This window comes from Vicugna pacos, chromosome 16 (genome assembly GCF_048564905.1).
Source record: "Vicugna pacos chromosome 16, VicPac4, whole genome shotgun sequence".
Classification (NCBI taxonomy): domain Eukaryota; kingdom Metazoa; phylum Chordata; class Mammalia; order Artiodactyla; family Camelidae; genus Vicugna; species Vicugna pacos.
In genome coordinates this window covers 27393631-27537809 of record NC_133002.1, presented here as the reverse complement: position 1 = coordinate 27537809, position 144179 = coordinate 27393631, and the positions used below count along the sequence as shown (strand labels likewise).

The 144179-nt window shown below is 44.7% G+C and overlaps 1 protein-coding gene and 5 long non-coding RNA genes across 8 annotated transcripts; all 6 read right to left on the bottom strand.

The window, feature by feature from the left end:
- Nucleotides 1–23278: 23278 nt before the first annotated feature.
- LOC140686249 (trafficking protein particle complex subunit 9-like) lies at nucleotides 23279–84413 on the bottom strand. Its single transcript, XM_072939963.1, has 9 exons — nucleotides 83878–84413; nucleotides 65361–65513; nucleotides 64701–64824; nucleotides 54202–54311; nucleotides 52736–52859; nucleotides 28375–28548; nucleotides 27782–27921; nucleotides 27472–27619; nucleotides 23279–23343 (listed from the first exon to the last, which is right to left on the bottom strand). The coding sequence occupies exons 1-7, from the start codon at nucleotides 84138–84140 to the stop codon at nucleotides 27868–27870; spliced, it is 1002 nt and encodes a 333-aa protein (XP_072796064.1). The 5' UTR covers nucleotides 84141–84413; the 3' UTR covers nucleotides 23279–23343; nucleotides 27472–27619; nucleotides 27782–27867.
- On the bottom strand, nucleotides 29750–31314 carry LOC140686262 (uncharacterized). The gene is made up of 2 exons (XR_012059967.1): nucleotides 31143–31314; nucleotides 29750–29848 (listed from the first exon to the last, which is right to left on the bottom strand). It is a non-coding gene; the product is annotated as an uncharacterized lncRNA (long non-coding RNA).
- On the bottom strand, nucleotides 59413–62033 carry LOC140686256 (uncharacterized). Of its 3 annotated transcripts, XR_012059961.1 has the most exons (5): nucleotides 61828–62033; nucleotides 61564–61693; nucleotides 60067–60126; nucleotides 59811–59908; nucleotides 59413–59532 (listed from the first exon to the last, which is right to left on the bottom strand). It is a non-coding gene; the product is annotated as an uncharacterized lncRNA (long non-coding RNA). The 3 variants fall into 3 exon arrangements; XR_012059960.1 differs by lacking the exon at nucleotides 61564–61693 and having other exon boundaries at nucleotides 61821–62016; XR_012059959.1 differs by lacking the exons at nucleotides 61564–61693; nucleotides 61828–62033 and adding an exon at nucleotides 61049–61260.
- A 100-nt stretch (nucleotides 84414–84513) lies between the features above and the next one.
- LOC140686259 (uncharacterized) lies at nucleotides 84514–89331 on the bottom strand. The gene is made up of 3 exons (XR_012059964.1): nucleotides 89141–89331; nucleotides 88536–88675; nucleotides 84514–84646 (listed from the first exon to the last, which is right to left on the bottom strand). It is a non-coding gene; the product is annotated as an uncharacterized lncRNA (long non-coding RNA).
- A 10855-nt stretch (nucleotides 89332–100186) lies between these two features.
- LOC140686255 (uncharacterized) lies at nucleotides 100187–112055 on the bottom strand. The gene is made up of 11 exons (XR_012059958.1): nucleotides 111964–112055; nucleotides 108653–108739; nucleotides 108159–108318; nucleotides 107194–107278; nucleotides 106977–107064; nucleotides 105118–105246; nucleotides 104642–104774; nucleotides 104201–104254; nucleotides 103730–103924; nucleotides 101852–101961; nucleotides 100187–100456 (listed from the first exon to the last, which is right to left on the bottom strand). It is a non-coding gene; the product is annotated as an uncharacterized lncRNA (long non-coding RNA).
- Nucleotides 112056–112145: 90 nt separating this feature from the next.
- On the bottom strand, nucleotides 112146–117146 carry LOC140686258 (uncharacterized). Its single transcript, XR_012059963.1, has 5 exons — nucleotides 117019–117146; nucleotides 114940–115060; nucleotides 114476–114674; nucleotides 112767–112883; nucleotides 112146–112348 (listed from the first exon to the last, which is right to left on the bottom strand). It is a non-coding gene; the product is annotated as an uncharacterized lncRNA (long non-coding RNA).
- Nucleotides 117147–144179: the final 27033 nt, after the last annotated feature.

Genomic DNA, 144179 nt, shown 5'->3' with positions numbered 1-144179 from the left:
TTGGGTATTTACAGAAGTGAGAATCCCATCTCCAACCTGCAAGGCATCCCTTTGGAGCACTGAGAGTCTACACGGTGCGGTCATAAAGCCATCACCGCAAAAGCGATGCTATCCTGCACTTACGAGGAAAGAGCAGCTGTGCTCGGTCTGCCTACACGTGTCTTTTACACCCCTCAGCACCTCTACGGGGGAGGGACGCCTAGCGAGCCCCATCTCTGCAGGACAGAAAACAAGTCCAAGAGAGGCTAAGCCGACCTATCAATTCTCCATCTCACAGGACTTGTCACTCCAGACCAGGACTCGAACTCGGACCCACGTTTGTAACCACAGTACTACCGTATTTTATGTGCTTTTTGTGTGTATAATACATTTGTTTCTGGCATGAAAGGGTATTTAATAAATGATCGGTTGTCTTGTCTATCTCATTAGCTCACAATCTTTATATTTTTGAATTGTACTCTTCCCATGGAGAAAGGAACGGAAAGAGCGGGGATCAGAATGAGGTGGGGCTCCATTCTTTATCTGTTGCCTCATCTCATCGAAGTCCCCAAACAAGGAGATAGAGCAAATGTTCTCGTCATCATTTAAAGAGAGGGCTCCAGTGATGGTGACTTACTCAACTCCAAAACCAAGTCTGGGGGAAGGGCACATGCAGCAACGAGAGCAGTATCACCTGTAGGAAGGCAAAAAGAGCTCAGGGGATGGCTCAATGGGTCAGCCTGATTTCATTTCAATCGATAATACAATAACACACTCTAAAAAATCTAGCATGCAATGGATTTGCTCTTTCTTGACATCTAGCAAGTTTCCACATCTCACATGTAACATTATCACGAACTAGTGAAAGGAAGAGTCCACAGACAAGGAAAATCAATGCCACAGGCAGGCTGAAACACAGGCTGGAGGAAAGGAAGGGAAAGGGCATAGTTAAGAAGAGGCGAAATTCTGGGAAAAAGACATCATCACAAGGAATCTCAAGCATCATCCAGCAATCATATAATCATTCTTTCAAGGGAGAGTTACTTAGGTCCTATTTTGTGCAACATTGTACAGTGGGCGAAGCAAGAGCACAGCGTCCATGGTGGCAGCAAGTTGCGGAGCTCCAATACACTTCTGATCCCGGTACCTTGCACACTTGTCCTCAGAATAAAGGCAAAATATATAGTAAAATAATCCAATGTAAACTCTATGCAATGCTGAAAAAAATTAAAGAATACCTAAATACCTGGACAGACACACCACGCACATTCCTGAATCAAATGACAGCATTCTTGGGATGGCAGTGCTCCCCAGAGCGATCCATATATTCAACGTGGACTCGATCACAATCCCAGTGGGTTCCTCTGCAGAAACTGACTATCTGCTGCTACAATTCATATGAGAATTCGAGGATCTCAGTAACCAAACCGTACTTGAAATAGAAGAAGAGTTTGAGAGGACTTGTAATTCTCAATTTCAAACCTTACAACTGTATCTCCAGGTGAGATTAGAGGCCATTTTTAAGTTATAATTGTGTTTATCCTTATTTTCTAAATTCTGTACAACGAATATACCTGTTAGAATAAGAAATTTAAAAAGTAAAGTATCTTTTAAAACATGCAAACTGATTCATTCATTGGGAAGAAAATATTTTGACTATAAAGAAGTAAACAAATATCTAGTGAAAAAGGACTATTTAAAAACAGGAGTGAATTTACATTTTTTGTAAATTGGAAACTGAAAAGCACAAACACATCAAGTTTCTAGGGAGAGTGTTGCAACATATTAATTGTTATTTCCAAAATTCTAATTGAACAATGAAAACTCAAGAAAGAAAATCTTGATTGACAGCCAACTGCAAACACATGGAGAGCAAAGGCCTAGAAATCACAGTTCCTTTAACTCTGCTACTAACTCAATAGGAGAGGAAATTCCTCACAGAGGGGACAGTGGAATCCCATGCATAAGACAGGATACACAGTACAAACTGCACTAGAATTGGGGGTGATTTCCATAGAAGAATTCTAAAGTTACAACATTGCTGAAAAACTATAAAAACACTGACAGACAGATTAAAACACACAGTCATATATATTATATAGAAACATATGAAGTCTGCTCCCATGTTGCATAGAAATACAAACATATTTGTTCATTTATGGGCACTGATTACTTTATCCCAGGTAGAATATTTCAACTAAAATAGATAATCAATAATACACTCCTCTTGTCAAAACTAGTTGATAAGTTACTCTGCTATGTATGCATAATGTGTCTAAGATAGATTTAAAATTAGTGAAAAAGATTTTTGTATGGTTTCTTGAACCCTTCTCAAAACACCAAGCTTAATTTTAAAATAAATCTGAGCAGTATTTCTATATGACCTTTTCCCTTGTGAAATGAACAACACAGTCTGTTGTCAAGTTTCTTTCCTTACAATGATTCACGAGCACCGTATACTCACAAATCTGCTGGACAGCAAGGCACTATCCAGACACTGTGACAAATCAAATGAAACACAAGGAAGACAGTGACCCTATTCTGCAGGGCTTATAATCTGTTCCAACACCGGGTTTTTATTTGATTTGTTTGATTGGTTAGAAAAATAAAATCACTCAAGTACATTCTTCTTTGAGCATTATGTAAATCATGACTCTCTTTTTAGTGTCATGAGCAGGAAAGACTTGAGTATGAATTGATTAGATCAACTAGGCACAATCATCACTGGAGCCTGTGTAATAAATAAGTACATGAGATCTAAAATAAACCTACACAGATCTCTGCAAGGAAAATGAAGAGGTGAGTTCCCCAATGAGAAAACAAACAATCAAGAAATCAAAAAAGGAAAACTTTTTCATTAATGATTCCAGGCAGTAGTGGAGCATGGTGGTGAAGATCACAAATGCTGGGGACAAACATGAGGGTCTGAAATCCCACAGCACTGGGTAGCTGTGACACTGATATTTCAGTGAAATTTTCTGCACCTCAGTCTCCTATCCATAGACTGGGGACAACCACAGCACCCATCTCCTAGAACGGTCTTAAGAATTAAGTTATTTTTTATATAAAAGTTTAAATAAAATACCTCAGATTTTAAATATTACCCCAAAAGCTCAAGGAACAAAGAAAACAGTGATAAATTGGAGTTCATCAAATGTTAAAAATTTGCTTCAAAGGACACCATCCAGAAGGTGAAAAAACAACAGAGAGGAGAAAATTTTTTCAAATTATTTATCTGATTAAGTATTTGTATCTTCAAATAAAAGAAAAAACTCCTACAACTCAACAAGAAAAAGAGAACTCAATTAAAATGTGTATAAAGTATCTGAAAATGTATTTTTCAAAGAAAATATACAAATGGCCAATAAGCACAATCAAACGATGTTCAATATCATTAGCTGTAAAAGAAATCAAGTCAAAACCACTAGGAGAAACCGCTTCACACTTACTACAATAGGTTATAATAAAAAAAAGGTGTAACAAGCACTAATGAAGACACAGAGGAAGCGGAGCGCGCAGCCCTTGCTGGTGAGGATGTAACACAGCGTGGCCACTTTAGAAAACAGCCTGGCAGGTCCTCAGAGAGTTGAACATTTGGTTTATGAATGACCCAGCATTTCTGCTCTCTGGTCACACAAGTAAGAGAACTGAAAACAAATGTCCACATAAAAATTCCTACAGGAGTATTCACGGCGCCATTACTCTTCACAAACAAAAAGCAGAAACAACACAAACGACTATCACCTGATGAATGGGTAAACAGTAGGGCCCAGATATACAGTAGAATATAATTCAGCAATAGCAAAGCATAGAGTACTGACCCAGGCCACAACCTGGAAAAACATTGAAAAAGTTACTCAGTGTGAAAGAAGTCAGTCACAATAGACAGTTCCATTTACATGAAATAACTTGTTTTACATGAAATGTCCAGCACAGGCAAATCCATAGAGAGAGAACAGTGGCTGCCTGGGGCTGGGGGAGGATGAGGAAGATGGGAATGACTGCTTGTGCATACAGGGCTTCCTGTTGGGGGATGAAAATATTCTAAGATTGACTGCGATGCACAATTCTGGGCTTTGAGTAAAAACCGCTGCACATTTTAATGGGTGAATTGTATTAAAACTGTTAAGGACAAAAGCACCTAGGGCCAGAACCTTCAAATAGTAAATGCAAATTGCTAACTTTTATTACAGGAAGAAGAAACTGCCCTCAGCATGAAAGCAGGAGATCGGCAAATATGGGTTAACAGAATTGGACAAGAGCATTTCACTTGAAAGAGTTGCTGAGTGTACACGAAATATTCAGAAATAGGAAAATCAGCTTGACATCACGAAGAAGCATTCTGCTTCAAATGCAGATCAAGGATTCGGCAAGCCCAGCTGCTAGAAATAACCAGAGAAGAAACCTGGTTCTTACAACAAGCACCAGAGCCAACAAGGAAATGGTGGTGAGGAAAGCAGGCAGCCAAAAATCTGGAACAGTTTGCTACAAATAATTTCTCCACTGAAAATTCAAAAATAAAATGAAAGTGATGCAATGCTGAGCTGGCCTCACGTTAAAGGGCTTCCTCTGCTGCTCGACAGTTCTGTAACCCCGAATGAGAGACTCAGGAGAATCAGCATGGCTCCTGGCAGTCCCCAAGTGACTGCCCACCAGCACGTTTACCACCATCACATCTGCCAGGGTTGTATTGCAGAGAAGAGACCAACTTCTAAAAGGCACAGGAAATGTTTACCAGGGAAGAAAAGGCTGCTGTCAGTCCTGGGACAGAGGCAGTGTGAGCAGAGGCCAGAAGGCTGCAGGTGAACTGGAGCAGACCTGGGGCAGGAAGGGACCACGGAAGAGCAGATCTCAATTTTCTACTCTCTCTCCCTCGGGTAGGAGAGATAAAGCCTGCATCCTTCTCACCTGGAACTGTGGGTTCTGGCTGGCAGAAGTCTTACGTACAGGGAATGAATACTCAAGACTCTGTGGAAAAAGTCACGAAAGAGAGAGGGCGTAGGGACCCAACTCCACGAGCCTCTCAAATGATCCCATATTTATTGTGTATAATCAAAGGAAAACGTCATTAACAGTTGTGTGATAGTAAGCAGGAACTTGGGGAAAGAAGGATGAGACAGAGATTGTAGAATCCACCATGAGTACAAAGGCTTAGTGTATCTTTAGGTAAGTCATGGGGTGAGGGGAATAAGATACATTCTTTAGACATGTGAATTACAAAGCAGACCACCAGACCAGCTAGGTCCTTGCTTGGGGGATAATAGAGTATCTAACTGCACACAAGCCCAGCCTTTATAGCTGTGGGCCTGGGTCATTGCTTTGCGATGAGCAGAGTGCTATCTCATACATCATCTACGCAAGCAAAGCATTATCTCTGCTTTTTAAGGCAAGGAGACAGGAGTGAGGATGCACAGGCACTTGCTTGCAAAGCAGTTACTAAGCATACGTTTTCTTCTTAAATTTGACAGGTGGCTGGGGTCTGTTACAATTTGTTAACCCAATCATGGGCTCCCACATGGAACCATTATGGAGGACACCCTAAGGTGACAAATCCTGGCTCCAGGTCTTTTCCTGCCAGCTTCAGCCACTCTAGCAGAGTCTAGGCACATTCCTGAATAATGATCATACAGAACCACCCACACTGTTAACTCCTGGTGCTTGAAACTTAATTTTAGCTCTACACAACTTAACGTAGAAAAGTTTCAGAAATAAAAGATATTATATTTACTTTATATCTCATCATAGGACTGATTTTTCTGATTGCTCTAAGCTGCTTCTTCTTGGTAAAGCACCTAATTCTGCAGGTGAATTCAGTACTTTCTTTGGGCATAACTAGCCAGTTTGGGCTCGCTAACTTCTATTGGTCAAATACCGATACACTTAATTGATTTTATTTTTCATCAATTTCAGCTGGGAGCAGAGGGAGTGTCACTCTGTTCCTCAGCCCAACCTCAACTCTTTATCATAAGCAACTCAGGACTCCGGAAACCAAAAAAAGCTTTTGTTTCCCTTCTACAGTTTCAACAAACCCAACAGGATACATAAGCCTGGAGAAAGAATTCAACACAAATGTTAAAACAAAAATCAATAAACCTGAAGCAACTCCATCTCCGAATCATGATACACAATGACATGAGATTAAGTGTGTCAGGCCCAAAGCATGGGTGAGCCTGACCACCTGATTTCTATTCTTCAAAGGAAGGAAAGTTTTCCTATTTTTTATTATCACTCTGTCATTGTTTCTGATTAAGCCAAAAACTAGTGTATGAAATAATTAAGCATTGAAATAACAGATTTTTGTTGTATCAATTACAGATGGCATTCAGAGGTGTTAGGAAAAACCACCTCTGTAAAAAATGCAAAATTTCTTCCACTGTGAAGAACACGTATACAAAATGCAACAGAGAATTCAAGCTCTTGTGGAGAGGAGCAAAAGCCACAGAATCAAAGCAAAGTCATTACTATGAGTCAACTCAAAATTCACTGGACAATCATGTTCAATGCATTCAATGAAATTTAAAGGCATACTGCAAACCATACACTTAATGATCTGCAGGCTAGAGGAAGAATTTCTCTCTTTAACAGACAAGAGTAATCAATAGGGTGCCCCACCAAACAAGGACCAAAGAACAATCAGGTTTTTAACAGTTATGATAAATCAGCATTTTCTAAAGATCAAAATCCAGAAATTTTAAACATTCATTCACAACACAATGAAACAAGCACTTAAAAAAAAAAAGAAAATAAGCACATAGAACATGTACATAGATCAATGAGAATTTCTTGAGACGCTGGAAGAAACAGGCTATAGTCTTTTACTTGAGAAATAAAACTACTTTTAAAGATAAATGCTAAAACACATTTCATCATTCATGTTGCCTTGAAAAATCTGAGGCACTTGTATCTGATTAGAAAAGCAATTCTGAGTAATAGTGTGTTACAATTCAGAGCCAGTTTGCTTTAGAAGAAAAGAGAAAAGAAAAGCTACTGTTTCTCATATACTGCACAAAGTGTGAAGTGTCTCCCTGCCTCTTTCTCCTCCCGTTTTCTAAGCTCATGCTTCCCAACCCTTCTGAAACAAGTATGAGAACCTCTTATTCCCGCCAATATGCCAAATGACAAAAGAAAATCAATTTATTTGTGTAAGTATATGCTTAAACCTTGAACTGGAAGAGAAAGATATCAGAAGTCTATATGGAACTTATTTCTACATTCCTGAAATCACACACACAAACGTTCACACAGACACAGACACAGACACATACCCCCTGGATTACTGGGAAATTCACAAACTTAGGATTTCCATCTTCTAGAAGATAACTTTGTAGTTAGTTTAAAATACAAAACTGTCAGCTTTGGAAAGCCTTGATCACCTGCTAAACCATCCAAATATCAAAGAGACCCAATTAGCCTTCTCGGTAGAATGTAATTTCCCATGATGGCAAAACATACCCTAAAAAGTCCTGGATCTAAGTCTCGTGTTTATCACTAGCTATGATCGTTTTTAAGCACATTAACAGATTCAGAAACGTATGTCTCAACAGCATTTATTCTTATTGAAATAGTATACGTGTTCATTTGCCTATACAGAGACCAGGTCCCATGATGGAGTTTAAGAGCTATTTTGTGTATTGCAATATTTATTTTTAAGTGCAGAAAAGGAGGGTGGGTATTACTCAGTTGTAGAGCACCTGCATAGCATGCACAATGTCCTGGCTTCAGTCCCCAGTACCTCAAAAAAAAAATAAATAAAATAAGGGCATATTTAAAAATGAGTAAAGTTATTAAAAAAATGCAGACTAAAAACCACTGCAATCTAGAAGACACAATTACAATAAAAAAAAACAAGAGTTTCTGTCAATTATTGGCTATTTGCCAATCGCAGAGACAACCAGAAGTCACACCTGATAACCATCACGTGTGATTCTCAGCAACCCTACTAAGTAGACACGGATGAGAAACCAGGCTCTGCAGATGAGGAGACGGAGCTCAGAGGAGCCGGGGATGCTGACCGTCCTGCTTCCCGTGACACCACATCAGCCCAGGGCAAGCGCTGACGGAGCTGCAATGAGGGGACACCCAGCTGCATGGAACCTTGGGGCACTGGGGAGTCCCAGAAAACACTAAAAACTGTTCAGTGAAAAACCAGCTCAAATATAATACACTGTGCCACATTCTTTAAACAGGGAACATGAGTGAGACCTTTTTGATGCCTCCGTGTCCTTTCTGCCATCGTCAGTTACTTGCCCTCACAGCGTGACCAGTGATGAACTGGACCCCATATGAAGCGCACTCAGATGGCAGAGCATTTGAAGCTGGTTTATGAAGTTTGTAAGACTCTGTCTGTGCCTCACACAGGCGGTCATCCATCACTTCTCACCGGTGTGGACGTACCACCTGAAATCACTCCTTTCTGCTTTTTAAAATCCCTTCATCTACTCCAGACTTTTCAACAGCAAAGAAGCAGCTAAACCACAGACAGTGGACAGCTTTTCACCAAATTTCTTGAACAGCCCATCGGACTACCTGGAAGCCCTTTACTTTTATTAAACCCACTTCCAGGTACTTCATCATTTTCGGATTGGTGGACTTGGCCTCTGACTGAGCTACTCAGAGAGCTCCCAGCCTCACATCCGTGAGAGGACCCTGCTGTTGGGAGAAATCAGTGAGAAAGGCGTACATCCCCCAGTCATGTCTGCATGGCTAGAAGTGCCACAACGTGCTAAAAATTTATACCATCATAACCCCTGGGCTCCCATGGACTGGTTTCACATTAACCAAACTCATGAGACACTGATGCAAGAAAACCAGAAATTTAACTTATTAATGTAACAGAAGATGTGAAACTATGAACCAGACTGCAATATCAGAGTTCAACCATGAGTATATGTTCTCCTCCACGGCCCAAACACGGGAAGGCAGTCACATGGCAAGTGTGGACAGAAGCAGAGCAGGAAGGATTTCTAGATGAATTCAATGGACTAAATTTCTGTTATACCAACAGATCTGCTGCCTGGAAAACAATTAATTCTAATCACAGTGCACTCTTCGTGGACAGTTGCCGAGACACGACTGTGAGCACCTGTGTAACTCTCCTTTCCCTGTCCTTTCTGGGCTAATTGATGCACAGACGTACAGAAATCGAGGGATGCAGATACATCTAAACACCCAAAGCCCATTCTGGGAGCCACAATACCATACAGCCATGGTTAAAATACTTGCTCTGCCACTTACTAGTTCTGTGACCTTGGTCAACTTACCCTCTGTGTGCCTCAATTTCCACACTGTAAAACTGGGATAACAATCAAACCTTCCTTACTCGCTTGTTGAGAAGATTGAAGGATTCATTTCTGTAAAACGCTCAGAAAAGAATGTAGCGCATTTTGGGTGCTCAACAAATGTCAAATTAATATTACAGTGGTTTACAAGTCTCCTTCCTAATCATCTTCTGTGTTTCCTGGCTAGACTAATACCCAAAGGATATTCTTATTTCTCCTTTTATAAACTCATGGGATGCACCCTTCTGTTCCATCCCACCACCTGTTTAAACTGATGGAAGGGATACCTCCTCCCCACTCCTCTGGGCCATGCAGAGTGCTACTCCCTTCACAGCCCTGACGCCTGGCCCACAGCTAGCCCTCCTCACATTAACAGATTGAGTTGTGATTCCGGGGAGACAAGCAGGGCATGTGAAACCCTTCCTTTCCCTCCAGTGTTGACTACCCTAGGGAAGCACCCTGGATGCTCAGCTGCATTGCAGAACAGCCCTGTGCATGATGGGGCACATTCTCTCAAGGGAAGGCTTGCTGTGGCCCAGAGATACCTGGGACAGGGTGAGTCTCTACTTCTGGGACACAGTATCATGACACTCATTTATCCACAGCCCTGAAGTTCATGGAGAACGTGGCTTCATCAGTAACAAAGAAGACATTTATCACCTGCCTACTCTTGTGTCATCTCTCAGTTGGCTGCTGGAGACAACATGTGTATAAGTATTGGTTCCCCTTAGGCCCCAACATATATGAAGTAACAAAAATTTCTGTGGCTTAACGTTGGTCCAGGGCGACTGTGTAACAATTCTGACTCTGCTGATGCTAAATTATGGGTGTAGGAATTATGGAACCTCCTCAAATATCTTTCATCATAAAATCAGCTTTTCTTATTTTCTTGTTTCTTTGTAATTACCAAAGACTATAAAATGATGGCTGCACACAAAACAGCAGCTAAAGTTTATGAGCTCTCTTGACATACCCACTGTGGTAAACATGTTACATAATTACTAATTCTCACAATTCTACAAAGCAGATATGAGTGTCCCCTTCTCACAGACGAGGGGAAAACTCAGAACGAGCTGACTCAGGATCACGTGGTTCAGTGTCAGCACGTGCAGGCAAACCCAAGTCAAGAAACTACACCCCATCATATATGTACCAAATCAACTCCCACCAATTAACACACAGCGGCGGGGTCAATACTCAGGGAACTCAACACACTTTTCAGCTTTATGGTGCTCCAGAGGCAGCTTCTAGCTGTTTTAAAATATCCCGGCTCACTGGTTTCTAACACTAGAAGAAAAGCCCGATTTTGCCATTGTTTGCACAGCAAGTCTGAAATGTTCACAGCGAGATAAAAGAATAAAACTATGATATAAGCAGAAAAAATTTTCCAGGTAGAAAGACATAATGGACGTTGTGCTATTCTGAAGCATTAAGCAAAGGAATCAAAATAAAATCACATTGTTTAAGCCTTATTTTACAAACAGAAAAATTAAGACTGTAAAAAGTTGCAACAGCGCCACCTATGGCTTAAAAGACCTTCCAGGTTGCCGGGAAACATGCAACACAAAAATTGACTGTAAGATGAGAAACGAGAATCAGATAACTAGAAGCTTATGTAGCATATACTGCACTTTGCTTCGGGGGGATGGAGGGGTATTCAGTATTTAATCTGATATTGCTAATACTCCTAAATATAAACAAAAGACATAGGCTCATGGAAGCTCATCTTAGAAGAGGAAAGAATCCAGTCCAGCCACTTCATTTTACACCAGGGGAGACTGAGACATGGAATGTGTCCTCCTGGCAATCAGCAGCAAAGCTCTCCTAGGTCTCATGTCTTGCACTGTAGTAAAAACCAACAGAACTGTACTACGCCTATATTCATAAAAGTCACGTCTGTATTTTTCCAACAGTAGGTAATCTAAGTATCTTGCAAAATACTTCTCAAAGAGCCAGGAAATCATAGAAGGGTATTGAAATACAAAAACATTTATTTACATATTAAAACAGCATGAGCTTTATTCTATTAAAAAAGTGACATGTCAAATGAAAATTTTGAAATTTTAAAACCTGAAAAGAGTGCAGAAAAAAATCAAAATTTTCTTTAGTCACAAAAGAGAGGAGCTTATTCCCTGATAATAATCAATGTGGATTTTTCTAAACTTAATGGTTCTGGTCAGAATCCCGAGAAATTAAATGTCTGATGGATGGTTACACGGCAACATGAATTCTGAGCTGTAACAATACACATTCTGTGTAAATAATCTTCAAGGTCGTCTGCTTAAGGCAATTTAAGTAGTCCCTGTCTCACTAGAATGACACAGATTTCACTAAAGCTTCATACTGCACTTAAAAAAAAAACAATCCTAGTTACTTTAAGCCATATTAATGTATATCATATATATACATATTGAATATGCATCAGAAATAAGCTACCCTTTTTAGTATTCAGAGTTGATACTTCTAAACTATCAGTCACTGTGACAGCACATTTTTATTAAGCACCTCTACGGTGCTTTGTATACAAGGCGTCCAGCTCTCACAGTCAGACAAGGTAAACCATATTACTCAAATTTCACAAATGACGAAATATACTTAAGCCATGTAAACAACTAAGATATTCATCATCAGGAAAGAAAAGAGTAAGGATTTTACTTACAATACTCACTGACAAAGTTTTCTTTCATACTAAGACTACATAAAACAAATTCAGTGTTTGGAAATTTTTCAGTAAATAAGCACCACTAGAAAAAACAAGTAACATCATTAGCAACAGTTGGACTTTCAAAGACCACTTCTCTCTTGCACAATAATTATTTTAAATGTTTTGTTTTTAGTTCTCACAAAGCACTAAATTAAAAAAATATTACCTTTAAAGTCATTACCTGAGAATAAAACATTTGTGAAAATGTACAATTTTAATTTATGCCACTCTGCCTCTCATTCTCACTGGTGTCTCTCCTTTAAAGACCTCATCAGGCTGAGATAGCTAAAATCGGTCATTTATGGGCTCACAGGAGTTCGGGAAAACACTCAATGGGAAGCTGATTAGAGGAGCAATTGAGAATTCATCCTGTGCAGCCTGGATTCCAGCATCGAGCTAGCCACCGCCAGCTGCGTGTGATTTGGGGCAAGCTGACCCATCTCTCAATCCCTCAGCTACAAAAAAGGAGACACTGATACCTACAATCAAACACTTGCTATGAAGTAAAACATGAGCAAAGCATTTTAGCCTCAGTTAGGCGTCCACTCACAGCGAGTTTGGTCATTATGATGATGAGGATGGCTGTTAACAAATTAAGCTCGACCAAACAGGAGAAATCACCTTAAAGTAGAAACATTCTAAGTCCATGAGCATTTCCTTTTGGATGGACTGCAGAATATTCTATAGATTTTTTTTAATAAACCAAATTTTGTCCATTAATTGTAGATATACAGGTTCATGGACAAGTCTCCAGAAAAATAATTAGAGGCCTCTAACCTCTGAAAATTAAGATGTAAATTTTAAAAAAAATCAGGGAAGAGATTATACCTCATTTGGGAGAGTATGTACTTAGCATGCATGAGGCCCTCAGTTCAGTCCCCAGTAACTCCATCTAAAAACTTTGTTTTTTAAGAAATAGAGAATTAAAGCAAAAGGATGGAGGAATACGGAAATTTTTAGAGACTCATCTCAGATTTAAGATGGGGAAGAAACCATCCATTTCTCAGAAGAAATCTTGAGGACTATGTAAACTGGATCTGAGATGTCTAGTCTTTTAACATTATTCATGAAATCATATTACCAAGTCTTAAAACTACCTGATAACCCACAGTGGTGATACTGATCATAACAGCTACCATCACGTATCGAGCTCCAGCTAGGACTGCTCTGTTCTGACATCTCTGCCCCTAAGGCCTCACCAGGCGGAGAGCACTAAATTCGGTCATTTATGAGCATCTCGTGTAAGTCCTCCATTTGTGCTTCTGACTCTCCCCTCACCAGCTCCTCTGAGGGAAGCACTGTTATCATCTTCCCCACCCGCAGATAAGGCCACTGAGGCACAGACACTAAACCCGTTTCAGGCCACATTGGAATTAAAGGACGTCTGTATTTCTGCTGTTTTGCTTTTGACAAAGGAATCTGAGATATCAATTCAAAGCAGACTGTTAAATAATCAAGTCTGTCAGGTCTTCACCTCAAAGAGCAGATACTATAAATTCCTGTTGTAGGATGAGGCTGCCGCCACAAACTGACTCAGCTTGAAATTAATATCCAAGATGAAGCAGCGGATACACGTAAATATTCACGATTGTCAAGTCTGCCCACGGGTCTGGGCCCTTCACTGCCTGAAAGGGGGTGAAATCCCCACCCGTGTCTGGGAGGGAAGCGCGGCTCTTCCCGGGCTCACCCAGGCTTCATAGGCTATTTACCCCCACAGACTAGCCTCAAAGGTTAAAAGCTCTCAAGATTTTTACACCAGGCAAAACTGAAAGACATTTCTGCAGATGGAGCAATTTCTCAGGCTTAAATTTTTTTGCCTACACTCAGCCAGAGGGAGAAAAGAAACAGGACTCTACAAAGTCTCTGACCCTCACCACTCACAGGAGTAGAATGACCACAGCAGAAGATGGCCCTTCACATTGCAGGATGTGAACAAAATAAAGATGCCCCAACAACAGGCACTCCCAGACACAGCGCTCAGCAGTCTTCTGCACAATCACGGTTGTGCAGCCCTCAACACCTTCTATTTCCAGAACACTTCATCAGCCCAAAAGAATCCCCCTATCACTAGCATTCACCCCGTAATCCCCCTCCACCCAGCCCCTTCCAACCATCACCTGCTCTCTGCCTCTGCATGTGCCTTTTCTGGGCTTTTCAGATCACTGAAATCAACAATATGTGGCCGTTTGTGTCTGCTTCCTTTCAATTAACATGCTGTTAGCAAGGCTTGTATATTTTGAAGTGGCATCAGCATCTCTTTATTTATTTATTTTTTTTGAAAACGTTAAAGATTATTAGAAGGTGGTAAGTACTATCAAAAAGAGTAGAGTGGAGCATAAGTGATTGGGTTTCAAAGGGAAAAGTGTGGGTTGAACAGTCAGGGTGGACTTCCCAAAACAGGTGGCATTTTTCATTTTCCTCTTTTTTTTTCTTTTTTATTCACTCTTACGTGTGAATAATGTTCCACTACATGGAGATACTACATTCTGTTCATCCATTCAGCAGCTATGTATGGACGAGGTCCAGAAGAATGAGTGTAAGGGATGACTAGCATGGATGGCATTTAAGCAAAGGGCAAAATGTGCTTTCAAAAAAAAGCCAACAAACAGAGGCACAAGGAAATTCAGTGCGTTTCTGAGCAAAGTGCTTGCTTGCTTCGGCAGGACTACCGTGCAGGGCTGGGGCGGATATTGGCAGGAATCACGGTGAGGGAGTCACCTGAGAAGACACCCCACTGCAAGCAGCTCAGCCAATCCTCCTCCCTCATCCTGTATTGTTAGAGCAATGTTTCTAGGTTACTCTTATTTCAATTAATAGCATTTAACTGCACGTCTGATCATCACCATCAGACCACATTACCTCCAAGTCACAGAAAATCATTCACTGACCGGAGCAGCACCAGGACATAATGGTGATGGATTAGGGAGTCCTGCAGCATTCCAGCCTGCAGGCACAAACCCCACATGTGCCCTGGTGATGTCCAGAAAATAAAATGCATGGAAATATCTCACTGCTGGAACACGACATCTGCCCTCAAATTGCCCGAAAATCATCCTGGCAAAGCACTACTCAACCTTCTCAGTACAAAAAAAAAAAAACTAAGAAGGCAAATTTAGGCTCTTCCATTGAAAACCAGCAACCATCACTGCCAGTATCTGAGCTGGAATGCTCCTGACTTTGAAAACCACTGCGCAGTTACTTTTCAAACGTGAAACTTATATATATATACCACGTAGATGATATTGCAGTAGGATTTTTCTTTTCAAAATTTCCAGTTGCAACATTAGCACAAGAAAGTTTATGTTTAGGCTTTAAAAAAAATCAATTATCCTCCATTTTCTTAATTTTGAACTTATTATTATTTTATAAATGGAGCTATGGTGTGTATTTAAAACCTTTTGATTTCTGAAAACAAGACCTTTATGACCTCACTATTTCAGAGCAAACTTTAACGATTCTTTGAGAGGTGGGGCCTGGGGTGCTCACTAACAGCTCTTTAAATACTGACAAGGATGTGCTATTAAGTAATGCAAAGGCTCTAACTCCACATTAGCTCAGAAAGCAAAGAAACTACACCAAAGACTTCCTTAAATATTTTATATATTCCTATTCTTTTGAATATTAAAGCTCTTAAAACATATGATTTTTTTTGAAAAAGACAACAGCTGTAATAATTTTCCTCTCACCAAGAAAGCAATCTTTATCAGGAATAAAAACCCCTATGGAAATCGAAATGACAGGACGTTTCTAACTAAGTGAACATCCAGATCTGAACACAAACCTAAATCCTATCAGATCTCACTCGAAGGAGCTCTACAAAGGCCTGGGCAACCCTGGAGATTAGCTCTTTTGTTCCAAATGTTGGCTGAGCTAAGATCATCACACTAGGCAGGGAAGGAGAGAAGAGGAATGTCCACCTGGCAGCCTCCATCAGTTTTCTTCCAGCAACAAGGTGCCTCTAGGGCAGCCCCGCTAACAAGTCCCCCATAAGGAAAGCCGGCATCCACACTGCCCCTGCCGTCCCCAAGTAGCCCCGATGCCCATATCCCAGCCTGTGAATGGTCTTCAAATGATCCCCCAGTTGGTGGCACCCTCCACCTCTTTCCCGCTACACACACACACAAAGCCACGACAGTCTTCCCAAAGCACAAATTTGATTACATCAACCCCACTTCAAACAGTTCAGAGGCTCCCTGGTAGAGTTCTAGCCCCACCCCAGACCCTGCTCGCCCAGCCTCATCTCAGTACATAGGTCCCCAGTGACCTCAGGAGCCCCCTGACCTGCTCCTACTTCCCACTTGCCTCCAGGTTCATTTTGACTGTTTCCCAAGGAAGCCTTCCCTCCCTCCAACCTCCACAATTTGTTCCTCTCTTCCTAGAACATTCTAGGCTAAGTCAACTTCTGACAATGCTAAGCTCTCAAGAAGCAAATACATTTTGCTTATTTATGTGGCTACACTCTCTCTCCCCTAGACTCACTGAAGTGCATGTGTTATGAATAAATGAATGACGGGTTGGATCTCAAAGGGACAGACATACCTGCTCTCGCCCGTCCCGACCCTTTTGTCTGTAGGATATCAGAAGCAAAACCAGAAGTACCTTTCCTGAGGGTCACTTCTGTTGACACCCTTCACTGCCTACTGTGTCAGTTCTAGTAAAACTCAACTTCTTCCAAAGCCCTACATCCCAGACTCTCTCCAGTGTCCTCCCCAGCAGGGGCTCCCTCCACCCTGGACCGCACAGGGCACTCTCCACGGGTGCCCACGCCAAAAGCCTCCAGGCCTCTGCCCGGGCTGCACCTGCGACCTGAGCCACATTCTTGACTCCTTCTCTTGGCTGACTCTTACTCTGTCCTCACAACTGAATGTACAGCCCATTTCTTCCAGGAAGTCCTCTCTGATAATGTCCTTTAGGTCTTGACTGGGCTCTATCTATAGCAGCAGTACATGGTGACCAACTGGGTGTTTGCCCGCTCCTTTGAGACCACCAACACTTGGGAACCACGTGGGAAGGAGTGAGAGATTACAAGACAGGTGGGGGAAGCAAAAAGCAGAAATCACAGCCCAAGTCCCAAATTCAAGGATACTTTCTCAGAAAAAAGTATAAACTATTTCACACGTGTGCAATTTGGCTACTATTTTTGTGGCTTGTGGACAGCAAGAACTTGGTGTTCTAGCCCAAAACCCAGGTTACATGCAAAGAAATGTATATATTCTTATCCAAAGGAAACCAGAGCTGCTCAACAACAGTTTTCAGTTAGAACTGAAAGGAAATTTGATAAAGGCAATCTCTCTCTCTCTCTTCTTTCTTTTCTGGAATCATATAATTTTAGAAGTATTTGCGTGACTAACAGACGTCTACAGCCCGTGATTCTGCACTGAAGTGTTTGGGGCTGAGGAAGCCCAGATTACATTCACTCTGTAAATGCAATCACACCAACACACTGTTAGGTGCCGAGAGTGGTGGAGCTGATGTTCCAAAGCAGGCAACATTATTCTGTAAGAGAACTCTAAATAGAAAGTAAGAAATGCAATGTCCTGTACTCAATTTCATTTGCTATATGGGCCATTAACTGATAGTATATTTTGACTAATGAAACCCAAAAATAAATTGTCAACGTCGATTTTCTTCATCTGACCGTTTTATGCTAACATCGGATATTAAACTCTCACTCCATATGGAAAGCTCAGGCCTATGCTGCAGCACAGTTACATCCCGAGGAAGAAAGCTGACCAAGGGAGAACTGGAGAGTTTCCCTTCAGAAGCTGCAAAGTCTGGTTTTGCACCTGTACACCATTTGCAACCACGTCATCATCAAAGGAGTTAGACGTTACATCTCTGGGGCGAAAATCACTGCGTGCTTCAGAACCATCAAAGAATGCTGAGCTTTGTGAAACAGTCCAGAGGCGCTTAAATCATACTTTTTCTGAAAGGCTCCAAAACTGACCCACTTCACCATTCCAGGTATAACAGGGAAGTACTGGAAACAGTAGAGAGAACATGCCCTTGAATTCTGACAAGGCCCTGCTTGAATCCTGCTACAGCATTTACTAGTCGCTAAATGAACCCAATTCTTTAACCCCTCTGAGAAGGCTTCCCAATCCCCAAAAGGGGGCTGTCAGCGCCCACCTGGGAGGCATGGATGTGAATGCAACACGCAAGTAGGGCGGCCGACTGGTACCTGACACGGGGCCTGGCTAGTTTCCCTCCGCTGCCCTTTTCCCCCTTTAAACTTGCACTGTTCCCCCGGTAACGATCAAGACCCCGGAACAGACTGCCCGTATCTTCTGTGTATCCCTGGATACATGCCTTACCCTTAGGAGGCCAGAAAAACAACTGCCTCCTCCCAAGTCACTAACAATGTTCTTAAGAGTCTGGGTATTTTTAACTCTATTTTTCAGGGAGACTATTCCAGAATTTTGCAAGCACCATTCTCCAGGTTGGCTCCCCTCCCAGTGCCCATCCCTTCTCACCTCAGATCCTCTGTCTGACTGCCTTCTGTTCATGGGAAAGCGAGTCCGGTAAGGTGGGGCTCCCTAGACCTCCCTCCCTCCCTCACAGGTGATTGTGACTAACTTCTCCCCATTCCTCACTGCAACTCTAGCATCTGAGGAGTCTACCCTCCCGTACCCTGCAGACTCTGCACCTTCCCAAGACGCACACGTGGCCACGACCCTCCCTTCAGATTTCTTCCTGGCTGGCCCTGCCCAGCCCCTGGCCCCTTAAGGATAACTGGCATTGCTTTGAAAATGGCAAACGCCACTGACTGACACACCAAAGCTGTATGGTCTGGGCTTTCCTCCAACCAAGACACAGCCCTGCCCCCCCTCAGCCTCAGTCTGCAGCTCTTGAGATGATCTAATTCACATGCAAGTCTGTGAACACCAGCTAAGAATAAAGACTCCCAACGTGTATCTCTAGTCCGGCTCCTTCACCTGAGCCCCAGGCTCATCGACGCGAGTGCCTCTTTGAAGTCCTAATTTGGATGACAAATGGCATCTTAAAAATGCCTCATGTCCACCATTTACTCTGGAATTCCATTCCTGGCAGGTATCTCCCAGACTCCCCATTTTAGTAACAGCCCCAGCACCCACCGAGGTGTCTGAGGTCACATTCAATTTCCACTGTTCCCTCCCCCAGGCCCTGCCCTGGAATCAGTCCTGTTATTTCCATCAATAAGCCCATCTCAACTGTAGTTCTGTAGGGACCATGGCCGGAAACACACAAGCTCACAGCATGGTGCAGTAACAGTCCTCCGTAGGGTGCTCCCTGGAGGGGGAGGCATCTCCTGCCGCTGTTCACCTCAGAAGGCAGTGGATTCTCACACAAGATGTCCAGGAGAAGGGACTCAAGGTTCTCCCATGGTCTGAGCTTTGAAGGGCCCGAGGTCTGGGGGAGCTCCTAATTAGCAGACACACTTGCCAGTGAGCAGATGAGGATGGGGGAACCCACGCAAGGCTGTTATCACTTCAACTCATGGGCTCTCAGGAGCCATGGGAAAGGCCTGTGTCCAGTGTACAGCCCAGCCATCACAGATCCCAGCCTGCATTTGCCAACCCGGACAGCCTAGACTCCATCTACTTGCGACACTTACTTCTGTTCTGTTCCCCACCCAGAATGTGACGGACTCATTCAGATATTCTGGCCTGTCTCAAGCGAGACAAATTCAGTGAAAAATGAAGTGTCCACATTTGGACCAGAGCATGAAAGGAGAAACAAGGCCTCATGGTCAGCATGATGGTGGTGGCCAAACCCTTCCACCGGGTGAGATGAACCATGGTGAGGGTGAGAATCCAGGGTCCTAGGTCGGCCAAATCATCTTCCTTCACGGTTGTCTGGGGTGTTGGAGACTGACTACCACAAACTAACGACACGGCTGTCAGTGGTGGATGTCAGCTGCAACAGAAACGGATTCAACTCTTTACTGCCAACATGGGATAAAAGTAAAGGCCGGGGCAGGGAGGTCTGCACGGCTGCTGAGGCAAACCACAGACCCAGCTCTGAATGCCCACTGGCTGGAGCAGAGAGGAAGCTACGGCCCTTTTAGCTGTCCCTGTGTCCAACAGATCCAGGTGAGCCAGCTACTTAGGAGAAGGTCATGTTGTCCTGATACCCAGAAAAACCAGCCTCGTAAAGGGAACAAATAGTGTCATGGATTTTAGACCCAATTCTACCCCTTTATGAAGGCAAAGTAAAGTAAATGGCACGGGGAAGTTGAATGCAAAAAAAAAAATTAAAGAACCAAACGGTGACCGCTTCCTCCAACAGCGTCCCCTGCAGCTGTCACCTCCGTGGCGGCCACTTCCTCACCAGTGACCGCCGGCCATGAAGCGCCGTCACGCACGTCACACAGCGACAGCCAGGAACCGCGTGCCGAGCACGTTTGTGTAAAAGCAGGAATCGAGCAAAATGCTGCAGAGTTTGACCTTACAAGTTTAAATACTCCATGAAAAGAATCCCTGAGCAGCCGACAAAATCAATTCGCATCTTACTTCTTCAAAACAATCAAACAAATTTAATAAGGGCGCATTTGTCACCAAATAAAAGGAGGACCAAACATGTTCCTCAAAAGCAAGGATTTCAATAGGTATCAAACACCAGTGGGTGATGAGCTAACAAAGCAAATATTCCAAAAAATTAGAAAATAAAAAATGACTAAGATAATAGATGGATCAAAACAGCTGTTATGTTGTTGCTTTTTAAAGTGATGGAGACTGTACGGAGGGCAATCTGGCTATTTCCAATGCAGGGTGTGCACAACCCACATTTTCAGAAGCAACAACATGCTCACTGGGCAGTACAAGTGAAAAAGGAGTAAAGAAAAAGGAAAAGAGGAACAAGAGAAAATTAGAATCACACAAGAACAAAAATGATTTTGACTGCATGTACAAGAATTTATGTGAGTGTGTGAGGCCAGGGACACGGGGATGGTGAGGCCCAACCTCACCTCCTGCTCAAGGGAAAGCAGGGGCCTGAGGGGAGCGGCGCTGCCGGGGGACCACAACGTGTTCAGCTCCCCTAACCAAAATTCGATCTACAAGCGTCTAGGCAGATTTTGAGCTACAAATTGTTGTCGCATTTCAGTCTGGACCGTTTTACTCACTTCCACCAAGAGTAGCAGGAGAGAATGAGGCTCTGCTCCTGCACCAAAGCATTGTTTAAAAAATTAATGACTGTGGAATAGTAAAAGAAACAATGGAGTAAAAGTGACTGGAGGAGAATGTGCTTGACCCTAGCTCACTGGCCGCGTTATCTCAATGACGTTCAGATGCTGGCTGAGCCCTTATGATACCACAATAGACAGACCCACAAGGAGGCAGGTTTAATGCGCTGAACCACTGTGGGCTAAGTACACATCCGGCTACTCCGCCAAGTCCCAAGGGCAGACTTCAAAGGCAAAAACAAGCTGGCATTCTCTGGTGGGTCTGCAGACTCAGAGACAAGCATTTGTTGAGCAAAAATGTCACCAGTGCCTCCTATGACAAAAGAAGTGGCACTGGCGTGGGGGCTGGGGCAGGGCTCCAGGCTTCCACTGCTCACTCACCACTCTGTCCAGGGGGAGAAGGTGGTCCCTGCTTAGGTTTCGCTGATGCACCTACCTTGACTAATGTCTGGGGCCTCAGCAGGAGTTGACAGGTGAGGTGAACAGAGCCAGACTCTGTGTAGCACGGTGCTGGGAGCTATGCCCTCAGCAGTGCCCAGGCTCCTAAACATGTCAACTCATCTCCAAGAAGCAGATGGGGAGTGCGGGCATGTAGATCACAGGGCCCTGTGAGGACAAGTACAGATCATGGCCACGACATGCCTCTCCTCTTCCTTAAGCCATAGAGGTATTTCCAGGGAGGAACAGAAAATTCATCCAGAGCCTGCTAGGTGGGCTCTCGCAGGTGGGACTCGGGTCCACTTCTCTTCTCAGTCACAGGGCTGGTCTAGATATTCTTTTTATCAATTCTCTAGCATCTTCTCCTCCAACTTGCCAACAACCAGAAAGTAGGATCTGATCTTAGGTAAGTTCAAGTATCACAGAGCACCACCTCCAAAGCGGGCCCGGTAGCACATGCCAGGTCTTCTGACCGCCACCTGTGGGACCACCATGAGCCCTCTCCAGACTCAAGGACCGAGGCCGTAGGCCAGGGGGACACAGCTTCCCTCACTCACCCCAGCAAAGGGGGACCACGTCTCGGCAAAGGCATCTCACCCTCTTCAGCCCGAGGGACAACACGATAGATATATGGGGAAACAGAGCAGAAGGTGGGGGGTAGGCAGCCCAGAAGAGCTCATCTGTACTTCCGAGGCAAAGTGGGGCCATTGACTTAATCACAGGGACAAAGTGGGAATGAACATTTCCCTGCTCTGTCCCATACACCGTGATACGCCTTTCCCTGCATAAGGAGTTCATTAGGAAGTCCCTGGCGGTGTTTCTGATGTCCTAACTTGGCATGGTGGCTGTCGGGCAGGAAGAGACGGCCTGAGCTGAAAAGGTGCTGGGCCTGGGAGGCAGGTGACAGCGGCTCCAGCCGCAGCTCAACCAGCGCCTCGTTCTGCCTCTCGGGGCTCAGCATCTCATCTATAAGCAAAGGGATGAGCATGTACCAGGACAGGCTGCCCAACAGAAATGAAATGAGAGCCATGTAAAGAAAGTTTCCCAGTTGCCACGTTTAAAATTTGAAACAAAGAAACAAACCAACAAACAAAAAACAAATACTAGAATGTGATTTTAAGAACAGATCTTACTTAATCTACTGTATGTAAAATACTATTATTTTGACATGTAATCAATATAGGAAGTAAAGAGATAGTTTATGTACTTTTACTAGACAAGCCTCAGCATCTGATGTGCATTTGACCTACAGCACATCTCAGCAGAGTCCAGCCTCCTCCCCAGTGCTCCTAGCATCAGTGGCTTTGGCTACTTTATTGGACAGCAACTCCAGGGGTCCCACCATGTTCCTGGCTGTAAAGCGGGAGTAAGTGTCCACACTAACCCTAAAAGGATCTCTCTGAAATAAAGGCGGATTCACTTTGAAATGTCTGGAAACCGGCGGGCTGCACCTCCCTCCCCCCTTGGCTACAAGATTGACTTCTTCCTTGCTGATCCCTTTCTGGATGTAGGGAAGCAATCCAGCACACAGCCAAGGTGGACTGGCTTCCAGGTAAACTTATCTGCTGTCTGTGTCCAGTCCCATGAAGTCCTCCTTCTCAAACGGGATGTAGGGGAGGGGGATCTTGTCCCCAGAATTCTTGGGGCCACCATCCAGCCACTTGGACTTCAGCAAGATGAAGAGTGACTCAGTGAAGTCCTCGATCCTCTTCTCCACCACCCTGCAGTACTCTTAGATTGAAGGCAACGTCGGTGCGCGTCTGCTCGGCTACCTCCCCATGCTGCACAAAGACAAAAAGCTGAGAGTCATTAAGCGATGTGCCATACAGCTCCTCTGCATGTGGAGCTTCTCGAAGGCCTTGGCAGAGAGACATTCGGTAATGGTGACAAGGCCCACGACCTTGGGGTGTTTCTGGAAGACGCTCCACCGATTCTCGGGCACATAGCGGTGCCTGTAGTGGATACAGAGTGTCCACTGGGAGCCACAAGGGCTGATATGGCTAACCGAGGTGAGTAGCTGATAGATGCAAAAGAAATTCTCCTCTGAGATGATCTCTATGGATTGGACCACAACGGGACGAGTCTGGTGGTCCTCAGCACACTGCACGTAGTCAGGGATGCTCATGTTGCAGGCCCTGCCGAGAGGGGAGAGGAGATCGAGGTACATTCTCTGCTGTGTGCTACGGGCCCATCTGGGTTGCGGTGACCTGGTGTGTACCAGCCAGAAGACAAGGGAAGCCAAAGCAAATCCAAGGGTAGAGTTTGTCCTCAGAGTCTGCATATGGCTACTGTAGCTCGATCACATTACCCAGCTTTTGGTCTAGGCTTCCTGCCTCTGCAGAGAAAGGTCATTTCTTATTTTCTATTTCCAAGCACCTAGCAAGGCCCTGATGCAAAGTCACTGCTCAAAAATGCTGAATAAAGAAATGAAAAAAGGAAATGCTTCCCCAACCCCCTTCAGCAGAATATAAAGAAAAGGACCACAGTAGGATCAAAAGATCTGGATTCCTATTCAATTTATTTGAACTCCTAAGCTTCATAATAATGGATAAGAAAACTTGCCTTGGGGTAGAGGGTACTGTTCATTGGTAGAGCATATGCTTAGCATGTACGAGGTCCTGGGTTCCAACCCCAGTACCTCATTTTAAAAATGAAACAAGTAAATACACCTAATTACCCAGCTGAAAAAGTATTTTTTAATTCAAAAGTCAAAAAACACCTTGCAATTGACACAACATTGTAAACTTGACTATACTTCAATTAAAAAAAAAAGCCTTGCCTTACAAGAATATATCTGGATTACGGATGTTTGCAAATGTAAAATGCATAGGGTACCACCTGCATAAAAGGAGGTGACTGTACACATGTTCTATCCCTCCTTTATGAGTTATACTTCCTTGGGGGGGGTTATAACCTCTCAGAGCTAATTTTCTCAGATTAAAAAATATAAACATTACCTGATTCTCAGTACTGCTGAAGAATCAGATAACTCTATGAAAGCATCTGACCCACAGAGTTTACTCAATAAATGTTTGTTGAATGAATGAATAAACAAGCAAAGTGAATGCTGCTCCCTGCCACAAACCATCATAATGGTACTGCCTGGAAATCCCAAGCCCACGTTCACCCAACTCTGCATTAACAATGTGGGTGACCTGGACAGGCCTGTGTGCTTCACGAAGCCCTAGTTTAATCGTGAATAGAAATAAGGGCAATAACACAAACCTCAAATTGTTAGTGAGTCAGTAATGAATTGTACCCCAACACTGCAAGATGGAACCATTAAGAAAACTGGGCAAAGGGTCCATAGGCCTTCTCCATATAATCTCTTACTACCACATGGGAATCTACATTACATCTCAAAATTAAAAGTCTAATATTTTAAAGAGGTTATCGAGGTTAGGTGAGCTCACTGTCTCAAATAAGGAACACACAGTACAAATAGGACAATGCCCAGCCCATGAGATACACTCAGTTAACATTCCCACTGAGCCCACTAGTCCCTCCAACTTCAGAGCAAGAGGATGGGTCCTTGTGGCAACAGGCCACAGCACCTGAAGCTAACAAAGCTAATGGTGTCCACTTAAAAGAGCCCCTGTCACCACCCTTGTTCTAATTTTCTATTTGTAATTTTTTTCTTTTCATTAAATTGGAACTCCAAATTGCATAGAATTCTTACCAGATATCATGATGGCAGCCCTTCAAAACCTGACCACAGAGATCATGATGGCAGCCCTTCTTGGTGAAACAATAAAATGAAAAGCCATTTCCACAAGACCTCTGTGTAAATCTACTACGGAACTTCATCCTGGACTGAGGAAGAGGACTGGGGAGTAGGGGGTAAACTGGGACACGGAGAAATATGGGCCACCTGTCCCACAATGGACTTTAGACTCACCCTCACCCTCAAGGAACGTCTAAATACACACAGACAGAGTGCTATGGACAAGAATTTTTTTTTAAACAAATCCCTGAATCCCTAGCAGATCTTGTTTCTACCGAGACACAAATGTCTTATTTGTATAATGTTTCACAGAAGCCTTAAAATATTATCACCCCAACTTGACACATCAAGAAACTGAGGTAGAGAAGTTTATCACATTCTACAAGATTAGAGAGAGGCCACGTCAGACACCGTATTTAAATCCAAGTCCCTTCTCCGTTGCTCACACTAGAAAGTGTCACATACTGCCTCTTTCCTGCCCTCTCCCTGCAATAAATCTCTGAAGAGTCTTTTCTGTGTCACCTGCAATCAAAATCACATCAATTTTTCACAAAGAGTTATGTCACTCCTTGGAGGACATACCAAAATCTAAAGGGTTGTGTTGAGAGGAGAGATTTGCATTTTCTGTTTCTCAAAGGAAACATGGCTTTAAAAGAAACTGAAAAGTATTTATCTAGTCTAAGCGCTCATTGTGCACAGAAAGAAACGGAGGCTCAGAGTAGAAGAGGAAAGGGCGTTATTAACAAATATTGCCTCAGTGCAGCACCAAGCCAGCCCTGGGCACTTCTGGGGGAGGATCTGGAAGGCCCAGGAGAATGAGTGTTAGAAAATAGAAAGAGAAGAAGAATATAAGGCCCCGTCTCTACACCACCATACCATGAATTTCCACCAAATTACCCAGTATGGGTGCAGCCAATATTAAGGTTGTCTAAACAGGTTATTGAAACCTGGAATTCTCAACCATAGTGGAAATTCCAACATTTACTGTGCTTTTTTCCCAGTTCAATCATCAATTCAGTGGGCATTCTGTACCAGGGACTACACGAGACCTGGAGTTCTCCCAAATAAAGGTCTCTATTACCACGTGTGCAAACCACATAAAGGCCACCAGAAGAAAAGCGCCCACAGATAAGATGGAATTACTGAAACTGAAAGCAGCCAAAGAGCATATATTACTAGGAAAAATGGTGCTCCTATAAATGGACTCATGGACATAGAAAGCAAACTGTATTTAGCAGGCAGGAAAGGAGGGATTAACAGATACAAATTAGTAAATATAAAATAAATGACAAGGACCTGCTATATAACACAGGGAACTATATTCAATTTCTTGTAATGAGTTATACTAAAAACAATCTAAAACATATGTATATACATATGCATATGTTTATAACTGAATCTCTGCTGTACACCTGAAACTAACATTGTAAATTGACTACACTTAAATAAAAAATAATTTAAAAAATAAGTAAAAATAAAAGCAACGCCATTAAGAAAAAATAAAAGAACACTCTAATCCCCTTAGTTGTAGGTGGTGGAGAATTCTGGTTGCAAACACCAAGTCCACTGGATCACTCCAGCAATGGCTGTCACTCTTTCTGACCACCAGAGAGTCACTTGTTTCACTGAGGTTTCTTTTCTCTTCTGTGAAAGGCTACAGCTGCAACTAACGATGTATAGAATCTCATCATTCACAAGCCCAACAAGTAGTGAGGACTTCCCATGGGCCAGGCTCTGGACAGAGGAAAATATAGGGTCCGAAATATATTCATGGGTAGAAGAAGTTTGTGCCATAAAGACGTTAATTCTTCCTGTTTTGATAGACAGATTCATTGCAATTCTGATTAGAATTCCTACCAGATTTTTCTTGGAATGTAACAAGTGAATTTATGGTCAAGATTAGCCAAGAAATTTCTTTAGAACCACCACTGGGGAGGGGTGGATAGGTCATTAATTTCCACTGCTCTTTCTGAAGTGATAAAAACGTTCTGGAATAATAATGGTTGCACAACTGTGAATATGCTAAAAGCTGCTGAATTTTACCATTTAAATGGATGGAATTCATGGTGTGTGAACTATATCACAATAACGCTGTTATATGAAAAAATATTTCTTGACAAATATTTTTCTTTTTATACCACTAGTCTGTCCCACATTTTAAGAAAAACAAAAAACCAATACAAACCAAACTGTGCCAGGAGTTCTTTAGGACTGCAATATCCCTGGGTCTCCAAGGCCTCTGGTGATGCTGTTCCTGTTAACACACACTAGCTGGGCTGGGCTAGTTAGGGACTGTAACTGTCTTTTTAAAATCGACGGTCACACGTTTCACCCTTGGAGAGGGAAGGAAGGAGGATATCACAGCTTCATGCCTTCAGCTCATTTTTAACAGAACCAAGCCCTGCTTTCACCACTGTTAATCCCTCTCACTATAAAAACACGTGACATCAACAAGCACCGCCATCATAACACCTGAAAGTGTTCAAGGTACTTACCTGCGGCAGAAACACTGAGGGAGGAGACAGAAGCTTGCTCAGCACTGATGCTCCCTTTTCCCGACTCCACCAGGTGAAGCTGGGCGCTACAGCCAGAGGCTCTCAGCCCGGGGAGCAGCACACACGCCACTGAGCTGGTCCTGAGGGAGTGTGAAAGGGAAAGGAGGGCAGCCCTAGGGGGGAGGGAAAGGGGGGGTGCGGGCTGCAGCCCCGCTCGGAGGCCAGCCCCAGCACCAGCATAAGCCGCCCGCTCCCGTCCAGGTCCGCAGACCACGCCCGCCCGGGAAACAGCCCGCCCATTGGTGGGGACGGGCAGGCGGCCGAGGAGAGGAAGCCCGGGAGGAGAGGACTCGCGGGCGGGAGAGGGGAAGGGGACGCCAGCCGTGGACTGAGGGGATCCCGGCTGCGTGAGAGGTGGCAGGCGCACACCTGGACCTGGACAGCTGTGGCCGGGGCGCCGGGGCAGGTGGTGCTGTCAGAAGGGTCTGGCCAGAGAAATTCAGCTGAACACGGGCTGACTGGCGCCCTTGGGGGTTGTGAAAGGCGGATCACCCTCCCGAAGCCGCCTGAACCCTTTCCCGGGAGCCCCCCACCTTGCACTTCCACAGCCAGAAGCCCCGGCCCCAGGCAGGAACCAAAGGCCTAACGGGCGACAGAGTTGAGAAGCATTTGGGGCCAATCCCCGGCTCGGACATGGAGCTTCTAACCAGCGGACCACCAGGCACCGACAGCGCATGCGCAGGAGGGACATGGATCCTCTCTGGATTCTGCGAGAGAAGGTGGGACAGCGAGGGAGGGAGAAGATGGGAGCGGGTGGAGAAGAGGGGAAAAGTGGAGGGATACAGATGGACAGGAAGAGCAGAGAAGGGATGGGTCTGGGTAGGGGAGTGTCGTAGCGGAGTTGGAGAGATAAAGCTTTACCTCTAGGGCACCCTGAGATGGCAGACCTACCTCTGTACCCTTCTGTAACCGTTTAATTCCCGCAGCTCATGTTTTACCTCCCTGATCCAGCCCTCCATCAGATGCTTCTGCAGAAACACTACGGGGATCACACCCGTTGCCCCCATGCGGAGCTGGGTTTTCTGTTGCTCTGAGAACCAAGCACCCGCATGTTTTGTCGCTCAGAACTTCCTTGGGAAGAGCACATATTCCCATTTTACACGCTGGGAAACAGGCAGGAAGGATCACTGCCTTAGCTCCACTGTCCCAGGTGTTGGGCTGGGGGGAGTGGTGTGGTACAAGATCAGAGCCCCAGACAGAGCAGACTGCCTGAGTGTTGGTGCATAGTCCCCATCCCTCCTGGGTAAACCATACCCACCCTAGTGGAAACATCAAGGGCTCACAGTGGTTTCCTGGGGGTGGGAGAGCTGTCCTCATGTGAAGGAAAAGTCCAGCTGGGCTAACAAGCTAAGTCACAAATCTAAGTGTGATAAGTGTCGGTTTACTGATCTAAGTTCTGCTGGGCTACCTCGTAAATCTGAAGTTTAGTGTCAGTTTATTGGCCTAACAACCTAACTCGTAATTCCAAGCTCAACAAGTGTCAGTAACGTGATCTATTACAAATTGATAAGCTCCAGTGTACTGATTCCTTGCTTTTTGTTCTTTAAGTCTTATTGGCTAATATCCCCTTACTTGTATTGAAGTATTTAAAACCTCATGTGCACGTCTTGGAGGTGCTCAGAACTTCGGAGCAGAAGCCCCTCTGAGCCCGCCGGCATAATAATTCTGAGTACTCCAGCACTCCGATTGGTGCTTGTTTCTTGGCTGGCCTGTTTCCATAACACTCAGCTCCAGTGCCCAGCTTTCTAGGTAGATAGGAGTCTTACCAAGTCCAAATTCATTCTCCTCAGTGCAGGACAGGCCAATAAGTTTGGAAACCAGATGTTGGGGCTTGGAATAGCAAGTTTCTGTAGACCTAGTTGGCAAACTAATGTTCTGGAAAACCATCTCCCCAAGTCACAATTCAGGCTCCTTTCCTACGCGCTTGGTTGTTGCAAACTTCTTAGTGTAGGAATTCCTTCTTGTTAGAATCCTTTGTTCTTACAGCTATCTGCGTGGGTCAGATCCCTGTAAATCTCCAACAAAACAAACGTTATTTTCTATTCTGCAATTTGCTATCTTTTAATGAATGAAAAAGTGTTAAATATCCTTAAAGGTCAGAGCCTTCAGAATAGGGTCTCCTGTTTATTTCAGGCTCTAGGCAACAATTTTTTACAAGCAAGATGAAGCCTAGGAGACAGAGCATAGGGTTAAATTCAAAGGAACAGATCTAATATGGAGTCAGATTTGTTCTGTTCTATTACCCGGGCAGAAGCCACTTCAGGATTTAAATCTCTTTAAGTTAAAAATAACTAAAATTTGAAAGGAATTTACATACGTAGGTGGGAATGTGCAAAGCATATCTGGAAAAGCACCCAAAAGATAGTAAACAGTGGCATCTCCAGACAGGGCTGAAAGAACAGAGGATGAGGGAAAACTTCTTTCACTTGTGTATTTTTGTGCTCTGTTTGAGTTTTTTTTTTAACCATTTGCTTGCATTTCTTTTTCAGTTAAAATAATGTGTAATGGAGCAAAGGAGTAACTAGCTTAGCAAATACAGCAGCCATGGAATCACTAAGTCATCACTTTTGATTTAAGCCAGAAAGCATTTATTGGCTCTCTCCAATGTGCTCAGTCCTGTTTTAAGACTTCTTTTATTATGATAATAATAATAATAATAATAATAATTATTATTATTATACTATTATTATTTCTAGTACTATTACTATTACTATTATTACTATTATTTTATGATATAATAACACGGTTTACCTCACCCCTGCCCATGGCTGGTGGAAAACCAACTGAGTTTTTCTTGAGTTGTTTTCCAAGGAGTAGAGATGAGTTTATAAACAGAACACATCTTCAGGGCAAAACAGGCAGTGTGCATTACCAGCAGGCCAGACAGCAATGAAGGGTTTTCAATAGAGGCACCCAGAAGCTGAGAGAGAAAGCCTCCAGGACACTACAAAAAGCTGCCCAAACTGCCATCTCCATGGTACTACTGAAATAGGAAAGAACAAATCTGACTCCATATTTGATCTGTTTCTTTGACTTTAACAAAGCCAAGTTAATATGCTCCGGTCTTTTCATGGGTTATGATGTCACAGAGGAAACGGACAGGTCAACAAGGAACCACTCTGCCGTGATCACGGAGCCGGGGAAAGGGATGGGCTGCAAGATGTATGAAGCAGCCACAACTGTGCCCGTGCTTCTAGGCAGGTATCCAAAATCGCCTCGACAAGGTGTCAAACATTTGTGTCCATGTCCTCATCAACAGACATGTATTAAAGACAAATGGAAACATATAAAAGGCCAATACCCTTGCTGGGTACACCGTCCAAAGAACAAAGTCTCAGTTTGACAACTGGCCATCTCGGTTCCATGGGATTCATTCTTGGAGAACCTTAAAAACCACTCTTCTGTCCTCAAGAATTGCTGCATATTTGTCCTATCTTTGGCTCAGGGATGCAGCACGTTCAAGTGAACTTTAATGTCTGCACAGATTTGACTGTCTTTCTCCAGGTTCATTTGTCCATTCCAATGAGGCCTGAGCTAAGTCCATCCTCCGTAAGATCTATTCCCTCCAGTGACAGCTCATTGAGCCTGCAATTAAAAGCCAAGTGAACAAGACTGTCCTCAGCTAAAAATTTCACCCACCCTTCACTGTTTTCTTAATCTCCTCTCCTGGCTAATTGCAACAGACTAACACCTCCCTCCACCAAGATTACCAACTATGTCATTTTGTCTCCCCAAAGAGAATGTAAGGTCCATAATAGAGGAGACAACTACATAGTCACCTCTGAATTCGTAGCATATAGAAATGTTAATAAATAGAACTATGATCATGGCTTCTTTCCTTTAAAACCTTTCTGGTTATTTGAATGAGACCTTGGAAGGGAGGTGTTTGCTGTCCAGTATCTTGATCCACAAGACTCTGGAGGCCTTTTTCAGAATGGCTGTTCACTGATTCATTCAAAACACAACTTATCAATCAAGGAGTAGCTGTGCTTTTCTGCCAGGTGTTTGTGGTCACTCTAATGCCAGAACAACTTTAAACTATATCCTTACTTTGGATTTGTTATTTTTCCCCTCTTCCAACAAAATTGACTTTCCTTATTTTCTTGCCTTGAGGAATTTTTTTTTGCCTATTTCACCCTTTAGTAAAGCAAGATCCTCAGGATGGGCTTGGCCCATAATATGATCCCCCATCCAACTCCTAGTGTCAGAGGCCTGGGGCTCACATCCTGCCCTCCTGTCAAGGCAACTGAAAATCAGTTCAGGATCGAACCAGCACCCCAGGGATTCTAAGGCTCGCATATCTCCCAGAAACCCTGCTTTCTCATTTGTCTTGGCTTCTGAGAATTTCCCCTCACTTTCTTGACAATTAGTTGTGCAGCTTGAAAGATGAGGAAGGAAGGTTTTATTTCTTAATCAGCATTTTAAGGAACTTGTGTAATGAAAGTTTTCACGAGTTTCTAGAACCCTCCATTGCCGAGATAGAGAACACACTAGACATTTTCTAAATTTAGCTCCCATGTGCATTTTTTCTTTGTTTTTTTTTCTTAACTGTTAACAGACATTTTTTAATTAAAAAAAAATAAGGCCCCAAAAAGGATAGAACACTGAAGGGGCAAACAAAATTAAAGGGCAAAGACAGAAAAATGATAACTACTCTACAAAGTTAATATAATACATACACTATGTATCAGATCAGCAATTCTCAGTAACAGCTAATTGAAACATGACCATGAGGTAAAATTTCTCTCCTGTCAGGACATGGCCAACAGAAAATACAATTAAACCAACAAACTAATATCCTAAGTCTGGCGAGGTACAGAAGGCTACAAGCTAAATGTGTCTTCTTCTGGAAAAGAGGAAGACACACCAGCTCTTTTCTGTGGAGCCTGAGCCCACGGGAGGACGGTGAAGTGATCTCTGTAAGTACCCAATTAGCAAACTGAGTGATGAATAAATAGACGTGAGCTTTGATGACAGAGGTGATACTACTATTCATTTGTCCTGTAAAGTATGACTTCCGTTCAGTGATCAATACTTCGGTGTCCTCAAGAGTTGACATTATTCGAAAATGCACAGCCTGGGCCCAGACCTCCTCTTTCAGCTCGTGACACTGCACTTAGATGTCACAAGGGCACCTCCAACTCCACCTGCAAAGAGCTGACTTCACGGTGCTCCTCCAATAGCCGTCCTGCCCAGGGCCTCTGGTCCGGGGCTAAGTTCTCCGTGCCTCTCCCAACTCAGACCCATCACTCACAGATGTGAATGGACCCCTCCTTCAGGGCCCAGATATCCTCAGACATCGAGTCCCACCACCCACACCTGACCTACCAGATACTCACTGTCACTCACTCAGCACTGACTCTGTGCTGGGACCATGCTGCACACTGCAAACGTTATCTCACTGGATCTCCACAACAGTCCTGGGAATTGGGTACATCACTGCTTCAATTGATTAGATAAATTGTTTCACTTCCTTGAGTGCGTCATTGAAACTGACACGGCTACTGAGCCACAAGCCTGGGCCTGAAAACAACTTGAAAATTGAATACTGCTACACCTCGCAGCCACCCTACTCTGACTCATCACATCACCTCCTGCCAAGCCTTCTAAATGTTTCCAAGCATTCTACAAGACAAAAGTGAACTACGAGAGCACCCCATTCTCCAACATAAAATCTGTCAATGATGGTCCACTGCCCTTAGGAGAAAGCCCCACCGGGCCTGAGCACAGCCCAACGGCCCAGCATCCGCGTTCCCTGCGCGGCCGCGCCGCCTCACCCAGTACGCAGCTCTACACGTGCCTTCTCTAGGACAGGGATGCTGACTCCGCACAACCCAGGGCTTGTCTCACTTGAACAATGATCACCTTCTTCAGTGTTCATCTTCTTCTTTGCTGACCCTCAGAAAAATGTTTTCTCATGATGAATCAATATCTTTTTCCTTATAACTTCCCATCATTGATAATGAGCTCCCCCAAAAGAGAGAAGACCTAATTGTCTGTCTCCTTATCTGTAAAGTGAGATTAACAAGGAAATATGTGAGGTTTTATGAGAAATAATATTCATGTGAGGCTGAGGGACAATTCCATCATACAATAAGCACTCAATATGTGCTTAATTAATATTAATAAGATTATATTGCATTCCAGCAACCTTCAATCAATTTTTAATGACTTTGTCCAACAGACTACTGACAAACTGTTGGACGAAACACTTTGAGCAGATCAGCACAAGCGTACTGGGATTGGTAAGCGCTGACTCCAGTAGCAGCTGCAGCCACCCAGCACTATGGGGTAGGGGCAGTTTGCTCAAGCTCTTACATGTTGCTTGAGCATTTAGTTGTCGTTATTGATTAAAGACAGGTGTTCTTTAGTCAAAGCCCCTGAAACATAAATCTTCAAAGATTGATGCAAATTAGGTTTCAAGAACAACACTCTCACTAGAAATTATTTGAAAATCATAGTCTTAGCTACTCCGCACATCAAAAGGGCATGTTCTTAATGTATCTGACTAAATACACCGAAAGGGCTGTTTAAAAGAAATTACGATGAAGCCATCCTGAATAAGCTCCAGTATCATCTGCACAAAGCCCCACCCAAGCGTCTCATTTCACATTTCCACATAGGTGTTCAGGTAGCTTAACTTGGGTCTTGGTTTCTTATAACACGGGGTGGGGAATAGTTGTGGATAGATTTAAGTAGCAAATATATAACTAGGGTAATAGCTGTTAAGGAATTCTAGAAATAAGAAGATTGATATATAGTCCCACCCATAAGAAACTCAGCATTTCCAATTACAGCAGCATTAAAAATAAAATGAGAGATACATTTAACAAAAATTTACAAGATTTGTACATTGAACTTTTTGAAGTATCACCAAAATAAATTTTAAAAGATCTACATATATGGAAGACATTCCATTTCCATGGAATGATAGACAGTATTATTAAAAATATTAAGACTCCTCAAAATGATCTACATATACAGTGGAATCCCTATCAAAATTCCAGCTGACTTCTTTGCAAAAATTGAAAAACTGATCCCAAAATTAATATGGACGTGCAAGGGGCCCAGGATAGCCAAAACAACCTTGCAAAAGAAGAGTAAATTTGGAGGACTCACTTTAAAAGGTACTAAAATGCTATAGTAATAAGTCAGTATGTTGCTGGCATAAGTTTGGATAAATAAATCTATGAGACACAATAAAAACCCACGGGGAAAAACTTACATTTACAGACAGTTTTCCACTAGGCGGCCAAAAACACCCCATTGAAAGAATAGTCTATTCAACAAATTGTGCAGGGACAGCTGGGTGTCTGCAGGCAAAAGAATCAATCTGGAATCTGAACACCCATATTTTATATAACAAATAAAAATTAAAACAAAGTAGATCACAGACAGAAATGTAAAAATTAAACCTATAAACTTTCTAAAAGAAGACACAGTATAAATCTTTGTGGTCCTAGGATAGGCTTTGGTTTCCTGGATACAATACCAAGAGCACAAGTGATAGAAGAAAAAAGCAGATAAACTGGACTTCATCAAAATTAAAACCCTTTTCTTACAAAGGACATCATCAAGAAAGTGAAATGACAGGGGAAATGGGTATCTCAAGTCAGAGAGTGCTTGCTTAGCAAGAAAAATAAAATAAATCATTACATCTAACTACCTCCCCTGTAAAGAAATTGTTTTAATGTTTAAAAAAATATAGTGAAAGACAATGTGCAGAATAGAAGAACAATTTTGCAAAACATGTATCTAATAAGAGAGTAGCATCCAGGATATATAACGAATTCTTACAACTGAACAATACAATAAAACAGACCCAATTTTTAAATTTACCACGAATTTAGATACATATACAAATGGCCAATAAGCATATGAAAAGATGCTCAACATCACTAGACAAATCAAAATCAAAATGAAATCTCATTTTACACCCACTAGGATGGTTATTACCAAATCACGGACAATAACAAATGTCGTTCAGGAGGCAGAGAAACCTCATATGCGGCCAGGGGAAAGGGACAATTATGCAACTTCTTTGGAGAAGCCTGGTATTTCCTCAAAAGCTTAGAGTTATATGGCTCAGCAATTCCACTCCTATATGTAGAGTCATCCCTCAATACCCTTGGGGGGTTGGTTTCAGGAACCTCACACCCTGGATACCATAATCCAAGGATGTTCGAGTCCCTTTACAATCAGCCATCTGGATCCATGTAGTGGAAACTACAGATATGGAGGGCCAACTGTACAGCCAACAGAATGAAAACATATTCTCATAAAAATTTCACATCAATATTCATAGCAGTATCATTCAGAGTAGCCAAAAGTTACTAACAATATCCATCCATCAATGAACGGATAAACACATTTACCAAGAATAGGCCCACAAACTTTTGGTCATTGATACTTTGACAAAGGAGGTGAGAACATACAATGGAGTAAAGACAGCCTCTTCAGCAAATGGTGCAGGGAAAACTGCACAGCTGCATGTAAATCAATGAAGTTAGACTACTCCCTCACAGCATACACAAAAATGAATTCAAAATGTGTTAAAGAATTAAACATATAGACAAGACACTATAAACCTCTTAGAAGCAACCATAGGCAAAACATGTGACATACATCTCAGCAATGTTTTCCTAGAGCAGTCTACTCAAGCAATAGAAAAACAACCAAAAATATACAAGAGGGATCTAATTAAACTTACAAACTTTTGCACAGCTAAGGAAACAGTAAGCAAAACAAAAAGACAACCAACCTATGGAATGGGAGAAAATATTTGCAATAAATGAAACTGCTAGGGGCTTAATTCCCAGAATATGTAAACAGCTTTTACACTTAATAAGAAAGAAAAACAAACAATTCAATTCAAAAAATGGCAGAAGTCCTAAAGAAACATTTCTCCAATGAAGACGCACAAATGGCCAGTAGGCACATGATATAATGTTCAATATCATTATCAGAGAAATGCAAATCAAAACTGCAATCAAATATCACCTCTCACCAGTCAGAATAGCCATCATTGAGAAGTTCACAGACAATAAATACTGGAGAGGCTGCGGAGAATTGGGAACCCTCCTACATTGTGGTGGGAATGCAGTTTGGTGGAGCCATTGTGGAAAAATGTATAGAGGTTCATCAAAAGACAAAACCTTGACATCCCAGATGACCCAGCAATCCCACTCCTGGGCATATATCCAGAAGGAACCCTAATTTAAAAAGACACCTACACCCCAATGTTCACAGCAGCACTATTTACAATAGCAAGACATGGAAACAACCGAAATGTCCACTGACAGATGGCTGGATAAAGAGGTTGTAGCATATTTGTCCAATAGACTACTATTCAGCCATAAAATAATAATAAAATAATGCCATTTGCAGCAACATCAATGGACATGGAGAATGTCATTCTAAGTGAAGTAAGCCAGAAAGAGAAAGGAAAATACCATATGAGATTGCTGACATGTGGAATCTAAAAAAAAAAAAAGAAAGAAACAAAAAAATAAACTTATCTGCAGAACAGAAACAGACACAGAGTCACAGAAAACAAACTGTGGTTACCAGAGAGGGGAGGGTGTGGGAAGGAATAAATTGGGAGTTCAAGATTTGCAGTTACTGAGTATGTAAAGAATAAACAGCAAGTTTATACTGTATAGCACAGGAGAATATATTTAATATCTTATAGTAACTTATGTTTAAAAACAGTATGAAAATGAATGCAGGTATGTTCCTTTTTAACTGAAGTCTTGTGCTGTAGACAAGAAACTGACACAACATTATAAACTGACTAGACTTCAATGAAAATATTTTTAAATAGACTAAAACCAAAAAAAATGGAAAAGGATATTATCAAACAAAAAGAATAAAGTACTGATTCAGGCTACAATATGGATGAACCTTGAAATTTTATGCTAAAATAAGCCAGACACAGAAAGCCAAATAGTGCCCTATAAGGTGAACTGTATCTAAGCGTTTATTGTACTACTGTAAATTTTCCAGAGGTTTGAAATCTATCAATATCAAAATAAAATGTATTATGCATTAAAAACGCTTCCTCACAGGAGGGCTTTAATTATTAAATGCAGAAACGCATATAAAGCTCTTGGAAAAACAATTTGCACGTCCACACACAGTCACTGCTGTCACTGCCACTCAGAGGGTGGTGACAGCGCTGATGAGAGCTGCCTCCACTCGCTCCCCTGCAGAAAGGAGTGAAGGCCTGAGCTCTGACAGGCAGGGTGAGCGTGAACCTGAGTCATACACAGCCACGTTCCAGACTCTGCGTTACCCAACTTTCTTATACAAACTGCAACATGTAATGTAAACACGCTAGAGGGATGTATCTTACAACACAGGGAATACAGACAATGTTTTACAGTAACTATAAATGGAGCATCTATTGTACACCTGAAACTAATATCATATTTTAAATCAGCTATATTTTTATGAAAAATTAAAAAATATTTTTAAAATGCTATCACTTTAATATTCAATTCGGTATTTAAGTTACTACTAAACAGCTCAGAATGTATAAAAGCATTTAATTGTGCTGTTTGCTTACATATTTATTTACATTCAGCCTCTTGCTAAAAGAGAAGTTAAACAATTCTGTTAAACACAGCTTAACAACCATAACAACAAAAATGCAAAACGGAGAGTGAAGAGAAAATGGAGATTCAATACTTAAATGAAACCAGGGGAAGATAAACTCATAAAAATGGATTCCATGATGTCAGGGCAAGTGTTAAAGGCCGACTACAAATTCAGCTGTAAGATTCTTGGCAGCTAAAGCAAAAAGAAAATGATGAAGGGGCGGGTGGTAGAGCATGTGCTTAGCGTGCACGGGGTCCTGGGTTCAAGCCCCAGGGCCTCCACTAACAGATAAATACATCTAATTACCTCCCCCCCAAAAGAACCCCAAAGAAAAGATAAAGAGAAATTTCTTTCCCAAAAAACCCTGATATTAAATTTGGGTTAAATACTTAAAAAAAGATAAAAAGAAAAATAAAAAATATAAGTGACACTGTGAAGGAAAACCCCAGCTGGGCTAACAAGGTAAGTCACAAATCTAAGTGTGATAAGTGTCGGTTTACTGATCTAAGTTTTGCTGAGCTACCTGGTAAACCTGAAGTTTAGTGTCAGTTTAATGGGCTAATAAGATAACACGTAAATCCAAGGACAACAATTGTCAGTAACGGGATCTGTTCCAAATTGATAAGCTTCAGTGTACTGATTCCTTGCTTTTTGTTGTTTGAGCCTTATTGGCTAATAGCCCCATACTTGTAATTAACCCTATAAAACCTCATGTGCACGTCTTGGAGGTGCTCAGAGCTTTGGAAATGAAGCCCCTCTGAGCGTGACAGCGAAATAAATCTCAGTACTACAACCTTGTGAGTTATACTTGTTTCTTGGCTTGCCTGTTGTTTCTATAACAACACAAGCGATAATGCCCGTGAGATAAATCTGCGGAGGTTGCTGTCAGGTCCCCATGTCTCACGTAGGAAAATCTGAAACATTTTTCTTACCATTCAGGGTCATCATAAGCCCACCTTTAAATGCAGGAGCACAGGTAGGGCCCGACCTTTGCTGTCTCTGTGTCATCACAGTGAGACAGGATGGAAGGGGGAAGAGCACAGCCATTCAAGGAAGGCCACAGCAATTAACATCAAAATGTTAAAGGATTCAAACCCCAATAGGCCTTGAGGCTCAGGATGAAGAGATTTAACTTCTAGCAGATCTTGAGCTTCAGTAAACATCCATTGTAATAGTAACTTGGTGAATAACATGCCCCAGGCAACATGGCAGTCCCAATGCTAGCCACAAAAGGTCAAAGGGTGGGAAATGGCCAACTCCCTGGGAATCCTAGCCCCTTGCCCTAAGGCTGGTCCTTCTACTTATTAGCATATGAAACCACCAAGCCCAAGAAAACAAGCAACACAGCGCCACCTCGCGGTCACCACTCTCTCTCCCTCTTTGGGGAAGGCCCACAATGTGTGGAGTGTGTACCTACTTCTAATATGAGCATCAAACCCCCACACTTCGTGAAGTTTCTCTTGCCTATCAATGTATCTCTCTGAATAAATCTACCTTTACTCAACACTGGCTTGCACTTGAATTCTTTACTGCATGAGGTTAAGGAACAAAATCTGGTGGGGCACATCCCAGGGGCTCAATGAAAGCCTGGGACACAGCCCTTCTCATGCCCAACGTTTTTTATTCTTGTATCAACAGGACTGGGCTGTGAAGGGAGGTCTGAGGCCACAGCTAAGGGACAGAAGCAGCCTCCAGGCCTCCAGTTGGTGGGCAGTCTCTCCCCCAGCATGGGTCTTGGGGTCTGCCCGGTTCTCTGTGTTTCTCTGTTGTGCTGACTCCCCAGACATACAGCGTACTCCTAGGCTTGTCCCCACAAAACCCTTCTCTCCAAAATACAAGCACATCATGTCACAATCCTCTTGTTCAACAAGGAAATGTTCAGCCCACTTTTTTTCCTCCCCAATAAAGTACCCAACTGTCCTCGCTCCCATCACACCACTATTTTCTTTGTGAGAACTCTGCACTCGCCACACCCCATCCTGAACACAGGTGCCTTACTGGCTGTGATTGAGATGTTTCTTTCTCACACAGTAAGCGTCCTTTCACTTTCCCCTTGTTACCTTAAAAAAGCATTTCCTGAGTCACTCACCCCTCTGATTCTGAACTAACAAAGTGCTGAGTTTGCAGTCACTATATGCATACATCCCAGTTTTGGCTAGGTTTCCATCACAAGATCTTCATTAAGGAGCTGCATCAAGAAGTTTAAAGAGGCTATTCTTACATCTGAGTGGAGGAGCCTGCAAAAAAGTTGAATGGCTTTGAAGAGAGAGTTAACCAGGGACAAAGAAGTTGCAGGTCCTAGTCAAAAGTGTCATGAGGCAAAATGTTCTCCCAAGACTCAGTGTGGCTTATGAACACGGAGTCGGCGGGGAGGAGGTGACAGGCAGTGAGTAGGGTAAGTGATACAGGTTACGCTCCCCCAGCTGGGGAAGAAAAGGTTTTTTCCAGTTTTCCAAACAGTTTCTTACTACCTTTTTCTATTATTTTCACATACTATTTCCAACGAATTAAGCATATCAATGTCAGCCATTTGGGCCACTTGGGAGAAGCTACACGATGCCATTCACAGGGCTGGGACATGACAGCCACACCAGTCTAGATTGAAAGAACAGTCGGGGTATTTGCAAGGTAATCACGGGCATGCAGCAAACTCCCCAGCTTCAATGACCTCATCTCAATGCTGGGGCCAATAAAACTACCAAGCAAAGTGCGTGATGATTATGGCCAACATCTGTTTATTAGTTAAGTGCCCGAGACAACTGTCGCTTAATGGGGAATGAGTAAGATCAACGAGGCCCTGTCTACCTGGCCACACGCGCCTTGCCTTCCTGCCTTGGTGCAGCAGCAGAACTTGTTTAGCTGAGATGAACACCCCCAGAGCAGCCCAGACGGGAAAGCTCCCAGTTCTGCACGGCGAGACATGTTCCTTTCCTTCTCAGAGCTGATCACAATTTGCTGTCGTCTGTTTTTATGTTTATCCCTTTTGTAACTGTCTCTCCTTCGGAGTTTTTGCTCAAGCAGCACAGGGCCAGATGTGTCTTGCGGCCTGCCGGATATTCTGGGCAGGGAAACAGCCGACTCCATATCTGGCTCTGGTGCTGAACAGAGAGGGCAGAAGGCCCAGGCGCCCATGCTGAACCGAGGCCTCTGCACCCAAAATTATGGTCTGATTTTGGGCAAATTATACAGTCTTTTTACCATGAGATTCCTCATCTGTCCATGAAAATAACTGTCCATGGCACATAGAATTACAAGGATTATAGGAAATCACCAAATTCATAACCTAGCCAAGGGGCTGCAAGTGCATCCTCAACAGACAAATGCTGCCTTTACGGCTCTGACACATGCTAAGCGGGGCGGCCCCACACAGTGAACACTGCTAAGTGCCAGTGGGTTAAGTGCTTCATGTGTGCTATAATACTCTTTAGATCTTACAACAATCCCAGGGTGAAACGAATATTATGCCCATTTCACAGATTCACCAACTGGTTAAGAGATTTTGAATTCTATTCCAAGGCCCTATGGTGAAGAAATGGCAATTTAAACCGGAATCTGGGCCCAGGCCTTGGCTCCATCTCTCTCCAATCCACCTGACCACTTGCCTTTGAATTCCACCTCTCCAATACACAAGTTTCAGCTGGCCAGCTCTTAAATGCAATTTGTGCAGTTTGTCAATGTTGGTTAATTACCATAAACTGTTCTCAGAAACCACTACAGTAAAGAAAGGTGGACTTAAGGAATTCTGCATTGCGTTCTCCTGCAATGTGCAGGATCCCTTTCCTACACCTCCAAATCCAAGTGTATGCTTCCTCCATGTTTATGTTTGCACACGGCTTATTAAAGCAGAAGGTACCTGCAGTAATTCCATCTCGGTTGCTTTCCAAGGTTGCAGATTATCCATAATCAGTCTGTGAACGAAAATACTACAATGTGAATGAGAATACTGCAACCATGACAGTAAACAAAGAATACTGAAACCAAGTCATTAAAGGCTGCCGCCACTCCCCAGCTAGGACAGGCCTGCAGCCCAGCTGCTACAGCAACTCACAATGGTGTCATCTGAGCAGACTCAGAATAAGAAAGGACAGGCTACTGGCCCGAGATAGCTAGGTGCTTGTCTAAAAAATGAATTCAGTGAGTCCAAATATTTGCTTCCTCTCACACATTCAAAAGTACTAAATTCTTGAACGTGAGATACCTGGCTTTCTTTAGATAACAAGCAATCTTTTATTGTTCCAACAACCTGGTCTTTGTTGTAAAGCTCCTATATATCCTAGCTCTGCCTCAACCTCTTGGGAGCAGTCCCTCAGAGAGTTCTGACAGGCTGTCATCCCGGCTCGAGTCCTCCCGCCAAATGAAACATAACTCTTAACTTTTAGGCTGCACATGTATTTCAGTCAACAGTTTTGGACACCATGAAGCACCACAGCAGATTTCTCTCCACCTGAACTCTCCAAGTAACCGGAGCCTTGGTACCAGCATTGGCCCTTTGTGCCCATCCACCTCCTCGGGGAGTCCAGATGAATTTGGGTGGGTCTCTCTTGGTTCTCGGATCTCACATATTGGTTGATGATCCTAAGTTTTATCTGGTGGTGTATCCAGGTACGTGGCCCTCCAGTTGAAAGAAACTGAGGTGAATTACCCACCCAGTGGAGACATATTGGGTGGGGCCTGGTTGAAAGATAACAGGAAATATCCACCTTGAGTATATGTCCAAAGTGGGGCTGGTGGAAACATATGAGGGAAATACTCACCCAGTGGAGACATCCTGAGTGAGTCCAAGTTGAAAGACACTGGGTTCAGGACTGAGTGGTTAGGTAAGAGTCTGGTCTAATATTTTCCTCAATTTGGTTACCTCCATTGAATTTTTCAGGATAAAAGTAAAACTTTTATGAGGAAACTTTCAACTCCAAAATTCGGACCATCCTCCTGGCTGGTAACAGCTTTCTCGGGTGACAGAGAATCTTCCAGGAGTGGTAGACACAAAGACTTCATGACACAGAGTTGTCCCTGTGGGAAATCTTACTAGCAAATTTATTCTGAGATCCCGACCTTACAATGGGGAATAGAACTTTCAAAAAAAAATAAAGAACAGAAAAGAAAAGAAAAAGAAATGACAGATTGCCAGTCTCCAACTATTACCCCAGCCAGGTTTATGTACATACAAAATTTACAACATTAATTGGGAATAAGAAAAAAAAAACTCACTCTGAAAATAAATAACCAGGCCTGATAAAAACATTTTTTGGAATTCTGAACTTATAAAAACAAAATCCCCTTTAGGGGTAACTTGGATTTCTCTTCCTGTGTCCTTGAAATGTAAATGTTTTATCTTTCTCTGGGTGTTTTAAGTGTGTGTATGTATGTATATGTATGTTTAGTTTATTTTTTAAAGGAAACCTTGGACTCCACCATACAAAAGTTTCAAGTATTGTGTACATATGGTGGCCACGCAAATAAATTGGGATTCTAAGCAATTCTTTGATTGTACCAATTTTCAGATATTTTGCCATCTTAAACTTTGCTGCATCAGCCTGGACCACAAAGGCTTTTAGCTTTTGGAGAGTAAACCTTTGAATTTTATTTAGGCAACACCCCAACTCTCATGTGGAAGGGCCTCTTCATCTTATTGGTTTAAAATCACTATATATATATTATATTTGTATATAAATTGACGGCCATATGATGGATTTTTTAATTTGGAAAAACTTTTTAATTGGTGAAAGTTTAAAGAGATCTCATTATAAACAGTTGTTTTATGGTTTCTATTAAAATCAAGTTTAAATGTAGAAAAATATATCTAATGGTTAACCTAAGAACTTAGTTAAAAAAATAAAACTGGTTTGAAAAGCTACGTTTATGTTTTTCCTTTCTGATAAATGTTTCTAGATATGCTAATAAAAACTTAGAATAATTAATGTTAATTAGGTTGAATAACTGGAAAAATGATTGTAAAAATGTCGAAAAAAAAATAAGTGGCTTATCCCAAAAGGATAAATATTTTTATATGGTTATTTTGAATCAAATAAATAAAATGGACATTTTTGGATTTACATACATGGTTTTGATACTACACAATGTAAAGTTAAAAGAAAAAGGGCCAAAGAGTTCACCTACTCCCCCCCAAGATTAAAGTTCAAACAAGCCCATTTTACTTACCACAGTTTGAAATATATGTATATATAGACTGAAATACTTGATTAATAATTGGGATAACAGACCAATTAATGAAATTAAAAACTGAGAAGTGCCTAAGCTCTTTGGCTGAAACTTGGGCATCCTAGAGACTTCTATAAAATTATATACAATGCACACACACACAAAAAAAGGTTTCTGGCACTCCTTCTAGAAATAAGAATTATTGATTAAACTTAATAAATATAAAAATTAAAGGTATAAGATTTAATAAAATTGAGATAAAAGTTTGTGAAATTGGTATATTTAAATGGTCTTTATACAAAACTTTTGCTTATGTTGTGGGATACATATGTTTAAGAGGAAAAACACTTCCCCTTCTTGGTATTATAAGGCTAGGCACATATCTGTCCCTCTGAAAATATTAATTGAACAAATTAAAATAAACCAATATAGTTACATAAGCCGTCCAATATAATGTAAAACTAAAAACTAATTTGAGTGGCTAATAGAAAAATACAGGTTTACCCTGGGTTTAATTTATAACACAAGGAAAAGAGATCTTACTAAATGCCTTATGCAAGTTTTGGAAGACATATTTAAATAAGCCTTAAAGTTTTAAAACATGGAATTCTTTGTTTACAGCTCTTCTCACTGATACAAAAATGCCATTTGAGGAGATAAAATACGGCCTGGGTGAGAGAGCAGTTCTCTGGGGACCTGGAAGACAGTGTCTTTGTCTTGCACATCAGAAATATAAATACAACAAACAGTGACCTAGGACTGAGTCTAATTAGCTCAACGAAATAAACCTTAAGGCCAAGAAATTTTTGGCATATTAGAACTCAGAACTCTGAAGGGTCCTTCAGACATTGTGAAGAAATTTTAACTGTCTGTTTCATAAATAGTAAGCCTTAGTGATTTGAGCAAGCAAATTCAGCTTACTCCAACTATTATTATACCTATCTTATAAGTAAGTTTTAAAGTGAAGCTATGAGATCTCTAGCTTTTTTCTGATTATAAGCCTGTGTACACATTATAGAAGTGAGATATTTCTACTGCTAAAGAAAAAAAATTCAAAGTCATAGAGCTCTGCTTAATTGACGTAAAAATATAAGAGCTTAAACATTAAGTATTTTTAAAATAACAACTGAACAAATTGACTTTCAGCGTCATGTGAAATGGAAAATATTCAATATTAAGATAATATTTGATATTGTTTAGTTTAAGTATGTTCTAATTAATATAGACATCTTTAAAGTCATCAATATTATGTATAATACCTTTACTGAACCTAGGTTTAATGAAAGTCAAATAAGATCCTGTTATATCTGTTGCAGATTTGTCAAAAAAAAAATAAAAGTAATGTGCTGTGGTAAAATTTTAAGTAAATTAAATGCAAATGAGATGAGAGCTTTGGGTAAATATTTAAAATATATTTTTAAAATGTATGTTTAAGATAATCTCTAAGTGTTTGGTATCTTTAAATTCTAGTGTTGTGCTAAATTAAGTTAAATGACAAGATTTTATTAAATAGCTATGCCATTTTCAGATAAAATAACATTGAAATACGAATTACTTAACATTTAACTTCCTCTTACAGTGAAACTAAAGGTATATAGAAATATTAATAAATGGTTGGTGCCACACTGAAATAGTCTCTATTAGTAAGGGAATGATCTCAGTATCCTAGGAAAGTAATATAAATGCGTAAAGGAAGATATAAGAATGGAATTATATTTTGTTAATGAAAATTAGTGACTTTCTCCTGAACCTGGTTACTTCTGAATAGAAGAAAAATAAGGGACACACTAATATAAGTATAGAAAGCTGTGGAAGGCTTGTGGAAAAGGAACCCTGAGGGAAGAGTTTTGTACTTGGTCAGAATTGGCTAAGTTTAGAAACAAATTGGGCAACGTAAATGAATCTTAGAAGTAAGCTGGTACAAGATTAGAATTGTTTTTCTCTCTGTTAAGAGGAAAAAATTTTCTTAAAATGTTAATCCTCCTTCAGTAACAGATTGTAAAACTTCTTATACCACTTAGCTGATCTGTTCTGCCTTTACCTTTGACGTATTTTCTTGTTAATGAATTAGTACTACTTTACAGTGATCTATATGTTTATCTGATCAAGTGTTCTGAAATCTTTCCAAAAGCTCCCCAAATATAAAATTCTAATTAATTAAATAAAAATTAATTTAATTAATTAAAATTCTTTTAATCTCCAGTTAAGTTTGGGATGCTACAGAAGGCCCCTGAAACATCCCAAAGAGAGATTTTTAACTATAAAGTTTCATTTGGCATTTTAAATAACATGGAATTGTCAAATGAATCATAAAACTTCTAAGGTTATATTGAATGAGACAATATTATTAATATAGGTATTGTAGAAATTATATGGACTCCCTAAAATTCTGGTATATCTGAAATGTTACCAGTGATAATTATGGGTATAGTGAACAGATTTCTTTATTGATTATAGTGTAACGGTGTTTAACCATGCTTTTAAATCTTTTGTCATTTATAGACAGTTAATTGTTTTCTTCTGATGGTTTTGCAAAATGCTTTCTCTTCAAGGAGATTTACTGATTCCTAATAAATTTCACACTATAGCACTGAACTAAACTGGGTAAGACATTTTAAAGTTCTAATGAAAACTCTTATTAAAAGAATTAGTTACATGGGACTGATTAACCTGCTGAATATGGTTATAATTTTTGATATTGTTTGAAATACTACTGGCTTTTAACCTGTTTCCCAGACGTAAAGAATCTCTTCTCCTTAAGCTACTTATGGTTCACAGCAATTTGATAAATTATACCTATGTAATCACACTTGGAACACTTATCTTTTCTCTCTATCTGATCCCTCAAGAGACTAAAAACACTTAGGTCCCCAGTGGCTCTATCAAACAAATTAGGGAGATCATCTCCTAACAGATATAGGAGTATAAAGATATTTTAAGGATTTTAAAGAGAAAAGAATTTACCTAAATCTGTAAGGCAGAAACCCATGAAAAGCCTTAACGTGGCTTTCTTGGCCTTAGCAAACCTTAACATTCTACCCTGAGACTCCGTATTAAAACTTCCAACACAGCCAATTTAAAAAAGCCTATATGATCAAATAATCAGACTTAACTTGTAAAAAATTAATCTTGATTTGGCTATATTTGAGAAAACTGAGGGTAACTTAAGAGAGAAAATAAATTATATTTTAGTGGATATTAAATTCTAGTTTTGTTAATTGAGGTCCATATTTACTAAGACACTTCCCAGATCATTCCTTGCTGTTATGTCACACTGCTGTACGGTTTAATTGAATTATGAAAAGGATACTCTAGGTTTGTTTCTGAAGCTCAGAAATCTATCCTTGGGTAAAGTTCCAATGCCCCATGACCTGCAGCCAGGGGATTATACATACTGCAACAGGCATGACTTAAAGAACTGTCTCCAACCTGAATGGAAGGACCCTTTTTCAGGTACTCTTTACCAGACCATACACACCAAAGCTGAAGGAAACGGAGTCTCGGATTCATTTCCTATCTGAAACATCCCCTGCAGTGCACTGGCCTATCGAGTGCTGCTCACCTTAAAACAATGCCCAAATGGAGAAAAAGCTACCAGACCAGGATGAGAAGAAGACGACATCTGAGCTAGACAGCTGACCCAAGACACCGGACCAGGACTGTATACCAATTACTTTGATAATTTCTCCAACCTTTGATTATGAACTACTCCACTTGTTAAGTTTATGATAAATTACCTATGTCTAGTACTTCTGTGTTACCTTGGTGGGTTTCCCTACTCCAAGGCTCTAACTAGGTAGCCCTCAGAAACGTTATTCTAAAAAGAAATTATAGTTCTGTTTAGGCCACTGTTGATCTTACAAGGTGGGAGATTTCAACTGGCCAATTAATACCTGCTCTGACCCTGACCATAAATATGAACTTTCTCATAGGATCAAACTCAGAAACACAAGCAAAATTTTAACCCAAAAATACAACTTCTCGACTATTAAATTCTTACTCGTGACTTTATTAACGTTACTAGCTGTATTACTTATATCCTGTCTATTTTATAAAATTGTTGTCTGTTACATTTCCCAATGTGTAACTAGGCCCACAAGATTGATGATGGCTAAACATCTTGAAGAAACAGATAAAATTTATAACCCTGAATAAAATAAATATAATAGTGTGATTCTAGGTATGGGAATGAGCAAAGATGGGTAAACACTTTCTGTATCATAATAGACAAGTAAGACAGGTGATCCAGAGAACTTTTAGTATCAACAGGGCCTGACAAAAAAAACTTACACCTTGAATGGCAACTTAGAAGATTCTTCACCTGAACTAGGAATGAGCCATCCTAGCACCGTGGGACAAAATTGGTCATGAAATTTCTCTCAAAATATTGGTCGAATTTAGGACCAAGTGGGAGCACTGTGAATGAAAATACTACAATGTGCATGAAAATTCTGCAACCATGACAGTAAACAAAGAATGCTGAATCCGAGTCATCAGCGGCTGCTGCCAACCCCCAGCGAGTACATGCCTACAGCCCGGCCTCTCAGCCACTCACAGTGGTGCCCTCTGAGCAGACTCAGAGTAAGAAAGGACAGGATACTGGCCCTAGATAGCCAGGGGCTTGCCAAAGGAATGAATTCAATGACCCAAATGTTTGCTTCTCACCATACATAGAAAAGCAGCAAATACTTGAACTTGAGATATCTGGTTTTCTTTAGATAACAAGCAATATTTTATTGTTCCAATTACCTGGTCTTTGTTGTAAGCTTCTATATATCCTAGCTCCTCCCCTACCTCTTGGGAGCAGTCCCTCAGAGTGATCTGAGAGGCTGTCATCCCGCCTCGAGTCCTCCAGCCAAATAAAACAAAGCCCTTAACATATAGGCTGAACGTTTATTTCAATGACGTTCCAGAATAGACACAACTCATCAATTCTGTAATGGAACACACTGAATCAGGAACCAAAGCGTGTTTTAGTCCGGAAAATCTCCGGGTTCCTATTTCTTCCTGTCATTATACAATCCCTCTAGAACTCATTAATTTGCTGTCTGCTCCTCTGGCAACAAAACTCGTAGAAGACTCAACTCAGCAGAGCGCCCTGCTGGGGAGAACACCCCGCAGAAGCACTGCAGGCTGCCTGCCCTCCTGCACGCTCTGCTGACCCTTGGTGTCCTCCGTGGAGACCAGGCCAACAGAGTTGTTCCTAACAGCTACAAATTCGCACACGTTAAATAAATCATTTTATTTTATATGATATTTTACGTATATACACATCTCTGAAAACAGCTTTGCAGAAGCTCAAATCTTCAACATCAATCCCCAAAGGCAAATCCGGTCCCCAAGGGGAAACAAGACTTAAGACGACGCTAAGGCCTCCAAAGTCCTCTCAAGGACCGTCAACCAAACTGCCTGCAGGTCTGCAGCTGCAGGCTGTTACATGTCTGCTTTTAAAGCAACCCCTTCCTGCCCTCGGGTATTACAGTGTCCCTCTACGCCCTCCCGTCTCAGGGTAAAAGCAGCCGTTGCAGAACCTTGCAGGGAAGCACTGACAGGAGTCGACAAAGAGGATCAGAGCTAAGCTAATACTTCTGATGACACGACCTTGTCACTGTGTCACTTTACAGATGAAGATATATATAGAGAGATGTGGGGTGATATTGCTCAAAGTCACACAGCTAATAAGTGGCAAAGTCTATAACTCTGCTCTTCCCTTCGGCGTGACGCCCCAGCTGGGACGCCCACAGGGTTGTCCCATGCCTGCCTGAACAATCCTCTCCTGTCACTCATAACCCACCACAGGGTCTGACCCTAGCCTGCCTTTTCAGCATCTATTCCCTCCAGTCTCTCAGGAACAAGGCCGTTTGGGCCACTGTATGACTTCCGGCTCCCGGAAACATCAGTGCTCATGCTGGTCTTGCCTGTGCATCCGGCCGGCTGCTCAGAGGCTCTTCCTCCCCTGCAGGAGGACGTTTCCACTCTCCGCAGGGACACCTCCTCAGGGGAGCCCTCTTCTCGCTCTCAGCACGGCAGGGCCACATCCCGAGCTGCCCCATTAGGACAGTGTGCGCCCAGGTCTGTTAATCAGACCAGCAGCATCAGAGCTAGGGATTATGCCCGGGCTACCCTGCAAAACTACTGCCCGCCACACAGCCCCCAGCCAGCAGGTCACCTGGAAGTCACAGCAAGCGCCCCACCCAATCCAGAAGCCTCTTCATTTGCCAGCATCGCTGATGACTGGTTTCCAAACTTTGGTCAGTTTCGCACAAAACAGCACCTTCAACTGTGAAGCAGAGGCTTCGCTTCTGCTCCCCATCCTTACTGGTAATGTCAAGGAAAACAAAGAGGCCTTTTCTCAACACTTTTATAATGACACCCTCCCACCCACAATACTCATATGCTCAAGAGATTTGGATCCACGTGATTTTCTTTCCCTTATGATAAGCGGCTCAAAACACTGTGGGATTCCTTCTATTTAGAGGGTATTTATACTCAGTTTATCGGCTTTAATCTGTTTTTGTCTCTCTTCAATATCCCTAGCAGTTGCCACCTCTTACTCCCTTCAGCAGCCTCCCTCCCAACATCTACTCTAGGAAATCAGCTGTGATGAGGGGCCCTGGGGCAGTCACAGACGATGCAACTAAGGCAAAGAGAGGGTCCATAATTTGCCTGAGAAGATCAGCTTCAACCCCCAACAATGTGTGTCACGTCCCTGTGTTTAACGCTTATGCTAAGCAAGATAACTTTTTGTAGATTATGGTTATAAACAGATGAGGTATAAAAATACATACAAGGACACACATCTACTCTAAGATGCTCACTAACTCCACTATTTTGTTTCTACTTATTTCTATTAAAAAATATTAAGAACCTCTGCAGTCAGTATAGCAAAATGTTACTGGGCTTTAAATCCAGAATATAGAGGTGTTAAATGTGTCATTACTCATACTTATTTGTATGTTCACAATACAAAATTATTTGAAAGTCCCTCTCACCTCCCCCTACTCACTACTGGCTCTCACCTGAGCTCCCAGACCACACATCTAACAACCTTTCACTTTACCCACAGCTGAACTCATCAGTTTTCCGCAGAACTCCCTCTGCAGCTTTCCCTCCTCAGAGCACAGAAGGACCATCATTTAACTCATTAATCCACCCAGAAAGCTGGGCCTTACTCCATCCTGCATTCACAGCCAGCCTTCATCCTTTCCTTTTTACCATCTAAACATGCCTTCAATATGTTCGCTTTTAAACACTGACCGTCCCACCGCTCAAGTGGAAGCCACCAACACTGCCCACCTGGACTCACGAGTCTCCCAAGTGGCCCCACAGCCGCTCTCCCCTACTTGAGACAAATGGGACTGTGCCACTCCCGCGCTTTTTGGACTCTTTTAAGACCCACTCTTCTTAGAAGAAACTCCAAGTTCTTCACCAGGTGAAAGTCTTTGCCATGAAATTGTCTCCTCAGGGAGGGCAGGACCCGCCCTCTCCCCTCGGCCCCGCCCTCTGGCAGAGCATCAGCTTGGGAGGACCTGCTGAGCTACACCAGCCTGTATTCTAAACCTGGTCTGAGTTCTTAGCAAACTGCTTCACTTATCCATACAATTCCAAGGTAAATTAGAAAGATTTTAGATGTTGAGCTAGACTATTGATTTTGGGATTTTGCACTAGCAACCTGCAAGGACATGTTCTAAAGATTCTGTCTTCTTAAAACCACACCCAGGTTAAAGGAGTATTTGTGGAATGTCTTCGGAGGAAAAGGGACTGTACTTTTACAGGCTTTATGTTTTATAACATGAACAACCCGGACAGGGTCACAAATGGAACCGCCTCACAAGTGACAGAAGACAGGCGAGAGGCACAAAGCAACAGGTTGCAAAGATGGTAAGAGTAAACATGATTCTCAAACCCCCCCAAAAAATTTTTGAAACAACAAAAAATTCTGAATTTTAAAAGTAAAAGAGTATCATATAGAGAAATGAAATAAATAATGCTCTTCATCAGGGTTTCAAGATCTCACTCCAGAGTTTTTAGCAGGCCATACTGAATCCTAGCACAGAAAAATCAAATGGACTTGTAGTGAGAAAGTTCCAGGAAAACTGCAGTAATTCCTCCACTTGTGTAAGGACATACACTCACCTGCTGAAGGTGAATGTAAACCGCATTCTGGATAAATTCGAAAGCTTCCAGGCTCCGCTTCTGGATGCCAAGGACATGGACAGCTTGGAAGCATGCTTCTAACTCAGTCACCGGCATTTTTACACTGCAGGGGAAACGGAGGCACCCAGTCAAGAGCAGAGATGTTCCTGTCGTGTCTCACAGGCCGTGCCTCGGGGATTCAGTGCCCTGCAGCAGCCCGGCCCCAGGCAAGGACCAGCAGCGTTTTCCACCCAAGCAGGAGGGGCACTGTGCTTGAGAAAGCCCATCTCCGATGGGGGCAAGTGGGGCTGGTGGGGTTCAGTGAACCTATAAATGCCCACAGAAATATGCCTGCATTCATTCAAGTGATGCAAACAACTGTAGCAGGCTATTTAACAAAATTTCAATTGTCAGTGGAAATTTTGCCATTCCTTTCCGCTTGTCCCCTGCACTCTGAGACAGGCTTAGGCTCTCTTACACCTGCAGCTCTGTGCAATAGTTGTGAAGTCATTTTACTTTACAGATACCACGGTTCTGCCCAGGGTGATATCCAGCCCAGAGAGGTGGCCCAGGCCAATTTAAAGCTATGTGGCTTGCGTGCAGGGACAATTACAGGAGCTGGTTCCGGAGCCAGGCCCCTCCCCACCTCTGCTCCCCTCTCTCCCGAGGCCCCGCTGCCAAGCACTCAGGCTCCGTGATCTTAAGTCCTACTCTTCTACTCTACTCCAAACCCTTTTCCTTTTCTTTTTTTTCCCTAATTATTCCCAGCTGGAGTGATTTTTCAATCTCAATATCTGAAAAAAATTCCTGCAGCCGAAAAAGAGGTCTCCAGAGGTCAATGCCCATATGCTGGTTCCTGAAGAGAGCCCCTGGCTACGGGGACCCTCACCAACACTCACGGGGCATCAGAGATGTTGCAGGGTCGGCCACCCCCTACAAGAGTTTGCTGTCACCCCAATGCCTGCACAGCATCCCTGCTCACAAAATATAGTTGGTACACTTATCGGTTATTAAGAAGCAAAAATACAAAATTGCTCATATTTCTTACTAATATTATCTATGAAGCTGGAAACGGAATTGTAATAAAATGTAACAGTTTTTACCCTATGTTAAATCTGTTCCTTTGAGTTTAAACCTGTGCCCTGTTTCCTAGGCTCAGACTTGGTAGCTCTGCACCATTTGAAAAAGAAAGTTGCCTTTAGCCTGAAATCTGCAGGAAAGCCTATTCTCCTGGCCCTGATCTTTAAAAATGTTAGCTCATCTGCACTTCTGTAGAGATGGCAAGTTGCATAATAGAGAATAGCCTTTGTTTTTTGGAGGTTTTACAGGGGTACCATGATTTGATCCACATGGACAGCTGCAAGAACAGCGGATTCAAAGGACAAACAATTCATAAAGCAAGAAGTATGCAACAACCAACCACAACCCCCCCCCCTTTTTAGTATAAAAGGAGACTGAATTCTTACTTGGGGAAGATAGTTCTCCAGGACATCAGTCTGCCGTCTTCTGGGTCTGCCAGCATTGCAAGTGAAGTCACTATTCCTTGCTCCAACACCTCATCTCCCGGTTTATTGGCCTGTCATGCGGCGAGCAGAACGAGTTTGGACTCGGTAACAAAATGACTGCATTGGAGGTAGTATGTCTCCAATGATTCCTCGTTTCCAATATGTAACATGCACATCATTTATGATCTAGTGCAAATAATTCATCAAAGACAACCACAAAAAGAAACTATACTCACCTAGCTATCAACACTGAAGTCACAACCTGTCAATTTTATATGATGTTGAACAACACAATGGAAAAACCTAACATAGGGAGTTGATTCCACGGAAATAAAATTATTTCTACTCCTTCAATACTTTTTCTTTTCTTTTCTATTTTATTTTGTTTTGCTTATTGAAAGGAAAATAAAAGTCAAGTCATTTTATTTCACGTATTTTTGTTATAGCTACATTCTTTAAATACTACAAAGAGATTTAAACTGCAAAAAAAATTGTTCATATATTAGTATAAAGATATATACACAATCAATGGGGATTAGGAAAGGAATGGACATTTACTAAAAATCCACTGCAATCTTGTCTTTTACAAGCATATCCTGGAATATAAGCTGTATGATCCAGGGGGCCCCATCCCCATTCTCACTGTTGAGTCCCTTAGCAATCAACTACTAAGGCACCAGCATAGAACCATGTGATCAGTATTTGAGGAATAAATTAGGGAATTAGCACATTCAATTCTAAAACAAAAACCCTAAAATAAATACTGAACTTATTTACAGATAAAGAAAATTGGAACCAAAAAAGTAGTTATTTCCCCAAGGTCACAAAGCTAATAACTGGTAAAGACAAGATTTGAACTCATCTGCCTGATTCTAAAAACTAAGGTGGAAATCCCATTCGACTGGGGAGGGTCCAGCAGCAGAGCCTATCACCCTATCTTTGTTCAGATCTAGCCTTAGACAGCCTGAGACAGCACCCCATTCCTATGGAACTCGAGGGCAAATGATAACAATAAGGATTTTATATCCAGTAGTTTGTTAGGTCTCATTTATATAAAGTGTCAGCAGGTCAGCAGAAAAACTCTGGAAAATATGAGTGGGTCCAGAGCTTTCTGCTGATTAGTAACTCAGTCTCTCAGGACATAGTGACCTTCCCATGAGAGGCCTCATGGACATAAACTAAAGGCAGCTGAGCAATGAAAACTAACAAGAACCTGGAACTCAAGCAAGAAGGTTCCCTGCCATCCCCCACCCAGTTGCCTCTTCACCCGCATGGACACGATGGCAGGAGACCCAGATTCTTGTCCAAGTTACATCATCATGGATTCTCATCCATAATAATGTATGACTCTATGCCGCCTTATGTCCATTAAAACTCAAATATGATAACACCAATATCTCAGCAGAATATCTATGTCTCCACTTCCTGTCTTCTAATAGGAGAATATTTTTATGGACAAAAAGCAGAAATCCAATTTAAAAAACCATGCACGAAGCCAGGTGAAATTCTGCTTAAGAGACTGCTCTCACGCTGAGTAAATGAAAACTCAGAAAAAGTGGCCCTTCTCCCTCAGCAAATGGGAGGTAGCCTGATGTGTGTGTGTGTGTGTGTGTGCACGTGTGTGTGTGTGTGTAAATCAAATACAATGAATTCTGGGATGTGTACAGTTTTTTTAAGTCACTGTCATTTCATGGGAATGAGCCAACATTTAAATAATTTGAATCTAGTGTTCTGAGAGAGTCTCGGGCTCTTGGTGGAGGAGGTGAAAGGGGAGAGTGAAGGAGGAAAGAGGTACATGAAACAAAGAAGTAAGAATACTGCCAGGGAAAGGCAAGACGTTAGTTTTGTTCTTCCTTGCACCACATACAAATTAGGGACTCGCTTTCTGCTGATGACTTATCGAGCACTGAGTTGCAGGAGAAGAGGGGACAGCTCATTGCTCACTGAGCTTGTGACTGTACGTGGCATCTTATAGACACAAATCATTTACCCTGATCAAACACTCTAGCAGCAGGCTGTAATTCTTCTGTTTTGAGAGACAACAAAGCAGGAGTTCAAACAGGATGCATAACTTGACAAAAGTCAGAGGTCCAGTAAACTAAAGAGGATTAATTCAAACTCAGATCTGAATGCAGAGTCTGATCTTCCCACTCCCAGGACTGGAAAATCCTTAACACAGGCTCCCCAGCTCCCCTGCATTGTTCCTGGCACCAAGCATTTGCCATGGCAATGGTCACCATTTCTCACAGACACAGCGCTCTGTGCAGCAAATGACCTTGATCAGACCTTGATCATCTACCTGCCACGCCCACCAGGCTTCACCATACAGGCAGGAAAGCTGGCTTTCAAGTGCATACAAAGCCATTCCTTGTCTAACCTGGGCTCTTCTGTGGTTTCTCCAGCCTAAAGGCAGACATGAAACTGCTCACAGTTTGTACATGAGCCACACTACCTCTCTCCATCTGTCTCCCCACCTATACTACTTAGCTATGAACATTTTGAGAATCTTCGACACAAATTTTTAAAAACAAAAAAGAAAGGATTCTGGAACAACTACTTAATACTTACAATTTTAAATGACAAATTACAAAGTGAGTATTTACAAACCGAATCTTCCTTTCTAAATTTCAGTTTTAAGCGTTTAAAAATATAATAGCAAAAAATTTTCACTTACAAAATTGACAAAAACATAAACAATAATCTGGAATTAGTTAAAAAATAATGCCCATGTTCTAAATGGAGAAACTTCAGGGCTGTACTGAGGGGTAAAGTAAGAGGTGAGAATGTAGAGACATCAACAAATTGCATGGAGTAAAGCAGTTTTGTAAAGATGTAAGTTCTCATCAGAATAATTCAAAACTTACTGAAAACTCCCATGACAACTCCAATCTGATTTTTTTTAACTTGAACAAAATATTTTGGAATTCTTCAGGAATAAAATCATAATACTAGACAAGAAAATTTGGGATGGAAGAAAAGAATGAAAAAAAATTCAGACTGCCAATTATTAAATAAATTTTTACAATATGTAAGTTATGGTGCTGGAGTAAGAAAGGCAGATTGACAGAAGGGAACCATGAGCTCAAAAAGAGACTCTAGTGTACATAAGTATTTTGTAAAGGTGGGATTTCAAATCAAAGAGAAAAGTATGACTTCAGTAATTGTCCTGAGACAATCAGACAATCACCTAGAAAGAATAAATACTATTCCTCTCATAAGGACCACAAGATAATTTACAGACAGTGATGTAAATATAAAAAAGTACTAATAACAGCAAATACAACACTTTGCTCTTATTAACTCAACTTACCCTTACATTAACAAGTACTATTATCATCTCCATCTTAGAGATTAAAAAAAACCTACAGAGGAGATTTATTCCAGTATAAGAAATTATTTTTAAGAATAATTTCAAAGATAAAACACATAAGGAATACATTTATTATCATAAGAATATTTTGAGACACTACCAAAATTAAAATCCTCCTAAACAAAATGAAAGGCAAGAAATGACAAGAAAAAGCTCTGTGATACATGTTGTTGAAGACAAGAAGTTAATGTTCATAACATACAAAGAGCTGTCACAAAGCAACAAGAAGCTCCCCCACTTAAATGTGTGCAAAGGATAAAAGGAATCATTCATTTTAAAAAAGTCAAATGGCTAATGAGTGAAAAATGCTCAATACCTCACTGGTCATCAAATGCAAACTAAAACAATGAAAAAGCACTTTTGCTCATCATATTGGCAAATATTTTTAAAAGATATTCTATCTAGTGTCCATCTGTGGGAGAAGAAACCATGAGCGACATTTTCAGAGGACGACATGTCAATGGATATGTAAACTCTGAAAAACGTACGTACACACTGACTCAACACCACTTCTAGGAATCGTTTCCTTTAGGAAAAAACAAATTTAGTCCAAAAAGATGTACCCATCAGGGCATTTACACAGCACTGTTTACAATGGTGGGAAGAAAAACTGAAGTGAAATCATATCCAGCAATAGAGAATTGGTTACATAAGTAATTGTGCATCTTTTCATTCCCCTATGGAAGGAATTTCTAGAGTTACTTGAATGGAGTCTGTGATGAATGTAAATGTCACATCCAGGGACTAAATTTCCAGAAGCCTTAACTAAAGGAATACTCATAAAAGATCACAGGAATGTCTGTACAAGAAGGATGCCAGTCAAATATCCTTTCTGACAGTGGAAAATGGAGAAAACTTAACTATCCACCATCAAGACAATGATGCGGTAAATCACGACGAGCTGCGAGCAATGAGGGAGCCGGCGTTTCGCCGTGGTCCAGGGCCTTGTCCACAGCATTCTCTCACCAAAGGTGTGCGTGGGAAAGAGACCACACCCGCAAATCAGGAGACCCCTCCACTCTATCTGAAAGGACCGTGTGAGTCTGGAGTGGGAGGACGTCTATGATATACACCTGAGTGATTAAAGCTAGCTGCAGAAAAACATATAGTATGGTCTCATTTTTAAATAAAGCATATATACACACACGTATACATGGAATTCTCATATGTGTGTATATATGTATGTCATAGGCATAAAGGTCATGAAACATATATATCAAATTTTCAACAGTTTTTACTCTTCGGAAATAAGGGGAAGGGAGGTAGGGCCTTCCTCTACCACCACAGTTCTCTTTTCAGTATTTCAGTTAAGTATACTTGGAATTTAAAAGTTTATTTAAGTCCGAAGTAAAATGGACAATGCCTCCACAAGACAGAATGCTATACTGGTCATCAAAAATCATGCCAGAGGAGATAGAATATTGTAGAAAAACATATAAAAAGCCGAATGGAAAATGGAGGTGTCCACACAGTAAACAGTCACAGAGTGCTCTCTGGTTTTTTATGACAGAGGTGATCCACACTGATGAAAATATATGTTAACGTGTTAATTATTATCTTTGAATAGCGGGACAAGGATAGCCTCTTTTGCCCCCTTTTTCAGAGTTATTATTTTAAATGCACATTCCTTTTCATCTGAAAAAAGCATTTTTAGGTGTGTAGTACTATGCATTGGAGAATAATACAAGAATACTTAGAGAAACAAGTAACTAGGAGACAAAGCAGCAGCATCACACAATGTAGGACGGGCGATCCTGATTAACACCACGCAGTTACATAAGGACCCACAAAGTGAGAGCACCTGCTGTAACAGGGCGTGGCCCCCTTCTATTTGTCAGCAGTGTCTTCAGGGCTGAGGCAGTTCTGAGCACGGCCAGTGTCAGTGCTGGTGTCTTGATTGATGCTACTGGGGGTGAGGGCACCTGCAAGCCGAGAGGAAGAACAGAAATCATCCTCTGCCTTTTCTGTCTTGTTTCTTTGTTACTTTAAAAGAGAGCCATATATAAGATAAACCGTGTATCTCCCCAAATGAAATTTCAGTAATGAAACCGTTTTTAAAGACTTCACAGCTTATATTCTGCCTATAACTGTCTTTTCAACAAAGATCATATTTATTAAATGTTAATTAACTCAGTTAATTAACTCCCTGTTGAAACATTCTAGTAAAGAACATGAAATGAAGTATGTAAAAGAACCACACCTGCAGTGACTAGCTCAGCTGTCTTGACGGCAGTGCAGTCAGCCCCCACCATCCCGTGGCCCTGAGCTCCTGATGCTGGTAAGAGAGCACGCTGCCGCCTCAGATGGAGAGAAACGGTGAAAGCATTTCTTGAACCCTACAGCACTGACAAAACATAACTGACAAATCCCAGGCCCCTTTGAGGCTCTCATTTTCTGTTTCTGGCCAACCCCCATCAATGAGCAGAACCACCCAATTCCCAAGCCATGGGACTCACGTGGGAAGCAGTTTTGGAGAAATTTCCAGGTATAGAATGTAACCAACTATACATAGAACTCTGAAAAAAGAAAAGATGCCATACTCTGATTTCGGAAGACACTCAAAATATTCTCCTAAGCCTTAGTAGCTGGAAAGGCTGGGCTTCTCCTAAGTCACTTATTTATTTCACAGCCAGTAAGCATCTCCCTCAAATCCTGCTTCCCTGTGTCTGCTGGGAGCTTGAAGCACACTGCTGCTGTCGATCTTATAAGTCACATGGCAGAGGCGTGTGTCTCACGCCTGCAACCCTCACACAGGCTCGCCTCCTAGCCTCACTGTCTGAACTGGGCCCCATTTTCTCACCTGTTTATTTGGTATCTGTTCTTCTGTAAGCTACCTGAAATGCGTTTTGGAACATGTCAGAAGAAGCAGTGGGTTGAGAAATGGACAGATTGAGAGGTGAGAGATGGGCAGACAGAGAGAGAGACTCCAAGAAAGGGGGAACAAATAAAATTTCCTATGCAAAACCCTCTTCTAATCAGGGAAGGAAACCACCACGGAAAAGTGTGAAGAGGCAGGTAGCTTAGGACTGTTTCCTGGATTCCATGAAAAGTAACACCAAGAGATGAGAGGGTAGAACTTTAAATAGTAAAAGAAAAAAAGCACGCATGCTTGAAAAATATATCTACAATATGTACTTTCTAAAGAATAGACTGAAATCAGCAGGACCCAATAACACTATACTTGGGTATTTACAGAAGTGAGAATCCCATCTCCAAACCACAAGGCATCCCTTCAGAGCACTGACAGTCTACATGGGGCGGTCATAAAGCCATCACCGCAAAAGCTATGCTACCCTGCACTTACGAGGAATGAGCAGCTGTGCTCAGGCTGCCCACTTGCGTCATTTACACCCCACAGCACCTCTACGGGGGGGACGCCTAGCGAGCCCCGTCTCTGCAGGACAGAAAACCAGTTCTGGAGAGGCTAAGCCGACTTACCAGTTCTCCATCTCACAGGACTGGTCTCTCCAGAGCAGGACACGAACTCGGACCCACGATTGTAACCATGGTACTACAGTGCTTTGTGTGCTGTTTGTGTGTATAATATATTTGTTTCTATCATGAAAGGTTATTTAATAAATGATCGGTTGTCTTGTCTATCTCATTAGCTCACAATCAATCTTTATACTGTTGAATTGTACTCTTTTCCCCTAAAGAAAGGAATGGAAACAGCGGGGGTCAGAAAGAGGTGGGGCTCCATTCTTTATCTGGGATCTCATCTCATCGAAGTCCCCAAACAGGGAAAAGGAGCAAATGATCTCTTTATCTTTTAAAGAGAGGGCTCCAGTGATGGTGACTTTTTCAATTACAAAATCAAGGCTGGGGAAAGGGCACATGCAGCAACTAGAGCAGTATCAGCTGTAGGAAGGTCAAAAGTGCTCACGAGAGGTCTCAGGGGGCAGCCTCATTTAATTTCAATCAGTAAAACAATAACAAACTCTAAAAATACTGGCCTACAATGGATTAGCTCTTTCTTGACATCTAGCAAGTTTCCACAGCCCACATGTAACATTATCGGGAACCAGTGAAAGGAAGAGTCCACAGACAAGGAAAATCAATGCCACAGGCAGGCTGAAACCCAGGCTGGAGTTTAGGAAGAGAAAGGGCATAGTTAAGAACTGGGGAAAGGCTGGGGAAAAAAATCATCACAAGGACCCTCAAGCATCATCCAACAATCATATAATCATTCATTCAAGAGAGAGTTACTGACGTCGTACTCTGTGCAAGATTGTACAGCGGGTGAAGCAAGAGCGCAGCGTCCATGGTGGCAGCAAGTTGCGGGGCTCAAATACACTTCTGATCCCGGTACCTTGCACACTTGTCCTCAATATAAAGGCAAAGATAATTAAAGTAAAATAATACTCTGTAAACTCAAAGCATTGTTGAAAAAAAAAGTTAAAGAAGACCTAAATACCAGGACAGACACTCCACACACATTCCCCTATCAAAAGAAAGTGCTCTTGGAATGGCAGTGCTCCCCAGAGCGATCCGTATATTCAACGTGGTCTCGATCACAATCCCAGCGGGCTCCTCTGCAGAAACTGACTATCTGCTGCTACAATTCATATGGGAATTCGAGGATCTCAGTAACCAAACCGTACTTGAAAAAGAAAAATTTGAGAGGACTTATAATTCTCAATTTCAAACCTTACAACTGTATCTCCAGGTGAGATTAGAGGCCATTGTGAAGTTATTACTGTGTTAATCCTTATTTACTAAATTCTCTACAATGAATATTACTGTTACAATAAGAAAAATAAAAAGTAAGTTATCCTTTAAAACATGCACACTGATTCATTCATTGGGAAAAAATTATTCTATCAATTAAGAGATAAATATCTATTGAAAAAGGACAACTTAAAAACAAGAGTGCATTTGCATTTTTCATAAATTGAAAACTGAAAAGCACAAAGACGTCAAGTTTCTAGGGAGACCAATGCAACATATTAATAGTTATTTTCAGAAATTCTAATTTAACAATGAAAACTCTGGAAAGGGAAAATCGTGACTGAGAGCCAACTGCAAACACATGGAGAGCAAAGGCCTAGAAATCACAGTTCCTTTAACTCTGCTCCTAACACAATAGGAGAGGAAATTCCTCACTGAGGGGACAGTGGAATCCCATGCATAAGACAGGATACACAGTACAAACTGCACTAGAATTGGGGGTGATTTTTTTAGAAGAATTCTAAAGTTACAAAATTGCTGAAAAACTATTAAAACACTGACAGAAAGATTAAAACACACAGTCATATATATTATATAGAAACATATGTAGTCTGCTCCCATGTTGCATTTAAATACAAATATATTTGTTCATTTATGGGCACTTATGACTTTATCCCTGGTAGAATATTTCAACTAAAACAAATAATCAATATAACACTCCTTTTGTCAAATCTACTTGATAAGTTACTCTGCTATGTAAACATAATGTGTCTAAGATAGATCTAAAATTAGTGAAAAAGAGCTTTGTATGGCTTCTTGAACTATTCTCAAAATTCAAAGCTTAATTTTAAAACAGATCTGAACAGTAATTCTATATTACCTTTTCCGTCGTGAAATGAACAACACAGTCTGTTGTCAAAATTCTGTCCTTACAGTGATTCACGAGCACCGTATCCTCACAAAACTGCTGGACAGCAAGGCACTATCCAGACACTGTGACCCAACAAATGAAACACAATGAAGACAGTGACCCTATTTTGGAGGGCTTATAGTCTGTGTCAACACCAGGGTTTTATTTGATTGGTTTCATTGGTTGGCAAAATAAAATCAATCAAGTACTTTCTTCTTTGAGCATTCTATAAGTCATGACTCTGCTGTTAGTGTCATGAGCAGGAAAGACTTAAGCATGACTTGATTAGATCAACTAGCAACAATCATCACTGGAGAGTGAGTAATAAAGAAGTTAACTGATAGCAATGCTTCTCCCTACATGAGACCTAAAATAAATCGACACTGATATCCGAAAAGAAAATGAGAATTTGAGGTCCCCAATAAGAAAAAAATCTAACAAGAAATCAAAAAAGTAAAGATTTTTTCATTAACGTTTCCTGGAAAGATTGGAGCATGGTGGTGTTGAGCTCAGATGCTAGGGAAAAACATGAGGGTCTGAATTCCCACAGCACTGGGTAGCTTTGACACTAATATGTCAGTCAAATTCTCTGCATCTCAGTCTCCGATGCATAGACTGGGGACAACAACCGCACCCATCTCCTAGAACGGTCCTAAGAATTAAGTTATTTTATATATACAAGTTTTAATAAAATACATCAGATATTAAATATTACCCCAAAAGCACAAGGAAAAATGAAAACAGAGATAAATTGGAGTTCATTAAACTTTAAAACTTTGCTTCAAAAGACACCATCCAGAAAGTGAAAAAACAACACTCAGGAGAAAATTTTTTCAAATCATTTATCTGATAAGGAATTTGTGTATCAAAAAAAAAAATTCCACAGCTCAACAATAAAAAGGCAACTCAATTAAAAAATGAAAAAAGAATCTGAAAAGATATTTTTCAAGGAAAATATACAAATGGCCAATAAGCACAATGAAACGGTGTTCAATAACATTAGCCCTAAAGGAAATCAAGTCAAAACAACTAGGAGAAACCGCTTCACATTCACTACAATAGGTTAAAAATCAAAAAAAGATTAACAAGCACTAATGAGGACACAGAGGAAGCGGAGCCCGCAGCCATTGCTGGTGAGGATGTAACACAGCGTGACCACTTTGGAAAACATCCTGGCACGTCCTCAGAGAGTTGAACATTTGGCTTCTGAATGATCCAGCAATTCTGCTTCCTGGGCACACAAGTAAGAGAACTGAAAACAAATGTTAACATAAAAACTCCTACAGGAATATTCACCATTACTTTTCGCCATTAATTTTCAGAGCCAAAAAACAGAAACAACCCAAATGTCTATCACGTGATGAATGGGTAAACAAAGGGGCCCAGCCATACAGTGAAATATTATTCAGCAATAGCAAAGCATAGAGTACTGACCCAGGCCACAACGTGGACAAACATTGAAAACGTTACTCAGTGTGAAAGAAGTCAGTCAAAATAGACGGTTCCACTTACATGAAGTGACTCGATTTGCATGAAATGTTCAGCACAGGCAAATCCACAGAGACAGAAGAGTGGCTCCCTGGGGCTTGGGGAGGATGGGGAAGTTGATAATGTCTGCTTATGCGTACTGGGTTTCCTGTTGGGGGGAAGAAAATATTCTAAGATTGACTGGGATGCACATTTCTGGGTGTAGAGTAAAATCCGCTGTACATTTTAATGGGTGATTTGTATTAAAACTGTTAAGAACAAAAGCACCTCGGATTAGTACCTTCCATAGTAAATGCAAATTGCTAACATTTATTACAGGAAGAAGAAACTGCCCTCAGCATGAAAGCAGGAGATCAGCAAATATTAGTTAACCGAAATTGGACAAGAGCATTTCACTTGAAACTGTTGCTGAGTGTACAAGAAATATTCAGACATGACAAGGAAAATCAGTTTGACATCACGAAGAAGCATTCTGCTTCAAATGCAAATCAAGGATTCAGCAAGCCCAGCTGCTACAAATGACCAGAGAAGAAACCTGGTTCTTAAAACAAGCACCAGAGCCAACAAGGAAATGGTGGTGAGGAAAGCAGGCGGCCTAAAATCTGGAACAGTGTGCTACAAATAATTTCTCCACTGAAAATTCAAAAATAAAATGAAAGTGATGTAATGCTGTGTTGAACTCACGTGAATGGGCTTCCTGCAGTGCTTGACAGTTCTGTAACCCCGAATGACTCAGGAGAATCAGCATGGCTCCTGGGAGTCCCCAAGTAACTGCCCATCAGCACGCTGACCACCATCACATCTGCCAGGGTTGAATTGCAGAGAAGAGAGCAACCTCTGAAAGGCACAGGGAATGTTGACAAGGGAATAAAAGGCTGCGGTCAATCCTGGGACAGAGGCCCTGTGAGCAGAGGCCAGAAGGCTGCAGGTGAACTGGAGTGGCCCTGGGGCAGGAAGGGACCACAGGGGAGCATATCTCAATTATCTCCTCTCTCTCCCTCGGGTAGGAGGGATAAAGCCTGCATCCTTCTCACCTGGAACTGTGGGTTCTGGCTGGCGGAAGTCTTACCGACACGGAATGAATTTCTCAAGACTGCGGAAAAAGGAAAGAAAGCGAGAGGGATTAGGGAGCCAAATCCACGAGTCTCTCAAATGCTCCCATATTTATTGTGTATAATCAAAGTAAAAAGTCAATAACAGTTGTGAGATAGTAGGCAGGAACTTGGGGAAAGAAGGGATGAGACAGAGATTGTAGACTCCACCATGAGTACTAAGACTTAGTTTACCTTTAGGGAAGTCATGGGCTGAGGGGAACAAGATACATTTTTTAGACATGTTCATTACAAAGCAGACCACCAGACCAGCCTGGTCCCTGTTTTGGGGATAATAGACTATCTAACACCACGCAGGCCCGGCGTTTATAGCTGAGGGCCTGGGTCATTGCTGTGCAATAAGCAGTGTGCTATCTATAACCTCAAATATGCAAGCAAGGCATTGTCTCTGCTTTTTATGGCAAGGAGACAGGAGTGAGGATGCACAGGTGTTTGCTTTAAAGCAGTTAATAAGCACATTTTTTCTTCTTAAAGTTGACAGGCGGCTGGGATGTGTTACAACTTGTTAACTCAATCATGGGCTCCCACATGGAACCTTTATGGAGGACATCCTAGGATGAAAAATCCTGGCTCTGGATCTTTTCCTGCCAGCTTCGGCCACTCCAGCAGGGTCTAGACACATCCCTGAATAACGATCCCACAGAACCACCTAAACTCTTAACTCCTAGTGCTTGAAACTTAATTTTAGCTCTACACAACTTAATGTAGAAAAGTTTCAGAAATAAAAGATATTATATTCTTTTTATATCTCATCATAAGACTGATTTTTCTGATTGCTCTAAGCTGCTTCTACATGGTAAAGCACCTAATTCTGCAGGTGAATTCAGTACTTTCCTTTGGGCATAACTAGACAGTCTGGGCTGTCTGACTTCTATTAGTCAAATACCAATACACTTAATTGATTTCTTTGTTCATCAATTTCAGCCTGGAGGTGAGGGTCTGTCACTATTTTCCTCAGCCCACCCTCTACTCTTTTCTCATCAGCATCTCAGGCCTCCTGAAAACAAAACAAAGCATTTGTTTCCCTTCATCTACACTTTCCACAAAGGCAACAGGAATCATCATGCCTAGAGAATGAATTCAACACAAATGTTAAAACAAAAATCTATAAACCTGAAGCAACACCATCTCCGACTCATGATACACAATGACATGAGAGTAAGTGTGTCAGGTACAAAGCATGCGTGAGCCTGACCACCTCATTTCTATTCTTCAAAGGAAGGAAGGTTTTCGTATTTTTTATTATCATTCTTTGTCATTGTTTCTGATTAAGCCAAAAAATTTTTTATGAAATAATTAAGCACTGCAATAACAGATTTTCGCTGTATCAATTACAGAAGGAATTCAGAGGGGATAGGAAAACCCACCTCTGTAAAAAATGCAAAATTCCTTCCCCTGTTAAGAACACGAATACAAAATGCAACAGAGAATTCAAATTCTTGTGGAGAGGACAAAAGCCACAGAATCAAAGCAAAGTCATTATTATGACTCAATCCAAAATTCACTGGACAAACATGCTCAATGCATTCAAATAATTTTTAAGGCACACTGCAAACCATTCACTTAATTATCTACAGGCTAGAGGAAGAATTTCCCTCTATAACAGACAACATAAATCAATAGGTTGCCCCACCAAACAAGGAACAAACATCAGGTTTTTTGCAGTTCTGATAAATCAGCAAGTTTTAAAGATCAAAATCCAGAAATTTTAAACATTCATTCACACCAGAATGAATCAAGCACTTAAAAAAATAAATAACCCAAAGAAACTAAACACATTGATCACGTACCTGGATCAATGAGAAATTCTTGTACAGCTGGAAAAAAAGAACAGTCTATAGACTTATACTTGAAAAATAAAACTACTTTTAAAGATAACTGCTAAAACACATTTCATCATTCATGTTGCCTTGAAAAATCTGAGGCACTTGTCTCTGATCAGAAAAGCAATTCTGAGTATTAGTATGTTACAATTCAGTGCCAGTTTGCTTTAGAAGAAAAAAGAAAAGCTACTGTTTCTCATCTTGCACAAAGTTTAAAGAACCTCCCTGCCTCTATCTCCTCCCATTTTCTAAGCTCATGCTCCCCAACCCTTCTGAAACAATTATGAGAACCTCTTATTCCCACCAATATGCCAAATCACAAAAGAGTATCAATTTATTTGTGTAAATATATACCTACACCTTGAACTGGAGGAGAAAGATTTCAGAAGGCTATATGGAACTTATTGCTACATTCCTGAAATCACACACATACACGTTCACAGAGACACAGACATATACAAACTGAATTACTGGGCACTTCACAAGCTAAGGACTTACAACTTCTAGAAGATAACTTAGTAGTTAGTTTAAAATACAAAACGGTCAGCTTTTGAAAGCCTTGAACATTGCAAAATCATCCAAATATCAATGAGATCCAATTAGCCTTCTCTGTAGAATGTAATTCCCCATGATGGCAAAGCAGACCCTAAGAAGTAGTGGATCCAAGACTCGTGTTTTTCACTAGCTATGATCGTTTTAAAACACGGAAACAGATTTAGAAAGGTATGTCCCTATGACATTTATTCTTATTGAGATGGCATATGTATTCAATTGTCTATGCAGAAAATAGGACCCATGATGGTGTTTAAGAAATATTTTGTGTATTGAAATATTTATTTTTAAGTGCAGACAAGGAGGGTGGGTATTACTCCATTGTAGAGCACCTGTTGTGCACGCACATGTTCCTGGCTTCAATCCCCAGTACCTTCATGAAAATAAATAAATACAAGTGCTTACTTAAAAATAAGAATAAATTTATATAAAAAAATAAATGCAGACTAAAAACCACTGCAATCTAGGAGCCACAATTATAATAAAAAACAAGTGTTTCTATTAAATATTGACTATACGCCAATCACAGAGACAACCACAAATCACACCTGACAACCATCACGTGTGATTCTCAGCAATCCTACTATGTAGACACGGATGAGAAACCCGGCTCTGCGGATGAGGAGACGGAGCTCGGAGGAGCCGGGGACACTGACCGTCCTGCTCCCCGTGACACCGCGTCAGCCCAGGGCAAGCGCTGACAGAGCTGCACTGAGGGGACACCCAGCTGCATGGAACCATGGGGGATTGGGGAGTCCTAGAAAATACTCAAAAGTGTTCAATGAAAAACCAGCTCAAATATATTACTCTGTGCCCCATCCTCTAAACACAGAACATGTCTGGGACCTTTATGATGCCTCCATGTCCTTTCTGCCATCATCAGTTACGTGCCCTCTCAGTGCGACCAGTCATGAACTGGACCCCATACGAAGTGCACTCAGATGGAAGAGCTTTAAAAGCTGTTTTATGAAGTTTGTAAGACTGTCTATTCCTCACACAGGCGGTCATCCAGCACTACTCACCGGTGCGGATGTACCACCTGAAATCACACCTTTCTGCTTTTTAAAATCCCTTCATGTAATACAGACTTTTAAACAGCAAAGTAGCAGCTCAACCACAGACAGTGGACATCTTTTCACCAAACGGACTCAAACAGCCCATCGGACTACCTGGAAGCCCTTTTCTTCTATTAAACCCACTTCCAGGTACTTCATCTGATTGGTGGACTCGGCCTCTGAATGGCCTACTCAGAGAGATCCCATCCTCACATCCGGGGGTGGGAGAGGACCCTGCTGCTGGGAGAAATCAGTGAGGAAGGTGGACATCCTCCAGCCATTTCTGCACGGGTAGAAATGCCACATGCTCAGAAATTATACCCTCAGCACCCCTGGGCTCCCATGGACTGGTTTCACATTAAGCAAACTTATGACACACTGATGCAAGAAAACCAGAAATTTAATTTATTAATGTAACAGGAGATGTGAAACTACAAACCAGATTGAAATATCAGAGTTCAACCATGAGTACAGATTCTCCTCCACGGCCCAATCTCGGGCAGGCAGTCACATGGCAAGCGTGGACAGAAGCAGAGCAGGAAGGGTTTCTAGATTAACTCAATGGACTAAATTTCTGTTATAAGAACAGATCTACTGCCTGGAAAACAATTAATGCCAATCACGGGGCACACTCCATGGACAGTGGCTGAGACACGACTGTGAGCACCTGTATAACTCCACTTTCCCTGTCCTTTCTGGTCTAACTGATGCAGAGGTACAGAGATCCAGGGATGCAGATACCTGTAAACACCCAAAGCCCATCCCTGGGAGCCTGGAAACCAGATAGCCAGGATTTAAATCCCAGCTCTGCCACTTACTAGCTCTGTTACCTTGGCCAAATTACTTACCCTCTGTGTGCCTCAATTTCCACACTGTAAACCTGGGATAACAATCAAATCTTTCTTACTCACTTGTTGTGAAAATTGGAGGATTCATTTCTGTAAAACTCTCAGAAAAGAATGTAGCACATTTTTGGTGCCCAACAAATTTCAATTTAATAAGAAAGTGATTTACAAGTCTCCCATCTAATCATCTTCTGTGTTTCATGACTATTCTGAGTTCCAAAGGAAATCCTTATTTCCCCTCTTATAAACTCTTGAGGAGCACCCTTCTGTTTCAAGCCACCACCTGTTTAAACTGAGGGGGGATTCCCTCCTCCCCACTCCTCTGGTCCATGGGAGACTGCTTCTCCCTTCACACCCCTGACCACTGGCCCACGGCTAGCCCTCCTCACACTAACAGATTGAGGTGTGAGTCCGGGGAGACAAGCAGGGCATATGAAAGCTTTCCTTCCCCTCCAGTGTTGGCCACCCTTAGGAAGCAGCCGGGATGCTCAGTTCCATGGCAAGACAGTCCTGTGCATTATGGGTCAGAATCTCTCAAGGGAATGCTCGCTGTGGACCAGAGTTACCTGGGACTGCGTAAGTCTCTAATTCTGGGATATAGTGTCATGACACTCACTCTCCCACAGCCCTGAATTTCATGGAGAACGTGGCTTCATCAGTAATAAAGGAGACATTTATCGCCTGCCTGTTCTTCTTTGTCATCTCTCAGTTGGCTGCTGGACACAACATGTGTATAAGTATTGGGTCCCCTTAAGCCCCAACATATATGAAGTAACAAAAATTCTGTGGCTTAACATTGGTTCAGGGCGACTGTGTAACTGTCCTGACTCTGCTGATGCTAAATTATGTGTATAGGAACTATGGAACCTCCTCAAATATCTTTCATCATAAAACCAGCTTTTCTTATTTTCCTGTTTCTCAGTAATTGCCAAAGACTATCAAATGATGGCTTCACACCAAACAGCAGTTAAGATTATGAGCCCTCTTGTCATACACACTGTGCTAAACACTTTACATAATTTCTAATTCTCACAATTCTACAAAGCAGAAATGAGTGTCCCCATCTCACAGACGAGGGAAAAACTCAGAAAGAACTGACTCAGGATCACGTAGCTCAGTGGCAGCGCGTGCACGCAAACCCAAGTCAAAACACCACACCCCTTTGTATATGTACCAAATCTCCTACCACCCATTGACACACAGCGGTGGGGATAATACTTAGGGAACTCAGTACACTTTTCAGCTTTAAGGTGCTCCAGAGGCCGCTTCTAGCTCTTTTATAAAATCCCGGCTCACTGGTTTCTAACACTGCAAGAAAAGTCCGATGTTGCAACTGTTTGCACAGGAAGTCTGAAATGTTCACAGCGAGATGATAGAATAAAACTAAGACATAAGCAGAATAATATTTCCAGGTAGTCAGACATAATGGACATTGTGCTACCCTGAAGCACTAAGCAAAGGAATCAAAAAAAAAAAAAAAAACGTTGTTTAAGACTTCCTTTACAAACAGGAAAGTTAAGACTGTAAGAAGGTGTAACAGCGCCACCTATGGCTTAAAAGGCCTTCCTGGTTGCCTGGAAAGGTGCAACACAAAAATTGCCTGTGGATCAGAAACAAGAATCAGATAACTAAAAGCTTATGTAGCACATACTGCTCTCCTAGTCCTCATGTCTTGCACTGTAGCAAAAACCAACAGACCTGTACTAGGCCTATATTCATAAAAGTCATGTCTGTATTTTTCCAACAGGAGGTAATCTAAGTATCTTGCAAAATACTTCTCAAAGAGCCAGGAAATCATAGAAGTGTATTGAAATACAAAAACATTTATTTACATATTAAAACAGCATGAGCTTTTTTCTATTAAAAAAGCTGACATGTCAAATCAATGTTTTGATATTTTAAAACCTATTAAGAGTGCAGAAAAATAAATCAAAATTTTCTTTAATCACAAAAGAGAGAAGCTTATTCCCTGAAAATGATCAATGTGGATTTTTCTAAACTTAATGCTTCTGGTCAGAGTCCTACGAATTTAAATGTCTGAGTGTATAGTTACACGGCAGCATGAACACTGAGTTGTAACAATACACATTCTGTGTAAATAATCTTCAAGGTCGTCTGCTTAAGTCAATTTAACTAGTCCCTGTCTCAATAGAATGATACAGATTTCATTAAAACTTCATACTGCACGCACACACACACACAAAACCCTGAATCCTTGTTACTTTAAGCCATATTCATATATATCCATATTGAATATGCATCAGAAACAAGCCACCCTCTTTAGTATTCACAGTTGATCCTTCTAAACTATCTGTCATTGTGACAGCACATTTTTACTAAGCAGCTCTTGGATGCTTTGTATACAAGGCGTCTACCTCTCACAGTCAGACATGGTAAACGGCATCACTCAAATTTCACAAATGAGGAAATATACTTAAGCCATGGAAACAACGTACATATTTATCATCAGGAAAGAAAAGAGTAAAGATTTTACTTTCAATATGCACTGACAAACTTTTCCTCCATACTAAGACTACATACATAAAACAAATTCAGTCATTGTAAATTATTCTGTCAATAAGCACCACTAGAGAAAAACAAGCAACATCATTAGCAATGATTGGACTTTCAAAGCCCACTCCTATTTTGCACTATAATCATTTTTAATGTTTTGTTTTTAGTGCTTACATAGCACTAATATAAAGAAAACATAAACTATTTAAGTCATTACCTGAGAATGCAACATTTGTGAAAATGTACAATTTTAATTTATGCCACTCTGTCTCACATTCTCACTGGTGTCTCTCCTTTGAAGGCCTCATCAGGCTGAGATCGCCAAAATTGGTCATTTATGGACTCACAGGAGTTTGGGAAACCACTCAACGGGAGGCTGATCAGAGGAGAAATTGAGAATGCATCCTGTGCAGCCTGGGTTCCAGCACCGAGCTAGGCACCGCCAGCTGCGTTTGATTTGGGACAAGCTGCCCACCTCTCAATCCCTCAGCTGCAAAAAGGAGACATTGATACCTACCGTCAAACACCTTCTTTGAAGTAAAACATGAGAAAAACAGTTTAGCCTTTGGTAGGTGTCCACTCACAGCAAGCTTGGTCATTATGATGATGAGGATTACTTTTAATAAGTTAAGCTAGACCAAAAATTAGAAATCACCATAAAGGAGAAACATTTTAACTCAATAAGCATTTCCTTTTGAATGGATTGATAAAAGTTCTAATGATTTTTTTAATAAACCAAATTTTGTCCATTAATTTTAGATTTACCGGTTTATGGACAAGTCTCCAAAAAAAGAATTAGAGGCCTCTAACCTCTGAATACTAAGAAAGTAAAGTTTAAAAAAATTATGGGGGAGAGTATACCTCAGTTGAGAGAGTATGTGCTCAGCACGCATGAGGCCCTCAGTTCAGTCCCCAGTAACTCCATTTAAAAACTTTTATTTAAAAAAAAGGAGAATTAAAGGAAAAAGATGGAGGACTACAGAACTTTTTTAGAGAATCCACTCAGATTTAAGATGGGGAAAAAATATCCATTTCTCACAGGAAATCTTGAGAACTATGTAAACCGGATCTGAGTTGTCTAGTCTTTAACATTATTCATGAATTCATATTACCAAGTCTTAAAACTACCTGATAACCCACAGTGGTGGTAGTGATCATAAAACCTGCCAATGCGGATCGAACTCCGGCTAGGACTGCTCTGTTCTGACATCTCTGCCCCTGAGGCCTCACCAGGCTGAGAGCACTAAATTTTGTCATTCATGAGCATCTCGTGTAAGTCTTCCATTTGTGCTTCTCAGTCTCCTCTCACCAGCCCCTCTGAGGGAAGCACTGTTATCATCTTCCCCACACGCAGATAAGGTCACTGAGGTACAGAAACTAAACCTGCTCCAGGTCACATCGGCATTAAAGGACGTCTGTATTTCTGCTGTTTTGCGATTGACAAAGGAATCTGAGATATCAATACAAGATAGACTGTTAAATAATCAAGTCTGTCAGCTCTTCACCTCAAAGAGCAGATACTATAAATTCCTGATGTAGGATGAGGCTGCCGCCACAAAATGACTCAGCTAGAAATTAATATCCAAGATGAAGCAGCGGATACACATAAATATTCATGACTGTCAACTCCTCTCACGGGTCTTGGCCCTTCACTGCCTGAATGGGGGTGAAATCCCCACCCGTGTCTGGGAGGGTAGCGCGGCTCTTCCAAGTCTCACCCAGGCTTCACAGGCTGTTTCCCCCTACAGACTGTCCTAAATGATTAAAAAGCTCACAAGATTTTTACACCAGGCAAAACTGAAAGACATTTCTGCATATGGAGCACTTTCTCAGGCTTAAACCATTTTTGCCTACACTCAGCAAGGGGGAAAAAAGAAACATGACTCTGCAAAGTCTCTTAGCCTTACCACTCACAGGAGTTGAATGGTCTCAGCACAAGATGACCCTTCACATTACAGGATGAGAACAAAATAAAGCCGCCCCAACAACAAGCACTCCCAGAGACAGCGCTCAGCAGTCTTCTGCACACTCACGGTTGTGCAGCCCTCACCACCATCTATTTCCAGAACACTTCATCACCCCAATAGAACACCCCTGTCACTAGCAGTCACTCCACAACCCCCCTCCACCCAGCCCCTTGCAACCATCATCTGCTCTCTGCCACTGCATGAGCCAATTCTGGGCATTTCTAAGATCACTGAAATCAACAATATGTGGCCGTTTGTGTCTGGTTCCTTTCAGTTAACGTGCTGTTATCAAGGCTTTCCCATGTTGAAGTGGTATCAGCATGTCTCTTTTTTTTTGAAAATGTTAAACTTTATTAGAAGGTGGTAAATACTATCAAAAATAGTAGAGTAGGGTATAAGGGGTGGGGTTTCAAAGGGAAAAGTCCGGGTTGAGCAGTCAGGGTGGACTACCCAGAGCAGATGGCTTTTTTCATATTCCCCTTTATTTATTTTTTCTTTTTTATTCACTCTTATGTCTGAATAATATTCCACTAAATGGAGATACTACATTTTGTTCTTTCATTCAGCAGCTATATATGGACGAGGTCCAGAAGAATGAGTGTAAGTGGTGGCTAGCAGGGATGGCATTTAAGCAAAGGGCAAGATGTGCTTTCAAAAAAAAAAGTGAACAATCAGAGGCACAAGGAAATTCAGCACGTTTCTGAGAAAGTGCATGGTTGCTTCAGTAGGATTGCCATGCAGGGCTGTGGGGGATAGTGACAGGAGACACAGTGAGGGAGTCACCTGAGAATATTCCCCACTGCAAGCAGCTCAGCCAATTCTCCTCCCTCATCCTGTATTTTAGAGACATTTTTGCTAGCTTTTCTCTTATTTCAAGTAACAGTACTTTAGTTACACATCTGATCATCTGCATCAGACCACATTAGCTCCAAGCCACAGAAAATCATTCACTGACCGGAGCAGCTCCAAGACATAACATTGATGGACCAGGGAGTCCTGCAGCATCCCATCCTGCAGACACAAACCACACATGTTCCCTGGTGATGTCCGGAAAGTAAAATGCATGGAAATATCTCACTGCTGCTGCACGACATCTGCCCACAAATTGCCCCCAAATCATGCTGGCACAGCACTACTCAACCCTTGCACTACCCAAAAAAAAAAAAAAAGAGAGAGAGAGAAAAGAAAAGAAAAGAGAAGAAAAGAAAAGAAAAGAAAATATAAGAAAAGAAAAGAATAAAGCTAAGAAAGCAAATTTAGGCTCTTCCATTGAAAACCAGCAACCATCACTGCCAGTATCTGAGCTGGAATGATCCTGACTTCAAAAACCACTGTGCAGTTACTATTCAAATGTGACAGACATATATGTATTTCACTTAGATGATATTACAATAGGATTTTTCTTTTCAAAATTTCCAGTTGCAACAATAGCACAAGAAAGTTTATGTTTCATTTTTTAAAAAAAACAATTATTTTCCACTTTGTTAATTTTGAATCTATTATTATTTTATAAAGGGAGCTATGCTGCAGATTATAAACCAAATATCTGGCTTCTGCAAACAAGACCTATATGACTTCACTATTTCAGAGCAAGCTTTAATGATGCTTTCAAATTGGGGGCGCTCACTAACAGCTCTTTAAATACTGTCAAAGATGTGCTATTATGTAATGCAAAGGGTCTACCTACACATCAACCCAGAAACCAAAGAAACTACACGAAAGCCTTAGTTTATCATTTTAAAATATTCCTATTATTTTGAATATTAAGTTTCTTAAAAGATAAGATATTTTTTGAGAAAGACATCAGTTGTATTAAATTTCCTCTCACCAAGAAAGCAATCTTTATCAAGAATTACTACCCCTATGAAAATCCAAAAGACAGGACGTTTCTAGCTAAGTTAACTTACAGATCTCAACACAAGCCTAAATCCTATCTGCTCTCACTTGAACGAGCCCAGCAAAGTCCTGGGCTACTCTGGAACTTAGCTCTTCTGTTCCATATGTTGGCAGAGCTAAGATCATCACACAAGGCAGGGAAGGAGAGAAGAGGTAAGTCCACCTGGCGGCCTCCATCTGTTTACTTCCAGCCACAAGGTGTCGCTAGAGCGACCCCGCTAACAAGCCCTCCACACAAGGAAACCCGGCATCCACTCTGCCCCTGCGGTCCCCAAGCAGTCCCGACGCCCCTCTCCCACTGGTGGCCTCCGAGCCTGTGAATGGTCTTCTAATGACCCTCCCAGTTGGTGACACTCTCCCCCTCTTCCCCGCTACACACACACACACACACACACACAGCCAAGGCAGCCTTCCCAAAGCACAAATTTGATTACATCTCCCCACTTCAAACCCATCAGAGGCTCCCTGGTAGAGTTCTAGCCCCACCCCCGACCCTGTTTGTCCATCCTCACCTCAGTACCAGGTCCCCAGTGACCTCAGGGGCCCCGTGACCTGCTGCTACTTCCCACTAGCCTCCAAGCTCATTTTAACTGTTTGTCAAGGAAGTCTTCCTTCCCTCCAACCTCCGCACTTTGGATTAGGTGCCCTGCTGTGTTAATAAAACATTTTAATCTAAGTCAACTTCTGACACTGCTAAGCTCTCAAGAAGCAAGTACATTTTGCTTACTACTGTGGGTCCACCCCCTCTCCCCTAGACACTCAGAATTGCGTGTGTTGTGAATAAAAGAATGAAGGGGTGGGACTCAAAAGGACAGGCAGAGCTGCTCTCCTAAGGGTCACTTCCTGCTGACACCCTTCACTGCCTCTTCTGTGTCAGTTCTAGTAAAAACCAAGCTCCTCCAAAGCCCTCCACCCCTAGGCCCTCTCCAGTGTCCTTCAAAGCAGGGTCACCCACCACCCTGGACCACACAGGGCAGTCTCCCCGAGTCCCCACCCCACAAGCCTCCAGGCCTCTACCCGGGCTGCTCCTGCCACCTGAGTCACCCTCTTGATTCCTTCCCCTGGCTGACTCGTACTCTGTCCCCAGAACTGAATGTAGAGCCAATTTCTTCCAGGAAGTCCTCCCTGATGATGTCCTTTAGCTCTTGGCTGGGCTCCATCTACAGCAGCACTGCTTGGCGACCAACTGGTATTTGTCCACCTGCTCCTATGAGACCATGACCTCTTGGAGGCCACGTGGGAAAAAGGAGTGAGGTGACAAGAGGGGTGGGAAGAGCAAACAGGAAAGTCGCAGCTCAAGTCCCAAATTCAAGATTCTGTCTCAGATAAAAAGAATAAACTGTTTCATACGTGTGTCATTTGGCTATGATTTTTGTGGCTCATGGAAAACAAGAGCTTGGTGTTCAAGCCTGAAATCCAAGTTACATGCAAAGAAATGTATATATTCATATCCAAAGGAAACCAGAGCTGCTCAACAACACTTTGCAGTTAAAATCCAAAGGAACTTTGATAAAGGCAATCTCCCTCTCTCTCTTTATTTTTATTTATTTATTTTTTTTGGTATCATATAGTTTTAGAAGTATTTGTATAACTAAGTGATGGCTACAGCCTATGATTCTGCACTGGAGTGTTTGGGGCTAAGGAAGCCCAGATTACATGCACTGTGTAAATGCAATCACACCAACACAATGACAGGCGCCCTAGTGGCTGAGCTGAAGTTCCAAAGCAGAGAACCTTATGTTGGAAGACAGCTCTCAGTAGAAAGTAAGAAATGCAATGTTCTGTACTCAATTTCATTAGCTTTATGAGCCATTAACAGATAGTATGTCTTGTCTAATGAAACCCCAAAATATATTGTCATCTTCGATTTTCTCCATCTGACTGTTTTATGCTAAATTTGGATATCAAACCCTCACTCCATGCGGAAAGCTCAGGCCTTAGCTGCAGCACAGTTACATCCCGTGGAAGAAAGCCGATCAAGGGAGAACAGGAGAGTTTCCCTTCAGAAGCTGCTAAGTGTGGTTTTGCACCTGTATGTCATTTACAACCACGCCATCGTCAAAGGAGTAAGACCTTACATCTGTGGGGCAAAAAGCACTGCGGTGGTTCCGAACCATGAAAGAACACTGAGCTTTGTGCAACAGTCCTGAGGCACTTAAAGCGTACTTTCTCTGAAAGGCTCCGAAACTGACTCACTTCACCATTTCAGGTACAACCGGAATTAGTAGAGAGAACATGCCCTTGAAGTCTGACAAGGCCCTGCTGGAATCCTGCTACAGCATTTACTAGCTGCTAAATGAACCAATTCCTTAAACCTCTGAGGAGGCTTCCCAATCTTCAAAACGGGGCTGCCACCGCCCACTTGGGAGGCATGGATGTGAATGCAACACGCAAGTAGGGCGGCCGACTGCTACGTGACACGGGACCTGGCTAGTTTCCCTCCGCTGCCCTTCTCCCCCTTTAAACTTGCACTGTTCCCCCTGGTAAGGGTGAAGCCCCAGGAACAGACTGCCCGATTCTTCTGTATATCCCCGGATACATACCTTACCCTTAGGAGGTCAGAAAAACAACTGCCTCCTCCCCAGTCACTATCAATATTCTTAAGAGTCTGGGTTTTTTTAACTCTATGTTTCAGGGAGACTATTCAAGAATTGTTCAACCACCGTTCTCCAGGTTGGCTCCTCTCCCAACGCCCATCCCTTCTTACCTCAAATCTTCTGTCTGATTGCCTTTTGTTCGTGGGAAAGAGAGTCCGCTAGGGTGCGGACTCCCTAGGCCTCCCTCCCTTCATCACAGGAGAGTGTGACTACATTCTCCCAACTCCCCACTCCGACTCCAGCTTCTGAGGAGTTTCCCCTTCTGGACCCTGCAGCCTCTGGATCGTCCCAAGACGCGCACACGTGGCCAAAACCCTCTCTTCAGATTTCTTCCTGTGTGGCCCTGCCCACCCCCCAGAACCTTAAGGATAAATGCCATTGCTCTGAAAATCACAAACGCCGCTGACTGACACACCAAAGCTGCATGGTCCGGGCTTTCCTCCAAACCAGGCACAGCCCTGCCCCCCCTCAGACACAGTCTGCACCTCTTGAGATGAGCTGATCCACTTGCACGGCTGTGAACACCAGCTAAGAATGACGAATCCCAATGTGTATCTCTAGTCCGGCTCCTTCACCTGAGCCCCAGGCTCATAGACACGAGTGCCTCTTGGAAGTCCTAACTTGGATGACAAATGGCATCTTAAAAATGCCATATGTCAAAAAAAAAGGCCTTATGTCCACCATTTACTCTAGACTTCGATTCCTGGCAGGTACCTCCCAGGCTCCCCATTTTAGTAACAGCCCCAGCACCCACCTAGGTGTTTGAGGTCACATTCAATTTCCACTGTTCCCTCCACCTGGCCCTGCCCTGGAATCAGTCTTGTTATTTCTGTCACTAAGCCAGTCTCAAGTCTGGTTCTGCAGGGAGCACGATGGAAACCCACAAGCTCACAGCAAGGTGCACTGAGTCACAGTCCTCCGAAGGGAGTTCCCTGGAGGGGGAGGCATCTCCTGCTGCCAGTCACCTCAGAAGGCACTGGATTCTCACAAAGAAGGACCAGAAGAAGGGACTCAAGGATCTCCCGTGATCTGAGGTTTGAAGGGCCCGAGGTCTGGGGGAGCTCCTAGTTAGCTGACACTCCTGTCAGTGAGCAGATGAGGATGGTAGGAACCCAGGCAAGTCTGTTCTCGCTCCGACCCCTTTTCTCTCGGGAGCCACGGGAAAGGCCAGTTTCCAGGGTACAGACCGGCCATCACAGATCCCAGCCTGCATTTGCCAACCCAGACAGCCTAGACTCCTACTTGCGACTCTTACTTCTGTTCTGTTCCCCCCCAGAATGTGATGGACTCTTTCAGAAAGTCTGGACTGTCTCAAGCGAGACCAAGTCAATGAAGGATGAAGTGTCCACATTTGGACCAGAGCATGAAAGGAGAAACAAGGCCTCATGTCCAGCATGACGGTGGTGGCCAAGCCCTTTCCCTGGGTGAGATGAACCAGGGTCGGGGTGAGAATGCAAGGTCCCTTCACGGCTGACAGGGGTGTTGGAGACTCACTACCGCAAAATAACGACACGGCCGTCAGTGGTGGACATCAGCTGCAACAGACACAGAGTCAGCTATTTACTGCCAAAAAGGGGTAAAAGTAAAGGCCGGTGCAGGGAGGCCTGCACGGCTGCTGAGGCAAACCACAGACCCGGCTCTGAATGCCCACTGGCTGAAGCAGAGAGGAAGCTACGGTCCCCTTTAGCGGTCCCTGTGTCCACCAGATCCAAGTGAACCAGTTACTTAGGACAAGGCAATGTTTTCCTGATACTTAGAAAAACCAGCCTCATAAAGGGAACAAAAGAGTGGCATGGTTTTAGGCCCGCTCCTGCCCCTCTATGAATGCAAAGTAAAGTAAATGGCACTGGGAAGGTGAATGCAAAAAAAAAAAACCAAAAAACAAAAAACCGGTGACTGCTTCCGCCAACAGCGTCCCCTGCAGCTGCTCACCCCCGAGCCGGCCACTTCCTCACCAGTGACCGCCAGCCAGGAAGCGCCGTCACGCACGTCACACAGCGACAGCCAGGAACCATGTGCCGAGCACGTTTGTGTAAAAGCCAGAATCAAGCAAGGTGCTGCAGAATTTGACTTTCCAAGTTTAAATACTCCATGAAAAAAATCCCTCAGCAACCGCCTAAATCAATTCGCATCTCACTTCTTCAAAACAAATAAACAAAATTAGTAAGAGAGAATTTGTTACCAAATATAAGGACGAACTAACAGGTTCCTCAAAGCAAGGACTTTAACAGATATCAAACTCCAGTGGGTGATGTGCTAACATAGCAAAAATTCCAAAAAAGTAGAAAATAAGATGACTAGGATAATATACGAATCATGGCAACTGTTAAGTTTTTCCTTTTTATAGTGATGGAGACGGCACAGAGGGCGATCTGGCTATTCCAATGCAGGGTGTGCACAGCCCAGATTTTCAGACCCAACAACATGCTCACGGGGTGGTATAAGGGAAAAAGGAAAATAGAAAAAGGAATAGAGGAACAGCCAAAATTAGAAACACACGAGAACAAAAATGACTTTGACAGCATTTACAAGAAATTACGTCAGTGTGATGAGGACAGGGATGCAGGGACGGTGAGACCCACCCTCACCTCCTGATCCAGGGAAGGCAGGGGCCTGAGGGGAGCGATGCTGCCGGGGGACCCCAACGTGGTCAGCGCCCCAAACCAAAACTTCACCTAGATGCGTGTAGACAGCTTTTGAGCTACAAAATGTGGTCGCATTTCAAGCTGGACAACTTTACTCACTCCCACCAAGAGGAACAGGGGAGAATTAGGTTCTGCTCCTGAACCAAAGCATTGTTTAAAAAATTAATGACTGTGTAAAAGCAACAATGGAGTAAAAGTCACTGGAGGAGAACGTGCTTGACCCGAGCTCACTGGCCACGTTATCTCACTGACGTTCAGATGCTGGCTGAGCCCTTATGGTACCAGAACAGACAGACCCACCAGGAGGGAGGTTTAATGCGCTGCTGTATTTTGATGCCGGCAGCCATGCCTGGTACACGAGGTTCTGGGTAAACAATGGTGACAGTGTCAACCACTATGGGCTAAGCACACATCCAGCTACTCCGCCAAATCCCAAGGGCAGACTTCAAAAGGCAAAAACAAGCTGGCATTCTCTGTTGGCTCTGCAGAATCAGAGCCAAGCAGTTGCTGAGCAAAAATGTCACCAGTGCCTCCTATGACAAAATAGGAGGCACTGGCGTGGGGCTGGGGCAGGGCTCCAGGCTTCCACTGATCACCCACCAGTCTGTCCAGGGGGTGAAGGAGGTCCCTGCTTTCATTGCACCGATGCACCTACCTTGAATGACGCCTTAGGACTCAACAGGAGGTGACAGGTGAGGTGAACGGAGCCAGCCTTGGTGTAGCACGGTTCTGGCAGCTATGCCCTCAGCAGTGCCCAGTTTCCTAAACCTGACACCTCATCTCCAAGGAGCAGAAGTGTAGTGTGGGCATGTAGATCACAGGGCCCTGTGAGGACAAGTACAGATCATGGCCACGACATGCCTCTCCCCTTCCTTAAGCCATAGAGGAATGTCCGGGGAGGAAGTGAAAATTATTCCAGAGCCCGCCAGGCACCACACGCAGGTGGGACACGGATCCCCTGTGTCTGTCATTCACAGGACTGGTGTGGATTTTCTTTTTATCAATTCTCTGGCATCTTCTCCTCCATCTTACCAACAACAAGAAAGTAGAATCTGACCTTAGAATCACAGAGAATCACAGAGCCCCTCCTGCACAGCGGGCCCGGCAGCACGTGCCATGTCCTCCGACCGTCACCTGTGGGACCGCCATGAGCGCTCTCCAGACTCAAGGCCCGAGGCCGTAGGCCGGGGGGACACAGCTCACCTCACTCTCCCCAGTAAAGGGGGACCACCTCTCGGCAAAGACGTCTCACCCTCTTCTGCCCGAGGGACAGCTTGAAAGATACACAGGGAAACATAGTAGAGGGTGAGGGGTTAGGCAGCCCAGAAGAGATCGTCTGCACTTCCAAGGCAGAGTGGGGCCTTTGACCTAATCACAGGGACAAAGTGAGGACGAATTTTTCCCTGCTGTGTCCCATACACCGTGACACGCCTTTCCCTGCGTAAGGAGCTAATTCGGAAGCCCCTGGCAGTGTTTCTGATGTCCTAACTTGGCATGGTGGCTGTCAGGCAGGGGAGAGGGCCTGAGCCGTGCTGGTGCTGGGCCTGGGAGGCAGGAGACATCGGCTCCACCCTGAGCTCAACCAGCACCTCGTTCTGCGTCTCGGGATTCAGAGTCTCATTTATAAGCAAAGGGATGAAACTGTCCCAGGACAGGCTGTCCAACAGGAATGAAATGAGAGTCATGTAAATAACGTTTCCCAGTTGCCACGTTTAAAATGTACCAAAAAAAAACCAAGTAACTGATTTTAAGAACAGACCTTACTTATTCTACTGTATGTAAAATACTATCATTTTGACGTGTAATCAATATAGAAAGTAACAAGATAGTTTATATTCTTTTTACTAGACAAGTTTCAGCGTCTGATGTGCATTTGACCTACAGCACATCTCAGCTCAGACCGGCCTCCTCCCCAGCACTACTAACAACAGTAGCTGTGGCTACTCTATTGGACAGCAACTCCAGGGGTCCCCCCAAGTGTCCTGGCTGAAAAGGGGGAGTAAGTGTCCACACTAACCCTAAAAGGATCTCTCTGAAACAAAGGCGGATTTAGTTTTAAACGTCTGAAAACCGGCGGGCTACACCTCCTTCCCGCCTTGGCTACAAGAAAGCCCTCCTCCTTGATGATCCCATTCTGGATGTAGGGAAGCAATCTGTCACACAGCCAGGGTGGCCCGGCCTTCAGGTTGACTTGCCTGCTGTCTGTGTCCAGTCCCACGAAGTCCTCCTTCTCAAATAGGATGTAGAGGAGGGGGGTCTTCTCCCCAGAATTTTCGGGGTCCCCATCCAGCCACTTGGACTTGGGCAAGATGAAGAGTGACTCAGTGAAGTCGTCGATCCTCTTCTCCACCACCCTGCAGTCCTCGTAGATTGAAGGCCACGTCGGTGTGCGGCTGCTCGGCCACCTCCCCATACAGCACAAAGACAAAGAGCTGAGAGTCGTAGAGCGTGGTGCCATACAGCTCCTCTGTGCGTGGAGCTTCTAGAAGGTCTTGGCCAAGAGGCAGTCAGTAATGGTGACAAGGCCCATGACATTGCGGTGGGTCTGGAAGTCACTCCATCCATTCTCGGGCGCATAGAGATACCTATAGTAGATACAGAGTGCCCACTGGGAGCCGCACGGTCTGATCTGGCTCACCAAGGAGATTCCATTATAGATGCAAAAGAAATTCTCTAAGATGATCCCCACGGGTTGGACCACAATCGGGAGAGTCTGGTGGTCCTCAGCGCACTGCACGTAATCAGGGGCGTTCATGTTGCAGGCCCTGCCGAGAAGGGAGGGTAAATCGTTGTACACACTGTGCTGTGGGCTGCGGGCCTCACTGGGATGAGGCGACCTGGTGTGCACCAGCCAGAAGGCAAGGGAAGTCCAAGCAAATAGGGGATAATTTTGTCCTCAGTGTCTGCACATGGCTACTGAAGCTCAGATCACATTACCCAGCTTTTGGTCTAGGCTTCCATCCCCTGCAGAAAAGGATCATTTCTTGTTTTCTGTTTCCAAGCACCTAGGCAGGCCCTGATGCAAAGTCGGTGCTCAAAACTGCTGAATAAATGAATGAATAAAGGAACTGCTTCCCCACCCCTCAGCAGGATATAATGCAAAGAACCATAGTAGGATCAAAATATCTGGATTTCAACGCCAATTTATTTGAACTCCTAAGGTGCAGAATAATGGGTAAGAAAACTTGCTTTGGGGAGGAGGGTACAGTTCAGTGGTAGAGCACGTGCTTAGCATGTTCAAGGACCTAGGCTCAATCCTCAGTACCTCATTTTAGAAAAATGAAACAAATAAATAGACTTAATTAACCCCCTCAAAAAATATTTTCTCCATTCAAAATTCAAAAAACCCCACCTTGCAATTGACACAACATTGTAAACTTGACTATACTTCAATTAAAAAAAAACTTCTTGCCTTACAAGAATATATCTGGATTATGGAAGTTTGCAAATGTAAAATGCCTAGGGTACCACCTGCATAAGAAGAAGGAACTGTACAAATGTACTATCCCTCATTTATGAGCTATTTTTCCTTTGGGGAGATTATAACCTCTCAGAGATATTTTTCTCATATTAAAAAAAAAAAGAAAAAGAAAACATTACCTGATTCTCCATACTGCTGAAGAATCAGATAACCCTATGAAAGCATCTGACCCACAGAGTTTATTCAATAAATGTTTGTTGAATGAATGAATAAACAAACAAAGTGAATGCTGCTCCCTGCCACAGACCATCATAATGGTACTGCTTGGAAATGCCAAGCCCACGTTCCACCCAAATCTTCACTAACCACGTGGGTGACCTGGGCAGACCTGTGTGCTTCTCTCAACACCAGTTTATTCATAAATAGAAATGAGGGCAATAACACAAACCTAAAAGGGTTAGTGAGTCACGAATGAATAGTACCCCAACTTTGCAAGATGGAACTATTAAAGAAAATTGGGCAAAGAGTCCATAGGCCCTCTCCATATTATCTCTTACAACTACATGGGAATCTACATTACATCTAAAAATAAAAAGTCTATTATTTTAAAGAGGCTATTGAGTTTAAATCAGCTCACCGTCTCAAATAAGGAACACACAGTACAAATAAGACAATGCGCAGCCCATGAGATGCACTCAGTAAATATTCCCACTGAACCCACTGGTCCCTCCAAATTCAGAGCATGAGGATGTGTCCTCGTGGCCAGAGGCCACTGCACCTGAAGCTAAAAAACCTAATGGTCCCCACTTTCAAAAGCCCCTGCCACCAACCGAGGTCTAATTTTGTATTTGTAATTTTTTTTCTTTTTATAAAATAGAAATCCCCAATTGCATAGCCTTCAGGTCACCAAAACCTGACCACAGAGATCATGATGGCAACCCTCCTTGGTGAAACAATAAAATGAAAAGCCATTTCCACAAGACCTCTGTGTAAATCTACTAGGGAACTTCATCCTGGACTGAGAGGAAGAGGACTGGGGAGGAGGGGGCAATCTGAGGCACACAGACCCATGGGCCACCTGTCCCACGATGGACATTACACTCAACCCTCACCCTCCAGGAACTTCAAAATACACACAGACAGAGTGATGTGGACAATATATATGTATTTTTAAAGAAATTCCGACTCTCTAGCAGGTCTTGTATCTACCGAGACACAAATGGCTTATGTGTATAATGTTTCACAAAAGCCTTAAAACATTACCACCCCAACTTGACACATTAAGAAACTAGGGATAGAGGTTTATCACATTGTGCAAGATTAGAGAGTTGCCACATCAGACACTGTATTTAAACCCAAGCCTTTGCTCCAGTGCTCACACAAGAAAGTGTGACATACTGCCCCTTTCCTGCCCTCTCCCTGCAATAAATCTCTGAAGAGTCTTTTCTGTGCCACGTGGAATCACAATCACATCAATTTACCACAAAGAGCTATGTGACTCCTTGGAGGACGTGTCAAAATCTAAAGGGTTGTGATGGGAGGAGAGATTTGAATTTTCTGTTTCTCAAAGGAAACATGGCTTTAAAAGAAACTGAAAAGCACTTATCTAGTCTAAGCCCTCATTGTGCAGAGAAGGAAATGGAGGCTCAGAAGAGATGAGGAAAGGGACTTATTAACAAATATTGTCTCAGTGCAGCACCAAGCCAGCCCTGGGCCCTTCTGGGGGAGTACCTGGAAGGCCCAGGAAAATGATTGTTAGAAAAAGGAAAGAGAAGAAGCATACAAGGCCCTGTCTCTACACCACCATACCATGAAGTTCCACCAAATTATCCAGTATTGGGTGCAGCCAAAATTTAGGTGGGCTAAAGAGGTTATAGAAACCTGGAAGTCTCAACCATTGTGGAAATTCCAACATTTACTGTTTTTTTCCAAGATCAAGCATCAGTTCAGTGGGCGCTCCATACGAGGGACTACACGAGGCCTGGAGTTCTCCCAAATACAGATCTCTATTATCACGTGTGCAAACCACACACAGGCCCACCAGAAGAAAAACGCCCACACATAAGATGGAACTACTGAAACAGAAAAGAGCCAACCAGCATATATTGCTAGCAAAAACGGTGCTGCTAGAAATAGACTCATGGACATAGAAAGCAAACTGTTGTTAGCAGGCAGGAAAGGGAGGATTAACAGATACACATTAATAAATATAAAATAAATGACAAGGACCTACTATATAGCACAGGGTACTATTTTCAATTTCTTGTAATGAGTTGTACTAAAAACAATCTGAAAAACATTCATATACATATGCATAAGCTTATAACTGAATCTCTGCTGTACATCTGAAGCTAACATGGTAAATTTACAACACTTCAATAAAAAATAATTTTATATAATAAGTAAAAATAAAAGCAACGCCATAAAAAAAAAAGTAAAAGAACACGGTAATCCCCTTAGCTGTAGGTGGTGGAGAACTCTGCAAGCACCAAGTCCACTCGAATACTCCAGCACTGGCGGTCACTCATTCTAACCATCAGAGAATCACTTGGCTTCTACGAGGTTACTTTTCTCTTCAGTGAAAGGCTACAGTTGCATCTAATGATGTATTGAATCTCATCATTCACAAACCCAAGAATTAATGAGGATTTCCCATAGGCCTGGCTCTGGACAGATGAAAAGATAGGGTCCCAGATATATTCATGTGTAGAAGAAGTTTATGCCATAAAGACATTAATTCTTCCTGCTTTGATAGACAGATTCATTGCAATTCTGATTAGAATTCCTCCCAGATATTTCATGGAATGTAACAAGTTAATTTATGGTCAGGAACAGCCAAGAAACTTCTTTAGAACCACCACTGGGAAGGGGTGGATAGGTCATGCATTTCAACTGGTCTTTCTGATGTGATGAAAACGTTCTGGAATAATAATGGTTGCACAAATGTGAATATGCTAAAAGCTGCTGAATTGTAACATTCAAGTGGGTGGACTTCATGGTGTGTGAACAATATCACAATAAAGCTGTTATATGAAAAAATCCTTGCCAATTATTTTTCCCTCTATACTACTAGTCTGTCCCACAATTTAAGTAAAACAAACAAACAAAAAAAACAAAACAAACCAGATTTTGCCAGGAGCTCTTTAGGAGTGCAATGTCCCTGGGTCTCCAACGCCTCAGGTTGTGCTGTTCCTGTTAACACACAATAGCTGGGCTGGACTAGTTAGGGACTATAAGTATCTTTTTAAGATCGACGGTCTCACGTTTCACCCTGGGAGAGTGAATGATGGAGGATGAGACAGCCTCATGCCTTCAGCTCATTTTTAACTGAACCAAGCCCTGCTTTCACCACTGTAATCCCTCTCAGTATAAAAACATGTGACATCAACAAGCACCGCCATCATAACACCTGAAAGTGTTCAAGGTACTTACCTGGGGCAGAAATCCTGATCAAGGAGACAGAAGCTCCCTCAGCACTGCCGCTCCCTTTTCCCGACTCCACCAGGAGAAGCTGGGAGTTACAGCCGCGGGCTCTCAGCCTGGGGAGCAGCGCCCACGCCGCTAATCTGGACCTCAGGGATCGGGAAAGGGAGAGGAAGGCAGCCCCGGGGTCGCGGGGCAGGGAGAGCGGGGTGGGGGACGCGGGCTGCAGCCCCGCTCGGAGGCCAGCCCCAGCCCCAGCCCAAGCCGCCCGCCCCGTCCGGGTGTGCAGACCCCGCCCGCCCGGGACACAGCCCGCCCAGTGGTGGGGACGGGTCGGCGGCCTAGGAGAGGAAGCCCGGGAGGGGAGGACTCGCGGGCGGGAGAGGGGAAGCGGACGCCAGCCGCGGACTGAGGGGAGCCCGGCTGGGCCAAGAGGCGGCAGGGGCACACCTGGCCCTGGACAGCTGTGGCCGGGGCGCCGGGGCAGGTGGCGCGGGCAGAGGGGTCTGGCCCGAGCAATCCAGGTGAACACACGCTGACTGGCGCCCTGGGGGGCTGTGACACGCCGACCGCCCTCCCGCAGCCGCCTCACCCCTTTCCCGATATCCCCTCACCTTGCACTTCCACAGCCAGAGGCCCCGGCCCCAGGCAGTAGCCAAAGGCCTACAGGGCGACAGAGCTGAGAAGCCATTGGGGCCGATCCCCGGCTCGGAGCTGGAGCTTCCAACCCGCGGTCCAGCTGGCAGCAACTGCGCATGCGCAGGAGGGCCAGCGATCCGCTCTGGGTCCTGAGAGAGAAGGGGAACCGAGGGAGGGAGAAGAGGGGAGGAGGAGGGGAGGCGGGGAAAAGTGGAGGGAGACACATGGACAGGAGGAGCAGAGGGAAGGCAGTTATCTGGAATTGGGAGGGGAGTAACAGAGATGGGGAGAAAGCGTTTTACCTCTTGTGGCACCCCGAAGGAGGCAGCAGTCCTGCCTATACACCCTTCTCTTACCCGTCATTGCCCACAGCTCATATTTTATGTCCCTGGCCCAGCCCTCCAGCTAAGGTCTCTGCAGAAACCCTACGGGTATCATACCCGTTGCCCCCACAAGGAGCTAGGTTTACTGTTGCTCAGGGAACCAAGCACCCGCAGGTGTTGTTTCTCAGAACTACCTTGGGAAGAGTACATATTCCCCTTTTACACGCTGGGAAACAGGCAGGCACGATCTCTGCCTTAGCTCCACTGTCCCAAATGTTGGGCTGGCAGGGAGCGGGAGGTAAAATGTCAGAGCCCCAGAAGGAGCAGACTGCCTGAGTGTTGGTGTAGAGTCCCCATCCCTCCTGGGTAAACCACACCCCAACCTCGGGGAATAATCAAGGGCTCACCGTAGGCCCCTGTGTGTGGGAGAGCTGCCCTCAGTCCCAGTGTCCAACTTGCTAGGTAGGTAGAAGTGTTATTGAGTCCAAATTCATTCTCCTCAGTGCAGGACAGGCCAGTAAGTTGGGAGACCAAGTGTTGGGGCATGGAATAGCAAGTTTCTGTAGACCTAGATGGCAAACTAATGTCCTGGAAAACCATCTCCCCAAGTCAGAATTCAGGCTGCTTTCCTATGTGCTTGGTTTTTGCAAACTTCTTGGTGTAGGAATTCCTTCTTGTTAGAATCCTTTGTTCTTGCAGCTATCTCCCTGGGTCAGATCCCTGTAAACCTCCAACAAAACAAACGTTATTTTCTATTCTGCAACGTGTTATCTTTATATGATTGGAAAAGTGTTAAATACCCTTAAAGGTCAGAGCCTTCAGAATAGGTTCTCCTGTATATTTTAGGCTCTAGGCAACATTGTTTTACAAGCAAGAAGAAGCCTAGGAGACAGAGCACAGGGTTAAAGTCAAAGGAACAGATCTAATATGGAGTCAGATTTCTTCTTTTCTATTACTGTGGCAGAAGCCACTTGAGGATTTAAATCCCTTAAAGTTAAAAATAAGTAAAACTTTAAAGGAATTTACATACATTGGTGGGAACTTGCATAGCATATCTGGAAAAGCACACAAAGGATTGTAAACATTGGCATCTCCAGGGAGGCGTGTAAGAACAGAGGATGAGGGAAAACTTCTTTCACTTGAGTATTTTTTGCTCTGTTTGAATTTTTTTAACCATATGCATATATTTCTTTTTCAGTTAAAATAAATGTGTAATGGAGCAAAGGAGTAACTAGTTCAGCAAATACAGCAGCCATAGACTCACTGAGTCATCATTTTCGATTTAAGCCAGGAAGCATTGATTGTCTCTCTCCTATGTGCCCAGTGCTGTTTTAAAACTTTTTTATATATTTTTTTTATAAAATAATAACATGCTATCCCTCACCCCTGCTCAGGGCTGGTGGGAAACCAACTGAGTTTTTATTGAGTTGTTTTCCAAGGAGTAGAGATGAGTTATAAACAGAACACAACTTCAGGGCAAAACAGGCGGACTGGTTTTCCAGCAGGCCAGATAGCGATGACGGGTTTTCAATAGAGGCGCACAGAGGCTGAGAGAGAAAGCCTCCAGGACCCTACAGAAAGCTGCCCACAGTGCCTTCTCCATGGCACTACTGAAATAGGAAAGAACAAATCTGACTCCATATTAGATCTGTTCCTTTGACTTTAAACCTGTGCCCTGTTTCCTAGGCTTAGTCTTGCTGTTTCTGCACCTTTTGTGAAACAATGTTGCCTAGATCCTGAAATATACAGGAGACCCTATTCTCAAGGCTCTGACTTTGAAGGATATTATCACTTTTCCATTCGTATAAAGATAACAAGATACAGAAAAAAAATAACATTTGCTTGTTGGAGGTTTACACGGATCTGACCCAGGTGAAGAGCTGCAAGAACAAAGGATTCTAAAAACAAAGAATTCATACACCAAGTTTGCATCAACCAAGCATTCCCGCTTCCCCTTTTTAATATAAGAAGAGCCTGAATTCTGACTTGGGATGATGGTTCTCCAGGACATTGGTCTACCATCTTCTCCACTGGCTTTACAAATTAAAGCCGCTATTTCTTGCCCCAAATCCTTGTCTCCTGATGTGTTGGCCTATAATGCACGAGTAGAACAAGCGTGGACTCGGAAACACAAACATACATTGAAAGTACGCATTTGGTATATTAAATGACCTGCTTCCACTCGTATTCCTGAGGTTTTCTTCTCTTGACCACTCCTACTTTATTTATGAAAAACCTGTCATGTGGACACATTTCCTTCTCTAGCCACTACCCTTCCATGTAAAAACTGATGCCAAGAAGGCAATGGAAGTTGCTAGAAGGTATTACCTGGCCAAAAAAGAGCAGAAGTGGGTTCTGGCTGATGTTCAGGAGCAGGCCGGGGCACCTGACAAGATGTCATAAGTACGGATAGACAGCTGGGCACCAAAGGAGAAGCTTCTAAACTTCCATGAGGGACTTGGATAGGAAGGAACAGTCCCAGACTATAGCTCTGATCCCACCACGAGCTTCCTGGGCAAGGCTGGGCAAGTCATTTAAATTCTCTAGACCCGTGCTGTCCAACACGGGAGCCACCAGCCACATGCAGGATTATGATGTTATTCTGTAGCCAGACAGAATTATAAATAAACACTTTATTGCAAAGGGTCAGCAGGTATAATATTTAAAAACATTATTGGTTATCTTGCCTTAACAAGTTATTTTTGTATGTCTAGCTTTCTGTGGGTTGTAATGCCTGCGACTAATGTTTCCCTTACAGTGAGGTATTTTGAAATTATAAGTTACTGGACACAGTACACTCATATCACAGTTGAAAAAAACTGATTAAATAAGCAAGGTGATCTGACTTAGTAGTTATGAGCAGGGGCTCTGGGGCCAGCCTGCATAAGTATTAATTCTCACTCTCCCTCCAGGGAGTTCTGTGTGAATCTTGGACAAATTATTGTTGCTGTTGTTGTTGTTGTCGTTGTCATTGTTATTATTTGTGCCTCTTTTTCCTTACCTTTTAAATAGCGAGGAAAATGTAGACTCTATCCCCTACAGTGTTGGCAGGATTAAATGAGTAAACGTCTGTGCTGCTCACTTCCCTGGGTTTCAGCATTCTCCAGGCAATCAGTGCAAAACACAGTGGCATTCTCCACTGTCTTCGTCAGTCTGGGATTCTGTAACAAATTACCGTGTGTCGGGTGGCTTAAACAACCAGCATATTCCTTATGGTTTGGAGGCTGAGGCTTTCAAGGTCAATGTATCTGGGAGAGGATTGCCAGCTCGAAGATGGCTGTCTTCCCACTATCTTCATGGCCCAGAGAGGAGAGAGAAGCAAGCACTTTGGGGCCCTGTATAAGAACACTAATACCATTCATGAGGGCTCTACTCTCATGACCTCATTTTATCCTACTAATCACCTCCCAAAGGCCCCGCATCCCTATATCATCACCCTGGGAGATGAGGTTTCGACATATGGATTTTGAGGGGATGCATTCAGTCCACACATCGGCTAACTCTCCCAAACATGCAGTCATCAAACCTGTAGCTAATTTCAAAATAATGTTTATATCTCTCTGCCCATTTCCATTCCTACATCTACTAACACTGAAGCCCTGCTACATTTTATTTCTTATTTTCCTTGTGAGGTTTAATTGATTCCTCTAACTCCAAGGATTCACTCACTCCAGTCTGCTTGACAGCCCTGCCAGGTAGGTCTTCCTTAAAACACCTTCCCACTTCACCTGGTTGTTTTTTAGGTGTAAATGTCAGAATTCTCTCCACACCCCATCCTAGACCTTTAATCCCTTACACTACCGCTCACTATGTTATTTTCCTATTACCACTGTAACAAATTCCCATAAGCTTAATAGCTTAAACCAGCACAGACTTATCAGCTTATGGCTGTGGATGTCAGAGTTCTCATTGGGATAAATTCAAGATACCAGCAGGGTTCCTTCCTTCTAGAGGGTCTAGAAGAGAATGTTTCCTTTTTTTTTTCCAGTTTACAGAGGTCACCCACCTTCCTTAGCTTGTGCCCCTCAACTTCCTCCATTTTCATGGTCAGCAGCCTTTCTGAACATTGCTCCATCGCTACACCTCCCTCTGATTTTAAACTCAGCTGGGAAATATCCTCCATTTTAAGGACCCCTGTGATTACATTCAGCCCACCTGGACAATCCAGACTACTCACCCTATTGTCTCATCTCAGGATCCCCTTGTCCCATCCTACTCAGGCAGTATGTATGTGGCTGTGACATTCACCTTGTGTAACATTTCCTCATGAGCAATTTATGGTTCAAGGCACCTATAAGTGACTTTTTGTTTTTCTTCCTTATCCTTTCTACATTCAGTTTGTCTGGTGAGATTATATGAATCCTTTATATTTGTGCCCCTGCACTAATCTATAATAATGTATCATGGGTTTAAAGGCTAACTAATAGACAATTTAGGAGACAGAAATCCTCTAAGATTTTTAATCCTAAAATATCTGTCATCCCTTTTGCCATGTACAGTAACATGTCACAGGTGGCTACCCTGTGGCCGGGGAGGGACATGATTCTGCCATCACACTCCCCTCATTCTCACCAATGTGCTGATCAAATAACCAAGGGTCTATGCTCTCCAATTCACTCACTTCCTCCTCCTTTCCATTGACTATCCTGTTCCCACTGCTTGCTTCATTCACCACATCAGGATTTCATGACCACATTCTCCCCTAAATGAAATGGGTATCTTGCATCTAATGTCTGACAGCTGTTCTTATTGTATATGCACACACTGACCTACACATAATCCCGTCCATCTCTTTATTTTCCTAGAATCTTCCAGAAGAATCAGTTCCATGATGATGATGATGATACTGACAATGATGACAGGGGCCTCTCAAGGATTCTGATAAAGAGGGAATCGATAAAGGGAGGGAATCATTGCAAAATTGCCCCAGAAACAGGCTTAAAGGTAAATAACTCTTATAGTGTTTAATGAAATTGACTAATATTTAACTATTTTTAAGACTTTATATCACTGAATTTAAAATTTTAACGGTAATTTTCATTCACCACTAACCAAGATTCAACTCTGGGACCAAAATCTAAGGATTTCTGTCTTCTAAAAAATTGTCCACTAGCCTTTTAAACACGTGATCCTTTTAAAAAGTTTAGTGCTGGGCTGAAAATAAGCAGGATTCATATAATCTCACGAGACACAGTGAATGTGGAAAGACTAAGAAATAAAAACAAAAAGCCATTCATAACGTCTTGAACTTTACGTTGCTCACAGGAGAAAATGTTTGCCAATGTGTGTGTCACATCAACATGACGACTGAGTGGGATGGGGAAGCTGATCTTCCTCATCAGTCATTTATGCTGATTTGTTAGATGCCAAAACAGTTTCCTCATTGAAATTGCTTCTAACAAGTATGGAAGAATTTAGGTTCTACCAAAAGCAGGCTAAACATTTTCCCCTGCTTTCAGGTCTCTGGACTGAATGTCCCCACAAGAAGGACATGATTATGTTTCATAGGGAAGTCTTCCTGAGAAGCAACAGGCTTTTCTAGGGCAGAACTGCAGGGCCCCCCATGGAGGGCTGGAGGAGGTCTATAGGGGACACTGGAAAAACAGCAGGAGTGAATTCAGATACTGCTGCTCAGGTCGCCAAAGACAGCATTGCTATCTCTAAGGATATGACATTCTCCCAAATTTTCCATGAGTGAAGGAGCCTGTGAACACTAAGCAGGTTGTTAAGACACAGCAGCACATAATTTGCGTGACAACACAATTAGAGTATGATTTGATATTTGGAAAATAACTAGCCCATTGTTCTTTGAAACTGCAGCAGTAGCAATAGAAATAAAAAATACTGAGCCGTCTTGGAGACAACAATCAATAAACAATTCTAAATCTGCAGAATTCCTTGACAATATTCAAGCAATGAGCTAGATGTGGGCTGCAGATACCTCTTACTGCAGGGCTCACTCCTGCAAAGCATAGAACTAGTTTCTCAGCACACAGAGGGAACCAAGTCAAGATTCCTAATCTTTTGAGATTTACTAAATGTTTGGAAAGGTCAGACAAGTACATACAGGCAAATATGATTAAATGTAATCAAATAATATCAAATGTGATTTGAGCACAGACGAAAGAGAAATTCCTTTCACCTGGGATCTAGAGAGACTTCTTCAGAAAATGTGGCTTTGGAGACGGCCAAAGACATGGGTGGAATTTTGGCAGAACAGGATGTAAGGAATTTAAAAACTTATTCTATAATTCATATAAAAATTCAAAGGATCCCAAAAATCCAAAACAACTTTGAACAAGAAAAACAAAGTTGGAAGACTTGCACTATCTGATTTTCAAACTTTTTTTATAAAGCTACAGTAATCAGAAATTAGGGTGTTGGTGTAAAACAGGAAAATAGAATAATGGAACACAATAGAATGTTCAGAACTAAACCAAGACTTATACAGACAATTGATTCTCAAAAAGGATGCTGTGGAGAAAGGATCTTTTCAGCATGTAGTGCTGGAACAATTAGATCGTGATACGCAAAAAAAAAAAAAATGAACTTTGATCCACACCTCACAAAATATACAAAATTTACCTCAAAATGGATCATAGATCTTAATAGGAAATCTAAAACTATAAAACAGCTAGGAGAACAAGCATAGGCTTAAGGTTTATGGCCTTGGGTTTGGCAAATTTTTCTTTGCTATGACACCAAAAGTATCATCTATTTTAAAAAGAAACTGATAGAGTGAACTTTATGAACATGAAGACTCTTCAATGCTCTTCTAAACACTGCTAAGCAAATGAAAAGACAAGCCATAGACAGAAGCTATTTGCAGATCATATATCTGATAAAGGTCTCTCTTTGTATCTGATCCAGAATAAAGAGGTCTCAAAATTCAATAATAATTCAAACACCTGAATGAATGAGGCCAGAAAACACACTTCAGTAAAGATATCCAGATGGATAATAAGCATATGAAAAGATGCTGATTAAAGGTGTCATTAGTCATTAGAGAAATACTTTTAAAAACCACAGTGAGATACTAGTTCACATACATACTAGAATGAATACAGTTAGAAAGACTGACCTTACAAGGTGCTGGCAAGGAAGTAGAGCAACCAGAACTGATACACACCACGAGGAATTTACAATAGTACAACCATTTTGGAAAAGTCTTTAACAGATTCTTTTAAAAAGGTAAACGCCTGTGTACCATATAATCCAGACATTCCTCATCTGGTGCTTTAGAAAGGAAAAGCATATGTCCATACAAAGACTTGTAACCAAATATTCACTGCTATTTTATTTATAATAGCACAAGTTGTAAATAACCCATGCATCCATCAAGAAGTAAATGCAGAAAGAAATGATGGTCTATACAAACACTGCTCACAATAAACTCTTCAGTAAAAACTCAGCACTAAACAATACTCTACTATAAGACAAACAAGCTATTAATACAGCAACACAGATGATTCTCAAAATAATTACACTGAATGAAAGAAGTCAGACAACATAGAGTAGATACTGCATGAATCCATTCATATAAGGATCTTGAAAATGCAAACCAATATGTTGTGATAGAAAGCAGATCAATGGTTCCCAGGGGAAGAGACGGGGAGGGAGGGAGGGACAACAAAAGTCAGGAGAGAAGCTTTGTGGGTGATGGGTATGTTCACTGTCTTGAGTGTGGTCATGGTTCCTTGGGGATATACTTACGTCAAAACGTATTAAGCTGTACACTTTAAACGTGTGAAAATTATTTTGCCAAGTATACCTCAAAGCTGTTTTAAGAAAAAAGGCACTTTAGTCCTGATCCACCTCAGCGCCTGATTGGAGTGACATGATCAGTCCCTCACACTGTCTGCCTAACGGGAAGGTAGAAAAGCTCTCACGGAAGATAACATGGATTTTTCATTTGCAATGTCTGCCATGTAATAAAGAATTTCTAGACATGCAACATGTCCAGACTATATGACAGATAACATGAGAATAAGGAGCATTAGACAAAGGATGCAAACCCCAGGTGATGTAGGCATCAGAGTTACCAATAAAGGCTATAAAATACTTTTAATATATTCAAGAAAATAAGGAAATGATGGGACAATAGATAACAGGGTAGAGACTTTCACCAGAGAAATATACTGGAATGTATTTTTAGGAAAAATCAAACTGATACTCTAGAACTGAAGCTTTCAGCTCTGGAAACAGGTAAACAGAGCTAATTAGGATCCCTTTTAAGTAAAACTTTCAGTAATTCTGGGTAAAATATAACAACAAATTAACACAGAGCTAACTATGGAGAGAGAAGTTCCCTGATGACAATACAAAGAGGACACTTAAAGCCCAGAGTGGTCATCTTGTGAGCTGATGCCACCGCACCCTGGAGGGAAGGGGTTTTCATCTGCACATGAATAGGGATACAATGTCCATGTAGGAAAAAGGGTCCATACCAGATGTAGAAGACTCTTCCTCTATATCTATATAGTCAGAGACAGAGATGTAAAGTGGCAGCAGAGGTCACAGTGACACAGGGCCCTGGGCCAAGGAGTGTGAGCACCTCTGCAAGCTGGGAAAGGTAGGATGACGAATCCCTCCCAAGAGCCTCGGTGTGGAACTTAGCCTTGGCCACTCGTTGGTTTTAGCCCACTGACATTGACTTTGCACTACTGCACCCTAGAACAGTGAGAAGATGAATGTGTATTGCTTTAAGCCACTGAGTCTGTGGTCCTTTGTTACAACAGCAATAGGAAAGGAACTCAGGAACCAATATGAACTTGAACCACAGGCTGCCTGCTGTGCTGGCTGGAAGTCCTTTGTCTCTGATCCTGGGGGAGTGTCCTGTCCTCTGGCAGCATCCACAAACTACCTCATGCTAACTTGGTAGTTTGCAGAGGGTTAAATCTTATCCCTGCACAGTTCTTCATATTTAGTTAATAAAAATGATGGTGTCATCATGGGTATTTTTCCATCTTTTAAATACCCTTCAGTCTTCTAATAAAGCTACTTCTAATTAAGAGACCGTGTAAATAGTTTTCAATCTTCATAATAAGTAACTGTGGTTTTATCTGGTTACTTAAATTATGAATAATAATGTTCACATTTGTAAAAGTTATTAAAATCAACATTGTTTAATGAAAATATCATTTCTTTTCGCATGAACATGTATTAACTACAAGAAATGTTCCATGCTTTCTTCTACGATTTACTGTTAGAGCCTTAAAGAATAATATTTTCCTCAAAAGATATTACGGCAAAGGGATTTCTTTTGGTGGAACTGTTCCGGCATCAAATCTGGTGCATGTCTCAGGCCACTGGCAACATAGAGATGATAGAAATTAGGAGGCATTATAAACACAGAATCATTTTTAAAGGAATTAAAAAAACTGGATGTGTGTAAACAAAGAATCAGAGAATATTCTGGTGAAATAAATGTATTTTTCAGCTTACGCAAGACATGGGGTGAATAAATCTGAAATGAAAAAACCACCCAGAGATTAGCAGCAAGTCATGCATGCAGTGTGAATGATCAAAACCAAGTTGTTTCCAAACCAGTGTGCAGGCTTGATGCCTTCATGAATCAAATCTGTGTGGCACCAGGCCACCTCGAATACATGTTGATGAGGTATTTATAAGCCCTTCACCATCCCAAATCAAAGCCCACGCACGAGCCACAAGACCATCACCTACACATTTGGAAAACACACAACATGGTGAATAGCACTTTTCTTGTTCAGTAGCCGGTGGCAGCGAACTGTCAGCAGACAGAGATACAGGGACACAGAGGCACCTCCCCTCACTCAGCTGTTAAACTTCCGTGCATCCCTGGGGACAGGATTGTCATAAAATGCACCATGGATTGATTCCCCTCCTAGGAAAGGAACCGTAGTGCTGTCATTAGGTTTGAGCAGGGGTGGGTGGAGGATCTCAGAAGAGTTGTTTCAGCACACCAATAGAATTCTTGGCCACCGTGACCACGAAAGACAAGTCCCCTGCCATCCCGGTAGGCACTTGGGCTCCTGACAAAAGCTGGGCTCAGTAAAGGGTTGAGTAGAAGGCACAGACCTGAGGGATGCCCCAGCAATAGGCAGGAGGTAGGGCCTGGTTTATACTGCTCTGGGTGTATCCCAGACTCATCCGAATACGAAATCAGAAATTTGCAAAACAGCAGAGCTGGGGTGGATCATCTACTCCAGACTCCTCACCTTACAGTTAAAAGGGTGGCAACCCTGACAGGCAAAGCAACGTGCTAAAGGCAGAGCGTGGAAGTCGCAGTGCCAGATGAAACGCAGCGTGCAACCCCCGTTCAAGGCCGCTGACTCTGACGACGGGGCCAAGGTTTCCAATGAGGAGAATAAGACAGTGTAAATACTTTGTTCCCCCTAAAACCCCAAATGTTTTTTAAAGGCACAAAAACTCACCTTAACTAGATCTCTTCTGAGGGGGCTCTCTTCTGCTTCTTCGTCTTTCTGTCTCCATTTCCCTCTCTCAGACACAAACACATTCAGTTTTGTGAAAGAGGACTTCCTTCCATACAAAGACAGACTTCACATCTTCAGAAAGATACCTGAGAAAGCACGTTTCTCAATTCAAGTCTTTGTGTGAGTTCTGGGCAACTGGCTTATTTTCTAGAACAATCGGTAGTTACAAAATCAGGAAATCATCTTCCACAAAGGCAGAGTTCTGGTCCGTGTTGATAAAGTTGGGGATGTCACATTTCATGAGTCTGTTCGGCTCCTCCTCTGGCCACCTGCTGCATCTGATGGCTTCCTGGAGCCGAATAACACTGTAAAGGGCTATGGTAGTGATACCAGCTTTGGCCTTGTCCAAGTGGTCCACTTCATTGATGTAGCAGTGAAAGAGGGACCTAGATTCGTCATTGCACTGCCAGAGAACACCTTGGGCAGCAGCGGTCTTCCAAAGTCTGACACAAAGCTGTTGAGTCTAAATCTCTTCTCGGGAGACTCTGCATTGCTACAAAGAAAACCAAAATAAAATATCGTTCACAGTGTAGCTCGGTGACCTGAAGAATCATAGTTTTTGCCATCTACTGAGAGTAAATCCCTGCACAGAGCATGCTGACATGCACTGGAATTGAAAGACATCACTTCTGAACACATACAATTAAACCCAAGGCAAAAGTCTAAAGTGAGGGCCCATGGACCATCCTAAAAAGACATCGTTCCCTGAGAATCCTCAATATTGGTGCCTCGCACACCAGTGTTTCTCCGTGGGACACTCAGATCTCTTCATCAGGATTCGTTAAAGTGCTTCTTAAAATGCAGAATTCTGGGGTGCACACCCTCAGAGTCTCCAGAGGTAGCGACTGGTAGTCTGTATTTTCATAGCCACCAGGATAACTAAACATGCTCAGGTTTAGCACCGCAGTCTACATCGGGTCACCTGAGCATCGACAATTCTGTCTCACGGGATGGGGGGTGCCATGTGTGTCAGGGTGCTGTCCTACCCATGTGTCTCCCCTGATTCTCAGAACTGACAGTGCTGCCCCATTGGGCACGAAATACCACCGTTTCACAATGCATACGCAGGGCGCCCGACTGAAAAACAATCAGTGATAGGAGAGGGGACAAAACTCAGCTTCCTGTTACCTTGTTTCACTTACTGTGGGACGAGTGATCAATTCAAGGGTAATAAATCAGTGAATGAGTGAATAACATGACTCGCGTTAGTCCCACGAGTGCCTGGAAGAGCAAGCCTGGGCACATTGAGAACCATAACAGCCCATCTACTTAAATGTCATCCTCCACAGATCTATGTAAAGGTTACTTCCACCCAGGCAGTGACTCCAGAAGGGCAAGAATCATGTATGAACACACTCTCAAATCCAGAACAGAACCTGACAACAATTAGGCTCTGGAATCTGTGTTTAGCGAGTGTGGAATCTCAGTGATTCCAGCTCTTACACCTTGCCTTCCCATCCCACCACACACGATATGGCCCTTATGTCCAGTTCTCCCGGGGCTGGGGCCACGGAACCCATTTATAGGACTGGAAGAATCTGATCATTTAAACCATCCCCCAGATTATCATCAAGAGTCACCTGCATTTCAGGGATCAGTAATCCCAGAAGCTTTGCAGTTCAGGCAGCTGAGGGATTTTTATATCAGCTCTGTCTTCTACTGTGACTGCCTGGGTGACATCAGACAAGGAATTCTGAAAAGCCTGAACTTTTCCTTTCAGGAATAATCTAATTAACAAATCTCGTTGACCACTCAACAAATGTGATGTGAAGATCAATAATTTACACAGGAGTACAACATTCACTAGGTCGTGGATTTAGAATCAGAGGAAAATCATTTGAGAAAGATTGACAGAATGTAGCTTTAATGCGAATTTAAGTATTCTTACCTTTCAGTAAATCATCTTCCCCTACTTATCACTTCACCCAAGTTTAAAAGATGTCTGAGAACAGGGATGAGTGTGCCAGCAATCTGAGACCCAATAACCTAAAATGTCACCTAGGAAAAAGAGGGGAGTAACACATTTTTAAAAAGCATGGTGAGGATGGCGGGGCCATCCCCAACCCCAGACTAAGAAGCTCTGAGTAATAGCTTTCCTGCCTGCCTGGGGCATCAGCTGATGTGAAAATCCACCCAGAAACCTCACTGTCCAGCAGCTCTTCCATAACACAGGCTACACTTTCTCAGAATTAAGAATTGCGTCCAGTAACCACTTCGCTGAAGAATAAAGACAAAGGAGAACAAGAGAGTTCTGCCCCTCCCAAGGGAGAGCCCAGACCTCGGGCTGCATGCACTGCGCCCACCTCCCTGGAGAAGAATAAACTGGAGAAGGGCGTTCTGCGAAACTGCGGCAGCAAAGGTTGAGATGGGAACAAATTGACCAGCTGGCCAGGGACAGCCCCCTCCGTCGCTGCCTTGGCGGCTGCCTCAGCCCTCTCAGCCCATCCTGCCCACCTCCGGTGGCTAAGCTGTCAGAGAAATTGCTTTGCGACCTGGAGCAACAGAGGCTGCCCTCAGGCCAATCTGCGGAAAAGATGGGAGCTAAACCCCCAGCTCCCGAGCGGCAGGCTCCATACCCCCGCCAACACCCCGACGTCCCCGCACCCTACCGCAACCCCGGGGAAATATGACCCGAAGAAGTGTGACCTGGGAACGAGGGGCAGCAGAGGCCGCCCCCACGTCAGGCCTGCAGAGAGATTGGAGCTTATCCTCCATCTCTCCAGGGGCAGCCCCTGTCCTCTCCACCTCCTGATCTCACCGCGCCCACCTTCCAGGAGCAATCAGACCAGGTGTGGGGTGTCAGGCGAATCTTGCGCCAGAGAGGACGTCCCCAGGCCAGGTCAGGGGAGAGGAGAAGAAGTGGCCCCATTAGGCGGGGCAGCCGGCCGTCGCAACTGCCTCTGCCCCTCGACCACATCGGGCCCGTCTCCCAGGAGCAAGCTGACCTGGAGACGGGCATCCGGCTTCTTGGGCAGCAGAGGACGCCCCCAGGATTGGTCACGGGGAAGAGGAGAGCAAATTGACAGGCTCCGCGCTGCAGGTCTTCTACCCCCGCCATCGCCACCCCCGCACCTTAAAGGCACTGCCCAGGGCGCCCCTCCCCCAGCAGGCTGAGTGGGACAGGTGCGTCTGGTGACCTGGGGCAGGAGAGGCCACTCCCACACCAGGCCATCGGGGAGACGGGAGCCAATCCACCAGCTCCCCAAGGCAGCCCCTACCCCCGCAGCAGCCACCACTCTTGCCCATGACCTCACAGTGGCCTTCTCTAGGGAGCAGGCTGACCTGGAGATGGACGTCCGACGAACTTGGGACAACAGGGACCGCCCCCAGGGCAAATCATGGGAGGAAGTGGGAGCAAATGGACAAGTTCCATGGGAAAACCTGCCGCTGCTGCCACCACCCCCAAAGTACCAAGTCCAACTCCCGGGGTCAGGCCGACTAGGATACACGCGTCTCATAACACAGGGCAACAGCGACCGCCCCCAGGACAAGACGCGGGGAAGATGGGAGCAAATGGTCCGCTCCCCCGCTGCAGGCCCCCGACCACCGCCACCCCTGCACCCTGACTACCCTGCCTCCCGCCCCCAGCAGGCAAAGTGGGACAGGGGTGTCCCGGGACCTGGAGCAGCAGAGGCCGCCTTCAGGCCACGCGGTGCAGACATGGAGCTAATCCACAATCTCCTCCGGGGCAGCCTCCCTATGCCTGCAGCCACCACCTTACCAGCCCCCTGACCGCACCGCACCCATCTCCCAGGAGCAAGCTCACCTGGAGTCGGACCTCAGGCAAATCTCCGGCGGCAGACGTCGCCCCCAAGCCAGGCCGTGGGGGAGAGAAGAAATGGAGCAACTCCCTGGAACACATCCCCTGCCCCTGCCGCCTCCGCCGCCGCCTCCCAGGAGCAAGTTCATCTGGAGACCCGCGTCCCGCCTCTAGGGCAGCAGAAGCCGCCCCTGGCTCCGCCTCCGGGGAGAGCGGAGCGAATTGATCGGCTCCCCCGCGGCAGCCTCCCTCCCCCCGTGGGTCCCGTACCTTAACGGCCCCGCCCCCACTCCGCACTCAGCAAGCTGAGTGGGACAGGAGTGTCCGGCGACCTGGGGAAGAAGAGGCCGCTCCCAGGCCCAGCAGCCGGGACAAGGCAGCTATTCCACCCGTTCACCAGGGGTAGACCCGCTCCGCCCCTCTGCCGCTGCCACCGCCCTCTGACCTAACCGCCCCACCTACCAGGAGCAAGCTTACCTGGAGTGCAACATCTGGCGAATCTCCGGCGGCCAAGCCCCACCCCAGGCCAGGCTGCAGGGAAGAGAAGAAATCGATCGGCTTGCCCGGGCAGCCTCCCAACCGCCACCGCCGCTGCCGCCGCCCAAAAGCATTGCAATAGCCTACCGGGGTCAGGCTGACTGCAAGGATGTGCACTTGCCTTCTTATCCTGGCCAGGTCCCTGAGCACCTCCCTGCATCCCTACACTCCCTGCACCTCTGCACCCCTGCTACTCTCTGCAATTCTGCATCCCTCCACCCCCACATCCCCTGAAATGCCTGCGCCCTCCACAGCCCCTGCACCCCTGTCACCAGTTACACTTTTGCGCTGCTTACACTCCTGCACCCCTGCATGTCCCACACACCACCTCTTGGGCCTTTGGCAGAGTCTCTGCTGTTAGACCAATGCACAGTGACTCACTCTTTGCCAGTATATGATGCATCAGTGGACGTCAGGGGTTGCCTGCAGGAAGGTACATGTTCCCGGTCACTAGCCTGGGCCACTAGGGTGATCTCTGTGAGGTCACCCAGGACGGGTTCAGAGATGCTGTTCTCTGGGAAGAGAGGAGTTGAAACCGGTCTTGAGGGCAGAGCTGTGCTCACCAGGCTGTCCACGCTTCATGTTTTACACAGGGCTTCGGAGAAGTGAAATGGATCCGGCCAAGTAATACCGGCCTGCTGTGAGCCCACCTCAGTCCTGGGCTCTGAGTCAGACCGACTGGCTCCCTCAATCAGGGCCCAGTTTGGGCACCTGAATGGTCCCTTTGAGGCATCCCAACAGTTCTCAGGATGAAGTCTGGCTGCTTCCACCCCATGGCCCTCCCTCCTACTGTGCTGGCCTCAGGAAGGTTCCTTATATGGGGAAGAAGGCAGCCCACACCCTACCCCACCCCTCACCTTTCTCTAACCCAGGCTGGTGCTCTCTCTGCCCCTCAGAGTCTGGGAAGCCATCCCTCTTCAGTTATGTCCCTTCTGAGATGGACTTGCTTCCACTCAATTCTAGGCGAGGATGCACCATGGAATGCACTGGGTAAGAGAACCAAAATAAATAATTTCTTCTGTGAGGTTGTCTGTTTATCTACTGGGGCTGGGCTGTGTGTAGTTTGCTACAGCTATTGGTGTGAGAGGCTAAAACAGCCTGTGTGTCCTTGTTTTCATCTCCCCGCTGTCTTTGGGTTTTCCCTAGACACTCCTGAGACATTTACTTCTGTTAGTATTATTCCTGTTATTACACACGGGCCCTACTGACATGGAGGTAAGGTGTTGGGGGAGCGGGACAGAGCAGGGCATCTGCAGTCCTGTGATTATTTCTCATTGAGCCTGTGCCCTGAGCTGTGACCTCCACAAGTGTGTCTCTTTCCCCCCACCCCAATTTGGGTGACACAGAAGGGATTTCCCTTCTCCCAGGTTGGTTAGGCTCTGGTAAAATAATTTCTCATTAAAAAAACAAACAAAAAACAACTTCCCCCAATGAAACAGAATGTTCTGGGTGTATTTCAATACAGTTATTTTCTCCTCTCCAGGCAGGAAGCATGAGGAGTTATCCTCTGGCCTTCATTCTGAGAACAGGACACGGTCCTGGATGTAAAATACATGAAAAAGAGCATGGGGCCCCTCTGACTGGCCCCCTGGAGTTGTCACACTCTGATTTCCCCACACTGAGCCTCCTGCTGGCCTCAAGGACCTGTTAAATCTGCCTGCCCCCGGGGTTCTTACAAAAGCAGGTTCTGCCTTGGGAGCTGTGACTCTCCAAGCCTGCCCGCTGTTCCCTTTGCAACCTCTCTGGGTTAGAAGCAGCTTTCCCCCTCAGTCTTCTGGGATCTAAGAAGAGCAGTGGGTTTGCAGCTCCCTCAGATTTGGTGTTATTTTCAGGACAGGAGGAAGAACTTCTGAGCTCCACACGAGCTGGACCAGAGGCTGGAATCCTCCCTTCCTCTGCCACCGTGCAATCAGTGGCTGTGGTTCTAGCCGAGTTTCTGAAGATGTGGACTTAAACACACATATCCCAGCCCTCACAGGAGCACACAGTCCCATAAATCCCCCTAGTTTCCACTGGTAACTATGGAGCCGATGGGGACACGGGTTTCGGGACCACAGAGGCCTGACTGCACGACTTGCTCCGTGGCCTATTTACGTGGTTGCTACGGGCCTTGTCTGAAGTGGCTTGTTTACCACACCTGGTACGTGGGAAACACAAAATAAGTACTAGAACCTTCACTTTTTCTCCCTCCAGGGCCTTCAAACGTAGAAAGTAATAAGTGAACTCAGACAGCCTAGTCACCACAATGAGGTCCGTCCAGCCCGGCTCTCCTGAGTGATGGGCACTGACTTGCACCTTAACTCGGAACAGTAGGGGAACTGCCTTCCTCTAACTGGGCCTCTCCCCACACCAGGCACGCCCGCAGCTCAGACGGGGCCAGCTCCCCCACTGAGGTGTGTGCTGGTGGCTTCAGTGTGACCTGGCCCTGCCGGGACATGAACCTGCAGTGAGTGAGGTGGAGGGTCGGGTGGAGGGGGGTCCCTTCTGGGGTGGCAGGGGGCCCGGTAGCACCCCTTCCAGCCTGGTGCCTGGGGCTCCCTAACACCTCCTACAGCTCCTGGGTTGGCTCCGGTCCTGGCCACTCCACACACCCTCCCAGTATCTTTTCATTATGTCCCTTTTCTGCTTTTATCAGCGAGAAGTGGCTTCTGTTGCTTGTTCAGTGAAACAGTACATCGGGAAACCAGACTACTTCTAACATCAGTAAAATACCAACCTCGGTCAGCTCGCCGGGCAGACCGTGCAGCACAAAGGCCTGAACAGGGCTGTGCGAACGGCTTACGTGAAGGGTCCTCAGCATCTGTCTTCAGAGATACAGAAGCTGATGGTTCAGGTGAAACCTCAGGGTGGGATTGAGGAATCCAAAGCTGGTTGGTTTCAAAGGCTAATTGGTCAGACCAGACCCCTGAGCTGTGGTCAGAAGCCTGGCTCACCGTCACGCAGACTCAGCGCCCTAAGTGCCGGGTGGGGCCGGTGCTGTTCCCTTTGTAGGCTCTCGTTGGGGATTCAGTGTAGCCCCTTAAATAGAGCAGAAATTCCAGCCCCATTAGCCCCCACCCTGAGTGTTCCATGACACAAATCCCGGGAGTGTTTAATTTTCATCTTTGTTTAGGAGGATGAAGGTGGTTCAAGAGAAGACATAAATTCACACTTAGTGACACAAGGTCACAACCAGTACTTCCTCCACGGAGAGCTATGTGCTCCCACAGTGGTGGCTGGGGGCTCGGCAGAGACCCTCTGCTGGTCCCAGAAGGACTCGCTCCTCTGGCCACAACTCATGGGTTGGACAGCAGATCCAGAGGGTGACAGAGCATCTTTCCTGGGAATTTGGAACTGACACATAGAAATCAAGTTCACTCATCTGGAGTTTGGCGGAGGGGAGGGGCGGTGGTTGGAAATCAAATGAAACCAGAGCATGAGAGACACTTAGAAGTGAAAGAGCGAGAGACAGAGAGACTGAGCTTGTGAGAGCAAATAGTCAGAAAGAAGGCAAACAATCAGGGGACAGAGGAATTCCAGCTCCTGACTGTCTAGTCTGTCCCAGCCCATCAATGACCCCGTGAGATGTTTAATAACATTCCAGTTTTGCAGATTAGGAAACAGGCTGAAAGAGGTGGGGGCTGGGTTTGGGTGCACAGTTAATTCAATTGCCACTGGACCCCACACTTCCCATTGCCTGAAGGCACCCTAATCCTCACTGGGACCCCTGTGGTCCCCTGACAGCCCAGCACCCTGATCAAAGGGACCCTGCGGGAGTGGGAACCCCTCTTGAGTGTGGAGAGTTCCCTGCCCCGAGATGCCATGCATCAGCAAGCTCCCGCTCACCCCAGGTTAACATCAGCCCAGCTCTACAGTCTCCCAACCCGCTTCCCTCCCTGCCAGGCACCCCCAACCTTACCACCGAGTGTACTGCAGGAATTCAGGCACAGGGATGCCCAAATCAACACGAGCCCACCGGCTATAGAAACAGCAGACTCCCAGCCCCGCCTGGGTTGCGAGGGGACAGAAGGTGTCCTCAACTTTCATGTGTCTAAAACAATCTTCTTCAGCTGGAGGTTCTAGAGAAAAATAAAAGGTCCAAAACATAGTTCGGTGAGGAATTCCTCCAAGGACCTGACTCCAGTGTCTACAACCATGTGTACCTACCCCCGGAATTGGGGTGAAGGTGGATTATTGATCAGCACAACCCCTGGTGGCCCAGATCCTTGGCTTGGCTGCCCAGAGGGGGCTGGGGGAATGGGTAAGGCCAGGGCACTCAGGAAAAGCACAGAGGACCTGACCTCTCCCTTCTGCACTCGTAAACCCTTCCCCAAATCTCAAGGCATTGGACAGAGATCCGCCACAATAATGAGATGCTCCCATCTCTTCACTCACTCCTGTCGGTTCACTTACATGCTGAGCATCCACTGGGTCCCAGGACAAGACACATAGAATGGCTGATGGGACAGGCTTGGTCCTTCCCCCTGGAACCTGTTCAATCTGATCAAAGAATGATCACTCATAAAGAGTTTCTCAAAATTATACAGAGACCAAAGACCAACTGCAGAGTGAACCAAATTTAAAAATATATATGAAGATCCCCCAGTCTCCCCGCCTAAGGTTAACAGCATAAAGCAAAAAATTCTTGCCTTTAATCACCAGGGAAGTTGTCACCCCCTCTCAGGTGGAAAGGAGAGTTATTCTTTGAGCACGTCACAGAAGTGCTCCATCGGATTGGACCAGGGCATCTACATTCATTCAGCAAATGTGTATAAGCTCCTACTACATACGGGAATCTCCTAACTAGACCGTTCCCAAGGCTCTCGGGCTTTATCAGTCAACAAAATAGACATGACTCCCCATCACTGGGGGCTCAGAATTTTAGCAGAGGAAACAGGCAGCATGTTGGGGTAGCAAGAGTTTGGATAAATTTTTAAAAAAGAGTGATATGAGCAAACTCGGGTGATGGCGGTGGGGTGGGAGGCAGGCAGGAGAGAATAAGGCAATCCTGGCAGATCTCACGGAGTAATGAACTTGAAGCAGAATAGATCCGGAGGAAGAAGGAAGAGCCGGAGCCAGAGGCCCCCAGAGTGAGGGGGAGAGTGTGGGCAGAGAGGCAGAGCACGCCGGGTCCTGAGGCCTTTGTGACGACTTTGGCTCCTAATGACATGGTGACCCGTTTAGTGAGTTTTGAGGGGAGGGGTGATGTAGTCCAACTTATGCTTTTGTGTTTGTGTTTTTTGGGGGGAAGTAATTTATTTATTTTAATGAATGTGCTGGTGATTGAACCCAGGATCTCAAGCATGCTAAGCATGCGCCCTACCACTGAGCAACACCCACCACCCCCAATGTATGTTTTTACAGGCTCCCTCTGACTCTGTGTGGATGAGAGATTGTAGGAAAGCAAAGATGGAAACAGAAGGCTATTGGTATCCAGGAAAGGCTGAAGGTGGCTCTTAGGAGGGCGGGGAGCAGAGAGCAGGTATTTAATTAAGACAGAATATCCAGAATTTTCTAACAAGCTGGATTTGCTGTCTGTGAGTGTAAAAGAAAGAGAGAGAAAGGACATGGTTCCAACATCTGGGCCTGGACAATGGGAGGGATGTCCTCTCCGGATGGGAAAGGGGATGGGAAAAGGTGGGGCTGAGCAGGTGGAAAGGGGCTGGTATCAGCTCAGTTCTTCAATGTCATGGTTAAGGGGTGTGTTACATATTGCCACAGAAGTGCCTAATAGGTAGAGGAATCTGTTTTCTTTTTCTTTTTAACATTTAAAAAATATAATTAAACATATTAATTGTATTATGTGAATGATTTGGGAATTTTGTTTCATGCCAAGTTATATGTTATATATAGCCAAATGGAGCATATATCAAAAAGGGGAGAAATGAGGGCTTTCACATAAACTGACTGTCCGTAATGTAGGTAAAATTTCAATAAAACCAGTCTTCAGGGCAAAAACCTCATCTCGGTGTTACATAAAAATAAATGAAAAACAACTATGTTGATGTACCATTATTTCATGTTACATAATAGCCCCAAACTAACAGTGTTTAACTATGAGGCTTGTAGAAATACTATTCGCTTTATTCACATAAATACAGAAGTGCAGAAATGTTCTAAGGTAGAATTAGCATCTTAGTGGAAATAATACATATTTGAGCATTTTACATGATATATATGTACTGATTCAAAATTTGGAAAAGTAATTTCATAGTAGAACATATGTATGAATGTGAAAGCAAGGTGGATGAAAGGAAAAGAATGTGATGTGAGTCTCAGGGATAAAGGCTCAGATGGAAAGGGGAAATCAGGGAATTTTGGAGAAATCGAGAAATTGATGGCATGCCAATTTCCAAGGCTGGGTTGCTTCCACCAAAGGAATAGCAGAGAGAGAGAGGAGAGGCCCAGGAACCCACCCTGGTTAACACCCACAGTATATGTTTGGAAAAAACAGGAGACATTGGCAAAGGACCAGCCAGCAGGCCAAAAGCAGAAACAGACAGAGAGATGGGCTGGAGGTTGAGTGAAGCAGGAACACGGGGTAGGAGGGATGGAAGAGCTGGGTCAAATGCTGCCGAGGGGCCAAGCATGATGAGGAGTCAAAATTGACCACTATATTTAGCAACATGGGGTCACTGATGGCCTTGACAGGGCAGTTTCCATAGAGCGAGGGATCAGGCGAAAAGCCAGAATGGGTGTAAAAGGGGATGGCTCAAGAGAAGATGCAGACAGTGAGTTTAAACAACTCCTTAAAGATTTGCTGCAAAGACACAGGGTGGCAATTGGTGGGGGTGAATTAGGGTCAAGGAGTGCTGTTGGTTTAAGAGGATGGACGTTTATATACTGATGGTGCCAACTAGCAGGAGAACAAAATAGATGAGGCAGTGAAAGAGAGGATGGTTTTGGGAGTGACAACCCAGAGAAGATGGGAGGGATGGGGCCTCGGGGACTTTTGGAGGAACTGGCTTTCGATGCCACTTTTAATAAGCGGTGGGGCACCGAGAGTGAGGTCACAGACATCAGAAGGCGAGCGGATGTGCTGGGAGTTGCTTGTGAAATTTCTCTTCTGTTGGCTTGTTTGCTTGTTCAATGTAGAAAACTAACCTTACCAGCTGAGGAACAAGGAGGAAGAAAGAGTTACTGGAGCCATGAGCAGAAGATAAGAAAGAGCCTTCCAGGGAGAATGGGACAGTAAAAAGGGCAGGGGGAGGCGGGGGAGTGCGCTCCCAAAAAGTTACATTTTCTCTTTGACGTCCCCAAATGTGTGACGTGTTATTACCCTTCCTGCTGTCTACAAAATAAAAATTAATTATGGTTCAGAGGAAATGCTATTTCATTCTAAGAGGCTGCCTGTTTCTCAGGAATGGTCATCTTAAACTGCAAATATTACAAACAATGTTGAAAAGATGAACCTGTGTACCTAAAATCCCCTATTTTCTATTAATCTGTTTACTACTTAGTTCCCCTATCAATAACACATAACAAATACTGCCATGATGGAGGTACATCGATGCTTAAAAGGAAATGAGATCTGTATCCTTTTGCTAAATTCCATGGCTTCCTTAATATGCAGTTCCACTTGGAATTTAGGAATGTCTGGTATAAGAAGTGAGAAACAGTTTGAGAAAATCCCGACTCAGAATTATACATCACAACCACATCTCACAAGTATATACAGCCGTAAAAAAGTTTAAAAGCAAAACTCCGTAACTACTCTTAAAGACCTTTGCAAACCTGGGCCTGCCAAGATGTTTCCAAACTGGAAGGGAACTCCAATCTCTTGCCTGGTACCGGACCAGAGGCTGGCCAGCCTTTTCTGTAAAAGCGAGAGAGTAAATATTTTCAGTTTTGCAGATCATTTTGTTGTAACCATGCAGGTAGGCAATAAGAAAGCTAAGAGCACTGGGAGATAGGAAACAAACGGGCATGCCCACACTCTCCCTTCCACTCAGGGCAGCTTCTCTGTGGTGGGGAGCTTTGCCACAATCACTTGCTTCTTTTTTCCATTGGTTTCTTTGTTTCCACCTTACTGCTCGAGCTCAGAACTTCAGGTGGGCCTGGTCCTTCAGCATCCATGCAGAGAAGGCTGAGCGGGGTTGGGAACCCCACCTGATGGAGAAGAGAGATTACTGGGAGGGACATTGTGGAGGCCACCATGACACGAGACAATCACACCTTCCGGGGTGAAAGGGAACGAAGACAAGGGAAGGACACAGTAGTGGGACCCCTAGGTCGCCTGCCAGGCTTGTTCTCCCTCCACGGCAACCATGGGGGCCTGTGGGGTGTTGGGCTTCAGCTACGGTGATTAGGATGAAGGGACTCAATATAAAGGACCCTCCAACTCCTCACTAGATTCCAAACGCAGCCCCTCTAATTCCACCCTCTGAGTTTCTGGAACTCTGCTGGAAGAATACATGAGCAGGCCAGAACCAGAGCCCAAGCCAAACATGACAGGGGCTCGTGGGGCTGTAACCCCATGCTCAGTGGTCGGGGACTCCTTGCAAATCTGCAGAAATCCCTGTTCCACCTCATTCCTGGGAGAAACCCCAGATCTCCTCCTGCTCTGTCTGTTCTTCTCTTGAGGCTATTGTCCTGGAGGGATGCTGAGTCCTTGAACCTGGTCCTCCAAACGTACATAAGCAGCCTGTTCAATAAAACAAATTATGCACTTTTTCACATTTGCCAGTTTTTTGATTCCAGAAAGGCTGTGGGACTCATTCTCACAGTCTCCTGTGCCCCCACCACATGGTGGCCCTCTGCTCATGTAAACACGATTTCCCACAACTGCACCCTGCCTCCCAGCTTGTCAGAGGGGAGTGTCCCACAAAGACACAGGTGTTTGTGAGGATCCTGTCCCCCAGCAGAAAGCCTGCTCCTGGAGCCACGGACAGGGATCTGGCCTCCTAAGCCGCTCAGCTCTAATTCAAAGCCTAAAGTGGGGGCCCCGAACATTGCTGAATGACTTTCTGAATCACCTGGACTGGAGGGGACTGATTTTCTTTCCAGGAATGGAGGTAGCGCAGCCTCCATTTTCAGGGCTGACCTTGACGATGGATCTACTTCCCCCGACTGCACCGCAGGAAGGAGTGGCCCTTCCATCCCACAGGTTGGAGACCCAACCCAAGGGAGTACTGAAGCAGTGCATTGCTGCCAGGTCCAGCATCCCTGCAGAGTGGCCTCTGCCCTTGAATGACCCCCTTCCCAGGGCCTTTCTTGCCCGGACACCACCACACCCCAGGCTGTGCCAGAGCTCTGGGGCTCTGCGTGTCCAGGGCACACAGGTGGCACCTGAGCCAGGTGTCCCCTGGGCCTCAAGGGAGAGAGGTCTGCTTCTGCATCAGGGGAAGGTGACCCCACAAGGCTGGCAGGACACTCTCAATATGAACCTCCAGGAGCCCTGGGAGCAGTTTCCCTGCAGGTGTTAAGAGCCATCATCAGGAGGGCAGGCCCCTCTTTGTGCAGACCATCCAGCAGTGCTGGGCCCACGTGCTGACCTCAGAAATCTACATGCCCCCAGGATACCCCAGGCAACCTCACAACTTCGTCACTTGGTGACCTGGGTACCACGAGCTCCTTGGCCATCCCATGAGGGTGGTCCTTGCAGGCATGGTCTCCAGGTTCTCCCATTGAGAAATCCCCCTGGGTTTCTGTGGTCACAGAGCAGACACCAGAAGATTCTAGTCCTGCAGTGACCCCCACAGCAGTCAGCTCCCCTGTGCATGTCCAGGGACAAATGACAGCAATTTATTGCCAGGTACTGTGATGAACAAGGGGGTGGGATTCCATACTAAGTTCAGGATCCTGGTAACTCACTCTGCACCCCAAAAAGCTTCCATGAGAAATGTGTGTATTGGGATGTCTGTGCCCCTAGAAGAGCTGTTCCTGAGGGTTCCTGGGACCCTCCAGTCCCTCTCAAGGTTCTCAGATCCTGGGTCTAAATTTCTATCTGCCTCTTTTGGTGTACGGCCACCTGTGTCTCGTGGTCATGGGTCACTTTATTGCATGACTTGGCATGTTCTTAGTGCTCGTCCTCCACCCCTGCACTAGACTCCCAAGATGTTCCCACTGACCCTTGGCTCCCTGGGTGGCTCGGGGGGCCCTAAGTCTGCACCCTTCACTCTCCTCCTCTACCCCCACCTCTGGGGCCACCCCTAGGTGGACTTGGAGGTGTTTGTAAATGAGTCTTACACAAGGACATGTCTGGACAAAGCAGGACCCCACCCCCGGAAAACTCACCTGCTCCCTTCTCAGAAGAGGACCCCACAGCCCCACATTGCCTCCCAGGGGTCTACTCAGGACACAGTCCCCCAGTTCTGGGCAAGGTGTCTCCCTGGAATCCTTGCTTCCAGGAAGAGTCTCTCTGTCCTTCTTCAGAGTTTAGAGGTGTTCCCATGTCCCTGACCACCAAGATGCCCAGCACAGTCCCTTCAGTGACCTGGAGAGACAAGTAACTTCTGTGGCCACAGGTCTCACAGGACACACCTGCTGGGACCCCAGGCTAAAGGGCTGTCCTTCTGCCTTCTCAGGTGTGGCTCCCGTGGTAACTTTTTGCAGGGGGCCCAAACGGGGAGTGTGGCCCAAAGCAGTTCATGGGGCTCTCTGGGCAGGGAAGACTTGGGCCAGGTGGCCTTGCCTGGTTTCCCTGCTGGGCCACTCTGAAAACCCCCGCTCCTCTGGCTGTGGCTGGAGGCCCCTCAAACCTCAGGGCGGGGCTCTTTCTCTCAGCCTCCACTGACTCCAAAGCCACGCTGGTGCTGGCGAGGGGAAAGAGCTTTCTTGCCTTCTTTTGGCCAAGTTGCCACAGGTGGATGCTGCGGGGAGCTGGAGAGAGAGGTAGCACTTGCTCAGATGTGAGTGGTTAAGCAATTTGACACCCTGTCAACTAGCCTTAAACATTGGAATGAGGTCTTTCCCGGTAAAGCTGGAAGTTACTTTCAGTAACTTGTCTAAAGATTTCTTTTTTTTTTCCACTTAAAGACTCATAAAACCTCTCCCAGGTCATTCCTGGTATGGACCATTATCCAGGGATCAATCAGGAAATGCAGGAGGAGAGGGGTGGGGGTGGGGGAGAGGGGAGGTTAGATCAGAGCCCACGGAGAGGAGATGCCCCTCCCAGGAGCCTCACACTGGGCAGTGGCTTCTGGCATCCAGCTCTCCTGTTCTCAGGCCCATTCCATCTGCGGGGTTTTCCAAAAACATAATGGTGGAAGGGCCATGGAGGACACCTAGAACTTCCAGAATAGACAGGGGGAGCAGAGTTACCATGCTGGCCCTGGGTTTGGAGACAGACCTGCAGTGGAGACCACAGGCTTCTGAGAAGCCAGTTTCGAAATAAAGGCAGTATGCACTGGAATACCCGGCTCGAGAGAGTGCTTCATCATAGACATGTAATTTACATAGTTCTCACCACTAAATTCGGTGTTCCCAACACGCTACATGAATGACGGCTTCAACACACATTCATTTCTGAGATGTGAAAAAGTGTAGAGCCGCTCTTTCATCCTGCATAATGGGCATGGCTACACTTAAGAACACTTACCAAGATTTCTCAGCAAGAGCCAATTTCGAAATAAAGGCAGTTTGTGCAGGAAAACCCTGTTGGAGTGAGGGCTTCCCCATACACATGTAAGTTATAGAGTTCCCCTCACCATGAAATGCTGTTCCCAACATGCTACATGCATGAAGGCTTCGACACACATTCAGTTCTAAGCTGTTAGCATGTGGAGAGCCGCTCTTTCATTCAGCACAAAAGGCATGGTTACACCCAGGAAGATTTACCCAGATTTCTCAGCTGCTTCCTTCAGCCAGATTCAAAATAAAGGCAGTTTGTGCTGGGAAAGCCTGTTGGAGCGTGTTCAGAGCTGTTTCGGGCTCTGTCCCAGCTGGAGTGTGCAAAGCCCAACCTCCAGAAAGAGGGACCAGGACCCCACCCGCCAGGTGGTGTTGCCTTTGTAGGGGAACAGTGATCTTTGGGTAAGATATATTGCGGCTCTCTCTAAAAACTGCTTTGACTTAAGTTTGCATCCTAGTCACCAGTTCCAGGACAACAGAAAAGGCATACCCTACATCCCTTTGCACTCAACTCTTCCCAAAAGAGCAAATATTTGTCCATGAAAATACCAGCTGCTCTTCTAAGGCCCACTAAATACCCAGCAGTGTGGGCGGTGCACTCTTGATCAGGGACAGGTGGAGAGGGAACAGCGGTCCTCCAGCAGGCTTGGCCTGGTGTGGCAGCTGCGCTGTGGGTGCGTGGTGGGGAGGGAATGCAGGGAATCCTGTTTGAGGGGCCTCTGTGCACGCCTGCATTATAGTCTGAGGTTTCATACAAAGGCTCCAGGCATCCTAACTGGTCAGATACAGCCCCCACCCTTGGGCTGGAACCACCAGGAGATAAGTACCTGTAACAGGGACGGTGCCTGGTGTGGGGAGAGGTCATGGGACACTCCGGGGGCAGGGGCGGTGGTGCTGGGGAAGGCAGGGGATGCAGTGAAGGGTGGAGGGAGCAGGGTCCTTTGCTTGGGGGTGCGAGTTCTTTGGGAGACCACAGGGAATGGCACACATCATCCCCACCCTATACCCCAAATTCCTAGCCCCGCCAACACAGGGGCTGCTCTGCACCCTCTCAACGTGGCTCTCCTGTAAGACCGCACCCAACCAGGCATCTGGCACCCTGCCCTACCTCCCCTCTTGGGACAGATCCCGTCTTCTTGGAAACTGCCTAGCAGCGCGTATTCAAGGCCGGCAGCCGGCCTGGCGGATCTGCACTTCAGGTGCCCTACCTGGCCAGCCGTGCCTGCCTGGGCTCAGTCCTCTATCTTGCCCACCGGTAGCCTGGGTCCACTTCCGGTGCAAGCGGAGGCCGCGGAGCCCAGGCTGAGCCCCGCACACAGACAGGTGAGGGTGCCCCCGCCCCGCTGCCCCGCCGCCCCGCCCACTGTTGGCAGCATTGCCCCAGCCACCGGCCGGTGCCACCTGCAGCTGAGGACCTCCGCGCGGCCCCGCCCGCCCCGGCCCCACCCAGCTGCCCCATAAGCCTCCCCCCACCCCCGTCCTGGCCGCGCCCTTGCTCCCATTGGCTCCGAAAGTTCTGCTCTCGCACGTCTAGCCTCGGGAGGACGCAGACGCAAGCGCTAGGGGAGGGCCCCGCGGCGTTGCCATGGATACAGACGCCGCGCTCCTCGCGGGCTGGCGTGCGCTTCTGGGGCAGGCAGCGGGCTCTGGAAGTGTGCAGCTGCCCGGGACCATGGCGGTGTTTGCTGCTGGGGATGGCGGCTTGCTTGGCCGGGCCACTAGTTCTGGCCGCGTCAGTCGGCGGCCAACATCCTATCTGGGGCGGCGTCTCACAGACGGTAAACGTACGGCAGCGCCGTTGGCGGGGCCAGTGGACATGGACCGGGGTGGGATCCGGGTTGGTGTGGCGGCCGGGGAGGGCTGTGGTGCCGGGGAGCGGGTTGGGGCGGGGGGACAGGGCTGGGGCACAGCCTCCGGCTTTCCTCCCCCTCGGGCTCTGGGGCTTGGACCGCGAGTCCGGGTAGCCCTGCGTGGCCGCGGCCTCCCAGAACCCCTGGGAAGGGCAGGTGGAGGACCCGTCTTTTATGAAGCGGGGCCTTACCCGCGTTTTGAAGAGCCCCAGAATCAGATGTTGGAATAGGGTGGTTTATCAGCCTTGTATATCAGCAGGGAAATTTCAGTTCCATCCAGATGTTGGCTCCTTCGCTAAAACTCAGGAATAAGACAAGGGTCAGTGTCAATTAGCAGTTATCTAGGGCTTGACTCAAAATAGACTGTGCGGGGTGTAGAGATGGTAGATGGGCCCTCCCTTTCAAGGTTGGTAGTCTTCTGGGATTAGAGGCCTCAGTTGAGGATTACATCCTCATCTGCAGTAATGGAGGTTGTGGGAAACATTAACACAGAGAAGGGAGGGGTGTTGCTGCGGTAACTCATTAAAGAAGCCAGGACACTTGCCTGGCTCTTGTGTAGGAGAGTCTCGCCTAGGGTAGGGCAGCAGTTATCAAAGTGAGTCCGAGGCCCCTGAGATGCAAGACTATTTTCGTAGGAACGCCGGGAAGTCACCTGCCTTTTGCACACTCTTGCACTCCCGAGTTTCCTGTGGGGTTTTCCAGGGAAAACCTAGTCTGTGATATCACAAAACAGGTAATGTAGAGGCAGATAGAATTAAGCTCTCACCAGTCCAAAAGAGATTCTCAGAAATTAAAATCACTGCTATTCCTCTCATTAATGATTTTTGTTTAGAAAAATATACTTATTTTTTGCTTAAGAGTATTAATGGTATCATGTAGTAGGTTGTTATTATTTTTAAGTGAACTCATAAGCATTTTTTAAAGTTCTTATTTAACTTCTAACACAGGAACTATTGATAGATTTAACCCACATAAACAGCAGCCTTTTGAAGTCCTCAGTATTTAAGAGTGTACAGGGGTCTTTAGGCCAAGAAGTTTGAGATTCCCTGGAGAACGGGTGCTCAGGTACTAGTCAGGTGCTTAGCGTTGATAGACAGATGCCAAGATGTCTTCTGCATGTGCTCCCGGACTCGAAATAATTGGCCACACAGAGATCGGTGGGCAGTGCCTCCACTATACAAACCAGAAGCTGCTGAACGTGTCTTGAGTCTAGGCCATGTGCTGTGCAGAGATTCCCATTGTATCTGTTCTATCTAAGCCGGGATTCCTGTGCAGAGACCTGGCTCTGAAGACCCGCTCTCCTTTGCTCCCTGCCAGGTACCTTCTGTGTTATGTCAACCCTCCGGAGGGCTTCAGCCTCCGTAGGGGCGTTTGTATCCACATCGCCTTCCTCCTGAAGACCCTGCTGAAAATGGAAGAGTCGGTGCTGGTGATACCCCCTTGGGGCCGCCTCTAACATTAGCAGAGCCTGGACATCCACCAGGTCCGGATTCCCTGGTCTGACTTTTTTGATCTCTCAAGTCTCAACAGAAACATCCCTGACAATGAGTACGAACAGTTCATTGCAGGTGAGATGGTGATCGTTTAACTGGGGCCAGACGGTTTTTGTTCTGGTTCCGATGTGAACATCGGGCCGTCTTGCTTCGGGTTTGTCAGTCTGCTTAGGGGCCGTGCTCATGTTTCCTGCACTGCAGGTGAATTTGGTCTTTCCACAGTTTTTCTCAGGAAATATATCTGAAGTGTATGAGCTCTGTGTTCCCTCCCCTCTGAAAACCCTTGCCTTCTGGTGAGATGGAGCGGTGACAAGGAGGCCACTGCCACAGAGGCCTTGTCCCAGCAGGACTCGCTCCCTGGGCAGTAAGGGCCATTCTTACCTGAAGGAAAACACGATGTATGTGTACCATGGGCCACGTGCTGGAGAAGGTATGTAACCTCTCATTCAGTATAATTTGGTCCTGCTCAAGCTTCCCATTTTACTTTTTGTAGGAGGTAAGATTTGAAGATTTTCTTTGAATACAGCTATTTAGAGCTTATCTTTTTTTTTAATTGAAATGTGGTTGATTTACAATGTTTAGTTAGTTTCAGATATACAGCAGTTTTGTTAGTTTCAGGTATACAGCATAGTGATTCAGTTGTACATATACATAATCTATTCTTTTTCAGGTTCTTTTCCATTATAGGTTGCAAGATACTGAACATTTTCCCCTGTGTTCTACAGTGAATCCTTGCTGTTTGTCTGTTTTACATATAGTAGTTTGTAATTGTTAATCCCAAACTCCTAAGTTTGTTTCCTAAGTCTGTGAGTCTGTTTTTGTTTTGTAAATAAGTTTATTTGTATCTTTTTTAAAAATTCCACATATAAGTGGTATCATATGTTACTTGTCTTTCTCTGTCTGAGTTATTTCACTTTAGTGTGATAATCTCCAAGTCCATCCATGTTGCTGTAAATGGCATTATTTCCTTCTTTGTTACAACTGTGTAATATTCTTTTATATCTAAATACTACATCTTTATCCAGTCATTTGTCAGTGGGCGTTTAGGTTGCTTCTATGTCTTGGTCATTGAAAACAATGCTGCTGTGAACATTGGGGTGCAGGTATATTTTGAAATTAAGGTTCCCTCTGGATATATGCCCAGGAGTGGGATTGCTGGATCAAATGATGTCTTTTTTTAGTCTTTTGAGGTATCTCCATATTGTTTTCCACATTGGCTTCACCAAACTACATTCCCAGCAATAATGTAGGAGGGTTCCCTTTTCTCCAAGCCTCTCCAGCATCTATGGTGAGTGGATGTTTGAATGGTGGCCATTCTGAGTAGTGTGAGATGATAACTTATTGTAGTTTTGATTTGCATTTCTAAGATAATTAGCGATATTGTGCCTTTTTTTCATATGCCTATTGGCCATTTGTATATCTTCATTGGAGAATTGCTTGTTTAGTTGTTCTGCCCATTTTTGGATTGGGTTGTTTATTTTTTTTTCTTATTAAGTTGTATGAACTATTTTTATAGTCTACAAGTTAAGCCATGTTCAGTCTCATCTTTTGCAAATATTTTCTCACATTCCATAGGTTGTCTTTTCATTTTGCTTATGGTTTCTATTGCTTTGAAATAGCTGATAGGTGTAACTAGGTCCCATTTGTTTATTTTGGCTTTTATTTTCTGTTGCTTGTGTGGATTGCCCTAGGAAAACACTGCTGAGATATATGTCAAATAATGTTTTGCCTATGTTTTCTTCTGAGAGTTTTTTAGCGTCTTGTCTAATGTTTAAGTCTTTAAGCCATTTAGAGTTTGTTTCTCTTTTGTTTTTTTTTTTTCAACTCTATTATATGCTTTCGATTTGTGGTTACCCTATTTTTCAAGTATATCAACCCATTATCATATCTATTTCCTTTAGACTGATAATCACGTAGGCTCCAACACATCCTAAGAATAATGAGAAAAAGGAAAAAGAAAGAGAAAAAAATCTATCTTTTCTTGCTACCGTCTCCCTTTCCCACCTTTTTGTATTTTGATATACTTTTTCTTTTTTACATCTTCATGTTTATTGTCTTGTAACTCGTTATTTCATTTCCAATGATGGTTTTCCCATTTCTATAGCATCCTGCTTCCTTTCTGTTTAGAGTAGAACCTTTTAATGTCTCTGTTTGGTTCCATAATGCTGAATTATCTCCCTAACCCTCTCCACCCTGAGCCTCTGAATACTCAGTACAGGGAAGCCAAACCATCCTAGCCTTCATCAGTCGTGGGATGCAATCTTCAGAGTGGGAAAGAAGAATCATTGAAAAATAATATTCTGTTTGTTGCTTTCTACCCTTGCCCAGAGAGTGAGAATCACCTCTGAAGGCAGAGGAAGAAAGATGGGGGCATGGGGCACAAAGTCTTTTCTCCTTTTGCTACTGAAAAAATGATTTCTTTTGTAATTAGTGATGATGCCCTTTAAATTGGTAAGATCGAGATTCCACAGCTTCAGCGCCTGTGAATAACCAGCTGGGAGAAAGCTCTCCAGGGCCCCTGCAGTGGGAAAGGCAGCCCCTCTGAGCACCTGTTGTTCTGTATTCTTCCGGCCTCCACACAGTTTCGCTAGGCACTGTGCAGGACGATGCAGTTCCCCAAGGTGGAGGACTGGGAGACCCCTGCTTGGTGGCAAGCCACAGGAGCCCACACTTGAAGGACAAAATGAAGAGTAGTGGGGCAGGCATAGGAACAGAGGATGGTTGAGAGCCAGGATACTTTCCTGGAGGCCAGCAGGTGAGACTGGCGGGGCAGATGGGGCCCTGGTGCATGGGCAGTCCTTGAGGGATCTGAAGCAAAGATATGAACCAAGATACTGGATTCGTGTGGGGGTAAATCGCCCCCTGGAGGCCACGTGGCAGTGCAGCAAGCCCAGGAGGAGCGGGCATTTCCCCAAAGTTGGGTTGACAGATCACAACCAACTCACTGGGAACCGAGAGGTACAGAGATATTGTTAACTTTTTGTCCCTCTTCCTGGAAAAAAAATTGCTTCCTGTTGAATAGCCTGTGTAGTTAGTGAGAATTAAAGACATGAAGTAACATTTCCTCAAAAGTCATCCATTGTGCAGTTGTTAATAATGGTCAAATGCAAACTTGAATAGATTAGATCAAACAGTCATCATCGTATTTTAGAATCTTTTAAAATAAAAAATCTTGCTGTCTTTGTTCTTCATTTCAGGGTTCACTTGGTGATAATAGTAACAAAAGCAACAGCAAACCTTTAAAGAATTCTGTCCTGCTGTTCAAGGAACTCTGTGTTCATGACAAACAAATGAGGTGGCACTTTACAGGAAGGACAGTCATTAATCACACAGCTAGTAAATGGCAGGGGTGGGACTTGAACCCAAGCTGTCTGACCCCAGAGCCCCCTCTCAGGCCCTTCAGTGCAGCTCATCACTTGGTATGCCCAACAGAGGCCAGCATTAAAGAGCAGCATGACCTTGGCTGCTTGGCCTCTGTTTCTTCATCTGTAGAATGGGGGTGTGGGCAGTGAACTCTGTGAGCTCAGTGGTCACTTCCTCCAGCTCTGCTATTCTACTGCTTTGAGTTAATTTAAGAAGTATCCGAGCCCCTGAATGGCCCACCCATAGGCTGGCGCTTTGCTAGGCCGTGGGTTACGGAGAAAAATAAGATCAGCCTGCTTCTCCAAGGAGCCTGTGTCCCTCCACGGCAAACGGCTTTGAGGCCCAGGCTCCCTCGCTGGCAGTCGGGGACTGGGGAGGAATGTCTGATAGAAGATGGAGGCAGAGCCCTTCCGGGAACAGTGGTGGCCACAGAGCTATCAGGAGCGGGAGCATCTGTCCAGGCTGCTGAGAGGGGGGCCCTCATGAGGCCAGTAGCCCCCCCAAACTAAGCCCTCAGGACAAAGATCCAGCCATTCCTGCAGTGTCACAACAGAGCCAGTCCATCCTCATCACTGTGCCCCTGTGCTCCTTTGTCCTGGGGCCTCTCTTCCCCCTACACCCAGAAGACTCATCTCTCTCTCTTCTCTGAGTGTCCCCTCACTTCACCCATGGTCCCTGCTTCCTAGGCCACCATCTCTGGAGTTGACGATTTGCCCCCTCACACTCTCCGTTTGATCAGGAGCCTGGGTTGACCTCCTTGTGCTCACTTTCCCCCATGAGGTGATTTCTCCTCCTCTCTTGGGAACACCTGGAAAACCCAGTCCATTCCTAGCAGTGCCTGCCACCCTGGCCTCCCTGCTCATCTGCCTCTGTCAGGAGCAGCTGGACCACCAACTCTGTATTGCCTCACCGCCTACCATCAAGACGTCAATGTTGATTCTCCCTCCACCACCCAGTATGGTCATTGTAGGGTCTTCTTCTCCGTCAGCCTGAGCCAGACACCTCCCATTCACCCTACCCCCGGGCTCATACCCGGGCGTGTCTCCACCCCAGGTCCAGCCTCTCTCCTTTATGTGCCCAACTCTAGCCATCCAGCTGCTTCTCCACCAGCCTCGTTGGCCCTCCTTCACCCTCACTGGGGCATCATGCACTGACTCCTCTGCTTTCCTACCTGTCCACGTTCCTCTTACTTCCACTTCCCCACCTTCCAGCTCTGCATCCACAGTCAGCACTCTCTTTATGACAAACAAAACTCCCTTGACCCTTGATCTTTTCATTTCCTCACCAGGATGACTTCCATCTCGGTTCACCCAGCTCTATTTGTTCTGAGCCTGCAGGCAGCAGGCTCTCCCAGCACAGATTTCTAAGACTACAAATCAATGCCCAGCATGTTGCCACTGCCAGGCAATCCTCCAGGATTTCTCTAGTGAGCACATTTCCCCACTTGCCACACAGTGGTGTCAACATTCTATGCTCTCTGCACACCTCTAAGCTTCCCTCTGTCTCTTCCCTGACTCCCAGCAGATGGCCTTGCCTCCTGCTTCAGAGAGAATGACATGTTACTTGAAGGGAACTCGCTCACCTGCAGCAAATCTGCTCACCTCACCTTTTATCTGTCCCTCTCCCACCTGGACTCTAGCTGTAGTTGTTCTTAATTTAGTGAGTTTAGTTGACATATATATACACAGTTAAAAGCTTAGCACACTATAGGCTACCTTCTTGGGCTTACTTTTTCAATTTAACATAGGGTGTATGATGCATCCACTTCGTTGCATGTACCTGCAGTTCATTTGTTTTAACTGATCTTAAATGTTGTGTGTGTGAAAGTAACACAAGGCAAGTGTAAGCCAGGATTCAGGATGCTGGTTACTTCCTGTGAGAAGAGGCCTAGGGCAGGATAGGACACAGTATGTCACTGTCAATAGTCCTGTTCTGGTGCTGGGTGACAGGTTCACAACTGTTTCTTATAATATTAATTTTAATACATAAATACTTCTGACAGGCACCTAAGGTGAGAATGTGTCATGAGCCAAGATATACAATGGATAATATTACATCATTATTGTTATGTAATCTTGTTATAAAATATAATATTCATAATCCTACATTGTTATGTGTTATATATTATATAGATGCATGAATTATATATTATGTATATAAATAACTACATATGTATTATATACTATCTGATAATAAATAAACAGAACATAACATGCTAGTATATTTACTATTATGTATTATTTAATAAATAATATACTATATCCTGTTATATGACATGGCACCTAATCTTTAATCAAATAAAAATATGTCACTATATGTAATGCTAATTAATAAAATTAAATGAAAATGCCCGCAGCTTTTAACGCCAACACCGCTCCAGCTGTCACTGTCTATCTTCTTCCCTTTCATGGTCGAGGTCCTCACGGTGCTATCTGTTCCCCTTTTCATCTCGTTATCCTGAACCTTCCTCCCCCTCCCATCCCATGCTGCCTTCTTCCCCGTGGTCCCTCTAGTCACCAGCGGCCTCTGGGGCACTGATTTCAGGGCAGTGTCTCAGGCCCAAGCTCACCCGCCTGTCCTCCACCTCTGCCACTGCTGGTGGGGACGGGGCGGGGGGCAGAGTGCACCTGTTGTCCTGGAAGAGAATACAGCACAGACTCCGTGACCAGCAGGAGGTGTGGCCGGAACCTGCAGGACTGGGGGGAGAGCCAGACTGTCTGCATCCAGACCGGGGGCACTTGGAGTGTGAAGAAGCCCAGTCCTCACTGCCCCTGAAGTGAGGAAAACAGCCTCAGGTGAGTTAAAGTGCTTATGACCTAGGTCTGTTGGCTGCAAAGGACAAAGGGGTCCCTAAGGGGAGGTTAGTTGATGTTCCAGGCCCCACAAAGGCCCTAAGGGCTGGCGGGGAAGCAGGCTGGACGCTCCACTGGACCCAGTGTCCCCTCGGGGGTGGGGCCTTCCGGAACAAGCAGAAAGCCCTCAGTCTCTGGGGGAACGCGGCAGTGTGGGAGCATCCCTGCAGTGAGTCAAGTGACGTCAGGGCCTGTGGGATCCGTTTTTATGGCCACATTGAGCCACAGCAGAAGCCACAGCAGGAGTGGATTCCTGTCTCTCCAGCTGACATCCTCGTGTCTGAGTGCCAGGCTTCAGACCCGATCCCCTGGGGTGCTAGGACAGTTATACACAGAGGCGGCTCGGGGAGGCCTCAAGAGGGCTGTACTGGCCTTGCTGCCGACACGATTACACAAAGATCAAACAATCCATCGATGGGAAGAAAATAAGAACCATGGTCACATCTGGACCGCAAGCTTAGATGTGGTATATGGGTGATATTTATCGACAATCTGGCGAGGATCTGGTCAAAGCTAGAGGCCAAGGCAGCAAACCGGTAGTGACACTAAGGAACATCGTGGTGCAGAGGCTGGATTGGGGGTCTGAAGGCTCCTCCCAGGAGGAGCCTCAGTGTTTGGGAGGTGGCTAATGTGCCTGCTTCATGTCACTAGCAAGTGATGCCACCTGCGGAAAATCAGCTATAATCCTGAGCCGGGTCAGCCCTGGGTGATGTGATAAAGGCTCCTACAAGAGGAGGCGCCAGACGGATAGTGAACCAACCAACAGGCTGATGAGTTTCTGGCCTGTGTTTATCGTGCTTTCGCAGCCAAGAATGAGGAGAGAGTTGAATGGTTCACCATGAAGATTTTAACAACTTAAGAGAGTTCCGTGTCTCACTGCATTTCAGTGTCACCTGGAGGAATTCAAGAGGTGTTTAGACCCAGAAGGGACTAACAGCCTCTTGGTTCCTCATCAACCTGACAAACCCACCAGCCCTCTATGGCCAGACCTTGGCAAGTGCCTTCCCTTGTTCTAACAAATCCCTTTCCACTCACGCCTGTGGTATGCTTTTATTTTTGTTTAATTAATGGGAATGAAGATACCTTACAGCCTCTTCAGACCTTTCCTTAGGCCTTCTGCTCTTAGACCCCGGCAAGGGGGCCCGCTGCCCTGGGTCCTGCACTGCAGAGGGTCCCTCTGGCCCTGACACTTCCTCTGGCCACGCCCTCCATGGGGTGGAGTCAGCAGGGCCAAGGGGGCAGGGTCATTGGCTCCATCCCATGCTCTAGAAGCCCAGGACCCCAGATGCCCTGTCTCAGCAGCCCCTGACCCATTCCTAGTGCCTGCACCGGCTCTCCCGGAAGCTCAGATTCCCAGGACTCACAGAGAGGCCAAAGGGCAGCTGTATGTATGGAGGGTATGAGCAGATCCCGAATGTGAGTTTTGAGTGTCCCCCTGTGAACATCCAAGGCCACTTGTGGCAAGGGATGGACCCAGCATTGGGAAGAAAAGGATCAGGCTAGTGGTCAGAGACTGGGAATCAGCTCTCCCCACACGCTCACTTTCTTTGCCGGACTCCCCTGTGTCTTGGAATTCTAAATTTGAACCTGGTCTTCCCCCTTATAATGAACGTATATTTGTAAAGGCAGGACTTTAGAACCTACTGCACTTAACATGTTTACATGTACAGGATGTGAGCTCCCAGGTATGCTCTGGCCTGCACTTCCAAAGGTCCAGAGCAGTTATGTTGGCTCTACTGAGACTGTAATTGGTAAAGACCATCTCCAGAGAGGAGAGCTCCTGCTTCACGCTCCAAAGTCAGGAACTTCTGAGTGGATAAAACAATGGACACTGTGACCCTCAATTGTAAATTGATTTAGAATAACGCCAAAGTGTGTAAGACGTGTGTGTGTGCACGCGCGCACCTGGGGACGTGTGTTGTACATGACTGTGTGTTTGTGTGTGCTCACGTGCACCTGGGGATGTATGTGGTTCTGTATGTTATGTGTGTGTGTGCACCTGAGGATGTGTGTGGTTGTGCGTATGTTATGGGTGTGTGGGTGGTACATGACTCCATGTGTGTGTGCCCGTGGGGATGTATGTGGACTAGAGCCTGTGTGTCTGCACGTGTGTTTGTGTGTACGTGCATGCATTACTTTTAATAGTAGAAGCTGTCCTTTAGAAATACGATGTAGTAAAAATTGTATGATGTCCTTTGCTGTATAAATCAAAATTAAAATTATCTTCAATCACCAGAAATTTAGTCCCCCTCAGATTCTGTTTTTTTTCCATATTGATTATGTCCTCATTTTACTGATGAGGAAACTGTAGCTTAGAGATGTTGACTGACTCAACCAAGGGCATGGAGCTCGCGCGCCCAGGGCCAGGACCCAGTCCAAGCCGCACTGCTCCAGAGGCCTGGAGCCCTGCTCATGATCATGCGTGGCCTCTTGGCGGGGGAACAGATTCTGATGGGCTGTGGCCAGCGTGCAGGCTGCCCGTGCCGGGGACTCGGGAAGCCGGGTGGAGAGTACCAGACAGCAGACAAGAGTGAAGGGCTGCTCAGAAGTCAGATAGTTTCCTAGGTCTTGGATGAAGAAGGAGGCTCACTGCTCATCCTTGATCCCTTTGCTGGTGGCCAAAAGGGACCAAGGCCCACGAGAGCACTTCTGGGAGCTGCCTGCCAACACCTGGAAAAGGACTGCTCAGGACTGGCTCTGCAGTAGGAGCAGAGGAAGGAAATGTCGCCCCCTGGTGGACATCCTTTGTGATGGCAGTAGGAGGCCTAGGAGCCTTGGTATCGAGGTGGCAAGGCAAGGTCCTAGTGGATGATCGTTTCCACGTGTCTTAAAAATCATTGCTTCATATATTTTATCCATTTTGTGGTTTATTTTAGGGTGGTAAATATGGTCAGTGTTACTCCATATTACCTAGATTAATTAATTTTTTTATTGTTAATTTTCTCTTCAGTGATTTGGAAGCTATATTGCCTCTTAAAGAAAATTGTCTCTAAATCTTTATAAATCATCTCTAAGTTCATAAATTTTTATGCAATTGGACCAGTATTCCTATAAGAGTCTCAAAAATGAAATAATCTATTAGATCCTGTTCCTCAATAATGATAAATTTAGCATATTTTACCTCTCTGTTGTTCTAAATTGTGTGTGTGTGTGTGTTTGTGTGCTCCAGTTACTACTTTTTAGACAGTTGCTTTAAGTTTGTTACATTAACAAAGAAAATATAGGTATATACATCTTGGATTTCATTGCTCACTACCACTATTTAATTCCATGTCTTTCCCACTTTTGAGTTATTTACTTATTGGGATTTCCCAATCAACTGGACACATGATTGACTAATTGTTTTTGAGTGGTGGACTTGGAACACTTACATATCTATATGCAGATTTATGTTCTCCTCGTCAACAATTCTCAGAGTGTTGTTGATGGCCCAAGCCTTGTTTTAAATTAAGGCATTGTTTTTCATCACCAAAAAAAAAAAATTATTAATTTAAGGTGTTGTCTTTTTATGGCTGGCTAGTCTTTTATGGTGAATGGATATTAATAGAGATTTCCTTAACCTTCCTCCTTCTTTTTGCCATAACTCGAATTCATTGAGAAACATGTTTTTACCATTCCTCAGATGGGCTTCAACTTTGACTTCTGCTTTAAACCATCACCCCACTCTTTTTCTCCATGCTTATTCCTGAAAAAGTGAGCTCTCTATTGGTTTATAGGTGGTTCCCGTCAAAGATTTGTGACTCCCTGTCCAAAGTTCCAAAGGAAGAGAAAAGGAAAGATTCCTGTTTCTGGTGGTTACATTTTGTCAGGTTAGAGATCTAGTTATCCATGTGGCTGCAGTGGAATCTGCAATATCTTGGCTCAGAGTTTCGTTTTTCTGGCTTACTAGGGGAACCGCATTAGCTGGGGTCACGTCGCTGTGGCCGTTGTCAGGATCCTGGGACTGAGGCAGCCCCTTTGCCTCCTTGTTATTTTGATCTTGCAAACTGGGTCCCAGTTATGTGAACCCTGCACCTGGTGGCCAGGATCGCCCCACACGTGACGTGTACCCAGTTCCTTGGCGTCCCTCACTGCTGTCAGCTAGTTCCAGTAAGAGTACGTGATGGCTTCCACTACTGTCCTTCCTCCATCCTCTCCAGGCAGGCCCTCCTTTCCCACTAGTTGGCCCTAAACCTTCTCTCCTGCTCTACATACGCTGACGGAATTCCTCAGGGTTTCCAGCAGGTAGATGGGTCTCTTCTATGTTTGGACCCCTTCAGTGCTTGCAGTGAAAATATAGGATGTGGGAAGGAGGAGCTTGGGGATTCTCCATATCTAGGGCCTCCCTATCCAGCAGATTCAACTAACGGTGGATTGAAAATATTGTTGAAAAAACAGAAAGTTTCAAAAAGCAACACTTGAATTTGCCATACACTGGCAACTACTTACATAACATTCATGTTGTATTAGATACCATGAGTAATCTAGAGATAACTTAAAGTACACAGGAGGACACAGTGAAAGAGAAAGTGACAACAAATATATGTGTATACTCATGTATAACTGAAAACTTGTGCTGTATGCTGGAATTTGATACAACTTTGCAAAATGACTATAACTCAATAAAAAAAGTTTGTATATATATATAAAAGTAGATGGGGGGATGTACATGAGTCCCATGCAAGTCCTATGTCATTTTATACAAGAGGCGTCAGCATCCATGGATGTTGACTTCAGGGTGAGTCCTGGAACCAGTGCCCCATGGTTACCAAGGGATTACTGGAAGTCCAGGCTCCTTATCCCAGCCTGCCATGTCCCCACATGGTCTGACTCCTACCTGTACCACACTTCCCTTGTCACTCTCCTCCAGCCCTGGCAGACTGCCCTCTGATTCTTGAACAGGCCACACTCACTGCACTTCATGTCTGGCCCTTAGAAATACCCATTACTTTCTGAGCATGGCTCTGCTTTCACAAGATGGGCTGCATTGTCACTAGAGAAGTCAGTGTGGAGGTTCCTTTAAAAACTGAAAATGGACTTAACTCATGATCCAGCCTTCCCATTCCCGGGCATATGTCAGAAGAAAACTCTAATTCAAAAAGTCACATGCATCTCAATGCTCACAGCAGCAGTATTTATAATAGCCAGGACATGGCAACAACCCAAATGTCCATTGACAGGTGACTGGATAAAGAAGTAGTAGTATATTTATACAATGGAATACTACTCAGCCATGAAAAAACAAATAATGTCATTTGCAGCAACATGGATGGACGTAGAGATACTCATTCTAAGTGAAGTAAACCAGAAAAAGAGAAAAATGCCATATGATATCACTTATATGTGGAATCAAAAAAAGAAACATATGAACTTAAATACAGAAGATAAACAGACCCACAGACATAGAGAAACAAACTTACGGTTCACAGGGAGAGAAGGGGATGGGAAGGGATAAATATGGGGATTCGAAAAGTGCCCCTCTTGGGGAGTGATGGAAATGTTAGCTATCTTGATCGTGGTTATGGTTTTCTGGGTGTAGACATTTATCAAATTCACCAAGTAGTACATGTGAAATATGTGTATTTTATTGTACAGGTATCATACCACAATAAACGTGCCCTTAAAAAAAAAAACAGGAAAACACTGGCAGCATTTTGTCCTACGTTTTTATGTGTCTTAAGTGAGTGGGTCTTCAAGATTCTGGTCTGCCATATTTTCTGAACCAGAAGTGCCCTCCTTCCCTTTTCTTTGGTAAACTGTCAGTGGGTGGCATTTATTCCCGTGGCTTCAACTGCTCTCTGTCCAATGATTAACTGTCAAATCTTTTCCAGCATGGACATCTCAGTTCAGTCCCAGAAATATATTTCTAATTGACAAGTAGACATTCACATTTGGTTAGCACATAAAAATCTCAAGCTCTGTTTGTCTGGATTTACACTCGCCCAGAACTAGTTTTACTTTTTCAAACAATGGCATCACTGTCCCATCTCTTTTCTGTGCCAAACATCTGGGAGTTTTCCTTTACTTTTCCACTCCCTCACCCCCATCAGTACTACAATTCTATTCCTTAATGTCCCCCAACTAAGTCCCTGCTCCTCGCTCCCCACTGCATTAATTCCCACCCCTTTCTAGTCTCCCCAGTGCTGTACTTTAGAGTGAACAATCCACTTTGCTCACTTTTAATGACTAATCTGTGTCACTCTCCTCCTTAAAACCGCAAAGAATTCCACGCTGCGTGTGTGAGGAAGTCCACGCTCTCTGATTTAACGTCACACCTTCTCATCACCTCGTTGCTGCTTTTTTTCAGCCTCAGCTTCCGTTAGTTCCTCACAGCCTCTAGCCTCACTGACCTTCCTTCCCTAAGTGCAAAGTGCTCTTAGACATGACCAGGGGTCTGCACAAGACACGCAAGCTGCTGAGAATCCCGTCCCCACCACGCACTCTCCTGGTCTAGAGATTTGCTGGAATCCGTCAGATGTCAGTGCAGAAAGCATTTCCTCTCTGACACCTTCCCTACCTTCTAGAACACAGCCCCAGGCAGTGCAAGAGCCCCTCTGAACATATAGTATATATGATGCAAAGTGACTCTTACCAAATTGTTTTGAAAACCTATTTAAATTTTTCCCTTCCACGACACACTGTGATCTCCTTGAGGGATGGGGGGCTGTGTGGTATTTGTCTAGACAGCTAATGTCTGACATAGACCCTGGGCCATCGGAAACAGTCTGCTGACTCATCAAGAAGACTTGTCGTCTTTGCGATGTACGAAAGACTACATGCTCTCTGATCTTACACCATCCGGCAAGGGTCAAAATAATTTCACATAGAACTACAGAGGCAAAATATGTGTATTCTTTTCCTCTTTGTGAGCCCTAGATCATAGGCATCCTGGAACGGAGGTGTCACTCAAAGCTGTCTGTCCCCTAGGCTGTTACGCCCAGCTTCAACATATTTTTTGAAGTTGTAGGGATACGTGTACATCACCCCGTCTTAGAGCAAATGGTGCTTCAGCCTGACCAAGTTTAATGTCCATATAAAAATCAGAAATCTTCCAAACTGAAGCCTGAAGAAACATTTCCCTTTTCTCCTTCCAGTCTGTGTGTCATCTGCACCCCACATCCCCACTGCTCATCTGCGTCAGGCCACGTTCTATCTAGAAACATTTCCGGTGGGACACTTGGACAAGAACTAATTACAGCAGTAATGAAACTGGTCCCATGAACGTAGGCTCTGCACAACAAGGATGTTTGACGGGAGGCCTCAGCCGCGGCCTGCAGGGTCTGTTCACGTTTTCTGCCTGGCTTCCCTGCAGATGTTGTGCAGAAAATGAAGCCTGCAGTTAAAGTCATAGAAGGCCTAAGAAATCCAGAAAAATGGAGTGAGATTCATCTCCTTGGGAATATTTTTGAAAACCATCCACTAATAAGAAGAAATTTAAGAGGTTCGTTTCAGAGCAGATGATGTCCAACTGCAGGTGGGTCAGTTTTGTCATTGTTGCTCGCTAGTTGGCTTTCTGCTGCTTCTAACACGCCGCTTTTAAGAGTAGTGGCCTGAGTCAGCCCTCAGAGCAGAAAGGTGAGCTGGGCCTGGAGACAGCCAAGCTCTTCTGCTGTGTAGTGACCCGCTGAGAAGGAAGGGTTGGCCCAGGGCTTCCTCTGACTCTCTCCCTCAGTTATAAACTCTATGAAGGGAAAATGGAACAAAAATCTCAATTCAATATGGTATTGTCAAAGTATAAAAATAATTGTCTTTGGAGGGGATGGTATAGTTCAAGGGGTAGAGTACATGCTGGATTCAATTTGCGGAACCTCAATGTAAAAAAATAATAAGAAAAAATCTTTAAAAAAAGAAAAATAATGAAGAAGAAAAGAGATCTCAAACAACCCCAGTTTAAAAAGAAAAAAAGTTCCTTTAAAAATAGTAGTCAGCTAGGTCTTTTGCTAGATTAGGAGTTTGGGATTAACAGGTACACACTACTATGTATAAAATAAATAACCAACTCTCAGGTCCTTAATAAATTATTTCAACCTGAATCCTTTTTCTTTTTTCCCCTAAGCAACCCGTGGAAGCCTCTGAAATTCTCATCTTATAAAAGAATTCATTTAAAGGTGGTTTGAAAGTTACTGGTTAAAACAGTTATTTGTGGTTCCATGAATATAGGTCTAGTAAGAAAGACAGACAGTAAACCAGTAAGCAAATAAATATATGATGTACTACCAGGTACTAATAATTGCCACAAAGAAACATAAAGCATTTTAGGAGGGAAAATGTTTGAATAGGAAATATGTGCATGCTATTCTAAATAATCTGGTCAGATAAGTCCTCTCTGAGGGTAAATAATTTGAACAAAGTCCTGAATAAAGCAAAAGAATAAGCCACGTATGTAACAGACAAGAAAAGCCTCCCAGGCCGGAAGAAGTGTAAGTACTAGACTTGGAGTTAGAAACGCAGCTGTCCTGGTGGGGACCATCAGGGCGGTGAAGATGGGCTGGAGCAGAACGGTGAGAGCTGAGGCTGCAGAGATCGGTGAGGGCCCGGATCACATAGGGCCTTGGTAGGGACTCTGGATATCCTTCTGAATACAATGGAAAATCACAAAAGTATTTTGCAATGCAGAACAACTTGATCTGATTAATACTTTAATAAGACCGTTGTGGGTAACGTATGGGGAATAAGCAATGGAAGCAGGGCAAGGTAAGCTGATGGGAAGCCAGTGGGAAGAGTACTGCTGACCTGGAGAGAGACACCGAGGTTGGACTGGGATGATGGCGGGAGACGGGCAGAAAGGGGGACACGAAATAACAGTAACGGTCACAGGCCTTAATGCTCGAGTTGGACACAGACACAGAGTGGTACAGGGTGATGGGTATGTGATATTTGGGGATGAGCCACAGTTTTTGTGCAGAGACCTGACAGGAGAATAAAGTGGGGATGTTGACGTCGGTTAGAAAGGTTGGTGGGTTTTGAATTCCCCCTAGAGTCGCGTCTGTTTCTCTGTACATGACGTCAGCCGAGCAGGGATGGGTGTTCCTACTTCTGCAGAGAATTGCATGTCCTCCTCATCGACTAATTCGAGAGGCCGACCTGCCCATCCAATTGCAACATCTTGAATCTGCTTCTTTCTATCCAGGAGGAGATTTCCAACTAAGATGCTAATCAAAAATTCCCGTGTCCAGAGTTAGAGATGTGTGCCTTTGGGAGGATCTCAGAGATGCCTCCACAGAGGCTCGGTGTGCTCTCTCTCCCTCAGAGAACACAGTTCCCTTCAGCCCACTGGGTCTCAGCAGAGAAGATTTCACACATAGCCCCTCTCAGGCCCTGGGGACCAACCTCCCGCTTGGCCGAGCTCTGAAAATGAGCACGAGTTCCGGGCAAAGGGCCTTCTCCAGGGGGCCATCTGGCAGATTACATGAGGACAGTGTACAAAAGGGTGGGAGGGTTGATGGTATAAATGCATTTTAATTTTTGCTCTGAAACTGATTCTGTCCTTCTGTTTTGTTAAGCAAGTGTTCTTAGGCCAGACATGATTCTCCTTTTTTCTTTATATTTGATCATCCAAGAGGTTTAGATAGGGAATTTGTTTTAGGGTAAGAATCTTTAAAAAAAAAAAAACCTTGCAAATAGCGTCTTGTTAGGCATTTTGACAAGTGAATTCTCCAGGCAGTATTGAACCCCCTTGTTCCTCCAGGGGGTCTCCAAAGGTATACATGTTCCAAATCTGACCCAAAACCAATGAGACTTTTCTTTTTTTTAAGAACTTCACCATGGGCAAAAGATGTCACTAAAGAAGGTGAGAAAAGAGCAGGTCCCCATAATCCAGAGTCCCTCCCAAAGAGCCCACAGAAGTAAAGAGGAGATGAACGAGAGAAACGTTTTATTTATACACACGCAGGAGCCAACCAGAAAAGTACCTACCATGTTAAATGGTGAAAGTTAAAGGCTTTTTTATCACCCTAACTTAATAGGGAAAAGGGAAAGGAGAGAATTGGCTTCCATGACAGGTTTTCTTCTGCATCTTTTGAATCTCAGTTATCTTCAGCTTAAAGAGGTTTTGTATTAACCGTGGGTTCCATCTGACTTTCCATTCCTCGAACTTTGTTCTTCTTTTTCAAGATTCACTCATGTATTCTGACCCCCTGGATTTTCCACGTGAATTTTAGATTGATTGTCAATTCCTGCAAAATACCACCTGGGATTTGGGTAGGCATTCTTTGAATCCTTAGATCTATTCATGGACCTTTGTCATCTTAGTAGAATGAAGCCTTCTGCTCCATGAATATGGGATTATTCTCTTTGAATTTAGGTCTTAATTTCTCTCAACAGACTCTCTCATCTATTGTAGTCTTCAGTGTCCAAGTCGGGTACTTCTTGCTCACCTGTATTGGATGCTGATTCAGAAGAGACACGACCTCCTGGAGAACATCTGCTTCCACTGAGCTGAAATGGAACTGAGTCCTGAGAAGGCTTTAAATTCTTTTAAAAATAGGATTAATGTACTTTAATTACTCCATAGATGAGTAATGAATGGGTCACATTAGCATAGGATTTTAATCCTTTTAGAATTAGTAGAGTAATACAGACACAGTACAAAAAATTGAAATATTGCCTAAAAAAGAAGTGATTTGTAATTCCCACCCACAGCGGTGTCTGTCATGAATGATTTGGTGCTTATGTCTCAGTCTCTGTGTCTCTCAGTATGTCTCTCTCCATCTCTGTCTCTCACACACTCACAATCAGATCAATTTCCATCTATATTGATTTCACACACATGTGGTCGTGCAGATGGGACCCTGGATGCAGAGAGTGGGTCTGCATACTTCCACCCTGAGGCCTCCCTTGACATTGGGTTGAGACCAGGCACCCACTTTTCCAACTGAACAGCATTCATTCATCCACATGAACCAGAACGAATGGACCCCATCCCCTCTCCATCAATATTATTGTTGCTTTAATTCCGACTGTTTCAACCAGTGCTGTGATGAACACCCTTGAAAAGGCATCTTTGAATAGGTGTGTAAGGATTTTAGCGGGATGAACTGTAAGTATCAGAACTTCTGTGGAAGAGATGCATCTGTCGCCCTTTGATGCGTCCTGCACCCTGTTCTCCTGAAGAGGAGCGTCCCTTCACTCTTCCCTCCAGGGGATCTGCTGGAGCCTCTGCCTGCTTACATTGTCACCAGGGCTGGTTGTCACCTGACTAAAGAACCGCCAGTGTGATGGTGACCAATGCTGTCTCTGCAGTGTTTCCGTCTGCCTCTGTTCTCACCTGAGAGGTCAAGCATCTCTAACACACACTGGCCACCTGCATTGCCTCTCATTGGAACTGCCCATGTCTGTTCTGTTTCTGTTTAGAACACTGAGTTTCAAAAGGATTTTGGACTACAGGAATGGGAAAAATTTCTCCAACCTTGGGTTATGAGGAATGCATTTTCCAGGTTGTGGTTTGCCTTTCAAGCAATTTTTCTGGGCTTTTACTAATTTTTTTGATTCGTTTGGTTTTGTTTTTGCCACAGGAAGAGCTAAGCATCTCCCTTGTGTCTTCTGGCTGTGGTGTCACAGGGGGGAACAGCAGTGTCTACCCTGAGATTATGCACAGAGTTACCAAAAGGGCTTCATTTTGTGCATCACATCTTTAATCCCCCTGCATATCCCCTGAAAATAATAAAAATGCTGTTTCAAGTGAAAACAAACAAAAATCCTCAGCCCCAGGTGAAAACATGTGGGCAGGAAGGAAAAAATCCTTTTTTAAAATTTCATTGGCAGGGAACAACCAGTAGAGGTAAAGACACGCAAAGAGAAAGAGGACTTGGGGTTGTCAGGGGCTGGGTGAGGAGGGAGGGGAGTGCATGCTCTGGATCCAAGGTTTCACTTTGAGGAAAGAAATAGTGTGAAACTAGATGGTAGTGATGGTCGCACAACATTGTGAATGCCCCTAATGCTCCTGAATTGCACAATTTAAAAGGGGAAAAGTCTACATTTTATTACATGAAACTCTAAAAAGAAAAATAAAGGATGTCATAAATGATGTGAAACAAGCAAAGGAAACTAAAGAAAATGAAACAAAAACATCTCCAGCGGAAGGGACGTCAAGTTTGTGGGGGGACTGACGGTGGAATTTTGGAGAACATTTTGGAGAAGAAGGTGTGGGTGGATGCAGAGGAGGCTCTACCCCAGGTGGTGGTGATGCCTGAACTGTTTCTCCGTTGCCCAGCAGTCCAGCTGCAGACGCAGGTTCAGGAGGAGCTGCAGGAGCGGCAGGAGGGAGCTCGAGGTCTCCTGCTGGATCCAGTTCGTCCCATTTTTGGTCTCTGACATCTTCCCCTGCCCCTGCCTCCTCTGTAACTATTGGAAGTGGAGAGAGTTTTAAGTCTTGTGGAAGATCTCATGCTGTGAGAGAGGAAAAATTTACGCACCTGCCTCCCTTTCCATGTGCCTCTACAAGGACAGAAATCTTCCCAGAGCTTTCCAGACAGCTCCCACCCAGAAAGTGCCCACAGGATGTATTCTGTGACTGAATTTTTCCAGACAGGTGTTCTGAGGCCATTCTTTTTTCTGGTCCCAACAGTAGCCTCTAGGGACACCTCCCTGTGTGGCCCAGCCTTCGCCCCACCCTCACCTACACACATACACCAGCCCTGCTTTTTTGACCTTTGGTCTCTGCTTCGGGGGCTCCTGGTCCTCCACCTGACTTGCAGCGAGGTGGGCACGGTGCTCCAGGTCAGACCAGGGTGTGCTGAGCTACCCGTCAGCCCCGGGTAGGTCCCTGGGAGGGCCCTGGGTGATGTCTGGGTCGGAGGCCTGCCCCACTGATTTGTGGGCCATGGTGGTGGGGACCCCTCCATATCCAGACCCACTAGGAGTCTGTGCTGGCCCTCAGAAGAGTGACACACCAGTCCTTCACTTGGGGAGGGGGCGTTGGTGTTCTTATTCATCAGCTTCTTTTCAACATGTGGTATCTGGCTCTGCAATGATAGTGACCAGCAGCTGACCCAGCATGGAAGTCTCAGAGTCCTTCCCGGCCAGGAACACTCCTGATTCTGTAGACTCTACCCTCTGCTGCTAGATCAGACCGGAACCTTGTTCAGCTCAGACATCCGGGAGGGAAAATGCATACCCAGAGAGCATGGGCTCCACCTCGGGCAGCAGGACCCTTCCCCGGCTCTCCACATCCCAGCCAGCCAGCTTTGTCCTGGGCTGTCTACGTGACCGGGCCCCCAGGCCTCTGTCCTGCTCTTTCTTGAGGCAGATACCCATCCCCAACATGACTGCTCCACCTCCACCAGGCAGGATGGGGCCGTGTGGCTACCTGGATGGGATCTGAGTGGTGGCCCAGCCTGGGGGGGCCTGCCCTGGGCCTCCCTGTGTTACCTTTGGGTCTCTCTGGCCAAAAGGCCAGAGGTGCCTTGGGTGAGACCTGACCCAGTGCCGGCAGCGTTGGTAGAGACCCTCGCTGCGGGCTTTCCGGGGCCTGTGGCCTCAGGATAATGGGATGCAACAGAACATGCCTCTGTCTCCAACCAGGTGAGCTGAGTAGGGACTTCTCTACAGAGCGGGTGCCTGGTGACTTCGGTTCCAAGTTCTGTTGGGCTCTATTGCCAGGGAAGTGAGGTCACTTCCTGGGGTCCATTTCTCCAAGCTTCCTCCTGACACAAAGCTCCTCAAGGGCCTTTCTGGGCTTCCAATCTCTCATTTCTCACTTCATGCCATGTCCACACACAGTGACACCAACTCAGCCCCCCCCATAGCCCTGGGGAGTCCTGGATGCAACCAGTGCCGCAGCTCTGAAGACACAGCTGGGTTCAGACCTGGCTCCCCCTACTCAGCAGTGTTATCATCCTGGACAAGCCACGTGCCTCTCAGGGTCTCCCCAATCCCCCATCAGCACAGTGGGGATCATTCTGGCCCCTGCTTCCTAGAGAAGCCATCCTGTCTCTAGACCTAGAAACACCTATTGCATCTGTCACCCCCACGGGCTGGCATCACAGGGAGATCGTGCACAGACTCAGCAAAGGAAGGAACCCACAGAGGGCTGGTGGAGTGCAAAGCACACCCCACACAGGCCGGGGTCTGCCCTGGGGTCTGGAGAAAGTCACTTTCCTTGCTGCTTGCTTCCCCGCTCACAGTCGTGAGACTGAAATTAAATACAACTCTGACATCGTCCGCTCTGGCATACAACCTCCTAGGTCATTCTGTCATGTTGACATACAGGCCCAGTGTCCCATCTCGGCCTCTGTGGTGGGCTGCCCCACAATGGCTTCCTATTTTTTGCCTTCTGTTCCCACACCCTTGTGGGATCCCCACACCCTTGTGGGATCCCCACACCCTCCCCTGGAGGGTGGATCGACTTTGGGACCAGGTTCTGACACATAGACTGACTTGTGAAAATGTATGTGAGTTCCACTCATTACCAGCTCCAATGTTCCTTCTCTCTGTCTCTGTCTCTCAGTGCCTCTCTGAGTTGTCTCTCTCTCTGTTTCTCTGTCTCCCCCTGCTTCTCTGTGTTTCAGTCTGTCTGTCTCTTTTCCTGTATGTATGTGTGTATATATTTATGTGTATATGTGTGTATTTATGTGTGTGTATTGTACGGGTCCAGGGCAGGTCACTTCTGAAAATCCCTTGATGACATATTGATTATTTTGAATTCATGTTACTGAAGAAACATTATCTTTGAAAATTGTGCAAGCACTTTGGTGGGATCTTCTCTAAGGCTCAGCACTGCTAGGGAAGGGATGCACCTGTGGCACTTTGATGCATCCTACACCTTGTTCTGCCGGAGAGGAGCGTCCATTTGCTCTTCCTTCCAGGGTACCTCCTGGGGCCTCTGCCTGCTCACGTTGTCACCAGGGCTGGTTGTCACCGGGCTAAAGACCTGCCAGGGTGATGGTGGCCAATGCTGTCTCTGCAGTCTGTCTGTCTGCCTGTGTCCTCACCTGAGAGGTCAAGCATCTCCAGTACAAACCGGCCACCTGCACTGCCTCTCGTTGGAACTGACTCTGTGTGTTTTGTTTCTTTTCAGAACACTGGGCTTCAAGAGCTTTTTGGACCACAGGGATGTGAAGCTTTTTTCCGATCTTGGGTCATGAGGAAAGGTTTTTCCAGGCTGTGGTTTGTCTTTCCAGCTGTCTTTCTTGGCCTTTGTTTTCTGCTTTTGTTTGGATTTATTTTGCCACAAGAAGAGCTAAGCATCTCCCTTCTGGCTCTGGTTTCACAGTTAGAACAGCAGTGTCTACCCCGAGATTATACACAGAGTTACTAAAAGGGCTTCATTTGGTACGTCTCATCTTTAATCCATCTGGACTTTCCTCTCAAAATACAAAAATGCTAATTCACGTGAAAACAAAACAAAAAAATAATTCACCCGTCCCTACTTAAGATATGTGGGCAGACAAACCAAAAAAAAGCCACCTTTTATACGATTTCACTGATAGGGAACCTCCAGGATATGTAAAGACATAGAGAGAGAAAGGGGATTAGGGCTTGTCATGGGCTAGGGGAGGTAGGATGTGGGGTGCTCTTTGTATACAAGCTTTTACTTTGAGGAAGGAAATAGTCTGAAACAAGTGGTGCTGGTCTCACAGCACTGTGAATGCAATTAATGCTCCTTAAAATTGCACAATTTAAAATGGGAAAAGGCTAAACTTTATTCTTATATACTTAAAACAAAAATAGAATATAGTATAATAGAAAAGAAAAAATCTGACTCCATAGAAGATCTGTCCTTTTGGCTTTAACCCTTTGCCCTCTTTTCTGGGCTTAGTTTTACTAGCTCTGCACCTTTTGTAAAACAATGTTGCCTTTAGCCTTAAATATACAGGAGAGCCTACTTTCAAGGCTTTGATTTTTTAAGGATATTAACACTTTTGCACTTATATAAAGACAACAGGTTGTAGAATAGAAAACTACTTTTGTTTTGTTAGAGGATTTACAGAGGCACTATGACCTGGTCTACGTAAACAGCTGTAAACCAAGATAATGGCGGACTAATATCTTGGAGAACCATCTTCCCCATGTCAACTTCAGGCTCCTTTTCTACTAAAAAGGGGAGGGGCTGTGGTTGGTTGTTGCAAACTTGTTGGTGTAGGAATTCTTTGTTCTTGGAATCCTTTGCAGCTGTCCACGTGGGTCAGATCATGGTGTTCCTGCAAAACCTGCAACAAAACAAACTTTTTCTATTCTGCAACTTGTTATCTTTATAGGAGTGCAAAGTGTTAATATCCTTAAAGCTCAGACTTTTGAGAATAGGCTCTCCTGTTTATTTCAGGCTAAAGGCAACACTGTTTTACAAAAAGTGCAGAGCTTGCAAGTCTAAGCCTAGAAAACACGGCAGAGGGTTAAAGGAAAAGGAACAGATCCAATATGGAGTCAGATTTGTTCTTCTCTATTACATTGACTTTTGGTGAGAGCTAAGTGGATGATTCCTGGGTGGGTCCTCCACTGTCCCAGGCTGGATTTCAGGCAGGATCCCTGCCAGATTCACCATGATTTTGGACCTAATCTACCACAGAGAAACTGAAAATTATTGGATTAAAATTACCTTTCAAAATCCCTTCAATTGCCTGTAAACTATACCACAGCAGGGGATGTCTCATTGGCCAGTCAACTGCCAGTCTCCCCTGATGCAAGGGACAAGCGTTGCGGCGAGATCCATGGTGGCCTGGCCAGTGCACCTTCCTACTTTGCTCTAAAGCTTTGGCTTCCTCACATTGACACTTTAAAAGATCCCTTCCCTCTTCCCTCTGGCCTGGTGTGAATGAACAAGTTCCCTGCACCCACCTGTGCTGAGTCCATGCCATGCACAAAGCCCCATGCACACAGCCCACCATCTGATGTCTAACCCTGGGATTAAGTGCATACTCTGAACTCCCCCACCCCAAAGGTCCACGTGCCCAGTGCCTCCGCCCTAGGAGTCCAGATCACCATCAGGACCATCAACAACCGAAAGCCCAAGGCCAGTGGCTGGCAGTCTGGGATCAACCTGACCCATCAGGTCAGTTCAGGCACAGGCTGCGGGGATCAGGGTGCCAAGGCAGGAATTGGAACCACCTTCATCCCAGCCTGCCTCACCCTGTAGCCTCAGATATTAACTCTGAAGGTGCACACTAGGCTCGATCCCCCACTGGTGGCAGTAGTCATCATTACTGGAGCACGGATTTCCCCACCCCAACCACAGGGTGAAGGGTGAGTGAGTGAGCTCAGGGTAGGGGTGCACTCAGATTTAAGGGGATCCCATGGTGTGGGGGTACAGGTTGAGAGGTGTGGGGCCCGATCAGAGTGGAAATGACCTGGCTGAGAGGTGAGGGGGATAATTTCAGGATGTTGGGTGTCCTGTGCTGAGGCATGAGGGGTAAGCTTGTGGGTGTAGGGGCCATAGGTTAGGACCTAGCAGGATGGAGTGTCAGGGCAGGGACCATGGTGTGAGGAGAAGGAGCCCTGTCTTCAAGGTCTGGTGGGAGACTGGGCCTGGCCAGTGGTGGGAGGGTAGTAACAGGGAGGGGAAGTTGAGCAGGGAAAGTGGGGCTGGGTGGGTGAGGCCTGGCCTAGGGCAGTCGTGGTTCTAGTTCAATGCCAGGACCCAGTCGGTGGCTGGGTGAAGGCTCTGGGGATGGAGACCCGGCGGGACAAGCAGGAGGGGCCCCACCTGGCTCCTCCCGGCCCCAGCGGCCAGAGCCGGTAAAGCAGGAGACCCACCCGAGCAGTTTGCGCTGCGGGCGGGAGGAGGAGGGGCGCGCACGCGCAGACGGACAGACGCGCGGACGCCGGAACCCACCCAGAACGCGTGGAAGCTGGCGGCAGCCGGTTGCTCCTGGACCAGCTCCTGGAAGAGGAACACGGCCTGGGCCCTGGGCCGCCGCTTGCCCGCGGCTCGGCTGCCGCTGCCGGACAGTTAAGAGGGCGCTGGTGGGGGCGCGCTGCTCGGGGAGCCGGCGGGTGACGCCTGGGCTGTGCAGCTGAGGAGGCGCCCAGGGAGGGGTGCGGAGGTGAGGTCCCGGCCGCGCGTCCCGTTAGGACCCTGAGGCGGGTCCCAGCCGCCGCTGTGGTTCGTGGTAACCCCGGTATTAGTAGTTCCTGAACACCGTGTTTTTGCCGCCGCTTATACACGGGTTTAGGAGAGCAGGTACAGCCCCGGGAGTTGGGAGGGTGCGTGGACGGTTCCAGAGCATCTCCGACTGGCCCTCAGATGATGGCCTGCTCCTTGCAGGCGGGTGCGGTGCGATCGCGGGGCCTCGGATGGAATGGGGACTGCCCCATGAGAGCCCCTGGATTTGCTCCCATCTTACCCGCGGCCTGACCTTGGGGGCGGCCTCTAAAGACCCAGGTTAGTGGGACTCAGGTTACAGGTCAGTCTGCTCCTGGGAGATGGGCTCGGTGCGATGAGTGTGCTGGGATGGCTGCAGCAGCAGCGGGAAATTGTTGCAACCCCCGCGCTCTCACAGGGCAGCCCCAATCCCGCCATCGCAGCTGCCGCCTTTCCCTGACAGCACAGCACCCGCCTTCCAGGAGCAGGCTGAACTGTAACCTGAGTTCCACGAACCTGAGGCAGCAGAGGCCAAGCTCAGGCCATGCGCTGGGGAGTTTGAAGCAAATCCAAGGGCTCCCATGGGCAGACCCCATAACCCGCCACTGCCTTCAACCACACCGTGCCCTCCTCCCGAGAGCAGGCTGACCTGCGGACCGTGCCTGGAGCAGCAGAGGCCGAGCCCTGGACAGGCCATGGGGGAGATGGGGGCAAGTCTACCAGCTTGCCAGGTCGCTGCCCATCTCCCTGCCGCTGCCCCAGGTTCGTGGATCAGTTGTTTTCAAGTAAGTGGTTTCCTGAGATGCAGGCGTGGTG

Coding starts and splice junctions, on each gene's coding strand:
- LOC140686249 (XM_072939963.1), bottom strand. CDS start 84,140: ATGGCACCACGCTCTACGACTCTCAGCTCTTTGTCTTTGTGCTGTATG. Junction 64,825..65,360: donor ACTGCAGGAAGCCCATTCAC/GTGAGTTCAACA, acceptor TCCCCCCAACAG/GAAACCCAGTACGCATAAGC. Junction 54,312..64,700: donor TGCAAATCGAGTCACTTCAT/GTAAGTGGAACC, acceptor GCCGCATGACAG/GCCAATAAACCGGGAGATGA.